The sequence below is a fragment of the Salmo salar genome, chromosome ssa01 (assembly GCF_905237065.1).
Source record: "Salmo salar chromosome ssa01, Ssal_v3.1, whole genome shotgun sequence".
Taxonomy (NCBI): domain Eukaryota; kingdom Metazoa; phylum Chordata; class Actinopteri; order Salmoniformes; family Salmonidae; genus Salmo; species Salmo salar.
This window is the reverse complement of record NC_059442.1, coordinates 120,182,552-120,326,730: the sequence shown is the minus strand read 5'-3', so window position 1 is coordinate 120,326,730 and position 144,179 is coordinate 120,182,552. Positions and strand designations below refer to the sequence as shown.

General features: G+C 41.7%; 3 protein-coding genes across 8 annotated transcripts; 1 reads left to right on the top strand and 2 right to left on the bottom strand.

Annotated features, from left to right (window-relative positions):
- The first annotated feature begins 22,510 nt into the window (after positions 1-22,510).
- Positions 22,511-56,810, top strand: nup54 (nucleoporin 54). Of its 4 annotated transcripts, none has more exons than XM_014123250.2 (13): positions 22,550-22,628; positions 28,476-28,556; positions 33,017-33,103; positions 33,391-33,546; positions 33,795-34,015; positions 34,297-34,484; positions 34,774-34,970; positions 35,401-35,455; positions 35,558-35,651; positions 35,999-36,106; positions 55,400-55,519; positions 55,924-56,034; positions 56,233-56,810. In XM_014123250.2, exons 1-13 carry the CDS (start codon positions 22,589-22,591, stop codon positions 56,338-56,340), a joined length of 1,566 nt encoding a protein of 521 aa, XP_013978725.1. In that variant the 5' UTR covers positions 22,550-22,588; the 3' UTR covers positions 56,341-56,810.
- A 424-nt stretch (positions 56,811-57,234) lies between these two features.
- On the bottom strand, positions 57,235-66,912 carry LOC106560689 (serine/threonine-protein phosphatase with EF-hands 2). 2 transcript variants are annotated; one of them, XM_014123823.2, is made up of 19 exons: positions 66,310-66,912; positions 65,971-66,025; positions 65,832-65,849; positions 65,656-65,664; positions 65,122-65,249; positions 64,912-64,966; positions 64,483-64,658; positions 64,139-64,253; positions 63,978-64,024; positions 63,682-63,848; positions 62,441-62,477; positions 61,598-61,747; positions 60,894-61,244; positions 60,370-60,555; positions 60,013-60,155; positions 59,528-59,634; positions 58,901-59,064; positions 58,706-58,793; positions 57,235-57,813 (listed from the first exon to the last, which is right to left on the bottom strand). In XM_014123823.2, the coding sequence occupies exons 2-19, from the start codon at positions 66,020-66,022 to the stop codon at positions 57,611-57,613; spliced, it is 2,196 nt and encodes a 731-aa protein (XP_013979298.1). In that variant the 5' UTR covers positions 66,023-66,025; positions 66,310-66,912; the 3' UTR covers positions 57,235-57,610. The 2 variants fall into 2 exon arrangements, with proteins under 2 accessions (XP_013979298.1, XP_045543879.1); XM_045687923.1 differs by lacking the exon at positions 61,598-61,747.
- A 12,087-nt stretch (positions 66,913-78,999) lies between these two features.
- LOC106560709 (lysosome membrane protein 2) lies at positions 79,000-142,098 on the bottom strand. Of its 2 annotated transcripts, none has more exons than XM_014123870.2 (12): positions 141,546-142,098; positions 124,194-124,351; positions 114,641-114,788; positions 113,960-114,151; positions 113,662-113,753; positions 109,209-109,328; positions 104,550-104,728; positions 90,577-90,695; positions 90,231-90,304; positions 89,975-90,026; positions 88,018-88,170; positions 79,000-79,452 (listed from the first exon to the last, which is right to left on the bottom strand). In XM_014123870.2, exons 1-12 carry the CDS (start codon positions 141,666-141,668, stop codon positions 79,345-79,347), a joined length of 1,518 nt encoding a protein of 505 aa, XP_013979345.1. In that variant the 5' UTR covers positions 141,669-142,098; the 3' UTR covers positions 79,000-79,344. The 2 variants fall into 2 exon arrangements, with proteins under 2 accessions (XP_013979345.1, XP_013979353.1); XM_014123878.2 differs by lacking the exon at positions 141,546-142,098 and adding an exon at positions 127,546-127,603.
- Positions 142,099-144,179: the final 2,081 nt, after the last annotated feature.

The window sequence follows — 144,179 nt, the reverse complement described above, 5'->3', positions numbered from 1 at the left end:
CAGCTGCATCTCATCATCAGTCACACCTGGACTTCATTTCTCCCTTCATTACTTACCCTTTATATAGCACTCTTTTGTTATCAGTCATCAGGTAGTATTGTTTATGTTTCTGTCAGACGCTTCTATTGTTTTGTATTGCGCCATACCCCGAGAGCATCTGGCCAGCGGGGTGGTGGCACTGGAATCCTCATCTCTCCCAAGTGGACATTCTCTCTTTCTCCCCTGACCCATCTGTCTATCTCCTCATTTGAATTCCATGCTGTCAGTTACCAGCCCTTTCAAGCTTAACATCGTTATCATTTATCGTCCTCCAGGTTCCCTTGGAGAGTTCATCAATGAGCTTGACGTCTTGATAAGTTCCTTTCCTGAGGATGGCTCACCTCTCACAGTTCTGGGTGACTTTAACCTCCCCACGTCTACCTTTGACTCATTCCTCTCTGCCTCCTTCTTTCCACTCCTCTCCTCTTTTGACCTCACCCTCTCACCTTCCCCCCCTACTCACAAGGCAGGCAATACGCTTGACCTCATCTTTACTAGATGCTGTTCGTCCACTAATCTCATTGCAACTCCCCTCCAAGTCTCCGACCACTACCTTGTATCCTTTTCCCTCTCGCTCTCATCCAACACTTCTCACTCTGCCCCTACTCGGATGGTATTGCGCCGTCCCAACCTTCGCTCTCTCTCTCCCGCTACTCTCTCCTCTTCCATCCTATCATCTCTTCCCTCTGCTCAAACCTTCTCCAACCTATCCCCTGATTCTGCCTCCTCAACCCTCCTCTCCTCCCTTTCTGCATCCTTTGATTCTCTATGTCCCCTATCCTCCAGGCCGGCTCGGTCCTCCCCTCCTGCTCCGTGGCTCGACGACTCATTGCGAGCTCACAGAACAGGGCTCCGGGCAGCCGAGCGGAAATGGAGGAAAACTCGCCTCCCCTGCGGACCTGGCATCCTTTCACTCCCTCCTCTCTACATTTTCCTCTTCTGTCTCTGCTGCTAAAGCCACTTTCTACCACTCTAAATTCCAAGCATCTGCCTCTAACCCTAGGAAGCTCTTTGCCACCTTCTCCTCCCTCCTGAATCCTCCTCCCCCTCCCCCCCTCCTCCCTCTCTGCAGATGACTTCGTCAACCATTTTGAAAAGAAGGTCGACGACATCCGATCCTCGTTTGCTAAGTCAAACGACACCACTGGTCCTGCTCACACTGCCCTACCCTGTGCTTTGACCTCTTTCTCCCCTCTCTCTCCAGATGAAATTGCGTCTTGTGACAGCCGGCCGCCCAACAACCTACCCGCTTGACCCTATCCCCTCCTCTCTTCTCCAGACCATTTCCGGAGACCTTCTCCCTTACCTCACCTCGCTCATCAACTCATCCTTGACCGCTGGCTACGTCCCTTCCGTCTTCAAGAGAGCGAGAGTTGCACCCCTTCTGAAAAAACCTACACTCGATCACTCCGATGTCAACAACTACAGACCAGTATCGCTTCTTTCTTTTCTCTCCAAAACTCTTGAACGTGCCGTCCTTGGCCAGCTCTCCTGCTATCTCTCTCAGAATTACCTTCTTGATCCAAATCAGTCAGGTTTCAAGACTGGTCATTCAACTGAGACTGCTCTTCTCTGTGTCACGGAGGCTCTCCGCACTGCTAAAGCTAACTCTCTCTCCTCTGCTCTCATCCTCCTAGACCTATCTGCTGCCTTTGATACTGTGAACCATCAGATCCTCCTCTCCACCCTCTCCGAGTTGGGCATCTCCGGCGCGGCCCACGCTTGGATTGCGTCCTACCTGACAGGTCGCTCCTACCAGGTGGCGTGGCGAGAATCTGTCTCCGCACCACGTGCTCTCACCACTGGTGTCCCCCAGGGCTCTGTTCTAGGCCCTCTCCTATTCTCGCTATACACCAAGTCACTTGGCTCTGTCATATCCTCACATGGTCTCTCCTATCATTGCTATGCAGACGACACACAATTAATCTTCTCCTTTCCCCCTTCTGATAATCAGGTGGCGAATCGCATCTCTGCATGTCTGGCAGACATATCAGTGTGGATGACGGATCACCACCTCAAGCTGAACCTCGGCAAGACGGAGCTGCTCTTCCTCCCAGGGAGGAATGCATGATGGTATGCATGATCTCGCCATCACGGTTGACAACTCCATTGTGTCCTCCTCCCAGAGTGCTAAGAACCTTGGCGTGACCCTGGACAACACCCTGTCGTTCTCTACTAACATCAAGGCGGTGATCCGATCCTGTAGGTTCATGCTCTACAACATTCGCAGAGTTCGACCCTGCCTCACACAGGAAGCGGTGCAGGTCCTAATCCAGGCACTTGTCATCTCCCGTCTGGATTACTGCAACTCGCTGTTGGCTGGGCTCCCTGCCTGTGCCATTAAACCCCTACAACTCATCCAGAACACCGCAGCCCGTCTGGTGTTCAACCTTCCCAAGTTCTCTCACGTCACCCCGCTCCTCCGCTCTCTCCACTGGCTTCCAGTTGAAGCTCGCATCCGCTACAAGACCATGGTGCTTGCCTACGGAGCTGTGAGGGGAACGGCACCTCCGTACCTTCAGGCTCTGATCAGGCCCTACACCCAAACAAGAGCACTGCGCTCATCCACCTCTGGCCTGCTGGCCCCCCTACCTCTGAGGAAGCACAGTTCCCGCTCAGCCCAGTCAAAACTGTTCGCTGCTCTGGCACCCCAATGGTGGAACAAGCTCCCTCACGACGCCAGGACAGTGGAGTCAATCACCACCTTCCGGAGACACCTGAAACCCCACCTCTTTAAGGAATACCTAGGATAGGATAAAGTAATCCTTCTAACCCCCCCTCCGCTTAAAATATTTAGATGCACTATTGTAAAGTGGTTGTTCCACTGGATATCATAAGGTGAATGCACCAATTTGTAAGTCGCTCTGGATAAGAGCGTCTGCTAAATGACTTAAATGTAAATGTAAAATGTAATGCTTGTTATTATTTAACTCACTGAATGTACCTGCTTCCTGACTCCCTGCGTCTACGTTACACTGAGACATGATGAATTGCCTGGGCTCAGTTTTTAAAAAGTTATCTGATCAGACTTCGGCAATCAGATAGGATTAAATATTAGAATTGTTTTTTTTTTAAACTGAAATTTGATTCTGATCCTCCAGATAGGGATGGGGATTTGGTAATCCTGTCTGACCATTAATCAGGATTAAATGTCATTTTTACATTTTTCAAAACTCAAAGGTAGTGATTAGGATAGTTTAAATGCCGAAAAAAATCTGGATTATCTTGAACACACTAGTAGGGTGAATTAAGGGTTGATTTAGGAAGGTGAAAGACACTACAACCAAGAAATGTCAATGTGAGGAGGATTTAAAAAAAGTTATTACATCTGTAAACCAAAGGTTCATTATGTTAAATTGACGCTAGTATAGGTATCTGGTCAGTTGTTACATTGAGGAGTCAAATACATTAATGTACTTATAAGTGCAGGCTCAATTTTATTTTATGTTACTTTCATTCAAGTACTTTACTCATCTTTGTTTCCCATGACAGTGTGGAAGTAGTACCACAACCTGTCCAGTAGGTGGTAAGGTGTAGGCCTGTTCAAAGCACTGAAAATACGGATTCTGTGATCTTTATGGTATGTGTATCAGAATGATCCTATCCGATGATAAAAAAATATATGAAAAAAACTCAAAAACAGACCTGGCCCTGATGATTGCATTGGTATGCATGAAATAAGTTTTGCAGTATTACAGTAGCTAGCTAACACCTGTTGTTACAGACCAGACCAGCCATTAACCTCTTGACGGTCGCCTAGGATAGGGGGCGCTACAGCGATTTTTGAAAAAAAATTGTGCCCATTTTAACTTCTCTTCGTAACAGCCAGTGGAATCCTGTGGCGCGTTATTCAAATACCTTAGAAATGCTATTACTTCAATTTCTCAAACATATGACTATTTTACACCATTTTAAAGACTCTCGTTAATCTAACCACACTGTCCGATTTCAAAAAGTCTTTACAACGAAAGCAAAACATTAGATTATGTCAGCAGAGTACCCAGCCAGAAATATTCAGACACCCATTTTTCAAGCTAGCATATAATGTCACATAAACCCAAACCACAGCTAAATGCAGCACTAACCTTTGATGATCTTCATCAGATGACAATCCTAGGACATTATGTTATACAATACATGCATGTTTTGTTCAATCAAGTTCATATTTATATCAAAAACCAGCTTTTTACATTAGCATGTGACGTTCAGAACGAGCAAACTTCCGGTGAATTTACTAAATTACTCACGATAAACGTTCACAAAAAACATAACAATTATTTTAAGAATTATAGATACAGAACTCCTCTATGCACTCGATATGTCCGATTTTAAAATAGCTTTTCGGTGAAAGCACATTTTGGAATATTCTCAGTAGATAGCCCAGCCATCACGGCTAGCCATTTAGACACCGATCAAGTTTAGCCCTGATCAAACTCCGATTTACAATTACAAAAGTTTCATTACCTTTGTTGTCTTCGTCAGAATGCACTCCCAGGACTTCTACTTCAATAACAAATGTTGGTTTGGTTCAAAATAATCCATAGTTATATCCAAATATCCTCTGTTTTGTTCGTGCGTTCAAGACACTATCCGAAATGGTAAAGAAGGGTCGTGCGCATGGTGCAATTCGTGACAAAAAAATTCTAAATATTCCATTTCCGTACTTCGAAGCATGTCAACCGCTGTTTAAAATCAATTTTTATGCCATTTTTCTCGCAGAAAAGCGATAATATTCCAACCGGGAATCTCCTTTTCGGCAAACAGAGGAAAAAAATCACAAAGACGGGGGCAGCCAGGTCACGCGCCTAAGCCCACAGTCCCTTGATCGGCCACTTGAGAAAGGCGATAATGTGTTTCAGCCTGGGGCTGGGATGACGACATTCAGGTTTTTCCCGGGCTCTGAGCGCCTATGGATGACGTAGGAAGTGTCACGTTAGAGCAGAGATCCTTAGTAAAAGATAGAGATGGCAAAGAAGTTCCAGAAATGGTCAGACAGGCCACTTCCTGTAAAGGAATCTCTCAGGTTTTGACCTGCCATTTGAGTTCTGTTATACTCACAGACACCATTCAAACAGTTTTAGAAACTTTGGAGTGTTTTCTATCCATATATAATAAGTATATACATATTCTAGTTACTGGGTAGGATTAGTAACCAGATTAAATCGGGTACGTTTTTTATCCAGCCGTGAAAATACTGCCCCCTAGCCATAAGAGGTTAAGAGTGTGCTCCTAATCTCAGCTCGTTACCTGTATAAAAGACACCTGGGAGCCAGAAATCTTTCTGATTGAGAGGGGGTCAAATACTTATTTCCCTCTTTAAAATGCAAATCAATTTATAACATTTTTGACATGCATTTTTCTGGATTCTTTTGTTGTTATTCTGTCTCTCACTGTTCAAATAAACCTACCATTAAAATTATAGACTGATCATTTCTTTGTCAGTGGGCAAACTTACAAAATCAGCAGGGGATCAAATACTTTTTTCCCTCACTGTATAATGAATATGAGTTTTGGGGGGCTACAATTATTCAATATTAAAACCTGTTTGGGCTAGGGGGCAGTATTTTCACGTCCAGATGAAAAAAACGTAGCCGATTTAAACTGGTTACTACTCTTGCCCAGAAACGAGAATATGCATATTATTAGTAGATTTGGATAGAAAACACTCTAAAGTTTCTAAAACTGTTTGAATGTGAGTATAACAGAACTAATATGGCAGGCAAAACCTGAGAAGATTCCAAGCAGGAAGTGGCCTCTGCAAATTTCTAGTTCTTCTTTCTTGTCCCTTTCGAAACTACAGTATCTGAGCTGTTAGGTGGCACTTTCCAAGGCTTCCATTGGCTCTCTAAAGCCTTAAGAATACGGATTGAGGCGTCTCCTGTCTCTGGGCAGAGTATGGTAGCTCAGTTTGTCAGTAGTCTGCCTGGTGACTAAGAGATTGGAGATGCGCGGTTCCGCGACCATGCTGTTTTTTCTTTTCGTCTTTGAATGCATACACTATTGTCCGGTTGGAATAAAAATACCATAAAAATTTATTTTAAACAGCGTTTGACATGCTTCTAAGTACGGTAAAGGAAAATGTAGAATTCTTTTGTCTCGATATGCGCTCGCGCGTTACCCTTTGGATAGTGACCTGAACGCATGAACAAAACAGAGGTATTTGGACATAACTATGGATTATTTGGAACAAAAACAACATTTCTTGTGGAAGTAGCGGTCCTGGGAGTGCATTCTGACAAAGATCAGCAAAGGTAATACCATTTTTCGAATAGTAATTCTGAGTTTAGTGTGCCCCAAAGTTGGCGGGTGTCAAAATAGCTAGCCGTGATGGCTAAGCTATGTACTCAGAATATTGCAAAATGTGCTTTCGCCGAAAAGCTATTTTAAAATCTGACATAGCGATTGCATAAAGGAGTTCTGTATCTATAATTCTTAAAATAATTGTTATGTTTTTTTGTCAACGTTTATTTTGAGTAATTTAGTAAATTCACCGGAAGTTTTAGGTGGGAATGCATGTTCTGAACATCACATGCCAATGTAAAAAGCTGTTTTTGGATATAAATATGAATTTGATTGAACAAAACATGCATGTATTTTATAACATAATGTCCTAGGAGTGTCATCTGATGAAGATCATCAAAGGTTAGTGCTTCATTTAGCTGTGTTTTGGGTTTATGTGACATATATGCTTGCTTGGAAAATGGCTGTGTGATTGTTTTTGGCTATGTACTCTCCTAACATAATCTAATGTTTTGCTTTCGCTGTAAAGCCTTTTTGAAATCGGACAATGTGGTTAGATTAACGAGAGTCTTGTCTTTAAAATGGTGTAAAATAGTCGTATGTTTGAAAAATTGAAATTATTGCATTTTTGAGGTGTTTGTATTTCGCGCCACATTCTTCCATTGGATATTAGCTAGCGGAACATCTAGATGCAAGAGGTTAAAGCTTTAAACCTCACTAAAAGCTTCACTCATGCATAAGTTATTATCAGCTATGAAGGTAAGACCCAGATGCAAACCATGTCGAATAAACAATAGTTAATAATTCAACGGGGCAGGCGGTAGACAGGTCAAGTCAGGCTGGGATCAGCAAACCAGAGGTGGGGCAATGGTACCGGATGGCAGGCAGGGTCAGGGTAAGGCAGAGGTCGGTAATACAGAAGGGGGCAAAGGTACAGGTCAGCAGGCAGGCTTGGAGTCAGGGGCAGGCAAGGGTCAAAAGGATACAAGGGCAGACAAGGATACAGGAGACAAAGGGCTGTGAGACATGGGTTTGACTCTGGGGACAACAGAAGACGAACATCAGATGGGCTAATGATCTTGGAGATGGGGAATGAGCCGATAAACCAAGGGGAGAATTTTCGGGATTCCACCTGGAGGGGCAGATCCCGGGTTGATAGCCATACCTTCTGCCCAAGAAGATACCGGTGAGCCGGGGTCCGATGGCGATCCGCTTGTCGTCGATACCTGGAGGTGGACTTGAGGAGGATCGACTGGGCTCTCCTCCAGGTACGACAACAGCGGCGGACAAACATCTGGGCAGAAGGTATGCCGACCTCCTCCTGCTCAGGGAAGAGCAGGTGCTGATACCCGAGGGAACACTCAAACGGTGATAGGCCCGTGGCAGAGCAGGGAAGGGTGTTGTGGGCGTCTTCCACCCACACCAGCTGCTGGCTCCAGGTGGTGGGGTTGGCAGAGAACAGGCAGCGCAGGGTGGTCTCAATGTCCTGGTTGGCTCGCTTTGACTGGCCGTTAGACTGGGGATGGAACCCAGAGGACAGACTGGCCGACAACCCAATGAGGGTGCAGAACGGCTTCCAGAACCGGGATGAGAACTGAGGGCTGCGGTCGGAGACCATGTCCACGGGCAGTCCATTGATCCAGAAGACGTGCTGCACCATGAGCTGGGCCGTCTCCTTGACAGAGGGTAACTTGGGGAGAGGAATGAATTCAGTGACCTTGGAAAAGTGATCCACCACGGTCAGGATGGCGGTGTTGACATCAGACAGAGGGAGACCCGTGACAAAGTCCAGGGAGATGTGAGACCAGGGGTGATGAGGGACGGGCAGAGGTTGGAGGAGGCCAGCCGGAGCTTGTCGATGGGTCTTGTTCCGTGAAAAGACCGTGCAGGTGGCGACAAAGGTGGCAACGTCCGGAACAATGGTAGGCCACCAAAAGCGTTGTCGCACGAAGGCCAGGGTTCGCCGGGAGCCCGGGTGCAAGGCAAGCCTGGAGGAATGAGCCCACTCCATTACCGCGGAGTGGACAGCGTCAGGCATGAACATCCGGTTACCTGGGCCCCCCCCCCAGGGTTCGGCTGGGACCGCTGCGCCTCCCTAACCTGTTTCCCGATACCCCAGCTGAGGGGCGTCGCCAGGCACAAGGTGGGAAGGATGGTCTCGGGCTCTGGGGTGGTAGCCGTGGGGTTATAGTGGCTTGACAGGGCATCCGGCTTTACGTTCTTTGACCCCGGCCGGTTGGAGAGGGAAAAGTTGAACCGGGTAAACAGCAGGGCCCATCTCACCTGCCTGGAATTGAGACGCTTGGCGGTGTGGAGATACTCCAGGTTTTTGTGGTTGGTCGAGACAATGAACGGATGTTCCGCCCCTTCGAGCCAGTGCCTCCATTCCTCCAATGCCATCTTCACTGCGAGAAGCTCCCAATTCACCACATCGTAATTTCTCTCCATGGCGGTGAGGCGGTTCTATTCAACAGCCAGTGGAAGAGCGTGGCGCGAAATACAAAACCTCAAAAATGCTATAATTTCAATATTTCAAACATACGACTAATTTACACCATTTGAAAGATAAGACTCTCGTTAATCTAACCACACTGTCCGATTTCAAAAAGGCTTCACAGCGAAAGCAAAACATTAGATTATGTTAGGAGAGTACATAGACACAACAAACCACACAGCCATTATTCAAGCAAGCATATATGTCACAAAAACCAAAAACACAGCTAAATGCAGCACTAACCTTTGATGATCTTCATCAGATGACACTCCTAGGACATTATGTTATACAATACATGTATGTTTTGTTCAATCAAGTGTAACGCCCTGGCCATAGAGAGGGGTTTTTTGTTCTTTATTTTGGTTTGGCCAGGGTGTTACATTGGGTGGGCGTTCTATGTTCCTTTCTCTATGTTTTTGTATTTCTTTGTTTTGGGCCGTGTGTGGCTCCCAATCAGGCACAGCTGAAGCTCGTTGTTGCTGATTGGGAGTCACACATAAGGAGCATGTTTTTCCTTTGGGTTTTGTGGGTAATTGTTTCTGTTTAGTGTTTGCACCGGACAGGACTGTTTGGCTGTCGGTTTCTTGTTTTTGTCTAACGTGTTCTTTCTTTAATAAATTCCTGAAGATGAACATATCCTCCGCTGCACCTTGGTCTCATTTGAACGACGGCCGTTAAATCAAGTTCATATTTATATCAAAAAACAGCTTTTTACATTGGCGTGTGATGTTCTGAAATTGTATTCCCACCGAAAAATTCTGGTGAATTTACTAAATTACTCATGATAAACGTTGACAAAATACATAACAATTATTGTAAGAATTATAGATACAAAACTCTTTTATGCAATCGCTATGTCAGATTTTAAAATAGCTTTTCGGCGAAGCATATTTTGCAATATTCTGAGTACATAGCTCAGCCATCACGGCTAGCTAATTTGACACCCGCCAAGTTCAAGCTCACTAAACTCAGAATTAGGATTAGAAAAATTGGATTACCTTTGCTGTTGTTCGTCAGAATGCACTCCCAGGACTTCTACTTCCACAACAAATGTTGTTTTTGTTCCAAATAATCCATAGTTATGTGCAAATACCTCCGTTTTTTTCAAGTGTTCAGGTCACTATCCACTCGCGAACGCATTTGAGACAAATTACCGTACTTAGAAGCATGTCAAACGGTGTTTAAAATCAATTTTTTATGGTATTTTTCTCATAAAATAGCGATAATATTCCAACCGGACAATGCTGTATTCATTCAAAAAGGAAGAGAAAAATTGGCGAGGTCTCGTGAACGCGCATTTCCAATCTCTTAGCCACCAAGGAGTCCACTGACAAACTGTGCTCCTGTTATCTGCCCAGAGACAGGAGACGCGTCAATACGCTTTCTGAACGCTTTAGAGAGCCAATGGAAGCCTTAGAAAGTGCTACATAACCCCACGGGCACTGTAGTTTTGATAGAGAAGCAAAGGGAGAACTACAAATTCGCAGACAGACCACTTCCTGCTTTGAATTTTCTCAGGTTTTTGCCTGCCATATGAGTTTTGTTATACTCACAGACACCATTCAAACAGTTTTAGAAACTTCAGAGTGTTTTCTATCCACATCTACTAATAATATGCATATTCTTGTTTCTGGGCAAGAGTAGTAACCAGTTTAAATCGGGTACGTTTTTTATCCAGCCGTGAAAATACTGCCCCCTAGCCCAGACAGGTTAAGGTCCAGGGCAGAACGTTGGGACAGAACAGCCCCCACTCTGACATCCGAAGCATCGGCCTCTACCACTAACTGACGGGAAGGGTCCGGATGAACCAGGATCGGAGCCGTGGTGAAGTGGTGTTTAATTAAGGTCCCGGGAACGCACGGAACGCCCGGGAACGCCCGGTCAGCTGCCGTGGACCATGTGAACGGAACCTTGGTAGAGGTGAGGGCAGACAGGGGGGAGGCCAGGGTGCTGTAAACCCGGAAAAAGCAGCGATAAAAGTTGCCGAACCCCAGGATGCATTGCAGCTGCAACTGGAAGTAGGCTGGGGCCAATCCACCACTGCTTTCACCTTTTCTGGATCCATCTTGATGCTCCCAGCAGAGATGATGTAGCCCACAATGGGAATGGTGGAGCGATGGAACTCACTTTTCCGCCTTAACCTCTCTAGGGCAGGCGGGACGAATTCGTCCCACCTACGTAACAGCCAGTTGAATCCTGTGGCGCGATTTTCAAATACCTTAAAAATCCTATTCAATTTCTCAAACATATGACTATTTTACAGCTATTTAAAGACAAGACACTCATTAATCTAACCACACTGTCCGATTTCAAAAAGGCTTTACAACGAAAGCAAAACATTAGATTATGTCAGCAGAGTACCAAGCCAGAAATAATCAGACACCCATTTTTCAAGCTAGCATATAATGTCACAAAAACCCAGAAGACAGCTAAATGCAGCACTAACCTTTGATGATCTTCATCAGATGACACACCTAGGACATTATGTTATACAATACATGCATGTTTTGTTCAATCAAGTTCATATTTATATACAAAAACCAGCTTTTTACATTAGCATGTGACGTTCAGAACTAGCATACCCCCCGCAAACTTCCGGCGAATTTACTAACAATTTACTAAATTACTCACGATAAACGTTCACAAAAAGCATAACAATTATTTTAAGAATTATAGATACAGAACTCCTCTATGCACTCGATATGTCCGATTTTAAAACAGCTTTTCGGTGAAAGCACATTTTGCAATATTCTAAGTACATAGCCCAGCCATCACGGGCTAGCTATTTAGACACCCGGCAAGTTTAGCCTTCACCAAAATCAGATTTACTATAAGAAAAATGATCTTACCTTTCCTGTTCTTCGTCAGAATGCACTCCCAGGACTTCTACTTCAATAACAAATGTAGGTTTGGTCCAAAATAATCCATAGTTATGTTCCAACAGCGACGTTTTGTTTGTGCGTTCTAGACACTATCCCAATGGTAAATAACGGTCGTGCGCACGGCGTATTTCGTGACAAAAGATTTCTAAATATTTCATTTCCGTACTTCGAAGCATGTCAACCGCTGTTTAAAATCAATTTTTATGCCATTTTTCTCGTAAAAAAGCGATAATATTCCGACCGGGAATCTGCAATTCGATAAACAGCCGAAGGAAAATATATCACTGGGTCGAATCGGGCACGCGCCTAATTCCATTGTCCTCTGATGGGCCACTTGGCAAAGGCGATTATGTGTTTCAGCCTGAGGCTGCCTCGTCATCGTTCAAGTTTTTCCCGGGCTCTGAGAGCCTATTGGAGCCGTGGGAAATGTCACGTTACAGCTAAGATCCTGACTCTTCAATAAACAGAAGCAAGAACAACAACACCTTGTCAGACAGGCCACTTCCTGCATGAAACCTTTTCAGGTTTTTGCCTGCCAAATGAGTTCTGTTATACTCACAGACACCATGCAAACAGTTTTAGAAACTTTAGGGTGTTTTCTATCCATATGTAATAAGTATATGCATATTCTAGTTACTGGGTAGGAGTGGTAACCAGATTAAATCGGGTACGTTTTTTATCCGGCGGTGTAAATACTGCCCCCTAGCCCTAACAGGTTAACGAACAACTGGTTCTCCAGAAGGTGCTGGAGAACCTGCCGGAAATGGAGCACGGGTACTTGGGGGGAGCGGGAGAAGACGAGGATGTCATCAATGTAGACGAAGACGAACAGGTTCAGCATGTCATGGAGAACGTCATTCACCAGAGGCTGGAACACGGCAGGGCCGTTGGTGAGGCCAAAGGGCATCACCAGATATGCGTAGTGGCCACTGGCCGTGTTGAAGGCAGTCTTCCACTCGTCCCCCTCTCGTATCCGCACCAGGTGGTAGGCGTTTCGTAGATCCAGCTTGGAGAACACAGTAGCCCCATGGAGTGGCTCTAAGGCTGAGGAAATTAGTGGTAGCGGATAACGGTTCTTTACAGTGATGTCATTAAGTCCCTGGTAGTCAATGCACAGGCGCATGGTCTTGTTCTTCTTCTCCACGAAGAAGAATCCTGCGCCAGCGTGAGAGGAAGAGGGATGGATAAATCCAGTAGCTAGGGAGTCCCCAATGGAGTCCTCCATTGCCTTGGTTTCAGGTCCCGACAGCGAGTAAAGACGCCCCTGGGGCGGAGTGGTGCTAGGGAGAAGGTCAATCCCACAGTCAGAGGGGCGGTGCGGCGGAACAGAAGTGGCCCGGGACTTGATGAACATCTCCCGGAGATCCTGGTACTCCGCAGGAATAGCTGAGAGAGCCGGGAACCACTTCCGAGGACCCAGGAAGACGTCCCAGGGGCATGTTGCACTGACTTCAGACAATGGCCATGGCAGAACGGACTCCAGCCCATGATGGCAGCAGTTGATAAATGGGTTGTGTCGCTGGAGCCAGGAGAATCCCAAAACCATAGGAATCTGGGGGACCTTGATGAACAGTACTGAATGGTCTCGCTGTGATTCCCTGACACACGTAGGTTGATGGGAGTGGTGTTATGGGTGACCCGACCTATAGAGCGCCCGTCCAACGCTCTAACATCCACGGGAATGAAGAGAGGCTGAGTGGGGATGTTCAGCTCGGAAGCCAGTGTGGCATCCAAAAAGCTCTCATCGGCCCCAGTGTCACGTCCTGACCATAGAAAGCTTTTATTTTCTATGGTAGAGTAGGTCAGGGCATGACTGGGGGGGTTGTTGTAGTTTATATTTTCTATGTGGGGTTCTAGGTTTATTTTCTATGTTGGTGATTTGTATGATTCCCAATTACCATTACCAGTACGGAGAAAAAATGTATGAAATGTATGAAATGTATGCATTCACTACTGTAAGTCTCTCTGGATAAGAGCGTCTGCTAAATGACAAAAAAATGTAAAATGTAAAATGTAGAGGCAGCTGGTTATTGCTGTCTCTAATTGGGGATCATACTTAAGTAGCATTTTTTTCCACCTGTGGGTTATGGGATATTGTTTGTTTTGAGTTAGTGTACGTAACATCTCTGTAGTCACGGTTCATTTATTTATTCATTTATTGTTTGTTTTGTATTTTGCTAAGTTTCACTTTCTAATAAAAGTTGTGGAATGCTACTCACGCTGCGCCTTGGTCCGACCATCATTACAACGACGAACGTGACACCCAGACTCAATGAGGACCCAGAGAGATTTGGACTGGTTTCCCCACAGCAGAATGACATGAAAAAGGCTGCAAGTAAAGGAAGCAAAAAGGTTCCCCATATGGCCCACTAGAGTACTCGCTCCTACCGGTGAGCCTGGTCTTTTACCGGACACGAGGACACAAAATTAACAAAAGTCCCGCAATATAGACAACTCCTTGTGCTGATCCGGTGTTGTCATTCCGCTGGCGACAGCCCAGCCCTGTCTAGTTGCATGGGCTCGGGAAACAGTGCCTCGGCCCTATTTGGTGACTCTCGAGGAAGGTCGCGAAATCTCGGGTGCTCTCGGCCAAGGGACTATCGGGGACTTCCAGGATGACTTGGAGGCGAGGTGGAATCCCTGGACGTGCGAGTGAAATCAAATTTCCTCTCCATCCGTCATTCCCACAATCGACCATCAATGCGGATGGTCAAAGCGATGAGGGAATAAAAATCTGTGGGTAACTCCCGAGCCGCAAGCTCTTCCTTAACCTCTTCCGAGACATCGTGCAGGAACATGTCGAACAGTGCTTTCGGGTTCCACGCACTCTCAACTGCCAACGTATGGAAATCCACCACATAGTCAGCCAGAGATGCCGGAGCTGGATTAACTTCCCGGGCAGCTTCTCTCCCGGAGAACGGGGCATCAAAAATCTTCCTCACCTCTCCCATGAAAAACACTCCAGGCTCACGCATATGACCGGCTGCTGTTCCCATACGGCGGTAGCCCAGGTGAGCACCCTTCCAGACATTAGTGTGATGAGGTAGGCTATTTTGGAGCGATCTGAGGGGAAGGAGGAGGGCTGAAGATCGAAAATGAGGGCACATTGAGCAAAAAACGCCCGACAGGTGCTCGGCTCTCCATTAAAGGATTCCAGAGGAGGTAACCAGGGCTCCCAGGAAGTTGGAGTGGCCGGTGGGGCGGCACTGCTAACTGCTGAGTGTCTGAGGGGCGGTGGGTTTACCACCGAGGCAGGCTGCCCCCCAAAAGACCCGCGGAATTGCTCCAGCAGCATGTCCAATGCCCGGTCATGGCACTCAGCCAACATTTGAACCCCCTCCATCAGCCCACGAAGCAATTCCCTGTGCCTACCAATGGAGGCTTCTTGGGAGGAGATGGCATTGCGCAGCTGGTCAGTTTGACCTGCTGGGTCAGTCATGGCCAGTTTGTACTATCAGGTATGTAGGTAAGACACAGATGCAGGCCACGTCGAATAAACAATAGTTTAATAATTCAAGGGGCAGGCGATAATTCAAGGGGCAGGTCAAGGCAGGCAGGGGTCAGCAAACCAAAGGTGGGGAAACGGTACCGGACAGCAGGCAGGCTCACGGCCAGGGTAAGGCAGAGGTCGGTAATCCAGAGGAGGGCAAAGGTACAGGTCGACAGGCAGGCGAGCTCAGAGTCAGGACAAGCAAGGGTCAAAACAGGAGGGCGAGAAAATAGGGACTGGATAAAGCAGGAGCTGAGACAAAAAAACGCTGGTTGACTCTAACAAACAAGACGAACTGGCAACAGACAAACAGAGAACACAGGTATAAATACACAGGGGATAATGGGGAAGAAGGGCGACTCCTGGAGGGGGGTGGAGACAATCACAAAGACAGGTGAAACAGATCAGGGTGTAACAGTTATACTTAAACCCAAAATAGTTCTCCAGTAGATTATTAAGAAAGGCTCAGCCGTCGCAAAAAAAAAAGCCTTTTTGCCTTTATACAGATTACAACTGATTTCAGACTAATTGAAAATGAAATTTTGTTTAAAGTATCACCTTTTCTTAAACAAGTCATACAAAGCTGGTTACAATTTCAGATTTATCCTCCAGAAAAGAGAACAATTATTACCACAAATGTTATGGTTAAACTGAAATATACTGATTAATAAAGCATTATTTTTGATGAAAGAAAATGTACATTTTTTAAATTATATTTATTAATTATTTTATGAATATAAACAGTGCAGCTATCGAAAATATATGGGAATGTCTGCTCAATCCAAACCAACTGATTGCAGCATTATCACAAAATGGAGGAGGCAAGTGGAAAAGGGAGGTAGGGAACTTCTTTCCCTGCAATATATTTAAGATACAAATTGGCTTAAAGGAATTGGTAAAAATAGAAAAATATACCAGTTTCATTTGAGGACAAAAATGTTGACAGCTGCGCCATACAATTTGCAAAATAAATGGTAAGAGATTTTTGATGTACTGATCCCATGGCAAATGGTTTATGAACTGGTACAAAAAACACTTGATTCAACACTTAGAGTTTTTCAATTTCAATTATACAAAATCTTTCCACCAACAGAAAGCTGTAAATATGGGGCGTACAACAATCACAGCTCTGTAGATTTTTCTGCGAAGAGACAGAATCACTAGACCATTTATTCTGGTATTGCCCATATGTATTGTTTCTGGTCACAGGTTCAGGAATGGTAAAACAAAATCACAACGTTCACTTAAAATTTACCTTACCAGTGTTGTGCGATTTGGAAAGCCATAGACAGTCAATAAATAACATAATAATACTTGTAGGAAAGGTTTTCATCTTTAGCTCACAATCTGTGGATACTATACGATTAGAAAGGTTCAAAATGTATGTAAAACATCACAGCACAATTGAAAAATATATGGCACATGGAAACCAAATGAGGGTGGTCTATGGTGATAGCTGGTATGGGCTGAGAGTGGGTGAGGGGTGGGATTAAAGAGCTTATGTTTTGTTAATGTATTATTGTTATGAGATTGCTTTATATAAAAGTACCATGTATGTAAAATGTGAATGCAAAATGTATGTACAGTACCAGTCATTGAAGGGTTTTCTCTTTATTTTTACTACACTGCTCAAAAAAATAAAGGGAACACTTAAACAACACAATGTAACTCCAAGTCAATCACACTTCTGTGAATTCAAACTGTCCACTTAGGAAGCAACACTGATTGACAATACATTTCACATAATGTTGTGCAAATGGAATAGACAACAGGTGGAAATTATAGGCAATTAGCAAGACACCCCCAATAAAGGAGTGGTTCGGCAGGTGGTGACCACAGACCACTTCTCAGTTCCTATGCTTCCTGGCTGATGTTTTGGTCACTTTTGAATGCTGGCGGTGCTTTCACTCTAGTGGTAGCATGAGATGGAGTCTACAACCAACACAAGTGGCTCAGGTAGTGCAGCTCATCCAGGATGGCACATCAATGCGAGCTGTGGCAAGAAGGTTTTCTGTGTCTGTCAGCGTAGTGTTCAGAGCATGGAGGCGCTACCAGGAGACAGGCCAGTACATCAGGAGACGTGGAGGAGGCCGTAGGAGGGCAACAACCCAGCAGCAGGACCGCTACCTCCGCCTTTGTGCAAGGAGGAGCAGGGGAAGCACTGCCAGAGCCCTGCAAAATGACCTCCAGCAGGCCACAAATGTGCATGTGTCTGCTCAAACGGTCAGAAACAGACTCCATGAGGGTGGTATGAGGGCCCGACGTCCACAGGTGGGGGTTGTGCTTACAGCCCAACACTGTGCAGGACGTTTGGCATTTGCCAGAGAACACCAAGATTGGCAAATTCGCCACTGGCGCCCTGTGCTCTTCACAGATGAAAGCAGGTTCACACTGAGCACGTGACAGACGTGACAGAGTCTGGAGACGCCGTGGAGAACATTCTGCTGCCTGCAACATCCTCCAGCATGACCGGTTTGGCAGTGGGTCAGTCATGGTGTGGGGTGGCATTTCTTTGGGGGGCCGCACAGCCCTCCATGTGCTCGCCAGAGGTAGCCTGACTGCCATTAGGTACCGAGATGAGATCCTCAGACCCCTTGTGAGACCATATGCTGGTGCGGTTGGCCCTGGGTTCCTCCTAATGCAAGACAATGCTAGACCTCATGTAGCTGGAGTGTGTCAGCAGTTCCTGCAAGAGGAAGGCATTGATGCTATGGACTGGTCCGCCCGTTCCCAAGACCTGAATCCAATTGAGCACATCTGGGACATCATGTCTCGCTCCATCCATCAACACCACGTTGCACCACAGACTGTCCAGGAGTTGGCGGATGCTTTAGTCCAGGTCTGGGAGGAGATCCCTCAGGAGACCATCCGCCACCTCATCAGGAGCATGCCCAGGCATTGTAGGGAGGTCATACAGGCACGTGGAGGCCACACACACTATTGAGCCTCATTTTGACTTGTTTTAAGGACATTACATCAAAGTTGGTTCAACCTGTAGTGTGGTTTTCCACTTTAATTTTGAGTGTGACTCCAAATCCAGACCTCCATGGGTTGATAAATTGGATTTCCATTGATTATTTTTGTGTGATTTTGTTGTCAGCACATTCAACTATGTAAAGAAAAAAGTATTTAATAAGATTATTTCTTTCATTCAGATCTAGGATGTGTTGTTTAAGTGTTCCCTTTATTTTTTTGAGCAGTATATTTTCTACAATGTAGAATAGTGAAGACATCAAAACTATGAAATAACACATATGGAATCATGTAGTAACCAAAGTGTTAAACAAATCAAAATATGTTTTATATCCCCGACCTCAACTCAATTAAGATGGTTTGGGATGAGTTGGACCACAGAGTGCAGCATATGTGGGAACTCCTTCAAGACTGTTGGAAAATCATTTCAGGTGAAGCGGGTTGAGAGAATGCCAAGAGTGTGCAAAGCTGTCATCAAGGCAAAGGGTTTAAAGAATCTCAAATATATTTTGATTTGTTTAACACTTGAATGACTGACTGGTACTGTACATACATTTTACATACACGGTACGTTTATATAAAGCAATCTCATTCCATATTTGTTATTTCATAGTTTTAATGTCTTCACTATTATTCTACAATGTAGAAATAGTAAAAATAAAGAAAAACCCTGGAATGAGTAGGTGTCCAAACTTTTGACTGGTACTGTGTGTGACAGTAGAGTAGTGGCTTGAGGGAACACACTTAATGTGTTGAGAAAAGTGTTATGAAATGTAATGTCCTGTAATATTTTAAATTGTATATAACTGCCTTAATGTTGCTCGACCCCAGGAAGAGTAGCTGCTGCAAATACAAATACAACGACTCAGCTGCGAAGTGGTAGGCCACACAAGCTCACAGAAAGGTACCGGTGAAGTGAGCTGCATGTAAAAATCATCTGTCCTCGGTTGCAACACTCACTCCCGAGTTCCAAACTGCCTCTGGAAGCAATGTCAGCACAAGAACTGTTAGTCGAGAGCTTCATGAAATGGGTTTCCATGGCCGAGCAACCGCACACAAGCCTAAGATCACCATGCGCGATGCCAAGCGTCAGCTGAAGTGGTGTAAAGCTCGCCACCATTGGACTGTGGAGCAATGGAAACGCGTTCTCTGGAGTGATGAATCACGCTTCACCATCTGGTAGTCCGAAGGAGAAATCTTGGTTTGGCAGATGCCAGGAAAACACTACCTGCCCCAATGCATAGTGCCAACTGTAAAGTTTGGTGGAGGAGGAATAATGGTCTGGGGCTATTTATCATGGTTTGGGCTAGGCCCCTTAGTTCCAGTGAAGGGAGATCTTAACGCTACAGCATAGAATGATTTTCTAGACTATTCTGTGCTTCCAACTTTGTGGCAAAAGTTTGGGGAAGGCCCTTTCCTGTTGAAGGATGACAATGCCTCAGTACACAAAGCGAGGTCCATACAGAAGTGGTTTGTCGAGATCGGTGTGAAAGAACTTGATTGGCCTGCACAGAGCCCTGACCTCAACTCCATCGAAAACCTTTGGGATGAATTGTAACGCCGACTGCGAGTAAGGCCTAATCGCCCAACATCACTGTCAGACCTCACTAATGTTCTTGTGGCTGAATGGAAGCACAAGGAAAGTGGAAAGCCTTCCCAGAAGAGTGGAGGCTGTTATAGCAGCAAAGGGGGACTAACTCCATATTAATGCCCACATATGTCCACATACTTTTGTCCATGTATTTCCCGGCCCCAGTCTCACAGAAGGCACTAAACGATGAGTCAGTCAAGGAAGAAGCAGGGGACTCAATGGTCCCATCTGGCAGGAAATCATGCTCCAGCCAATACAACTACCAGCATCTGGACTCCTGCTTGGTCCATCTGGACTCCTGCTTTATTTAACTAGGCAAGTCAGTTAAGAACAAATTCTTATTTACAATGACTGCCTACACCGGCCAAACCCGGACAACGCTGGGCCAATTGTGCGACTCCCTATGGGACTCCCAATCACGGCCAGTTGTGATACAGCCTAGAAACACTCATTAGTCCAAAAATAATCATTTTGACAGTTGTGAGTGAGTGTCAACTGTAATTAAGTTGCGAGGAAGACTATTATCCCAGTCACTGGGGAAAAAACATTTTGCAACAGGCCAACGTTTTGCAACGTATTCTGACTAATTCAGATTTTGTCTAGATGGCATACAGCTTTTGTCAAAATGTACTTTTCGTAACAGATTAGGAGAATTTACGCAGCAGGTTAGGATAATTAACGTAGCTGGTTAGGATAATTAAGTTAAGGTTCGAGGTAGGGTTATTTAAAATGCAAAACAAAAGCTGTTTCCCTTCTAGAACTCAAATACATTTGATTTGATTTAGACATGACCACTAATGAATACACCCCAGGTGAGGTGTAGAAGATGTGGCTTTTCAATTGACCAAGACATAGTGTAGCCTATGTTTTATGATGATGCAAACTAGATGCTCAATTTTAAATCTAGAAACTATAGCATTGAATTGCTGTCTGAAAAAAAAATGTTTTTAGAATAACAGCACTATTTGAACTTATATGTTAAAACTATCTAAACTGAACATTTAATTTGCGGGGGAGATTGTGACAGACGGTTAAATGGTGTCCCTTGAGAAGGCAAGAACAAGATGTCTGTCAGGAGAAGTGCAGTATTATTATATGGAGGAATGGAGGGAAAAAGAGAGGTAGAGGAGGTCTAAGAGAGAGAGGGAGGAAGAGGGTGAGCTTGAGTGGTGGGAAAAAGGGAGATGGTTTGTTAATAAAGAAGACTGGTAGAAAGTGTAAGCAGAGTGAGCTCAAGACAGGAGGAGAAATGGAAGTGAATGAGTGCGAACTATCTGAGGTGGTAGGTGTGAAGTTCTCGGAGCCCGAGGCTTGCACCGAGGGTTAGGATAAAGATGAGTCTGTGACAGTAGGAGTTTAGATTTTGGAAAAAGTGGACCGTTGCCTTTTGGCTGATCCATTTGTGGTTTCAGGGTGAGTGAAAACAGAGTTGGGTGCTGTGGAATTGGTGAGAGTAACCAGAAGTGGTCTTGTGATAATTGTTTGTGTTTCTGCTGGTCAGAGAGAGTCGGCGCTCCGCGTTAAACGAATGGGGGCAAGAGATGTGAATTGTTTTGCTCGCAAGAAAAGGGCGCCATTTTTACCCATCAAGAACCACTTTGGAAACAAGCATTTTAATTCATACTTTCAAGTGATATCCTTTGGGTCCACATTGTACATTTTGTTGTATATGTCTGTTACCCAAAATAAATTCAATTCAAAGGAGTGATTACTGGGGTAGTGGTAAATGTGAAAGCTGACCAACTGAAGGGGAAGATTCCCGGTGTTTGTGATGCTCGTCGTATAGTGCGATGCAGACAGGGTGGCGTGAGTGGTGAAACAGAAGAGTTCTTGTCTGTTCTTTTGAGTTTCGATGTTGAGGCTTTGCCCGACAATGTGATGTTAGGATATATAAGCTATCCTGCCCAAGCTTTTGTGCCGAATATATTATGTTTTTACATGTGTCAAGCTTATGGGCATGTGGCAGCAGTGTGTAGGAGGGAGGTTCCTAGGTGTGAGATGTGTGCAGAAGGGCATGAGACAAAGGAATGTGTAGCATTGGGGAAAATAGTGGTATATGTTAATTGTAGTGGTGCCCATGGGGCTGGGGATCAGAAATGTCCCATGCGAGAGAGGCAGGTTAAGGTTTCCAGGGTTATAGTAGTGCAGAGGTTGTCATATGCTGAGGCAGTGAAGAAAGTAGGGGAAGAAGGGTCAAGGATCCTGAGAGGAGTGGTGTGAGTAGTAGATCTGTACCAATACAGATGGATAAACCAACAAGTGATACTGTAGCTCAGTTGGTAGAGCATGGTGTTTGCAACGCCAGGGTTGTGGGTTCGATTCCCACGGGGGGCCAGCACAGAAATAAAATGTATGAAATTGTATGAAATTTATGCATTCACTACTGTAAGTCGCTCTGGATAAGAGTGTCTGCTAAAATAAAAATGAAATGATACATGTTTCAGTTAGCATTTATAGCAATGGTTATGTGCTGTACTGCAGGGATGGAATGTAAGTCGCAGAAAATTGAGGTTGTGGTGACAGATGCAGAGAGGTATTTGGGTGTGCGAGACTTAACTTCAGAAGAGTTACAGGGTGTGTTAAGTGGTGGTGTCCCATCCTTTCAGGCTGTTGGCCTATGCTGGGTTTTTTTGGAGTATGCTGGGTTTTTTTGTGAGTGTAGTGTTAGATAGTAGGGTATTTGTTTATTTGTTAGATTTTTTTAAAGCAAAATCATAAAGGAGTTAAACTCCAGTCTAGTAGATGGCGGTAATGCAACATTTATTAGATGCCAACCACCATTAAACCTCATCAAAGAAGAAGAAGAATTTATTTCGCGGAACTATACAATCAAACGACACTTCCTGCACGGACTCAATTTGCTGTGAACAGGAGTAATCATGGCGTTCAACTTTGGCGGCGCTGCCACTAACCCCGCAAGTAAGGAGATATTTCCATCGATTAGAAAGCACTTTATATTACTACCAACAGTAGAGATTGTGGTGGACGGATGGCTATGATTTCATTTACGTACTCCACAGCTAATGAAACCACAAAAGTAAGAAAGGCGGCCTTGACTACAGGTCAAGACAGTTAGCGTTAGCTAACGAAGTAGCTAACTAGCTTACTAGAATGTTCATACACTAGCTAGCTAGTCAGCTTATATTAACTACTCTCACATAAATGGAGAATCATCGATTTAAGTCAGCTTGCTATTTAAACTGCCAGTTGTAAGCTTTCTAATATAGTTAACTAGCGAAGCTAGCTAACTACACTAGCTACCTAGTCAGCAACATTCTGTTGAATCCCTTATGTTGCGGACGAGCAAGTGTAGGGACGTCAAACATTGATCCTTCCGCACAGACGCTCTAGTTTAGATCGCCTGGTTAAATTGAACTTTGGACACTTTAAAAAAAAGAGTCTCTAACTGGTTAAACTAGAGAGGAATATAGCAACGTGATAACATCTGAGTTTGCTTAATTTACTATTATCCTAAATTAGGATATTGAATTATTTTACCATATGCTTCTTTCCATGATGTTATTATTGTGTTGTTACATTACACAAATTGACGTTTTGACCACATCAAATTGGCGGGAATTACACAACATTTTTCCCTCAGATTGGTGATGTTAGTTTAAAAGTGTATAGTCAACACAATGACACAAGATCAATTGCATAAAACGTATCAATATCTTTGGTTTTGTACTAATTTTGCACCAATAATTTATATTTGTCCCCCAACTAGCCATTTAAATGACCATTTTAAATTAACATGTTGACTGACTATTAATGTTAGATGGCTAGTTGCCGAAAGATCCCTACCTGTAAAATATTTGGATTCACGCTTCTTCATATTTTGTGTGTATATATATATATATATATATATATATATATATATATATATATATATATATATATATATATTTTTTTTTTAATTTTTTTTACGTCAGAGGCATTTCATCATCTCTCGGGTTGATTGTGTCCCTCGCTATTAAATAAGCGTTAAAAACACGTTTTATATCCAGGGTGTTTCATTCCTATGATGAGTATTCACTAGAGGTCGAACCGATTATGATTTATTCCGATACCGATTATTGGATGACCAAAAACCCTGATACCGATTAATTGGCAGATTTTTATATATATATATGTATATATGTGTGTGTGTAATAATGACAATTACTACAATACTGAATGCACACTTTTATTTTAACTTAATATAATACATCAATAAAATCAATTTAGCCTCAAATAATGAAACATGTTCAATTGGGTTTAAATAATGCAAAAACAAAGTGTTGGAGAAGAAAGTAAAATTGCAATATGTGCCATGTAAAAGAGCTAACGTTTAAGTTCCTTGCTCAGAACATGAGAACATATGAAAGCTAGTGGTTCCTTTTAACATGAGTCTTCAATATTCCCAGGTAAGAAGTTTTAGGTTGTAGTTATTATAGGAATTATAGGACTATTTCTCTCTATACGATTTATATTTCATATACCTTTGACTATTGGATGTTCTTAAAGGCACTTTAGTATTGCCAGTGTAACAGTATAGCTTCCGTCCCTCTCCTCGCTCCTACCTGGGCTCAAACCAGGAACACATCGACAACAGCCACCCTCGAAGCGGCGTTACCCATGTAGAGCAAGGGAAACAACTACTCCAAGTCTCAGAGCGAGTGACGTTTGAAACGCTATTAGCGCGCACCCGCTAACTAGCTAGCCATTTCACATCGGTTACACCATCCTGATCTTGGGAGTTGACAGGCTTGAAGTCATAAACAGCGCAATGCATTGCGAAGGGCTGCTGGCAAAACGCACAAAAGTACTGTATGAATGAATGCTTACGAGCCTGCTGGTGCCTACCATCGCTCAGTCAGACTGCTCTATCAAATCATAGACTTAATTATAACATAACACACAGAAACACGAGCCTTAGGTCATTAATATGGTCGAATCCGGAAACTATCATCTCTAAAACAAAACGTTTTTCCTGTCAGTGAAATACGGAACCGTTCCTTATTTTATCTAACGGGTGGCATCCCTAAGTCTAAATATTCCTGTTACATTGCACAACCTTCAATGTTATGTCATAATTACGTAAAATTCTGGCAAATTAGTTTGCAACGAGCCAGGCGGCCCAAACAGTTGCATATACCCTGACTCTGCGTGCAATGAATGCAAAATGACACAATTTCACCTGGTTAATATTGCCTGCTAACCTGGATTTGTTTTAGCTAAATATGCAGGTTAAAAAATATATACTTCTGTGTATTGATTTTAAGAAAGGCATTGATGTTTATGGTTATGTACAGTCGTGCAACGATTGTGCTTTTTTTCGCAAATGCGCTTTTGTTAAATCATCCCCCGTTTGGCGAAGTCGGCTGTCTTTGTTAGGAAGAAATAGTCTTCACAGTTCGCAACGAGCCAGGCGGCCCAAACTGCTGCATATACCCTGACTCTGTTTGCAAGAGAAGTGACACATTTTCCCTAGTTAAAATAAATTCATGTTAGCAGGCAATATTAACCTCTCTGGGCTAGGCGGGACGAATTCGTCCCACCTACGTAACAGCCAGTTGAAGCCTGTGGCGCGATTTTCAAAACCTTAATAATCCTATTACTTCAATTTCTCAAACATATGACTATTTTACAGCTATTTAAAGACAAGACTCTCGTTAATCTAACCACACTGTCCCCTTTCAAAAAGGCTTTACAACGAAAGCAAAACATTAGATTATGTCAGCAGAGTACCCAGCCAGAAATAATCAGACACCCATTTTTCAAGCTAGCATATAATGTCACAAAAACCCAGAAGACAGCTAAATGCAGCACTAACCTTTGATGATCTTCATCAGATGACACACCTAGGACATTATGTTATACAATACATGCATGTTTTGTTCAATCAAGTTCATATTTATATCAAAAACCAGCTCACGATAAACGTTCACAAAAAGCATAACAATTATTTTAAGAATTATAGATACATTACTCCTCTATGCACTCGATATGTCCGATTTTAAAATAGCTTTTCGGATGAAGCACATTTTGCAATATTCTGAGTAGATAGCCCGGCATCACAGGGCTAGCTATTTAGAAACCCACCAAGTTTAGCCTTCACCAAAATCACATTTAGTATTAGAAACATTTGATTACCTTTCCTGTTCTTTGTCAGAATGCACTCCCAGGACTTCTACTTCAATAACAAATGTAGGTTTGGTCCAAAATAATCCATAGTTATGTTCCAACAGCGACGTTTTGTTCGTGCGTTCTAGACACTATCCCAATGGTAAATAACGGTCGTGCGCACGGCGCATTTCGTGACAAAAGATTTCTAAATATTTCATTACCGTACTTCGAAGCATGTCAACAGCTGTTTAAACCCCCCCCAAAAAAAAAATCGTCCGATTAATCGGTATCAGGGTTTTTGGTCCTCCAATAATCGGCAGCGGCTTTTTTTGGGTCCTCCAAATAATCGGTGTCGGCGTTGAAAAATCATAATCAGTCAACCTCTAACAGATACCCGCCATTTTGGAGTCAACAGAAGTCACAAATAACATTTTAAATATTCACTTACCTTTGATCTTCATTGGAATGCACTCCCAGGAATCCCAGTTCCACAATAAATGTTTGTTTTGTTTCGATAACGTCCATATTTATGTCGAAATATCTCCTTTTTGTTTGCGCGTTCAGTCGAGTAATCCAAATGCACTGTGCTCGCGCAGTAAAATGTAAAATGTCTAGACTGTTGACATCTAATGGAAGCCATAGCCTTTTTGAAATCTGACACAGCAGCTGGATTAACAAGAAGTTCATCTTTAAGCCGATGAATAACACTTGAATGTTTTATGAATGTTTATTATGAGTGCACTGTGCTCGCGCAGTAAGTTCAGACAGTCAAAAAAGTTATTACAGTTCGTAGAAACATGTCAAACTATGTATATAATCAATCTTTAGGATGTTTTTATCAAATCTTCCATAATATTCCAACCGGACGATTCCTTTGTCTTCAGAAATGAAAAGAAACACACCTAACTCTCTTGGGAGTGCGCGCAATTGAGCTCATGTCATTTTCTCAGTCATCTGACTCCATATGCTCTTATTCTCTCCCCATTCACAGTAGAAGCATGAAACAACGTTCTAAAGACTGTTGACATCTAGTGGAAGCCTTAGGGTGCAATATGACCCCACAGACACTGTGTATTAGATAGGCAATCAGTTGAAAAACTATTGTGACCCTCCGTATCAAAATGCAACATTCCAAAATGTAGCAGCCTGTTCTGTAGGTTGTCTTTTAACATCTCTTGGGTAGGGGGCAGTATTTTGAATTTTGGATGAATGAGGTGCCCAATGTAAACTGCCTGTTACTCAGGCCCAGAAGCTAGGATATGCATATGCATGGTAGTATTGGATATAAAACACTCAAGTTTCCAAAACTGTTAAAATAATGTCTGTGAGTATAACAGAACTGATATGGCAGGCGAAAACCTGAGGAAAATCCATCCAGGAAGTGGCATTCTTTTGAATTGAGTGTTTTTTCCATTGAAAGCCTATCCACCGTATAAATGGATGGGACCTAGATTGCAGTTCCTATGGCTTCCACTAGATGTCAACAGTCTAGACATTTTTTTCAGGCTTTTATTCTGAAAAATGAGTAAGAATGACAACATTAAAAGCCTGAAAAAATGTCTAGACTGTTGACATCTAGTGGAAGCCATAGCCTTTTTGAAATCTGACACAGCAGCTGGATTAACAAGAAGTTCATCTTTAAGCCAATGAATAACACTTGAATGTTTTATGAATGTTTATTATGAGTATTTATGTATTTTGAATTTCGCGCTCTGCAATTTCACCGGATGCTGTTGAGGTGGGACGCTAGCATGCCCATAAGAAGTTAACTCAGGGATGCAGTTGCCCATGGCGGCATCAACTTTATCTACTTCTCATCCACTTCATCCATCCTCATAACATTCCACTGTCTGACTACATATTTTGTTGTTGGTCAAGACACTAACAGATTTTAATTTGGTTAATTTGGTTCAGATTTTAAATATCTCTATTCATTTTCAAGGCACAGCAGCTTCCCCATTCACCAAAATGCATTCTCATCACTCAGAATAATAAACGTAATCTGCTAACTAGCTAGGCTACTTGCTTGAGAATGTAGACCGGTGTAGAGGTTTCTCAAATAATCCCAGGCTGAGTAAACAGTAGCTCAACCAAATTCAGCACAGTCCGTAGGAGCAATAGAATGCTTATGCTGCAATTTCCTATGCTGAATAAATGAGGTTGCTTTATTCAACAAAGATCTACTGTTTGTAGTCTAGCTATTAAGGACTTTTATGATTGCAAATAAAGCAGATCACTCTGCCAGCACCCCACAAAAGACTTGATGATTAAACATGAACAGGACCTTGAGAAATGTGGTGGAGCATGAGAAATAATTTCCCTCGTCTAGTTGGAAAGAATGATGAGACAAGGTTCACTGGCAGTATTCTAATACCACTGTTTAGGCCCTGGGGACTGTCTTGCATCTTTGATTGGGGCTCTGTGAATACATGGTTGGTGAAAGGGAACAGAATTCTGGCAAAGGATGACTGAAATATTCGGACTCAGCAGCAGTAAGTACATTGCAATGGCCCTGGCCCCACAGACTTTCACTGATTCATGGAGGTGAAGGGGCATTTTAAACTGCACTGTCTCATCCTGCTCTTTCTCTCCTCTCCCTGATGAGTTTGTTGTGGTTCTTCCCCAAGACTTACATAATTTTCTTCCTGGCTTTAGCAGGTCTTGCAGGCCCTGGTTTCGGGACCACCACCACTGCTGCGGCCCCGGCTGGCTTCGGCGGCTTTGGCACCACCACCACAGGTAAGACTGGGACACTCACTTTCCACTACATCAGTGTTTGACACAGTTACGCCGACTTGGCTAAATAACCAGCCAACTAGCCTTTTACCAGCTCTGTTTGTTCTCTTGCTTACTCCATTGGCAAACCAAACATAGCATGATGATGTTTGGAATGACAATTACATAAAGAGTTAAGTCTTTTTAGACAGACTGGTTGCCTTCCAGCTTAACATGTCTGTACATATACAATGTCAGTTTAGAGTAGAGGAAAGAGCAGAGTTGGGACATTCGGCTTTCATAACTGCTTTATCTGCTTGTTGCCCTAGCGTAAACGTCTCCTGGACACACAATAGTAGCTAGCAAGATGAAGATCATAGAGGTTATTGTAAATGAGTGCTTTTTACTAGTTTGCCTCAACTACCTTCACTGCAAAGGTTTTGCCTGCAAACTTAGGTATAGAATCGCGACGTTCTGGCATGTCTGCCTATGGTAAGTTTTTCATGAGCACAATTCCTGCCTATATTTTAAGCCTTGCCTACCCAAACTCGTGATTTGTTGGGAGAGTTGTCTGTTTGAAGAGAACTCCCCAGGATCTTTTCTTTTTCGAAGTTGCCAAGAGAATCCATCATGTTTCCCAGACCTAGTGCTGTTGCTTCCCTAGGTCTGGGATTTCCGAAACTATAAGGAGTTGGCAAGAGAGTAGAAACAGACTGGCACCCAGGCTACCAGCATACCACATAAGTGTGAAATGTGCTTACTACTAAATAACCATCCAACTACACCAGTGTATTCAGCATAATACTAGTATCTTATTAATTAACTGACTGACTAACAGAGCAGGAAGTTGAGGTTTTGTGGATGATAATTAGTTTCATTTGCATCTCCTCTGCTTAGTAATTCCTTCAACTGAAAACATCACTGTTGGGGCTCGTCTGTTATGACGCTACCGGGCGTGCTCTTGTACATGCAATGTCTTTGAAGCTTTATCCCACTGTGGGACTGTCGCGGTGCTCTTCTCCACATTAACCCTCCTCTGCACCTCTCTCTCTCTCTCTCTCTCTCGCTGCCTGCCTGCCTGCCTGCCTGCTGGCAACAGGATTTGGGGGGCTGGGAGCCGGGAGCACCACGTCTGGTGGGTTTAGTTCTGGGGGGTTTGGATTAAATGCAGCAACTCCCAACGCGGCTGCAATCAGCTTTAATGTTGGGGGCTTTGGTGCAGCTACCACAGCAGCCACTGTGTTCAATTTTGGTAATAGCCTGGCTAGCGCAGGTAGATGCCTTTTAAAAAAAAGTATTATTATTAATCTATCAGTCAATCCGTCTAGTATGCACAGCACACATTTGTCCTCCATTTCTCCCTACACGACTGTGTATTATTTTGGTGTGGTGTTTTTGTATATCTCCATCTCACCCTATGCATATGTTAAATGCTCATCTAAAGATGTTTTGCATGTTGCCTGTTTTGGATACATCCGCTATCCACTACAACAGCCTTTGTCAGCACAGTCCCTGTGTCAAACTGGTGGGCTCTGATTACGGAGTTGGGAAAGGCTGTGCTAGATTATTTTTGTGGAATATGTTGTGTTTCTTATCGCATTTTCCTGAATCTGTTAGGCCACTGTTTGCCTGGCAGGGACATGACATGTTCTGTGTTATTTCTCAAGAGTATTTATCCTCTCCACTCTAAAAAAGCATTAGGGACCCTCTCCCTTAGAGAAATCAATTGAGCTCTTTTAGGGTTGCACATTTTGGGGAATATTTGGAGGTGGGAATTAATGGGAATATATTAAAATTAATATTAATTCGATTTAAATGTAGATGTTTTTTGCATTGGATATATTTAACATATAAACCTTTTACCTTATCATAAGTAGACATAATTGCAAATGATTCAATCCTTCCAATAAAAATAAAAAAAACAATTTAGTTACAAGTTGAACTTTAATTAAATGAGTTGACTCTAAACATGGGACGATTTCACTGAACAACAAAAGGGAATTTTGAATGATCCCCAATGATCCATTGCATCTCCCAAAACGTTTTCAACATACATCTGTAAAATGATAGTCTAGAAACTAAAGCTTTGGTTGTCTTCCTCTCAGGCTTCCATGTCTTCTCCCTGGACCTCAATGTCAACCTTTTGAACATCAGACCCTGAGGCCTCATCTTCACTGTTACTTTCCAACCTTGTTGAGGATGGCTCATTGTCAAGCTCAAAAAGCCTCAAAATTTACCACCAATTTTTCAATCGTTGTATTGGTCAGTCTGTTGCGTGCTTTGGTGTGTGTGTTCCCAAACAAGGACCAGTTGCGCTCTGAGGTGGCTGATGTTGGTGGGATTTGGAGGATGATGGAGGCAACAGGGGAAAGAGCCTCAGATCCACAAAGTCCCTTCCACCAGGTGGCATAGGCCTTGTTAATCTCTGCACCAGACAGTATGCTCTTGCCAGCATATTTGAGGTCCAACATGTACACTGCGGCATGTATTGGTTTCAGGCAGAAGTCTTCACAATTTGATGTATTTCAAAACTGCAGTTTCCTCTGCTTGGAGCAACAGTGAAGTGGGCAGGGCAGTACGGATTTCTTCTCTTACATCTGCAAGCAGAGTCTGAACATCAGACAGGATGGCATTGTCTCCCTCAATCCGTGCAATGGCTACTGCTATGTTTCAGGCTACTTACCACTCTCTCCCAAAATACATAATCTAGGAGGATCCTCTTGATGGGGCTGTCCATATTGGCAGACTTGTGATATGGCCATTTCTTGGAGACTTCTTCCCCTCCAGGAGACTGTCAAACATGATGACAACACCACCCCAACAGCTTATTCTTCTCACTTTGCTTGGTGAGGTAGATTGCTGCTATAACTTCATGATCCTTCACATACCTAACCATTTCCTTGGCTCTCTTGTAGAGTTTATCCATTGTTTTCAGTGCCATGGTGTCTTTGAGGAGCAGATTCAATGCATGAGCAGCACAGCCAATGGGTGTGATGTGAGGGTAGGACTCGTCCACTTTAGACCACGCAGCCCGTCATGTTCGCAGCATTTTCTGTCACCAGTGCAAATACCTTCTGTGGGCCAAGGTCATTGACGACTGCCTTCAGCTCATCTGCAATGTAGAGACGAGTGTGTCTGTTATGGTTCTTGTCTGTGCTCTTGTAGAATACTGGTTGAGGGGTGGAGATGACGTAGTTAATTATTCCTTGAACATTCGACCACCCATCAGAGATGATTGCAATACAGTCTGCTTTCTCTATGATTTGCTTGACTATCACTTGAACTCTGTTGAGCTCTGCATCCAGCAAATTAGTAGATAAAGCATGTTTGGTTGGAGGGGTGTATGCTGGGCGAAGAACATTCAGAAATCTCTTCCAATACACATGGCCTGTGAGCATCAGAGGTGAACCAGTTGCATACACAACTCGAGCAAGACATTCATCAGCATTTATCTGACTACGTTCCTCCATTGAGTCAAAAACACTTCTGATTCCAGGAGGACCATTAGCTGTTGCTATCGATAAGGTGTCTGATTCATCATTTTCACGTCGAGTAGAGGGAGTTTTGTCAGAGGTTGCTTGTTGTGAGCGCTGAGGGAACTTTATGCACTTGGCCAGATGATTCTGTATCTTTGTTGCATTATTCACATATAATTTGGCACAGTATTTGCAAAGGTACTCAGCTTTTCCTTCTACATTAGTTGCAGTGAAATATCTCCACACATCAGATAGTGCCTGTGGCATTTTCCTGTAAAGATTAGATTTAAAAAAAAAATATATATATATATATACACACACACACAATTCCATGTACAGATAAATAGTTAAGCAGTTTGATTAAACAACTCCTTTGTAAGATAAATGTTTTAAAATGAAACGTATGGAAACCGGTGAATTAACACCTAGTTAGCAGGCTCAAGAAAGCTAAAACCCACATGGTAGCAAAAACTAACTAGCAGAAATTGTTAACAAGTTCGAAATGATTTAAACACACGTTGCTGTAGGTTACTATTTACTAGTTAACAAGAAATAATGTCATAAAATATATTCACCCCACCCAGTATTGTAATCAAAACTTACCAGAAAGTATGTAGTCCTTGGCTCAGACAGTGTAGTAGTGTTAGCTCAATAGTATCTCATTAGTGTGCAATATCTTGAGAATCAGCTGTACATGTGATGGAAGAATGCACTGTGCATGCAGAGGGTTGCAATTCCATTGAATTGGGGATAGTTAAACCAAAATATGCCACAAGACCTAGAATTGCCTGATGTGTATTCCACAAAAAAGGTTCACTGTTATAACCTAACTTTTTTGATGAATTTAAGCAACATTACTGGGCTTAACTTCCCATGAAAATTTCCGGAAAGTTCCCGACCCTTTGCAACCCTAATCTCTACGCCCTCCCTCTCACCTTTCTTTCTATTATCCATCCATTCATCCATGCTCTCTTACCTCTCTCTGATGGTCTGGTTTGTCTTGCTCAGGTGCTTTTGGGGGTTTTGGGACAACCACTACATCCGCTGCTGCACCTGGGTCAACTTTCAGCTTCGCCGCTCCTGCAAGCACAACAGGTCAGGACTATGGAACTCGCTGGGGCAGGGCTGGGTACAGACGGAGAGAGCCAGGGCAGGAATGGCCTTGTCCCACTGCTTGCTCCTGCTATTCTGCATGGCAACTACTAGATGGTGCACTCTACAATAACATGTTATCTCCTTGCCATAGCCTCTCCCGATACTAGCATTCCATTCTCAGATTACCAACCAACTATAACCCTAACCTAAGATTCTAAGGCAAAATACTCAACAAATCCTTATTTTCCATTTAATGGTTTTATTGATATAATTATTTCTCCTTCCAGGAGGACTGTTTGGTAATACCCAGAATAAGGGATTTGGGTTCTCCTCTGGGCTGGGCACTGGCACTACTGCTGCAGCTGGGTTTGGAACAGGTCTGGGGACAACTCTAGGAGGTGGATTTGGTGGCTTCAATATCCAGCCACAGCAGCAACAGCAAGGTAAGTGTTCCTCTGGCTAAGAGCAGGGGTGAATCTCAAAAGTCCTTCCTCAATTCCTAGGGTCCTCTTCTCGCTTCCTTAACCTTAGAGGGAACAGAAGATCCAACGATTTGAGACGGAGACGAGGAGAGAACGCAAGGAGGAATTAAGGAAAGACTATTGTGATTGACCCCTGGTGTATGCAAACCAAACAAGTTATGTTTTGCTAGGATAACTACGTTTTTTTTCTTTTGTGTTGTGCTATATAGGAAGCTTTTTTGGGCAGCAGGCCCAGGCCCCGGCCCAGTCTAATCAGCTCGTCCACACAGCAAATGCCCTGTCTGCCCCCACCCTGCTTGGGGACGAGAGAGATGCCATCTTGGCCAAGTGGAATCAGCTCCAGGCCTTCTGGGGAACAGGCAAGGGCTACTTCAACAACCAACTCCCACCTGTAGACTTCACACAGGAGAACCCTTTCTGCAGGTTCAAGGTAATGTCTCGTATCACCATTTTTCGGGCATATTTTGACATTAAGTGTTTTGTTATTTTAATAAATATAATAATAAATTGCCGTTTAATCTTAAACTAGTTTTCACGTGTTGACGAGGTTTGTTGTACTATTCCTTTCTTTTTACCGTCTTCAGGTAACTGCAGTGGTGTAGACCAGTGCTTTGGAGTTCAATTAACTGTCACAAATATGTCGGCATAAGAGAGACCACCAAAGTTCTATCTAGAAACTGCAAGTTTATCATATCTGTTTGTGTCTGCAAGGCGGTGGGCTACAGCTGTATCCCAGGCAGTAAGGATGAGGATGGTCTGGTTGTCCTGGCCTTCAATAAGAAGGAGGCTGATGTCCGTAGCCAACAGCAGCAGCTGGTTGAGTCTCTACACAAGGTGCTGGGAGGGAACCAGACTCTCACCGTCAACGTAGAGGGAGTCAAAGCCCTGCCTGATGACCAGTGAGTACTGGTAGACACTACCCGACACAGTCTATGGGTACACAACAGAGAATATACTGTATGTAGTATGGTTGTCTATCACGTTGACCTCATGATCTGTCAGTCCTTGCATCCATTGTTCAGTCTATGAACCAATTAACAGGGGTTACATTTCTCCAGCCCCAATACTCACTTTAATAGCAAACCGAGTGGCAGGGCTGCCATTTTCTTGTTTTTCAAATTGGTGAACATTTAGAAGCCCTCTAAGTGGATCGTGTAACACTGAATGCCTGTCTTTCTCTCTTTCTAGGACGGAGGTGGTGATCTATGTGGTGGAGCGTTCTCCTAACGGCACATCTAAGAGGATCCCAGCTACAACACTGTACAACTATGTAGAGCAGGCTAACACCAAGGCCCAGCTCACACAGCTAGCAGTTTTCATGTCTGTTACACGCACTGAGCTCTCACCAGCACAGCTCAAACAGCTGCTGGCGAATGCACCAGCAGGTAAGTTTGGTGGTGTGTGTCTTCTCCATACTCTCCTCTAACCTCCATCACAACTAAGTTAACTGAGTCATTTTGTTGAGAGCATGGTCTTGTTCCCCGGCTCAGACGTTGCTGATGCATGCACGATTATACAGTGCCTGAATAGGTATTTTCCATATCAGCTTAAGCACATCATGTAGCAATCTGGTGCCCGACGACAGTCTGATCTGACACGCAACCATTGGTTGATGCATGCAACGTCTGAGCATGGGAACAAGACCATGTCTTTTAGATAACCAGATGTCTATTGTACAACAGCTGTGGCTTCATGGATTTCAGTTCGGTTTCATTTAAGGGTTTATTGAAACAATAGCGTATGGACTATTTGGTCCGCATGTAGCACTAAGAATGTGACTTGTATATAACTCAGAGTTTTGTTGCTTCTTTTCAGGTGTGGATCCCATCATTTGGGAACAGGCAAAGGTGGATAACCCTGATGCGGACAAGTAAGTTGTTCAATGTGAATCAAGGTTATTAAAAGCTTGTTATCATTAATTCTTATGAGCTAGATGATCATTTTGGAACTGATGATATTCGTAATCCTACAGGTTGATCCCCGTCCCAATGGTTGGTTTCAAAGAACTACTCCGCAGACTGAAGATTCAGGACCAGATGACCAAACAGCACCAATCCAGAGTAGATGTGAGTTCTGCTGCTTTCCTCTACAATTGCACTGCTTACCCATACACATATATGGCCTGCTTCTAGAAGTGTTATAAAAGAGTGTGGAGGGATAGGGAATTTGCATGACCATAAAATGAATAAAGAACCTTAGGTTGCTGGTTCTTATCCAGCTTGAAGGACTGTGCATCGGAGACTCTGATAGACGAATCTGGCTACTAAAACCAATCCAGGAGGGGAGCTGCGTTATGCTGGCCTTTGTTACAGATTTCCTGTACTGCCTCACATGCTTCTCAGTACCCTCCTTTATGCTGTAGGTGGGTTCCTCCTATGTAGTTATGTACACGTTTCATGTGGTCTTTCACCAGATCATCTCTAATGACATCAGTGAACTGCAGAAGAACCAGGCAACAACAGTGGCTAAGATCGCTCAATACAAGAGGAAGCTGATGGATCTCTCTCACAGAGTACTACAGGTATGTGCCATACATAATAATAATAATAATAATAATGTCAAGTCATCTGGCTGTTGTCAGTTGGTACAGTGGTGTGAACATATTTTGAATGCCGACAGAATATCATGAAGTTAACCTGTTAGGGCTAGGGGGCAGTATTGACACGGCTGGATAAAAAACATACCCGATTTAATCTGGTTACCACTCCTACCCAGTAACTAGAATATGCATATACTTATTATATATGGATAGAAAACACCCTACATTTTCTAAAACTGTTTGAATGGTGTCTGTGAGTATAACAGAACTCAAATGGCAGGTCAAAACCTGAGAGATACCTTTACAGGAAGTGGCCTGTCTGACCATTTCTTGAACTTCTTTTCCATCTCTATCATTTACTAAGGATCTCTGCTCTAACGTGACACTTCCCACGTCGTCCATAGGCGCTCAGAGCCCGGGAAAAAACAGAATGTCGTCATTCCAGCCCCAGGCTGAAACACATTATCGCCTTTCTCAAGTGGCCGATCAAGGGACACGGGCTTATGCGCGTAACCCCGACCGCCCCCGCCTTTGGGATTTTTTCCTCTGTTTGCCGAAAAGGAGATTCCCTGTCGGAATATTATCGCTTTTCTACGAGAAAAGTGTCGTAAAAATTGATTTTAAACAGCGGTTGACATGCTTCGAAGTACGGTAATGGAATATTTAGAATTTCATTGTCACGAATTGCGCCATGCGCGTGACACTTCTTTACTATTTCGGATAGTGTCTGGACGCATTCGAACAAAATGCCGCTATTCGGATATAACGATGGATTATTTTGGACCAAACCAACATTTGTTATTGAAGTAGCAGTCCTGGGTGTGCATTCTGACGAAGACAACAAAAGGTAATCAAACTTTTATAATAGTAAATATGATTATGGTGAGTGCTAAACTTGCCGGGTGTCTAAATAAGCGAGCCCGTGATGCCTGGGCTATGTACTTAGAATATTGCAAAATGTGCTTTCACCAAAAAGCTATTTTAAAATCGGACATATCGAGTGCATAGAGGAGGTCTGTATCTATAATTCTTAAAATAATTGTTATGCTTTTTGTGAACGTTTATCGTGAGTAATTTAGTAAAATGTTAGCGAATTCCCCGGAAGTTTGCGGGGGTATGCTAGTTCTGAACGTCACATGCTAATGTAAAAAGCTGGTTTTTGATATAAATATGAACTTGATTGAACAAAACATGCATGTATTGTATAACATAATGTCCTAGGGTTGTCATCTGATGAAGATCATCAAAGGTGAGTGCTGCATTTAGCTGTCTTCTGGGTTTTGGTGACATTATATGCTGGCTTGAAAAATGGGTGTCTGATTATTTCTGGCTTGGTACTCTGCTGACATAATCTAATGTTTGCTTTCGTTGTAAAGCCTTTTTGAAATCGGACAGTGTGGTTAGATTAACGAGAGTCTTGTCTTTAAATGGCTGTAAAATAGTCATATGTTTGAGAAATTGAAGTAATAGGATTTTTAAGGTTTTGAAAATCGCGCCACAGGCTGGCAGTGGCTGTTACGTAGGTTGGACGCAAGCGTCCCACCTAGCCCATAGAGGTTAACCTCTATCTTGATTAACCTCTATGGGCTAGGTGGGACGCAAACGTCCCACCTACTCAACAGCCAGTGTAATCCCGTGGCGCGATATTCAAATACCTCAAAAATGCAAAAACTTCAATTTTTCAAACATATGACTATTTTACAGCTATTTAAAGACAAGACTCTCGTTAATCTAACCACACTGTCCGATTTCAAAAAGGCTTTACAACGAAAGCAAAACATTAGATTATGTCAGCAGAGTACCCAGCCAGAAATAATCAGACACCCATTTTTCAAGCTAGCATATAATGTCACATAAACCCAAACCACAGCTAAATGCAGCACTAACCTTTGATGATCTTCATCAGATGACAACCCTAGGAAATTATGTTATACAATACATGCATGTTTTGTTCAATCAAGTAAATATTTATATCAAAAACCAGCTTTTTACATTAGCATGTGACTAGCATTCCCACCGAACACTGCCGGTGAATTTACTAAATTACTCACGATAAACGTTCACAAAAAGCATAACAATTATTTTAAGAATTATAGATACAGAACTCCTCTATGCACTCGATATGTCCGATTTTAAAATAGCTTTTCGGTGAAAGCACATTTTGCAATATTCTCAGTATATAGCCCGGCATCACAGGGCTAGCTATTTAGACACCCAGCAAGTTTAGCACTCACCAAAGTCAGATTTACTATAAGAAAAATGTTATTACCTTTGCTGTTCTTCGTCAGAATGCACTCCCAGGACTTCTACTTCAATAACAAATGTTGGTTTGGTCCCAAATAATCCATAGTTATATCCAAATAGCGGCGTTTTGTTCGTGCGTTCAAGACACTATCCGAAAGGGTAAAGAAGGGTGACGAGCATGGTGCATTTCGTGACAAAAAAATTCTAAATATCCCATTACCGTACTTCGAAGCATGTCAACCGCTGTTTAAAATCAATTTTTACGCAATTTTTCTCATAAAAAAGCAATAATATTCCGACCGGGAATCTGCGTTTAGGTAAAAAGAGGAAAGAAAATTAAGCACATGGTCGACTCGTGCACGCGCCTAAGCCCATTGTCCTCTGATCGGCCACTTGCCAAATGCGATAATGTGTTTCAGCCAGAGGCTGTCTCGATATCATTCAGCTTTTTCCCGGGCTCTGAGAGCCTATGGGAGCCGTAGGAAGTGTCACGTTACAGCAAAGATCCTCAGTCTTCAATAAAAAGAGCCAAGATGAACAACAACTTGTCAGACAGGCCACTTCCTGTTCAGAATCTTCTCAGGTTTTTGCCTGCCATATGAGTTCTGTTATACTCACAGACACCATTCAAACAGTTTTAGAAACTTTAGGGTGTTTTCTATCCAAAGCCAATAATTCTATGCATATTCTAGTTACTGGGCAGGAGTAGTAACCAGATTAAATCGGGTACGTTTTTTATCCGGCCGTGTCAATACTGCCCCCTAGCCCTAACAGGTTAAATTAATTATTTAACTATGTGTGTATAATATCGCTGACCCCAATTAGTTGATTGTTTTGTCGTTAGGCTGTTGGTCGACCAAGATTATTTTAGTCGAGCAGTAATATACAGTACCAGTCACAAGTTTGGACACACCTACTCATTCAAGGGTTTTTCTTTATTTTACTATTTTCTACACAGTAGAATAATATTGAAGACATCAAAACTATGAAATAACACATATGGAATCATGTAGTAACCAAAGTGTTAAACAAATCAAAATATCTACCCTTTGCCTTGACAGCTTTGCACTCTCTTGGCATTCTCTCAACCAGCTTCACCTGGAATGCTTTTCCAACAGTTTTGAAGGAGTTTCCACATATGCTGAGCACTTGTTGGCTGCTTTTCCTTCCCTCTGCGGTCCGACTCATCCCAAACCATCTCATATGGGTTGAGGTCGGGTGATTGTGGAGGCCAGGTCATCTGATGCAGCACTCCATCACTCTACTTCTTGGTCAAATAGCCTTTACACAGCCTGGAGGTGTGTTGGGTCATTGTCCTGTTGAAAAACAAATGATAGTCCCACTAAGGGCAAACCAGATGGGATGGCTAATCGCTGCAGAATGCTGTGGTAGCCATGGTGGTTAAGTGTGCATTGAATTCGAAGTAAATCGCTGACAGTGTCACCAGCAAAGCACCATCACACCACCTCTATGCTTCATGGTGGGAACCACACATGCGGAGGTCATCTGTTCACCTACTCTGCGACTCACAAAGATACCTTTATTTATTTACGGCGGTTGGAATCAAAAATCTAATTTGGAATCATCAGAACAAAGGACGAGTTTCCACCGGTATAATGTCTGTTGCTTGTTTTTCTTGGCCCAAGGAAGTCTCTTCTTATTGGTGTCCTTTAGTAGTGTTTTTTTGCAGCAATTCAACCATGACGGCCTGATTCACGCAGTCTCTGAACAGTTGATGTTGATGTGTTTGTTACTTGAACTCTAAAGCATTTATTTAGGCTGCAATTTCTGAGGCTGGTAACTCGAATGATCTTATCCTCTGCAGCAGAGGTAACTCTGGGTCTTCCTTTCCTGTGGCGGTCCTCATGAGTGCCAGTTTCATCATAATGGTTGATGGTTTTTGTGCCGCACTGTCAAAGTTCTTGAAGTTTTCCGGCTTGACTGACCTTCATGTCTTTGTCATTTCTCTTTGTTTATTTGAGCTGTTCTTGCCATAACCCTATTTGGTAAAAAACCAAGTCCGTATTATCTTCTGTATATCACCCCTACCTTATCACAACACAACTGATTGGCTCAAATGCATTAAGAAGGAAAGAAATTACACAAATTACCTTTTAACAAGGCACACCAGTTAGTTGAAATGCATTCCATGAAGCTGGTTGAGAGAATGCCAAGTGTGTGCAAAGCTGTCATCAAGGTGGCTACTTTGGAAAAATCTAAAATATATTTTGATTTGTTTACAACTTGTTTTTGGTTACTACATAACACATATGGAATCTTCTTAGTTTTGATGTCTTCACTATTATTCTACAATGTAGAAAATAGTAAAAATAAAGAAAAACCCTTGAATGAGTAGATATATCCAAACTTTTGTGTGTGTGCGTTCGTGCGTGTATGTAATATCTACACATGCATACATACTACCATTCAAAGTTTGGGGTCACTTAGAAATATCCTTGTTTTTTAAAGAAAAGCAAATAAAAAATATAACATCAAGTTGATCAGAAATACAGCGTAGACATTGTTAACCTGTTATGGCTAGGGGGCAGTATTTTCAGACGGATAAAAAACGTACCCGATTTAATCTGATTAGTACTCCTGCCCAGAAACTAGAATATGCATATATTTATTAGCTTTGGATAGAAAACACTCCAAAGTTTCTAAAACTGTTTGAATGGTGTTTGTGAGTATAACAGAACTCATTTGGCAGGCCAAAACCTGAGAAGATTCTGTACAGGAAGTACCCTGTCTGACCATTTCTTGGCCTTGTTGATTATCTCTATCTATTACAGGGGATCTCTGCTCTTACGTGACACTTTCTACGGCTCACATGGACTCTCAGAAGGCGGCAAAATGCTGAATCGTGGCTTTGCAGGCTCTGGCTGAAACAAAGTAGCGCGTTTGGATAGTGGCTGGTTACAGTACTGTGAGGCTCGTGCCCGCGTCGACCGAAAGCTTTGTTTTCTTTCCTCTGTTTAGCTAAACGGAGATTCCCGGTCGGAATATTATCGCTTTTTTACGAGAAAAATTGCATAAAAATGGATTTTAAACAGCGGTTGACATGCTTCGAAGTACGGTAATGGAATATTTAGAAATCTTTTGTCACGAATTGCGCCATGCTCGCGACCCTGATTTACCATTTCGGATAGTGTCTTGGAACGCACGAACAAAACGCCGCTATTTGGATATAACGATGGATTATTTTGGACCAAACCAACATTTGTTATTGAAGTAGCAGTCCTGGGAGTGCATTCTGACGAAGACAACAAAGGTAATGAAACTTTTGTAATGGTAAATCGGAGTTTGATCAGGGCTAAACTTGGTCGGTGTCTAAATGGCTAGCCGTGATGGCTGGGCTATCTACTGAGAATATTGCAAAATGTGCTTTCACCGAAAAGCTATTTTAAAATCGGACATATCGAGTGCATAGAGGAGTTCTGTATCTATAATTCTTAAAATAATTGTTGTGTTTTTTGTGAACGTTTATCGTGAGTAATTTAGTAAATTCACCGGATGTTTTTATTATTATTTTTATTTAACCTTTATTTAACCAGGAAAGGCTCATTGAGATTTAAAATCTCTTTTTCAAGAGCGTCCTGGCCAAGATAGGCAGCGCCAAGTCATTACAAAAATTAGACAAACAACATGAAAAACTACAAGTAATCTAGTAAGAACCATAGAATTAACAAAGAATATAACAAAATCAAAAACAGCAAATTAAAAACATTGACAGGTCAGGGAATCAGTCTCAAGATCATTCATCAGTGATTTGAAAATACCAATCGGGACAAGTTCTTCCAGTTTAAAAGTATTTTGTAAGGCATTCCAAGACGATGGAGCAGAGTACATAAAAGCCCTTTTACCAAATTCAGTTTGGACATTTGGAACAGTTAGCAGGATAAAGTCCTGCGAACGAAGAGAGTACCCACCACATTTCTGAACAATAAAAATGCCCAAATAAAAAGGTAGTAAACCCAAAATGGCTTTGTAAATAAAAATATACCAGTGACTGAGCCTACGAGTGACTAGTGAAGGCCAGCCAACCCTGGTATATAAAGTGCAGTGGTGCGTAAGGGTTTTGCAATTTAAAATAAATCTCAAAGTGCCATGGTAAAGGGTGTCAATTGATCTCAAACACTGAGCGGAAGCATTCATATATAAAATATCCCCATAGTCTAGTAAAGGCATAAATGTAGCTGATACTAGCCTCCTTCTGGCTTCAAAAGAAAAACAAGCCTTATTCCTAAAATAAAATCCTAATTTCAGCTTCAATTTTTTTGTAATTTGTTGAATATGCATTTTAAGAGGCCATCATCAATCAAAATTCCAAGATATTTATATGAGGTTACGACCTCAATCTCCTTGCCCTGACAGGTAGTAATAGGTGAAAAGTTCAGAGGTCTATTTCTTGCTTTAGAAAACACCAGTAGATTAGTTTTGTCAGTATTGAGGATAAGCTTCAATTGAGACAAGGTATGTTGAACAGTATTAAAAGCAGTTTGCAAGTTCTGGAAAGCTTTTGTAAGAGATGAAGCACAACAGTAAATAACAGTATCATCAGCATAAAAATGAAGTTGTGCATTTTGGACATTTTTGTCTAAATTATTTATATAAATAGTGAATAAGAGAGGACCAAGTACAGAGCCTTGGGGCACACCATTTAAGACAGACAATTTAACAGACCTAAGCCCATCAAATTGAGTGCACTGAGTTCTATCAGACAGATAGTTAACAAACCATGCAACTGCATGCTCTGAAAGACCTACACTCGACAATCTCTGCCTTAGTATAGCATGATCAACTGTATCAAAAGCCTTAGAGAGATCAATAAAAAGTGAGACACAATGCTGTTTTTTGTCAAGAGCTTCAGTGATATCATTTAAAACCTTCATGGCTGCTGTAATTGTGCTATGCTTCTTCCTGAAACCCGATTGGTACATTGATAAAATAGAGTTAGTATATAAAAACTATTTTAGCTGGTCACTCACAAGGGTTTCAAGTATTTTCACCAGGGGTGACAGCTTTGAGATTGGCCTATAATTATTTAAAAGAGTTGGATCTCCCCCCTTTTAAAAGTGGCAGGACAAATGCTGATTTCCAGATCTTTGGAATTTCATTACATTCCAGGGTTAGATTAAACAGATATGCAAGTGGTTCAGCTATGAAATCAGCTGCCAGATTTAAAAAGCAGGGATCCAAAAGATCAGGACCTGCAGGCTTTCTCTGATCTAAGGATTTCAGGGCCTTATGTACCACCTGCACTGAGAATGGCAAAAAGCTAAAAGTTTGACCAGCCCTCACTGGTTCATCAACACAAGGTTGTACAGAGACAGAGGACACTGAATCAAACAGTCTACCAGATGATACAAAGTGCTCATTGAAACAATTCAGCATTTCAGTTTTGTCATATATAGCAACAGAGTCCTTCAATACACATGACGGTAATTCATTAACATTACTGTTACCAGACATAGACTTAACCTCTCTAGGCTAGGCGGGACGAATTCGTCCCACCTACGTAACAGCCACTGCTATCCTGTGGCGCGATTTTCAAAACCTTAAAAATCCTATTACTTCAATTTCTCAAACATATGACTATTTTACAGCCATTTAAAGACAATACTCTCGTTAATCTAACCACACTGTCCGATTTCAAAAAGGCTTTACAACGAAAGCAAAACATTAGATTATGTCAGCAGAGTACCAAGCCAGAAATAATCAGACACCCATTTTTCAAGCCAGCATATAATGTCACCAAAACCCAGAAGACAGCTAAATGCAGCACTCACCTTTGATGATCTTCATCAGATGACAACCCTAGGACATTATGTTATACAATACATGCATGTTTTGTTCAATCAAGTTCATATTTATATCAAAAACCAGCTTTTTACATTAGCATGTGACGTTCAGAACTAGCATACCCCGGGGAAACTTCCGGGGAATTCGCTAACATTTTACTAAATTACTCACGATAAACGTTCACAAAAAGCATAACAATTATTTTAAGAATTATAGATACAGACCTCCTCTATGCACTCGATATGTCCGATTTTAAAATAGCTTTTTGGTGAAAGCACATTTTGCAATATTCTAAGTACATAGCCCAGGCATCACGGGCTCGCTATTTAGACACCCGGCAAGTTTAGCACTCACCATAATCATATTTACTATTATAAAAGTTTCATTACCTTTTGTTGTCTTCGTCAGAATACACAACCAGGACTGCTACTTCAATAACAAATGTTGGTTTGGTCCAAAATAATCCATCGTTATATCCGAATAGCGGCGTTTTGTTCGATGCGTTCCAGACACTATCCGAAATAGTAAAGAAGTGTCACGCGCATGGCGCAATTCGTGACAATAAAATTCTAAGTATTCCATTACCGTACTTCGAAGCATGTCAACCGCTGTTTAAAATCAATTTTTACGACATTTTTCTCGTAGAAAAGCGATAATATTCCGACAGGGAATCTCCTTTTCGGCAAACAGAGGAAAAAATCCCAAAGGCGGGGGCGGTCGGGGTCACGCGCATAAGCCAGTGTCCCTTGATCGGCCACTTGAGAAAGGCGATAATGTGTTTCAGCCTGGGGCTGGAATGACGACATTCTGTTTTTTTCCCGGGCTCTGAGCGCCTATGGACGACGTGGGAAGTGTCACGTTAGAGCAGAGATCCTTAGTAAATGATAGAGATGGAAAAGAAGTTCAACAAATGGTCAGACAGGCCACTTCCTGTAAAGGAATCTCTCAGGTTTTGACCTGCCATTTGAGTTCTGTTATACTCACAGACACCATTCAAACAGTTTTAGAAAATTTAGGGTGTTTTCTATCCATATGTAATAAGTATATGCATATTCTAGTTACTGGGTAGGAGTGGTAACCAGATTAAATCGGGTATGTTTTTTATCCAGCCGTGTCAATACTGCCCCCTAGCCCTAACAGGTTAATAGCCTTCCAAAACTTTCTAGGGTCATTCAGGTTATCAGTGGTAACAGACATAAAATATTCAGACTTGGCCTTCCTGAGAAGAGAACACTTGTTTCGTAACTGCCTAAAAACAAGCCAATCAGCATCAGAACACGATTTCCTTGCTTTAGGCTAGATTACGGTCGTGAACAATGCAAGAAAGATCAGACGAAAACCATGGATTATCCCTCCCTTTAACCCTGAACCTGCGGAATGGAGCATGTCTGTTTACTATTTGGAGAAAACCATCATGAAAGAATTTCCAGGCAGTTTCCACATCAGGGATAAGCTCAATCGTGCTCCAGTCAAAATGAAACAAATCATGAAAGAAAGCCTGCTCAATGAAACACTTCAGATTTCTCTTACGAATAAAACGCGGGTTAGACTTAGAAATCTTAGTATTTCTAATAGCAACAACAGCACAATGGTCACTTAAATCATTACAAAAAACACCAACCGCAGAATATTTATGTGGAGCATTTGTCAATATCAAATCAATCAGGGTAGATTTATCTGGGCATTTTAGATTAGGGCGAGTGGGTGAGTTAATCAACTGGGTAAGATTCATAGAATTACAAAACATTTTTAAATCATCAGACACCGGCATTAACCAACACCAGTTGAGATCACCAATCAAAATCATTTCACTGTAAAGAAGTTTAGACATGAGGTGCGTCAAAGAAGAAAATGCATCACCGAGAGCAGAGGGGGGTCTATAACAGCCAGTCACAGTTATAGAAAGACCCTTAGAAACCTCAATATTCAAAGCAAGAAATTCCAACTGTTTACAAATAGTTTCAGACTTTGCCACACTTACAGGGAATTTCGTTTTTACATATAGCCACACCCCCACCTTTCTTAACCCGATCAGTGTGATAAACATTGTAACCAGTTATACAAATATCCGTATCAAGAACAGACTTGCTGAGCCAGGTTTCAGAAAACACAATTATATCAGCATCAGTTGATTTAGCCCAAATCCTAACCCCATCCATTTTTGACAACAGGCTGCGTACATTTAAATGAAAAATACCAAGACCAGATCTTGATTTAAAATCAGAGGGGGTTTGGAGACATTGCATATCAGGGCCAGGGTTAGGCTGCACGTTACCTGATATCAACAATAGAAGAATAACTAGGCACCTCTGTTTAATAACTTTGCACGGATTCTCTTTTTTATGAGACCTACTGCAAGCGAAGTCTACAAGTGAGTTTCCAGACAATACAAAACAGTAATTTAAAACCATTAGACTTTGGTAGTGACACAAATTCGTAATGTTCACATCATGCCACAAATACATCGGCACTTGGATGAGTGGAACGAGTAAAAAGGAGCGAGTTCCTGCAAACAAAATGTCCAATGGACGGGAGAGCACATTTTCAGATGTACTCACCCAGCGACAATGTTCGTTTTCTCCAGATATCGTTAAAGTCAGTGCACAAAGCAATACCACGAAAATTGTCATTTTCTCTCACAAATGTAAATAATAGAGCCCAATGAAGGTAAGGGGAGGGACAGCGTATATGTAAATCTGAATGTGAGTATTTGCACGTGTGAGTAGATTGGGTGTTGAGGTCGATTGAGAGAGCGAGTTGGGGATTGATGAGCTGCCACTGACAGCCAGACGAAGAGCGGGGGGTATGCTAGTTCTGAACGTCACATGCTAATGTAAAAAAGCTGTTTTTTGATATAAATATGAACTTGATTGAACAAAACATGCATGCATTGTGTAACATAATGTCCTAGGGTTGTCATCTGATGAAGATCATCAAAGGTTAGTGCTGCATTTAGCTGTGGTTTTGTTTTTTGTGACATTATATGCTAGCTTGAAAAATGGGTGTCTGATTATTTCTGGCTGGGTACTCTGCTGACAATCTAATGTTTTGCTTTCGTTGTAAAGCCTTTTTGAAATCGGACAGTGTGGTTAGATTAACGAGAGTCTTGTCTTTAAAATGGTGTAAAATAGTCATATGTTTGAAAAATGGAAGTTTTTCGGATTTTAGAGGAATTTGTATTTCGCGCCACGCCCATCATTGGATATTGGAGCAGGTGTTCCGGTAGCGGAACGTCTAGATGTAAGAGGTTAATGTTGTCAATTTCTATTGTAGCTGGAAACGGCTGATTTTTCTTTTAACCTCTCTGGGCTAGGTGGGACGAAATCGTCCCACCTACGCAACAGCCAGTGTAATCCCGTGGCGCGATTTTCAAATACCTTAGAAATGCTATTACTTCAATTTCTCAAACATATGACTATTTTACACCATTTTAAAGACTAGACTCTCGTTAATCTAACAACACTGTTCGATTTCAAAAAGGCTTTACAACGAAAGCAAAACATTAGATTATGTCAGCAGAGTACCCAGCCAGAAATAATCAGACAACCATTTTTCAAGCTAGCATATAATGTCACAAAAACCCAGAAGACAGCTAAATGCAGCACTAACCTTTGATCTTCATCAGATGACACTACTAGGACATTATGTTATACAATACATGCATGTTTTGTTCAATCAAGTTCATATTTATATCAAAAAACAGCTTTTTACATTAGCATGTGACGTTCAGAACTAGCATACCCCCCGCAAACCTCCGGTGAATTTACTAAATTACTCACGATAAACGTTCACAAAAAAACATAACAATTATTTTAAGAATTATAGATACAGAACTCCTTTGTGCAATCGAGGTGTCCGATTTTAAAATAGCTTTTTGGTGAAAGCACATTTTGCAATATTCTGAGTACATAGCCCAGCCATCACGGCTAGCTATTTAGACACCCACCAAGTTTAGCCCTGACCAAACTCCGATTTACTATTACAAAAGTTTGATTACCTTTGGTGTTCTTCGTCAGAATGCACTCCCAGGACTGCTACTTCAATAACAAATGTTGGTTTGGTCCAAAATAATCCATCATTATATCCAAATAGCGGCGTTTTGTTCGTGCGTTCAAGACACTATCCGAAGTGTAAATAAGGGTCACGAGCATGGCGCAATTCGTGACAAAAAATGTCTAAATATTCCATTACCGTACTTCGAAGCATGTCAACCGCTGTTTAAAATCCATTTTTATGTCATTTTTCTCGTAAAAAAGCGATAATATTCCGACCGGGAATCTGCATTTAGGTTAACAGACGAAAGAAAACAAAGCATGAGGTCGACTCGGGCACGCGCCTGAGTCTCACAGTACTGTAACCAGCCACTACCCAAACGCGCTACTTTTTTTCAACCAGAGCCTGCAAAGCCACAATTCAGCTTTTTGCCGCCTTCTGAGAGCCCATGGGAGCCGTAGGAAGTGTCACGTAACAGCAGAGATCCTCTGTAATGGATAGAGATAATCAAGAAGGGCAAGAAATTGTCAGACAGGGCACTTCCTGTACAGAATCTTCTCACGTTTTGGCCTGCCAAATGAGTTCTGTTATACTCACAGACACCATTCAAACAGTTTTAGAAACTTTGGAGTGTTTTCTATCCAAAGCTAATAATTATATGCATATTCTAGTTTCTGGGCAGGAGTAGTAACCAGATTAAATCGGGTACGTTTTTTTATTCGGCCGTGTCAATACTGCCCCCTAGCCCTAACAGGTTAACCTCTATGGGACCCCTTCCCGTTCTTATCCCGTTAACCTCTTGGGGCTATGTGGGACGCTAGCGTGCCACCCGTGGTGCACCCTATCAACAGCAGGTGCATTTCAAGAGCGGCAAATTTGAAACCAAATAAATGTCAAAATTCAAATTTTTCAAACATACAACTATCTTACACTCTTTGAAAGATAAACATCTCCTTAATCTAACCACGTTGTCCGATTTCAAAAAGGTTTTACGGCGAAAGCATAAAGTTAGATTATGTTAGGAGAGTACATTGACAATAGCTGTGTGTAATGTTTTGTCAATTCAAAGACAGGCGTCACCAAAACCATAAAATCAGCTAAAGATATGCACTAACCTTTGACAATCTCCATCAGATGACACTCCTAGGACATTATGTTAGACAATACATGCATGTTTAGTTCTATCAAGTTCATATTTATATCCAAAAACAGCGTTTTACTATGGCGTTGATGTTCAGGAAATCGTTTCCCTCCAATAACCGGCAGTCAAGTCAGCACAACAAATTAAATAATTAATATTAGAAAACATTGGTAAAATATTATATTGTCATTTAAAGAATTATAGATTTACATCTCTTGAACGCAATCGACTTGCCAGATTTAAAAATAACCTTACTGGGAAATCACACTTTGCAATAATCTGAGCACTGCGCCCAGAAAAATACGCTTTGCGATACAGACTAACCGCCATGTTGGATGAAATACTATGTAAATAATCCATTAACTTTGATTCTCTTCATCAGATGTCACTTCCAGGAATCCCAGGTCCATTACGAATGTAGTTTTGTTCAAAAAAGCTCATCATTTATGTCCAAAAAGCTCCGTGTTGTTAGCACATGATCTAAGCCCGCCGGACTTCATTTCATGAACGAGGGGAAAAAATATATTTCCGTTCGTTCAAACATGTCAAACGTTGTATAGCATAAATCATTAGTGCCTTTTTTAACCAGAACATGAATAATATTCAAGGTGGACGAATGCATTCTCTTTTAAAACGTATTGGAACGAGGGTACCCAACATGACCTCGAGCGCCAGAGTCTAATCGACCATCACCGTTCCAAGGCTCTTGTTCGGTCAGATCTCACAGTAGAAGACTCAAAACACTTTGTAAAGGCTGGTGACATCTAGTGGAAGCAATAGGAAGTGCCAAAACATTAATAAGCCCCTGTGTGTTTCAATGGCATAGGCTTAAAGGTAATTCAACACATCAGGTATCCACTTCCTGTCAGAATCTCTCAGGGTTTTGCCTGCCAAATGAGTTCTGTTATACTCAGAAACCATTCAAACAGTTTTAGAAACTTTAGGGTGTTTTCTATCCATATATAATAAGTATATGCATATTCTAGTTACTGGGTAGGATTAGTAACCAGATTAAATCGGGTACGTTTTTTTATCCAGCTGTGAAAATACTGCCCCCTAGCCCCAACAGGTTAACGGGATTGAGTTTGACAACAGCCAGTGGAAAATCAGAGCGCCAAATTCAAAACCGCTAAAATCTCATAATTCCATTTTCTCAAACAATCAACTATTTTACACCATTTTAAAGATACATTTCTCTTAAATCCAACCACATTGTCCGAATTCAAAAAGGCTTTACGGCGAAAGCATAAAATTTGATTGTTAGAGTACATTGACAAAAATAATCACACAGCCATTTTCCAAGCAACTAGATGCATCACAAAAACCCAAAACACAGCTAAATGATGCACTAACCTTTGACAATCTTCATCAGATGACACTCCTAGGACATTATGTTACACAATACATGTATGTTTTGTTCGATAAAGTTCATATTTATATCCAAAAACAGCATTTTACATTGGCACGTAATGTTGAGAAATGTTTTCCCTCCAAACCTACCGGTGAATCAGCACAATGAGCACACATATCACAGAAATACTCATCAATATGTTTGATCAATATAGAAGTGTTATGCACAGAATTATAGATACACTTCTCCTAAATGTAATCGCTTTGTCAGATTTCAAAAAAGGTTCACGGCGAAAGCACAATTTGCAATAATCTGAGTACAGCCCAGAAGACACCAATAACAAGCAAACAGAAACCCGCCATCTTGGAGTTAATAAAACTAAGAAATTAAATTATAAATATTCACATACCTTTGATTATCTTCATCAGAAGGCACTCCCAGGAACCCCAGCTCCACAATAAATGTTCGATAAAGTTCATATATATACAGTGGGGCAAAAAAGTATTTAGTCAGCCACCAATTGTGCAAGTTCTCCCGCTTAAAAAGATGAGAGGCCTGTAATTTTCATCATAGGTACACTTCAACTATGACAGACAAAATGAGAAAAAAAAATCCAGAAAATCACATTGCAGGATTTTTTATGAATTTATTTGCAAATTATGGTGGAAAATAAGTATTTGGTCAATAACAAAAGTTTATCTCAATACTTTGTTATATATCCTTTGTTGGCAATGACACAGGTCAAACGTTTTCTGTAAGTCTTCACAAGGTTTTCACATATTGTTGCTGGTATTTTGGCCCATTCCTCCATGCAGATCTCCTCTAGAGCAGTGATGTTTTGGGGCTGTCGCTGGGCAACACGGACTTTCAACTCCCTCCAAAGATTTTCTATGGGGTTGAGATCTGGAGACTGGCTAGGCCACTCCAGGACCTTGAAATGCTTCTTACAAAGCCACTCCTTCGTTGCCCGGGCGGTGTGTTTGGGATCATTGTCATGCTGAAAGACCCAGCCACGTTTCATCTTCAATGCCCTTGCTGATGGAAGGAGGTTTTCACTCAAAATCTCACGATACATGGCCCCATTCATTCTTTCCTTTACACGGATCAGTCATCCTGGTCCCTTTGCAGAAAAACAGCCCCAAAGCATGATGTTTCCACCCCCCATGCTTCACAGTAGGTATGGTGTTCTTTGGATGCAACTCAGCATTCTTTGTCCTCCAAACACGACGAGTTGAGTTTTTACCAAAAAGTTCTATTTTGGTTTCATCTGACCATATGACATTCTCCCAATCCTCTTCTGGATCATCCAAATGCTCTCTAGCAAACTTCAGACGGGCCTGGACATGTACTGGCTTAAGCATGGGGACACGTCTGGCACTGCAGGATTTGAGTCCCTGGCGGCGTAGTGTGTTACTGATGGTAGGCTTTGTTACTTTGGTCCCAGCTCTCTGCAGGTCATTCACTAGGTCCCCCCGTGTGGTTCTGGGATTTTTGCTCACTGTTCTTGTGATCATTTTGACCCCACGGGGTCAGATCTTGCGTGGAGCCCCAGATCGAGGGAGATTATCAGTGGTCTTGTATGTCTTCCATTTCCTAATAATTGCTCCCACAGTTGATTTCTTCAAACCAAGCTGCTTACCTATTGCAGATTCAGTCTTCCCAGCCTGGTGCAGGTCTACAATTTTGTTTCTGGTGTCCTTTGACAGCTCTTTGGTCTTGGCCATAGTGGAGTTTGGAGTGTGACTGTTTGAGGTTGTGGACAGGTGTCTTTTATACTGATAACAACTTCAAACAGGTGCCATTAATACAGGTAACGAGTGGAGGACAGAGGAGCCTCTTAAAGAAGAAGTTACAGGTCTGTGAGAGCCAGAAATCTTGCTTGTTTGTAGGTGACCAAATACTTATTTTCCACCATAATTTGCAAATAAATTCATAAAGAATCCTACAATGTGATTTTCTGGATGATTTTTTTTTCATTTTGTCTGTCATAGTTGACGTGTACCTATGATGAAAATTACAGGCCTCTCTCATCTTTTTAAGTGGGAGAACTTGCACAATTGGTGGCTGACTAAATACTTTTTTGCCCCACTGTATGTCCAAATAATCAATTTTGTTCGCGCGTTAGGTTCACTATCCAAATCCACAATGCGCATGCCTACTTAGTCCAGTCGAAAAGTCAATAAGTTATACTACAGTTTGTAGAAACATGTCAAACGATGTATAGAATCAATCTTTAGGTTGCTTTTATAATATATCTTGAATAAAATTCCAACCGGACCTATACGTTCTCTTTAGCAGTGAATATGAATCAGCTCGCTCCCAAGTCCTTGCGCGTGACTGAGCCCATGCCTTATAATGGGACACCAGTTTACCACAGCTGGTATTCCCTTCAAATTCACCAAAGAATCTTCAAACACCGTTCTAAAGACTGCTGACATCTAGTGGAAGCTTTAGGAAGTGCAAAATAAACCCTAAGTCACTGTTTGAGCTATTCTGTGATTTTGAGCCTGTAATCAAATCCACAAATGCTGATGCTCCAGATACTGCTCTAGATACAGTCAAGGCAATCACTTGAAAAAACTACAACCTCAGATTTTCAACTTCCTGCTTGACTTTTTCTCAGGTTTTTGCCTGCCATGTGAGTTCTGTTATACTCACACACCATTCAAACAGTTTTAGAAACTTCAGTGTTTTCTATCCAAATCTACTAATAATATGCATATTCTAGTTTCCTGTAGTAACCTGTTCAAATTGGGTACGTTTTTCATCCGGCCGTGAAAATACTGCCCCCTAGCCACAAGAGGTTAACCTCTATGGGCTAGGTGGGACGCTTGCGTCCCACCTACGTAACAGCCACTGGCAGCCTGTGGCGCGATTTTCAAAACCTTAAAAATCCTATTACTTCAATTTCTCAAACATATGACTATTTTACAGCTATTTAAAGACAAGACTCTCGTTAATCTAACCACACTGTCCGATTTCAAAAAGGCTTTACAACGAAAGCAAAACATTAGATTATGTCAGCAGAGTACCAAGCCAGAAATAATCAGACACCCATTTTTCAAGCCAGCATATAATGTCACCAAAACCCAGAAGACAGCTAAATGCAGCACTCACCTTTGATGATCTTCATCAGATGACAACCCTAGGACATTATGTTATACAATACATGCATGTTTTGTTCAATCAAGTTCATATTTATATCAAAAACCAGCTTTTTACATTAGCATGTGACGTTCAGAACTAGCATACCCCCGCAAACTTCCGGGAATTCGCTAACATTTTACTAAATTACTCACGATAAACGTTCACAAAAAGCATAACAATTATTTTAAGAATTATAGATGCAGACCTCCTCTATGCACTCGATATGTCCGATTTTAAAATAGCTTTTTGGTGAAAGCACATTTTGCAATATTCTAAGTACATAGCCCAGGCTTCACGGGCTCGCTATTTAGACACCCGGCAAGTTTAGCACTCACCATAATCATATTTACTATTATAAAAGTTTGATTACCTTTTGTTGTCTTCGTCAGAATGCACTCCCAGGACTGCTACTTCAATAACAAATGTTGGTTTGGTCCAAAATAATCCATCGTTATATCCGAATAGCGGCGGTTTGTTCGTGCGTTCCAGACACTATCCGAAATGGTAAAGAAGTGTCGCGCGCATGGCGCAATTCGTGACAATAAAATTCTAAATATTCCATTACCGTACTTCGAAGCATGTCAACCGCTGTTTAAAATCAATTTTTACGCCATTTTTCTCGTGAAAAGCGATAATATTCCGACAGGGAATCTCCTTTTCGGCAAACAGAGGAAAAAATCACAAAGGCGGGGGCGGTCGGGTCACGCGCATAAGCCCAGAGTCCCTTGATCGGCCACTTGAGAAAGGCGATAATGTGTTTCAGCCTGGGGCTGGAATGACGACATTCTGTTTTTTCCCGGGCTCTGAGCGCCTATGGACGACGTGGGAAGTGTCACGTTAGAGCAGAGATCCTTAGTAAAAGATAGAGATGGAAAAGAAGTTCAAGAAATGGTCAGACAGGCCACTTCCTGTAAAGGAATCGCTCAGGTTTTGACCTGCCATTTGAGTTCTGTTATACTCACAGACACCATTCAAACAGTTTTAGAAACTTTAGGGTGTTTTCTATCCATATGTAATACATATATGCATATTCTAGTTACTGGGTAGGAGTGGTAACCAGATTAAATCGGGTATGTTTTTTATCTAGCCGTGTCAATACTGCCCCCTAGCCCTAACAGGTTAATGGAATACCTACATAGGCGTACAGAGGCCCATTATCAGCAACCATCACTCCTGTGTTCCAATGGCACGTTGTGGTAGGTAATCCAAGTTTATCATTTTAAAAGGCTCATTGATCATTAGAAACTGTTTGCAATTATGTTAGCACAGCTGAAAACTGTTGTCCTGATTTTAAAGAAGCAATAAAACTGGCCTTCTTTAGACTAGTTGAGTATCTGGAGCATCAGCATTTGTGGGTTTGATTACAGGCTCAAAATCACAGAATAGCTCAAACTGTCTCTAACCAGAATAGGAGTGGGAGGCCCCGGTGCACAACTGAGCAGGAGGACAACTACATTAGTGTCTAGTTTGAGAAACAGACGCCTCACAAGTCCTCAACTGGCAGCTTCATTAAATTAAATAGTACCTGTAAAACACCAAGATTTTTTTTATTTTTTTTTCCGGGGACAGCCATAGTGTATAAACTGTGTGTGTTTAGGTGCTGATCAAGCAGGAGATTCAGAGGAAGAGTGGTTATGCCATCCAGGTTGATGAGGAGCACCTAAGAGTGCAGCTGGACACCATCCAGTGTGAACTCAACGCCCCCACGCAGTTCAAGGTAAGTTCACTGCAACATCTGGTTATTCCATACAAACGCTGGCACTCCGCCATGCCCTACGTAACTATACTAAAAGCTGACTTTTAACTGCAACTCTGGACACCCCACCTATTTACATTTTGGTCATTTAGGAGACGCTCTTCTAATCCAAAGCGATTTACAGGTGCAATTAGGGTTAAATGCCTTGCTCAAGGGCACATCGGCAGATTTTTCACCTAGTCTGCTCAGGAACTCAGCGACATTTCTGTTACTGGCCCAATGCTCTTAACTGCTATGCTACCTGTCGCCTCTCACTGATTCAGATTTTACGACCCTGCTCTTTTCTTATTGGATGTACAGTATTTCTCATGTAATTTGAAGACCATGTCTATAAAATGTACTTGAAATGGTTATTGCTCTATTAGGGGCGTCTGAACGAGCTGATGTCTCAGATCCGGATGCAGAACCACTTTGGGGCGGTGCGCGCAGAGGAACGATATAGTGTGGACGGAGACCTTCTCAGAGAGATCAGACAGGTGAGACTGTTAAAATTCTATTTCTATGGGCAGGACATACTGAATGTATATGTTTACGCAAATTATGGAAGTGTTTTGTCTGTCTGCTTACAGATGTGTGTGTGGTCTGCCGTTAGTCCGTCAGTAGTTCTAAGTGTCTTTGTGTGTGTGGTTGGTCAGTATTGCTTACTGAGTGTCTCTCCGTTCTCCTCTCCACAGCACCTGAAGCAGCAGCAGGAGGGTCTGAGTCAGCTGATCAGTGTGATCAAAGACGACGTGGAAGACATCAAACTGATAGAACATGGCCTCTTGGACAGACTCGGCTGACCTCAAAGGTCCTCCCAGGCCCCACATGGCCCTGAATCTCTCTCTCACTGCTGACAAACGTTAAAGGGACATGCCTCTTCTTAGCAAGGCATATATCTGTATTTTCTATGGTTTGTCTGTCTCCTACTCCGAGGTGCTTTCTCACACAGATTAATCCTTGTCCTGGACTAATGGCTCAATGGTGAATCTCAATCAAAAATGCTTTTTAGTCCAGGACTAGGCATCATTTTTGACTTGGAAACTGCCCCTAAAACCCCCAGATATCTAAACTGTCACACTGTCTGGTGGACAGCCAGTAAAATGTGACTGTTTGATGATTTGGTGTGATATTCGAGTGCGATATTCAACACATTGTAAATAAATACGCCTTTTATTACTGCTTTAGTAATATTTTATATGATGGAATAAGAATTATACACAAGCCCAACATGGTTTAATAAAATGTCATTGAGAAGCCTTTTTCAACATGACTCTCCTGTGTTTGGATCTCTTTCTTACCCAAGTGTAACCGGCGTAAGTGCTAGCTCAGCTTCCTCCCTCAATCTGCCTCTGACTGGGCTTGAACCAGGTTCCTCTGTCTCCCATGAATGCCCGCTTGACAACATACAAACCAGTTGTTACACTGAAAAGGATCTGATTCAATGGCAACATTTTAGTCTGGGTAAGTTTATCCGGTACAGTCTTAATCCGTTACATAGGCATTATTTCTAAAACGAATGCTTTGCAAATCCATATCATGTGTTCTTTCTGCGTCTCTCACTTAAACTGTACAGCCATTGGCTAGTCATTGTGTATCTATAGAATCAATATTCCCTTAGGTCATAATATTATGGTCACCTATTGAGAGAGGCCTGTATGAATAAGCAAGTATGCCCCAAAATCATTTCAATCTTGTCCTTTTTTCTGATGTTGCATCTTTTCTCATTGTCTCTCAATATGTCTTTTGGAGATGCTGGTAATGGGTCCATTGATTGGAATGAGTAGATTCCCAGTTTGTAGTATATTTTCTCTAGAAGTGGGTATCAGAGAAAAATAAATAAACTCAAACTCGAGAGGTTCATCCCCCTCCCTTTTCACTAGCATTCATGTAGTCCCTCCCCACAGCATGGTGGAGCACCATGAGGCTGGCAAGCAAGACTACTGTTCATGTGGCAGCAGGTCGCTGGAAGCCCTCGTCCGATCATGCTGTTGACCCTCTCCAGGGCTAGGCCATTGATTTGAATGAGTAGATTCCAGTTTGTAGTAATATATTTACTGTTGAAGATGTGTGTCAGTGGGGGTCACGTTCATTCTGCAGTAGGTCTCCTCCCACTAGCCGGAAGGCCTCCATGAACTCGTTGATGTCAATGCTGCCGTCTTTGTTGAAGTCGATGGAGACGGCCAGGTCGCTGATGGCCTCGTCACTGATCTCTGTCTGCAGATGGGAACTAAGCAGCTTCCACGTCTGACGGAACTCTTCAAACGATATCAGACCTGGGAGACAATGAAATAGAATAGTGCTTTGTATTTTAGATCATGGGCTCTATTCAATCTGCATCATGGAATATCAGCATTAAAGCGTGATTGACATTTAAATGCAATGTTATGCGGTGTAAACCGTGAATGCAATATGTCGACTCAATCGGGAATGACCTTTACATTGCTATTGTGGAATCTGGTTGCTTCAGCTTTACATAATTGAATAGAAATGTGTCTCTCCCCCCCATGACCACACATTATTTAATCTGTAGCGCACCAGAATAATTTTAGGGGTCTTTGAGTGAAAGACGGTGGCAATCTGCTGTTTTAAAACCTGGCTTCATATGGTATTTCATATGGTTATTTCACATGTAAGATACATAGCCCACAGATCAGACAAGGAAAAATAAAGTACATCAGGTCTATGTGTTCTGATGTGTGCCTGTGTAACAGTTCGATTCGTAACCTCACTCCCCAGCTTGAAATGTCTCTAGTTGCCCTATCGATTCACTAGCTTTTCTATAGTGTAATTGGTCAAGGGATGCGATCACGTGTTAACGCAAGACAGAGGATCTGAGATCGAGTACCACCAGTGTGGTCTTTTAGGAAAGAAAAGATAGCCTACTGTAGGTTGTCATTGTAATTAAGAATTTCTTAACTGACTTGCCTAGTTAAATACTGTTAAGCAAGCACAACGTCTGTTACACGTGTGTCTGTTGTTCCTGTAGGTGTCCTATGCTGGTGACACGTTCAATTAATCTCTTTGTTTTCAATGGAACATCATATTCAGCTTGTTACTAATAAGCTCTCTGTATGTTATGACAGAGGGGCCTGAGAGGCTTGAGAAAGGTCATGTTTGTAAAACACAACAGGGCAGGTATCTGGGCCAAGCTGATTATTTACCCACCTGAGTTGTCTGTGTCTATGATCCTGAAGATGGTCTCCAGGTTGGAGTGGTGCTTATACATGGTCTCAAGCAGACTGGCATTCGAGAGCTGGTAGGTAAAAGGCAGTGACCAGGAATATTGTTAGGTGCTTGTTTGCTTTTTTTGTGTGTGTGTGTGCGTATGTATGTTTATGTTTGTGTGTTAGTAAACCTCACCTCTGTGTTGGGCTCGGTGATGGCCAGTTCTCTGAACCAGAGATGATAGTCCAGCATGCCATCCAGAGTGTCTCCCACTAGCTGAGACCGCAGCACCCTCCAGGGTAGACCCAGCCTCAACACAGCCTCCATGGCACAGGCCCAGTGGCCCAGAGAGATCAGCCCTGAGAGACCACACCACACAGCCATTACAGAGACCATGCAGCAGTCACACAGGCAGCCTCAAACTACTACGCTAACCCTTCAGGGTAAACCCAGTCTCAACACAGCCACAGAGAGATCAGCCCTGGGAGAGAGACCAGACCATGCAGTGATCACACAGATAAACATTAAACACTGACAGACTTTTTACTGTATAGAGAACTTTTATCTATATCCTATACTGGGCCATAAAGACACTTAATCATCACAGAGAGAGACGTAATAAAACATGATTTGATGTTGACACCATTTAGTGTACATTTGGAACCTTTATGATAGGATTTTAAGACTGCTAAATATACTGTAGTCACTAGATGGTGATGAATAGTAGTCAACATTATATAATGTATTCACTAATGTACTAAGGGGAACAGAGGTTCCTGGTAGTTGTGATATGAGTGAAACGGTGAGTGTGTGGTTCAGTACCTGTATTTTCCGGGTCGTATTCTTGAAAAGAACTGATAAGGTCTGACTTATGTGCAAACAGCTTTTCCCTCAAAGCCCTGAGAGCTGAACGCTCAGTCCGCCCAACACTGAAAACACAAGGCATCAACCACATCACACACAGTGGATAATCTGTCTGAGGTATGCAAGGAATTCACTGCAGGGTTTTTAGTGAAGCACAGTATGTGTGAGATGTCAGACATATCATACACATCTGAGGTAATCTTCTTTTAGTCTGATATTCAATTGTTCAGAGTGCCATTTCATGACCACACAGATGACACATTGATGACACAATGGTTGCGTTTACACAGGCAGTCCAACTCTGATCTTTTTCCCCAATTTTTGGCAAAAGAGCAGATCTGATTGGTCAAAATACTGATTAGTGGGGAAAAATATCAGAATTGGGCTGCCTGTGTCCCAGAGTCATTTAAGCATCTATCTATGGCTCGTGTGACCTGTGCTACCTTTGTCTCAGTGTGAGCGCCCTGGTAGCCCTGTTGGCCTGGTACTGGATGAAGTGAGGCACCAGGTCAGGACCCATCCTGATGTACGCTCCTCTGTTGCTTCCCACCTCATAGTAGTTAGATGCAGAAAATATGGTTAGGACCTAGAGAAAGAGAAAGAACAAGCATTATTGAAAGGTTCTATTTTGCTTTAGATCTCAAAGCTATTTTGCCTACTCTTAGAGGATTTTATCAAACACTCACACCGTTTGTATTCCTTTTTTATTTCAAATAGATGGCTGCAATAAAAACATTTTGCTACAGTTTATTGCATATTTCATTCTCTTTTGATTGTGCCATGTCTGTGGCCTTCCTCACCCTGCGGTTGTGGCAGAACTCGTAGCCCTCTTGCTTGCACTCATGTGAGCGTATGAGCAGCGTGAGGTTGTGACGTCGCAGGACCTCTTCTGTCACGTCAGGACCCCAGTAACATCCTCCACCTCGCACATCGTTGGGGACACAGCCATCCTGGGGCATGGGGTCACTCCATAGCATGTCTACAATCTGCAGCCCAGACAGACAACACCAGGGTGTAGTTACTAGTTAACACCACCACTAGGGAGATGGCCTTTCACTGGTTCTGTAGACTAACAATGTCTACCCAAATCAGTCTATCTCTTGCTTTCAATCATCTTTGCTATTCTTCAAAATAAAGGTAGAACTCATATCAATTCCACCCCATAATATAAACAAACGTCAGCCTTTAACTCCATCAGCTCCTGCTATCCTAATCCTTTCACCCCAATATGGATAATCCTCCTAAAACATCACCAACTGTTATTTTGTCTTTAATCCTACTCTAACAAATATATGTGATGTAAATAGTGTATGATCTCAGTTACCTGTTTCCACTCGTCCCCGTATGACTCCAGCAGCTCTCCAGAGTCTGGGTCAGAGTCAGAGTTAGCCAGTGAGTTACGGAGGTCTCCGTAGGACTGGCTAAGTCCGGCCTGCCTGCGTCTCTCCTTCAGCTCCTCTTCTACAGAGCAGGTCACCCTGTTGTTCAGGCCCTGCAGGGAGCGACGCTGGACCTCATGCCTGCTCCCCGTGCTGCTGCTGTGGGTCAGGGAGTGGACCCGGCGCCTGCTGCTGTCCACAGGCTTGGAGGTTGGGTCATCGTCTTCTAGATCGGAGTCAATCATACCTGACCTGTTTTGCCTCGTCCTCTTGGGAGGCCGGAGAGCTGAAACATACTACAGATACAAGTATTGTCATGATCCATTCTACAGTGAGCAATGCTGTACTTAGCACAGACATTATTAAACAATGAGAAAAGTGATCTGGGCATGCAATCAACTTAAGCTTCTCAACCAAGGAGGTCCACTATATATTTAGGTTTGCGATATTTAGGGACCCACTACTTTGGGGTGTTCATTACACCTGTCTATACTAAGGCTAGAATAGACTAAGATGAATCATCAATTAGTGTCTAATTGATGCTCAGCTACATTTAAGTAATGTGGGTGAACTAAAGGGAAGGGTTCTGTGAGGTTATACTTTGTTACAGGTGAACTATTCCATTAAGTGAGGTGTTAGTGAGGTTTACTTTATGTCTGTCCACTCTGGATATGAGATGAAGGTCTGTGGTGTCTGAGATACCGCCGTGCAGAACCAACACCTTGTGGTCAATTACTGTCGCCAGGGGCAACCAGCTAAAGATCTTCTGGAGAAGCTTTAGAATCTTCTTGCCATGAAGCTAAGCACAAGTCAAGCGACAACAATGTCGATCAGAATATTACTTATTATGCATACGTTAGTATAAGATTCAACATGTCAGCGTCATTGATTATGTTGAAAACTATAAGGCCTGTGCAGTAACCTGTGTAGTGCTATTTTTTCCTTTTGGGATCCACACTATTAACACATCAAATACAGTAGGTCTTTAATCAAGAACTAAGTGGATGTGGATGGTGTTATCTACCAACAGTTTATCCACTAGCTACTGTAAGCATTTAACCTAAAACAAACAGGTATTCCTGACTAACTGGGTCAGTGTGCTGGCTATTTAAGACTGACTGACTGACCCATGTACACAAACACATAAAGATAGAGAGGAAGAGGAAGAGAAAGAGAGTCACAAAGAGTCACACAGTTGACGGAGAGAAAGATCCTGTAATCTCCTTAGTCAAGAGGGAGAGTGACCCACATTGCACACTGAAATAGATAGGCTTGATATAAGTGGACTCTGATCACTGGTTAACATAATACTCAGGAAGATTAGATGATTCTGATTAGCAGAATAAATTACCTATGATGTGGTTTATCCATATCAAATAAATAGGACTGCTCTGGGAAAATCATAGTTTTTTTTAAACACTTGGTTAGGGGCAGAGGCAAAGCACTTTGAACAATTATCCAATGTTATAGAATGACACAAGGTGAGACCTACCCTGTATTTTCCAAGCACCTCTTTGGTGAAGCCATATCTGGGGGAAAAGAAAAGTGTGTTGAATTATGTTTCTACTGGGGAATACCAGAGAAGAAAGGATTATTTGTATTTGTATTTATTATGGATCCCCGTTAGCTGCTGCTAAGGCAGAAACTACTCTTCCTGGGGTCCAGCAACATAAGACAGTACATACAGTTTAAAATACTACATGACATTACTTTTCATAACACCTTACCCAGCACATTCAGGCCACCACTCCATCACCACATATTTACAATACAACATCCAGGTGCACGAGTGTAGAGTGCGTGTCTTATCATGTGTCTGTGCCTATGTGTATCTCTTCACAGTCCCGCTGTTCCATAAGGTGTATTTTATCTGTTTTTAAATACAATTCTACTGCTTGCATTAGTTACCTGATGTGGAATAGAGTTCCATGTAGCCATGGCTCTATGTGCACCTCCCATATTCTGTTCTTGACTCTGGGATTGTGAAGAGACCTTTGGTGGCATGTCTTGTGGGGTATGCATGGGTGTCCGAGCTGTGTGCTAGTAGTTTTAACAGACACCTCGGTGCATTCAGCATGTCAACACTTCTTACAAAAATAAGTAGAGCTGTTCTGCCCTGTTTGCCAATCGGTTATGTAGCCAGACTTATTTGCCGTTCCTTTTTCCTCAGTTACTAATAAGCATGACATTTTTCAATTTCTCAACAATCCACAGGGATTTAACAGTTTTTACTGTCATTTTCTTAATGGGTGCATGCTTATTAGTAACTGAGATAAGCAACTTCATAAATGTGTCAATTGCAGCATCTGGCTGCTCTTCAGACCAACAGACCAACAAATATTATTTACATCAACAACATAGGAATCACTACAAAACATATTGTATGACCTCTTATACACTATATTAGGCCCAGCCTTCGGAACTTTGGTTTTCCTAGATATGGCTACTGTAGTGTGATCACTTGTTCTGAATGTAAACGGCAACACCTCCACCTTTGGCATTTCTGTATTTTCTGTAGATGTTATAACCATGTATTGCTACCACTGTATCATCAAAGTATTATCTAAGTAAACTTCAGAATTGTCAGAATAGGAATGTCATCTACATATGTTATTTTTAGCACTGCTTGACTGTTTTCAAAACTTTACTGGGAAGCTTAGCAGAAGTAGACATGTTCATGTTATGTATGTTAGTGCAGGGATTATACTGTACATACAGTATGTCTGATAGTACCTCAGGTTAACGATATGATCCTCGTGGTTGCCTCTGTTCAGATGGACATCATTAGGATAGACCAGGAGAAAGGAAAACAGGATGAGGAGGATCTCCAGGGAATCTTTTCCTCGATCCACAAAGTCTCCATTGAAGACATAAGGCTTCTCAGACGATGGTAAACCATTCTGATCAGGATAGGCAAGCACATGTCAAATACTTCTTCAAGAAAGCTTCAATTAGTTTGCATTGATTATGAATGAGAACCATGTCATGTGAATTGTGATGTGGTGCATTGACAAAAAAGTGGCATCCACCTTGTAGAAGACCAACAAAAGATCCTCAAGATGCCCATGTAAGTCTCCTGTTGGGAGGGAGAGGGTTTACCAGTGAGTGACAAGTTGGTAAAACATAAGAAGCAATAAAGCTATACAACCAGTGAATTGTTTAAAAGCCTGATGTGTGGTTATGTTTCTACCACAGATGGTGATCTCCTTGCTGTGGCAGGTGGAGATCTGACTGATGTTGGGGAGGATCCTCAGCAGCCTCCAGGTCTCCCCAAGGAGCTGAAGGACATAGCGAGAATGGAGCTGCTACTGGGAAAAACAGACAGAGAAGAACAGAACGCTTGAGGGAAAACGAGAAGTGAGAGGAAAGTCGTTAGTAGAAAGTCAACAACAGAGGGCAGTCAGCAGAGAAAACTAGCATAATGGCAAGCCTCTGCCCAACAGTTGGTGGTAGAATGGATGTTTGGCACATGGAGGCCGCTTATGGCCCTGCCTACCCTTGCTTGCTGGATCACTTGTGAGTAGGAATACCTACTTGTTTGTTCTTGAAGGCCTCCACCAGCTCAGCTGCATTGGAACATGTTATGGGGAAAGAGAGGTGGGGACCAGAGTACAGCTCTGGTACCTCAATGCTCTTGTAGCAGAAGTACCTCTCCCAATCTACATTACGGCAGATGTTGTTCTCACGGAAGATGTGTGAGATCAGGTTCCCTAAGATGGAGATAGGACACAGGTTTTTCAGAGGACGTACTGTACGGTAATTAGTCAAATGAGCTAATGGGAGGAAAGCTGGGCTGCATCCCCAATGGCAATCTAGCATTCACTATGTTGTGCACTACTTTTGACCAGAGCCCATAGGTAGTGCACTATATGGAGAATAGGGTGCCATTTGGGACACATCCCTAATCTCGTACACCTGACTTCTTCACCTATAGCATGGGGATGAGGTGAGAGGATAGCTTACGCTCACTGCTGGCTGGAGTGAAGTGATCCATGAGGTAGCCAAAGAAGTTGTAGAGCTGAGATAAAGAAGTCGAAGAAATAGAAGAACAAGAAGAAGAAGAAGAAAATACATAATTGATTCAATTCTATTTGAAAAAAAACCTAAAAGAATCACATGGTGTCATATGAATGTGTAGTTTTCGAGCAATGCTAGGTATGTCTGTTGTCCCACCTTAATCTGATCCTGCTCTCCTGCGTACTCGATGGACTGGAAGATGTTCCAGGTGCACCTGCGTCTCATCTCCAGCCGTGCCACGTACTGACGGTACCAACGTTGGATCAGGAGAGCTGCCCTCATTGCTGGGGGAAAGAGTAGCGTCGGGAGAGAGCATATTACAACACATAGGCACTTACAGTATGTGATCCCTGTGGGACTTGAACTCACAACCCTCTCATTGCTATCGCGATCCCATTACCAAAAGAACACACAGGTTTACCGTGCAAATGTAGCTAGTTATCATTATGGGACCTACTGTATCTTTAGTTGTTTCACTTCAGTTAAAAAAAGCAGTATTACAACTATTTGTAGCTTGTCTGAGTGTCTGATACCCGTCTGAAGAGTTCTACAGCTATTCTTAGCTTGTCTGATGATAATGTTAACGGTAACTACTGGAACACTCAGTCATAGATTACAAATTCAGATCCTCCAATACCCCATAATGATCTGTAGTGATTTAGTCCTCGAGCTGAAGACTGACTGACTCACCTGTGGCAGCTTCACATCACGTTGTAGGAAACAAAGACACATAAACCAAAGAAGTACAAGTGTTAATCTTAGTTAATCAAGTGTTATCTTGCACAGTATGTGATGATGATAATAACATTGATGTTCATTTTGAAAACGAAGTTCAATTAACCAAATGTTGAATTGTAAGACTTTACCTGGGACTAAGAGGCTGGCTGTAAGTAACAGAAAAACAAGACAGATAAGATTAGTTAATTTCTCTCTAGGCTAATCCAAACTGGTTAATAACGGTTTAATTGTTTATAGAGGTGATAATACATTAGAAAAATAATTTACTTTCTCTGTCGCGTTTCTTCAGCTGGTCTGATTTTGCAAAGCCACATCCCATGACCTTGTGTGAGGTACAATTGTAGTTATATAAAAAAATAATATGCATTTTTTCATTGAAGACATTTACAAGCATTATTTCCATGATTCAAATGTGCATTTAATTAACTGTTCTGTGATTGATTAATATTTGGACATATAAAATGGGCCTGGAAAGATTAGCTTGAAATTATAGTCAACCAACAAAGCCTATAATGATCATATTTTACAACAATCTTCTCTATTTCAAGCAGTCAAATCCCCTCATCACACTAGAAAACTGCACCACAATTGCAAGACCCATCTTACCTGGCCAGGTTGCCTCTCCACGATGAGGTCTCTCCCTCAGTATTTTAACACATCAGCAGCAAAGACCTTATTTTTCTAACTCTTTACTGTCCTGTCAGCCTCCAGAACACGTTGAGGGAAGAGAAAGGGATTTTTGGAGGATTTTTCAGACATATTTATTCAAACAGGAGACAACTTGTTCCAGTTGTATTTGTGATGATGGGTGGTACCTCTAGGTTGGTATACACAGGGCCTCAGTCATGCTCCAGGTGTAGTATAGCTCTCTCTAGTCCAGTCGCTGGCTATAGGCTGGTAGTGAATATGGCCAAGTGTCTTCTCAGCCAAGCCCCGTGACCACTTAATCAAAACAACAAGCCACAAATGGATTAGGATTAAGCCTCACAGTCACTATGGCTGGCCTCTATACTGAATATATGGATGAAGGATCTGATAAAGGGCAACACATGGCAGAAAGAAATATACACTGCCGTCAGAAAGTATTGATACCCCTTGACTTATTCCACATTTTGTTGCGTTACACCCATCCACACACAATATCCCATAACGACAAAGTAAAAACATGTTTTTAGAAATGTTTGCACATTTATTGAAAATGAAATACATAAATATCTCATTTACATACGTATTCACACCCCTGAGTCAATGCATCTTAGAATCACCTTTGGCAGCGATTACAGCTATGAGTCTTCTGGGTAAGTCTCTAAGAGCTTTGCACACATGGATTGTACAACAATTGCTAATTATTATTTTTTATTCTTCAAGCTCTGTCAAATTGGTTGTTAATCATTGCTAGACAGCCACTTTAAAGTCTTGCCATAGATTTTCAACCCAATTTAAGTCAAAACTGTAACTAGGCCACTCGGGAACATTCAATGTGTTCTTGGTAAGCAACTCCAGTGTATATTTGGCCTTGTGTTTTAGGTTATTGTCCTGCTGAAAGGTAAATTTGTCTTCCAGTGTTTGTTGGAAAGCCGACTGAACAAGGTTTTCCTCTAGGATTTTACCTGTGCTTAGCCCTAATTCCGTTTCTTTTTATCCTAACAAACTCCCTAGTCCTTGCCGATGACAAGCATACACATAACATAATGCAGCTACCATCATGCTTGAAAATATGAAGAGTGGTACTCAGTGATGTGTTGTTGTGTTGGATTTTTTTGTTGTTGGGTGAGGGGGGGTATTTTATTATGACCTCGATTAGCTTTTACAAAAGCAGCAGCTACTCTTCCTGGGGTCCACACAACACATGATACATTACATACTGTAATACAGAACCTGCTGAAGGATAGGAAACTTAAAAAAAAATGTTTTGCTTAAAATGACATACCCAAATCTAACTGCATCTAGCTCAGGCATTGAAGCAAGGATATGCATATTCTTGATACCATTTGAAAGGAAACACTTTGAAGTTTGTGGAAATGTGAAATAAAAGTAGGAGAATATAACACATTAGATCTGGTAAAAGAAAATACAAAGAAAAAAACAATCTTTTTTGTATTTTTGTTGTACCATTATCTTTGAAATGCAAGAGAAAGGCCATAATGTATCATTCCAGCCCAGGCGCAATTTAGATTTTGGCCACTAGATGGCAGCAACGTTTTAGACTGATCCAATGAACCATTGCATTTCTGTTCAAAATGTTGTGTCAAGACTGCCCAAATGTGCCTAATTGGTTTATTAATAACTGTTCAAGTTCATAACTGTGCACTCTCCTCAAACAATAGCATGGCATTCTTTAAAAGTAATAGCTACTGTAAATTGGACAGTGCAGTTAGATTAACAAGAATTTAAGCTTTCTGCCAATATCAGATATGCCTATGTCCTGGGAATTTTCTTGTCACTTACAACCTCATGCTAATAGCATTAGCCTACATTAGCTCAACTGTCCCGTGGGGGACCCACCGATCCTGAAGAAGTTCCAATACGTAATATGGTACAATTGTCATAATTTTGTTTTAGTCCAGAGAGGCTCGAAAAGTGATCAAGGTCTTCAGTGAAACTGTGCAGGGATCCAGATTGTGGACTTAAGAGAACTTGAGTCATCGGCTTACTTTTTGTATTCCCTAGATTTCTAACCCCTTGATGTTCTGGTTGGATCTAATTTTAATAGCTAGCATTTCAATTGCCATAATAAATATATATGGAGACAACTGACAGCCTTGTTTTACTCCTTTTAGAAGCTCAATACTTTCTGAGAAGTAACCATTATTTACTATTTTACATCTGGGGTTGCTGTACATAACTTTAACCCATTGTATAAGAGATTGTCACTACTTCCGCCGAAGTCGGCTCCTCTCCTTGTTCAGCGGCGTTCGGCGGTTGACGTCACCGGCTTTCTAGCCATCGCCACTCCATTTTTCCATTGTTCCATTTGTTTTATCTAGTTCCCTGCACACCTGGTTTACACTGCATGTATTTATTCCTCTGTTCCCATGTCTTTGTGTGAAATTGTTTTGTTACGTGTTTAGTTACGCGCCAGACTGGTTTTTCCCCCCGGGTATCGTATTTTGACCCGTTGCATGTATTTGTCATACATTTGTATATTTGTGAGTATTTTCGCGCTTAATTACTTTTATCTGTGGATGGAGGATTTTGGACTCAGTTCCGTCTGTCTTTTGTGCTTCTGCCAAATAAAGTGCGCCTGATCACAACTCACTGCTCTCCTGCACCTGACTTCGTACCAGTAGCACACAACCTTGACAGAATTTCACACCACCCATGGAGTCAGCAGGAGCAGGTACCCCGGTCAGAGGAGTCGAGGTGCGCATCCGGGAACACTCGGCAATGCTGCAACATCTCGGTGCCACGATGGATCGCATTGTCCAGACCATGGACCACTGGGAGAGACAGGAAGTCTCTCCAGCGCCTCGATAAGCGCAACCGGGGTTACCTCACCTCGTCCCTCCTGGATCCAGTCCCAGTGGGATGCGTCTCTCCCTTCCCTGGGAGTATAATGGGACGTCAGCATGGTGCCAGGGGTTCCTATTACAGCTGGACCTGGCCACCGTTCACCCAGCTCCCTCGGGAAGGGAGAGGGTGTCCGCCCTCGTCTCATGCCTCTCGGGGAGAGCTCTGGAGTGGGCAAACGCCGTATGGGGAGAAGGAGACGTGGCGTTGGACCACTTCAAGGAGTTCACCCGCCAGGCCGTCTTCGACCATCCGCCCGAGGGTAGAGCGGCGGGGGAACGGCTCTTCCACTTCAGGCAGGGGATGGGGAGCCCCCAAGAGTTCGCCCTGGAATTCCGGGCCTTGACCGCTGGAGCAGGATGGAACTACAGGGCCCTTATCGACCACTACCGATGCAGCCTGCGCGAGGACGTCCGACGGGAGTTGGCCTGCAGGGATGCCACAATCACTTTTGACCAACTGGTGGATCTGTCCATCCGGTTGGACAACCTGCTGGTCACCCGCGGACGTCCAGAGAGGGCTCTGTCGGTTCCATCTTCCAGCACCCCCACTCCGGTGCCCATGGAGCTGGGAGGGGCTGTGCTTAGGGAGGTTGGAGGAGGGGCCTTCACACGCACCATCTGTGGCTGCAGAGGGCACACTGTTGGTCGGTGTCGGGTTGGTTCCTCTGGGAGTCGAGGCAGCAGGCGGGGCACTCTGGCGCCACCCCAGGTGAGTCTGCACCACTCTCATCCAGAGTCCTCTGTTGTCCACCTGTTTGTATCTGTTTGTTTTCCTGAGTTTTCCCCACATTCCCAGCATAAGGCACTCGTCGATTCAGGCGCGGCTGGGAATTTTATCTACAGAGCATTCGCCCTTAGTTTAGGGATCCCCATTATTCATGTGGTTAGACCTTTCCCGGTACACACTCTGGATAGTTAACATTAGGGTCCGGGCTAATCAGGGAAGCCACCATCTCCCTGGCCATGGTGACGCAGGGGGTGTCACGAGGAGAGAATCTGTCTCTTCCTCATTGACACTCCTGCGTTTCCCATGGTACTAGGCCTTCCCTGGTAAGCTCATCATGACCCCACCATTTCATGGCAACAGAGGGCTCTCACGGGGTGGTCGCGAAAGTGCTCGGGGAGGTGTGTAGGGGTTTCCGTTGGTGCTACCACGGTGGAAAGTCTAGACCAGTTCTCCACCGTGCGCATCCCCCCAGAATATGCCGATTTGGCTCTCGCCTTCTGTAAAAAGAAGGCGACTCAATTACCACCCCATCGACGGGGGGATTGTACGATAAATCTCCTGGTAGACGCTGCACTTCCCAGGAGTCATGTGTATCCCCTGTCACAAGCGGAGACAGCGGTTATGGAGACATATGTCTCTGAATCCCTGCGTCAGGGGTACATTCGGTCCTCCACTTCACCCGCCTCCTCGAGTTTCTTTTTTGTGAAGGAGGGAGGTCTGCGTCCGTGCATTGACTATCGAGGTCTCAATCAAATCACGGTGAGGTACAGTTATTGTTAGAATAATTTGTATGTGTTAGAATAATGACAACATTTTTCCACTCTGTTATTATAGAGTAGGGAGATATGTTTAAGAATAATGGGATGATAAAATCAGGATATGGGGAGATCGGTTAGGATTGTAAAACTTTGAGGTTATATTCTTTAGTAGGGATGTAAACTGAGTGAAGTTGTAGATTAGTTAACCTGTTATGGCTAGGGGGCAGTATTTTCACGGCTGGATAAAAAACGTACCCGATTTAATCTGGTTACTACTCCTGCCCAGTAACTAGAATATGCATATAATTATTGGCTTTGGATAGAAAACACTCCAAAGTTTCTAAAACTGTTTGAATGGTGTCTGTGAGTATAACAGAACTCAAATGGCAGGTCAAAACCTGAGAGATTCCTTTACAGGAAGTGGCCTGTCTGACCATTTCTTGAACTTCTTTGCCATCTCTATCTTTTACAAAGGATCTCTGCTCTAACGTGACACTTCCTACGTCTTCCATGGGCGCTCAGAGCCCGGGAAAAACCTGAATGTCGTCATCCCAGCCCCAGGCTGAAACACATTATCGCCTTTCTCAAGTGGCCGATCAAGGGACTGTGGGCTTAGGCGCGTGCCCTGGCCGCCCCCGTCTTTGTGATTTTTCCTCTGTTTGCCGAAAAGGAGATTCCCGGTCAGAATATTATCGCTTTTTTACGAGATAAATTGCATAAAAATTGATTTTAAACAGCGGTTGACATGCTTCGAAGTACGGTAATGGAATATTTCGATTTTTTTTGTCACGAATTGCGCCATGCGCACGACCCTGATTTACCATTTCGGATAGTGTCTGGGACGCACGAACAAAACGCCGCTATTCGGATATAACGATGGATTATTTTGGACCAAACCAACATTTGTTATTGAAGTAGCAGTCCTGGGAGTGCATTCTGACGAAGACAACAAAAGGTAATCAACCTTTTATAATAGTAAATCTGATTTTGGTGAAGGCTAAACTTGCCGGGTGTCTAAATAGCTAGCCCGTGATGGCTGGGCTATCTACTTAGAATATTGCAAAATGTGCTTTCACCAAAAAGCTATTTTAAAATCGGACACCTCGATTGCACAAAGGAGTTCTGTATCTATAATTATTAAAATAATTGTTATGCTTTTTGTGAACGTTTATCGTGAGTAATTTAGTAAATTGTTAGTAAATTCCCCGGAAGTTTGCGGGGGGTATGCTAGTTCTGAACGTCACATACTAATGTAAAAAGCTGGTTTTTGATATAAATATGAACTTGATTGAACAAAACATGCATGTATTGTATAACATAATGTCCTAGGTGTGTCATCTGATGAAGTTCATCAAAGGTTAGTGCTGCATTTAGCTGTCTTCTGGGTTTTTGTGACATTATATGCTAGCTTGAAAAATGGGTGTCTGATTATTTCTGGCTTGGTACTCTGCTGACATAATCTAATGTTTTGCTTTCGTTGTAAAGTCTTTTTGAAATCGGACAGTGTGGTTAGATAAAGGAGAGTCTTGTCTTTAAAATGCTGTGAAATAGTCATATGTTTGAAAAATTGAAGTTTTTGTATTTTTGAGGAATTTGTAATTCACGCCACGCCTATCATTGGATATTGGAGCAGGTGTTCCGCTAGCGGAACGTCTAGATGTAAGAGGTTTTAAGTATGAGAGTACTTTTGAAAAGATTTTCATATAATCTATGCACAGTCAGTAGTTATGCCCAAGTGAGCTTTTAGTTCGTGTCTGCATGACGGAATGCCCACTTTGGCCAGAGTGTTTAACCTGTTAGGGCTAGTGGGCAGTATTGACTCGGCTGGATAAAAAACATACCCGATTTAATCTGGTTACCACTCCTACCCAGTAACTAGAATATGCATATACTTATTACATATGGATAGAAAACACCCTAAAGTTTCTAAAACTGTTTGAATGGTGTCTGTGAGTATAACAGAACTCAAATGGCAGGTCAAAACCTGAGAGATTCCTTTACAGGAAGTGGCCTGTCTGACCATTTCTTGAACTTCTTTTCCATCTCTATCTTTTACTAAGGATCTCTGCTCTAACGTGACACTTCCCACGTCGTCCATAGGCGCTCAGAGCCCGGGAAAAAACAGAATGTCGTCATTCCAGCCCCAGGCTGAAACACATTATCGCCTTTCTCAAGTGGCCGATCAAGGGACTCTGGCCTTATGCGCATGACCCGACCGCCCCCGCCTTTGTGATTTTTTCCTCTGTTTGCCGAAAAGGAGATTCCCTGTCGGAATATTATTGCTTTTCTACGAGAAAAATGGCGTAAAAATTGATTTTAAACAGCGGTTGACATGCTTCGAAGTACGGTAATGGACTATTTAGAATTTTATTGTCACGAATTGCGCCATGCCCGCGACACTTCTTTACCATTTCGGATAGTGTCTGGAACGCACGAACAAAACGCCACTATTCGGATATAACGATGGATTATTTTGGACCAAACCAACATTTGTTATTGAAGTAGACGTCCTGGGAGTGCATTCTGATGAAGACAACAAAAGGTAATCAAACTTTTATAATAGTAAATATGATTATGGTGAGTGCTAAACTTGCCGGGTGTCTAAATAGCGAGCCCGTGATGCCTGGGCTATGTACTTAGAATATTGCAAAATGTGCTTTCACCAAAAAACTATTTTAAAATCGGACATATCGAGTGCATAGAGGTCTGTATCTATAATTCTTAAAATAATTGTTATGCTTTTTGTGAACGTTTATCGTGAGTAATTTAGTAAAATGTTAGCGAATTCCCCGGAAGTTTGCAGGGGGTATGCTAGTTCTGAACGTCACATGCTAATGTAAAAAGCTGGTTTTTGATATAAATATGAACTTGATTGAACAAAACATGCATGTATTGTATAACATAATGTCCTAGGGTTGTCATCTGATTAAGATCATCAAAGGTGAGTGCTGCATTTAGCTGTCTTCTGGGTTTTGGTGACATTATATGCTGGCTTGAAAAATGGGTGTCTGATTATTTCTGGCTTGGTACTCTGCTGACATAATCTAATGTTTTGCTTTCGTTGTAAAGCCTTTTTGAAATCGGACAGTGTGGTTAGATTAACGAGAGTCTTGTCTTTAAATAGCTGTAAAATAGTCATATGTTTGAGAAATTGAAGTAATAGGATTTTGAAGATTTTGAAAATCGCGCCACAGGCTGCAAGTGGCTGTTACGTAGGAGCGTCCCACCTAGCCCATAGAGGTTAAAAGGACTCGCAAAGAATTAACATATCAGATGAAGCAGACAGACGGTGTTGGTTAAAGACTAGACCAGAAAGTGTGGAATGGTGGCAACACATTGAAATGGTTAGAAACTCTGAAACTCTCAACAAGATAAAGACTAGACAAGAACATTTAACAGTCTGCAGCTGTGCATGTAAAGGGATCTAGAACTTGACAATCTACCCGAGAAAGTAAGGACAGAATCCCAGCTCAGATAACCATTGGTGCATCTGAAGTATCTGTTCTAACAAACACTTCACTACCAGAGAAGCTCTACAACTAACAAGAACATTGTGACAACCAGAGCCTTACATCAAGCCACTCCCCATTACTATTCCTTTGAGCTTATGTTCCAAATGTACGATAAGTTTCACTTTCTTTGTCTCTCCCTCTCTTTATTTACCCCTTCCCTTCCATATGTGTAACAAGCCGTCAGATCTTGTCAGTCCACTAGGGACTTTTATCTCATGTAAGTATATATGTGTATTCTGTGTTATTATTTAGTCAGTTAGTAAATAAGTGATTAAATCAATTTGTGTAGTACTAAATACTCAGAAAGGCTGGGGTTCTTGCGGATCCAAGGATTATGCGACGTTCAGAATGAGACTGAATTGAGGTAATGATTAATAAGTGACTTTTATTGATATACAGTGAAGGAAAAAAGTATTTGATCCCCTGCTGATTTTGTACATTTGCCCACTGAAAAAGAATGATCAGTCTATAATTTTAATGGTAGGTTTATTTGAACAGTGAGAGACAGAAAGAATAACAACAAAAAACTCCAGAAAAACGCATGTCAAAAATGTTACAAATTGATTTGCATTTTAATGAGGGAAATAGGTATTTGACCCCCTCTCAATCAGAAAGATTTCTGGCTCCCAGGTGTCTTTTATACAGGTACCGAGCTGAGATTAGGAGCAGACTCTTAAAGGGAGTGCTCCTAATCTCAGTTTGTTAGCTGTATAAAAGACATCTGTCCAGAGAAGCAATCAATCAATCAGATTGCAAACTCTCCACCATGGCCAAGACCAAAGAGCTCTCCAAGGATGTAAGGGGCAAGATTGTAGACATAAACAAGGCTGGAATGGGCTGCAAGACCATCGCCAAGCAGCTTGGTGAGAAGGTGACAACAGTTGGTGCGATTATTCGCAAATGGAAGAAACACAAATTAACTGTCAATCTCCCTCGGCCTGGGGCTCCATGCAAGATCTCACCTCGTGGAGTTGCAATGATCATGTGAACAGTGAGGAATCAGCCCAGAACTACACGGGAGGCAGCTGGGACCATAGTCACCAAGAAAACAATTGGTAACACACTACGCCGTGAAGGACTGAAATCCTGCAGCGCCCGCAATGTCTCCCTGCTCAAGAAAGCACATATATGTGCCCTTCTGAAGTTTGCCAATGAACATCTGAATGATTCAGAGGACAACTGGGTGAAAGTGTTGTGGTCAGATGAGACCAAAATGGAGCTCTTTGGCAACAACTCAACTCGCCGTGTTTGGAGGAGGAGGAATGCTGCCTATGACCCCAAGAACACCATCCCCACCATCAAACGTGGAGGTGGAAACATTATGCTTTGGGGGTGTTTTTCTGCTAAGGGGAGAGGACAACTTCACCTCATCAAAGGGACGATGAACGGGGCCATGTACCGTCAAATCTTGGGTGAGAACCTCCTTCCCTCAGCCAGGGCATTGAAAATGGGTCATGGATGGGTATTCCAGCATGACAATGACCCAAAACACACGGCCAAGGCAACAAAGGAGTGGCTCAAGAAGAAGCCTAGCCAGAAGTGGCCTAGCCAGTCTCCAGACCTTAATCCCATAGAAAATCTGTGGAGGGAGCTGAAGGTACGAGTTGCCAAACGTCAGCCTCGAAACCTTAATGACTTGGAGAAGATCTGCAAAGAAGAGTGGAAAAAATCCCTCCTGAGATGTGTGCAAACCTGGAGGCCAACGATAAGAACCGTCTGACCTCTGTGATTGCCAACAAGGGTTTTGCCACCAAGTACTAAGTCATGTTTTGCAGAGGGGTCAAATACTTATTTCCCTCATTAAAATGCAAATCATTTTATAACATTTTTTACATGTATTTTTCTGGATTTTTTTGTTGTTATTCTGTCTCTCACTGTTCAAATAAACCTACCATTAAAATTATAGACTGATCATTTCTTTGTAAGTGGGCAAACGTACAAAATCAGCAGGGAATCAAATACTTTTTTCCCTCACTGTATAATTTGCAATAAGAATGACAACAATCAACAAAACTTGAGTTTATAGTCTCATCAGCAGCAATGGTAATGCAGAGATGATGTAGAGCAGTAGCAATTGTCATTCAAATTGTAGAAATGTTTTAAAAACATCCCCACGGAACATATATAAATGTTCTAATGGTATCAGGATTTTTATTTTGTCTTAAAATAAAGAAAATTATCTGTGCCCTATTTGCGTAAATACACAGGGTGTATTTGCATATATTAATACATTAACATCAAGGGGTGGAACAGGGCTGCAACCACCAAAAACTTGCGCTGTCTAGACGGCCTCATTAATTACTGTTGTTATCATGTTCTGTTGCATAATTCAACAAATGTGTCAATAGCAGGATATCCTCATATAAAAAATCAACACGCTTGGCTATAGATTACATCTAACTATAAATACATTGTTCGCGAGATCAGACATATCACTTAAATGTGAGTGTTCATTTTCAGAATTTTCGTTCATTTCAGCGCATCTAATTTGTAAACATTTCAACTGCAGTCAATTATTACTTTTTTCAATTCCACCATGAACACCCATCAAAATAAAGTTATCTTTCTTTTCTTTCTTGTGATGTAAGTGTCGAGACAATTCGCTAAATCCCCCACGAATCTTTAGCATTCTTATAGATGCAATGGAAAGACAATATATTCCATTGAACCCATTTCAGGTCATGACAAACATTTCTGTGTCGCAACATTAACAGGAAAGAACGACAGGCACAAGCAAGAGTTTGAAAGAGTCGCAGGAGTAAAATGAAAGCAATCAATCCAGCGAGATTTGTGACAAGTGGATTTTGCACCCCTCAAACACAGGAAATAGATGGCTGAAATAGACAGATCCTTGGGTGGGCGGGGCATGCATGTTGCTAAGAGCAGAGCCCATTAAATAGATGGGCCAAATTTTTTAATTTTGAGTATTGTTCTAGTCATTCAGTTAGACAGCATCCCCATGTAATGTTCATTGGGTGCTAACATGGCTACCATAGAATGTTAAGCATCATGTAAATGCATAATAATGCTAATTTTAGACATTATATTCCCCATGTTAACGTGGCACTAACATGCCTGCCATGTAATGTTGTAGTGGCATGTAAATGCATCATAATGCAGAAACCTCAACGGCCCAACTGTCTAAATTACAAGCCTTTAATGTAGAGATGATAATACATTTAGATAATGCAGATCCTGATACATGAGTTAAAAGTTGAAGTCCATTTCCATCTAATAATATCAACCAAACACAACAGCATATGAACTTCCTGTCTAACAGAAATGCACATTGGGACACACTCTATTCTATTGGCCAAACTAAAATACTATTCTGTAAATACATTCTAGAGGAATCTGATCTTCAAGTTATAGATTTTCATAGCCTTTATTGTTTACTTTTAGACAAATTGACCCCACACTATATGGCACAGGATAATTGTCTTAAATGTCAAGCCTCAGTTTGTTCAGCAATTTCAGTCCAGAACCTGTCCTTATTTTACAGTGTGTACAGTGAAATAGGTTTGTTAGCTTGTCCACAATGGCAACAATAAGCCAATGATATGGTAGTTTCATAGAACTGCAGAGATACAGTGCAGGCTGTAGTAGGATGACACATTTTAGACACCACACTCACCTAAGCAATGTAGGCAGATGTAACATTTCAAATGTCATATACATAACACTTAAAAATGCTCACTGTCACGGATCCCTCTTGAACTTTCATTGTGCACACCTGGCCCCTATTCCCACTGATTGTATTTGTATGTATGTGCCCTTTGTTCACCATGGTGGTGTTGATTATTGTTACTATGTCCGTTGGTGCGTGTGAGTACATGTGCTGTGTGTTTTGGCTTTCGTGCCATTGTGGATTGCGCAGATGATTACGGGTCTCGTCCAGTGTGTTAATCATTGTGTCCGTGTGTTATTTATTCGAGATACTCCTCGCTCTTTTGTTTTGGGTTTCTACCCTGTGTTGCGTTACGTGTTTGTTTGGTCTTCGTCCCAGTGCCTTTACACGGCACGACGTAATTTGGGCTTAATAAAAACCCTATTACGCATTCCTGCGCCTGTCTCCCGAATCTCTTCATACCAACGTGACACTCACTTCCAACCATATCACCACTTACAAGTTCATAGTGAAGGTGACCTATGTATTAGGTATGAGCAGAGATATTTTCTGTAACATATTTTTATAAACATAGTTAGACTTCCTTTTTGTTCCTTACATATTTGAACGTATTCAACCAACCAATGATCAATTTAATCAGTGCATTAACAAAAGTGATAAGCTGTAGAAATCTAATAATTAGGACGTTTAAAAAATTGCAGTGTTAATATGAATCCAAATTCATAAAAAGGACATCCTCATTGCATGAATTGTTTAGCCTTCGTTGCTCAATAGAGCATTTTACCACTTCCTTGATCTTCTTTGACACTTATGGGTAGAGAATAATACTACATTTTAATCCATCCCATGATGCACAAGGGGCATAGTTCCTAGCATAGTACCTGAATGAGTATACATACACCTTTAGAACACACACATGGAGTAGGGCCGGTTTCCCAAACAAAGATTAAGCCAGGTCCTGGACTAAAAAGCTATTTTGTTGGAGATTATCCATTGAGAAGGACTAGGCTTGATCTGTGTCTGGGAAACAGGACCATAGTGATCAGCTGGATTCAAAAAACATGTTCCCTTCCCTTGCCATCTCTAATCATGCAATATAGCGATGGCTTTACTTAGCCCTCCACCATACTGTTTTCATCCATTCAATCAGGGGCAGAAGGAATACTGTATTTTTATTTACATTATATTACAATGAGATTAGAAGTAAATAACAGGTATAAAACAGTTTAACTTTTAGAGAATGTCTGAAACAGCAGGTCAAAGGGTCACGTGTATTATCAACCAATATTACAGGACTCTTGGAAGAATAGCCTCCATTGTGGGTTAAACGAGATCCAAACAAACAAACAAATGGGGAGATATCACAATAATAGTGTAACTAGTGTCACATTGATCAAGACTATAACTTTGAGGCACAGAGAGGCAACAATTTAACTCTGAACAGCAACTCACACACAGTAGATCTGTGAATCTCAACAACAACAAAAAATGTCCCATTCCCTCCTCAAGACTTTTCAATAATAGGAGTCATGTCAATGTTGGTCCTGACATTTTTTTCGTCACCCTCCTTGTTGCTCACAGGAGAATAAGATGTGTCCTCCTTTGTTGTCATCTATAGATGGAGAGAGTTTAAGGAGGGAGCGAGAGAGTGGAAGGTGAGGAGGGAGGGAGGTTACAGAGTACAATATTAGTGGCAAGACATTGGACAAAAGAGCTTTTCAGGATCATAATCTTTCAGATACAGTATTTGTTGTCCAGTGGCGCCGGAGGAGATGGCTGCATCCTAACAAATTGTGTGGTTTTTTGGTGTTATTTGTAACTTATTTTGTACATAATGTTTCTGTCACCGTCTCTTATGACCCAAAATAGGTTCTGGATATCAGGACAGCGATTACTCACCTCGTACTGGACAAAGATTTTTTCTTTAACAAGTTGGATGCAAAGGATTTACTTCAGACATCCGACAAGGCCCAAATCCCTGTCATTCGCATGAGAAAGACACAGAGATATTGGGGACTTGGGTCGGGATGCCTTGTAAGGATCCGACGGCGGGTGGGTAATCTGCTTCTACCATCAGTCCTATTAGGCAACGTACAATCATTGGATAACAAAATAGATGAACTAACTATGATCATGAATATCCTACCAACGGGACATTAAAAACTGTAGTATCTTGTGTTTCACCGAGTCGTGGCTGAACGATGACATGGATAAAATACAGCTGACAGGTTTTACGCTGCATCGGCAAGATAGAACAGCTGCCTCCGGTAAGACAAGGGGTGGCGGTCTGTTTATATTTCTAAACAACAGCTGGTGCATGAAATCTAATATTATGGAAGTCTCGAGGTTTTGCTCACCTGAGTTAGAGTATATCATGATAAGCTGCAGACCACACTGTTTACCAAGAGAGTTTTCATCTATATTTTTCGTAGGTGTCTATTTACCACCACAAACCGATGCTGGTACTAAGACCGCACTCAATGAGCTGTATAAGGCCATAAGCAAACAGGAAAACACTCATCCAGAGGCGACGCTCCTAGTGGCCGGGGACTTTAATGCAGGGAAACTTAAATCCGTTTTACCAAATTTCTATCAGCATGTGGCCCTGGCCTTCCCTGTGGCTCAGTTTGTAGAGCATGGTGTTTGCAACGCCAGCATGGTGTGCGCAACGCCAGGTTTGTGGGTTCGATTCCCACAAGGGGCAGTACAACAAAAAAAAATGTATAAAATGTATGCATTCACTACTGTAAGTCGCTCTGGATAAGAGCGTCTGATGACTGAAATGTAAATGTTAAATGTGCAACCAGAGGAAAATAACCTCTAGACCACCTTTACTCCACACACAGAGAAGTGTACAAAGCTCTCCCTCACCCTCCATTTGGCAAATCTGACCATAATTCTATCCTGATTCCTGCTTACATGCAAAAACTAAAGCAGGAAGCACCAGTGACTCGGTCAATAAAGGAGTGGTCAGATGACGCAGATGCTAATGTGCAGGACTGCTTTACTAGCACAGACTGGAATATGTTCCGGGATTCTTCCGATGGCGTTGAGTAGTACACCACATCAGTCACTGGTTTCATCAATAAGTGCATCAATGACATCGTCCCCACAGTGACCGTACGTACATACCCCAACCAGAAGCCATGGATTACAGGCAACATCTGCACTGAGTTAAAGGGTAGAGTTGTTGCTTTCAAGGACCGGGACTCTAACCCAGACACTTATAAGAAATCCCGCAATGCCCCCCTGACGAACCATCAAACAGGCAAAGCGTCAATACAGAACTAAGATTGACTCGTACTACACCGGCTCTGATGCTCGTCGGATGTGACAGGGCTTGCAAACTATTACAGACTACAAAGGGAAGCACAGCGCTGCCCAGTGACACGAGCCTACCAGATGAGTTAACCTCTCTAGGGTAGGTGGCACCAAATCGTCCCACCTACGTAACAGCCAGTGTAATCCCGTGGCGCGTTATTCAAAAACCTCAAAAATGCAAAAACTTCAATTTTTCAAACATATGACTATTTTACACCATTTTAAAGACAAGACTCTCGTTAATCTAACCACACTGTCCGATTTCAAAAAGGCTTTACAACGAAAGCAAAACATTAGATTATGTCAGCAGAGTACCCAGCCAGAAATAATCAGACACCCATTTTTCAAGCTAGCATATAATGTCACATAAACCCAAACCACAGCTAAATGCAGCACTAACCTTTGATGATCTTCATCAGATGACAATCCTAGGACATTATGTTATACAATACATGCATGTTTTGTTCAATCAAGTTCATATTTATATCAAAAACCAGCTTTTTACATTAGCATGTGACTAGCATTCCCACCGAACACTCCCGGTGAATTTACTAAATTACTCACAGTAAACGTTCACAAAAAGCATAACAATTATTTTAAGAATTATAGATACAGAACTCCTCTATGCACTCGATATGTCCGATTTTAAAATAGCTTTTCGGTGAAAGCACATTTTGCAATATTCTCAGTAGATAGCCTGGCATCACAGGGCTAGCTATTTAGACACCCAGCAAATATAGCACTCACCAAAGTCAGATTTACTATAAGAAAAATGTTATTACCTTTGCTGTCTTCGTCAGAATGCACTCCCAGGACTTCTACTTCAATAACAAATATTGGTTTGGTTCAAAATAATCCATAGTTATATCCAAACAGCGGCGTTTTGTTCGTGCGTTCTAGACACTATATGAAAGGGTAAATAAGGGTGACGAGCATGGCGCAATTCGTGACAAAAAAATTCTAAATATTCCATTACCGTACTTCGAAGCATGTCAACCGCTGTTTAAAATCAATTTTTATGCCATTTTTCTCATAAAAAAGCGATAATATTCCGACCGGGAATCTGCGTTTAGGTAAACAGACGAAAGAAAATAAAGCATGGGGTCGACTCGGGCACGCGCCGAAGCCCATAGTACTCTGATCGGCCACTTGCCAAAAGCGATAATGTGTTTCAGCCAGAGGCTGCCTCGATATCGTTCAGCTTTTTCCCGGGCTCTGAGAGCCTATGGGAGCCGTAGGAAGTGTCACGTTAGAGCAAAGATCCTCAGTCTTCAATAAAGAGCCAAGATGAAACACAACTTCTCAGACAGGCCACTTCCTGCATGGAATCTTCTCAGGTTTTGGCCTGCCATTTGAGTTCTGTTATACTCACAGACACCATTCAAACAGTTTTAGAAACTTTAGGGTGTTTTCTATCCAAAGCCAATAATTATATGCATATTCTAGTTACTGGGCAGGAGTAGTAACCAGATTAAATCGGGTACGTTTTTAATCTGGCCGTGTCAATACTGCCCCCTAGCCCTAACAGGTTAAATTACTTCTATGCTCGCTTTGAGGCTAGCAACACTGATGCATGCATGAGAGCATCAGCTGTTCCGGACGACTGTGTGATTACACTCTCCATAGCTGATGTGAGTAACACCTTAATAAAAAATAGGTCAACATTCACAAGGCCACAGGGCCAGACGGATTACCAGGACGTGTACTCCGAGCTTGCGCTGGCCAACTGGCAAGTGTCTTCACTGACATTTTCAACCCTGACTGAGTCTGTAATACCAACATGTTTCAAGCAGACCACCGTAGTCCCTGTGCCCAAGAACACCAAGGTAACCTGCCTCAATGACTACCGACACGTAGCAATCACATCTGCAGCCATGAAGTGCTTTGAAAGGCTGGTCATAGCTCACATCAACACCATTATCCCAGAAACCCTAGACCCACTTCAATTTGCCTACCGCCCCAACAGATCCACAGATGATGCAATCTCTATTGCACTCCACACTGCTCTTTCCCACTTGGACAAAAGGAACACCTAGGTGAGAATGCTATTCATTGACTACAGCTCATTATTCAACAACATAGTGCCCTCAAAGCTCATCACAAAGCTAAGGACCCTGGGACTAAACACCTCCCTCTGCAACTGGATCCTGGACTTCCTGACAGGCTGCTCTCATTTGGTAAGGGTAGGTAACAATACATCCACCATGTTGATCCTCAACAAGGGGGCCATTCAGGGGTGCGTGCTCAGTCCCCTCCTTAACTCCCTGTTCACCCATGACTGCATGGCCAGGCACGACTCCAACACCATCATTAAGTTCGCCGACGTCACAACAGTGGTAGGCCTGATCAAAAACAACGACGAGACAGCCTATAGGGAGGAAGTCAGAGACCTGGCCGGGTGGTGCCAGAATAACAAGACAAGACACTCGTTAATCTAACCACACTGTCCGATTTCAAAAAGGCTTTACAACAAAAGCAAAACATTAGATTATGTCAGCAGAGTACCCAGCCAGAAATAATCAGACACCCATTTTTCAAGCTAGCATATAATGTCACAAAAACCCAAACCACAGCTAAATGCAGCACTAACCTTTGATGATCTTCATCAGATGACAACCCTAGGACATTATGTTATACAATACATGCATGTTTTGTTCAATCAAGTTCATATTTATATCAAAAAACAGCTTTTTACATTAGCATTTGACGTTCAGAACTAGCAAACTTCCGGGGAATTTACTAACAATTTACTAAATTACTCACGATAAACGTTCACAAAAAGCATAACAATTATTTTAAGAATTATAGATACAGAACTCCTCTATGCACTCGATATGTCCGATTTTAAAATAGCTTTTTGGTGAAAGCACATTTTGCAATATTCTAAGTACATAGCCCAGCCATCACGGGCTAGCTATTTAGACACCCAGCAAGTTTAGCCTTCACCAAAATCAGATTTACTATTACAAAAGTTTGATTACCTTTGTTGTCTTCGTCAGAATGCACTCCCAGGACTGCTACTTCAATAACAAATGTTGGTTTGGTCCAAAATAATCCATCGTTATATCCAAATAGCGGCGTTTTGTTCGTGCGTTCTAGACACTATCCGAAATGGTAAATCAGGGTCGCGAGCATGGCGCAATTCGTGACCAAAAAATAATATTCCATTACCGTACTTCGAAGCATGTCAACCGCTGTTTAAAATCCATTTTTATGCTATTTTTCTCGTAAAAAAGCGATAATATTCCGACCGGGAATCTCCGTTTAGGTAAACAGAGGAAAGAAAACAAAGCTTTCGGTCGACGCGGGCACGAGCCTGAGTCTCACAGTACTGTAACCAGCCACTACCCAAACGCGCTACTTTTTTTCAGCCAGAGCCTGCAAAGCCACGATTCAGCTTTTTGCCGCCTTCTGAGAGCCTATGGCAGCCGTAGGAAGTGTCACGTAACAGCAGAGATCCTTTGTAATGGATAGAGATGGCAAAGAAGGCCAAGAAATGGTCAGACAGGGTACTTCCTGTACAGAATCTTCTCAGGTTTTGACCTGCCATTTGAGTTCTGTTATACTCACAGACACCATTCAAACAGTTTTAGAAACTTTGGAGTGTTTTATATCCAAAGCCAATAATTATATGCATATTCTAGTTACTGGGCAGGAGTAGTAACCAGATTAAATCGGGTACGTTTTTTATCCAGCCGTGTCAATACTGCCCCCTAGCCCTAACAGGTTAATGATGTGTTATTTACCTCGTCAGTCTCATTCCAAACGTCGTAAATTGTCGGTTATCTGCACGAACCCAGTCTTCACTATGAGTCATCCATACATCAATTGTCTTAAAATCATTTATTTACTAATCTAAGTAATTCACAGAAATGCATAACAAACAGATATGGTTACAAGGAAATGATAGGAGAATGTGCCCTAGTGGGCTAAAACGGCATGGCGGCTTGTTATACAAAGAAAGAGGGTTGGGCTTGAATGAAAGAGCGGGAAGACTGAGGAACCAGAAAACAGCTATGCCGTCGTAAATACAGTATCGTATGCATTCTAAATTACCGGCCATTTGGAAAAGGAAAATGCAATAAATATTTACTCTGAGCTGCGCTTCGGTAGGTTGGTCGTAGATGCTGCCGGTTTTGGCCAACAGAGATCTTCCTGTCCTCGGAAGAATGTCACTGGTGGTTAAATGGATACATTGTAGTAACTTCGTTGTGTGTTAGACTGGATACGTCGTCTGTCCTTCCTAGCTCACGTCTACAGCGGCCGCTGCTAACTCAACGGCAAGGAAGTATCACTTCTGTAGTGAATAAGGGTTCAAAGTTCATACCATTCGCAACCAAAGCTCACGCTGAGGTTGGCTTAGTTCTGTACTTGACATGTGAGTCCTTTTAACGCAGAGGCTGCAGACCTCACGTACCCGGAACAGGCTGGTTACATTTTGTCACTGGCTTATATAGTGGCGAGGGTGTGTTTCATCGTTTATAACCCCTGTCTCTTCACAGGGGCAAGCCACTGATTGGTCAGTGCTCTTTCCTTATGAAAACCCAATTCTCTCATTTGGAAGCTAAAATTACATTTAATCTCCTAACAAACAGTTTCAATATCAAACATTTAAATTGCACAACAATTCCATGTGAATCTGATAACTAGAATGTGTAGACTTTCCCAGGTACAGTTTATGTCGTCCTGTCATCAGTCATAATGTCTCAGATGACAACCGAACTGACATCCATACTCATTAAGTACCTGGTATATTTCCAACTGGTTCTATTACCGAAATATGGTTCCTTTCCCCCCACTTGTTTGATGTTCCCAGACTCTCTATATTTAACAAAGGCTATTCAAAAGTCCTTCAGCAGGGTCAGAGAGAGAGAGGGGAAGGGAGAAAGGTATTTATGGGGGGGTCATAAACCTTACCCACAGGCCAACGTCATGACAACACCAAGACAGTCGTGAAGAGGGCACGACTAAGCCTATTCCCCCTCAGGAAACTAAAAAGATTTGGCATGGTTCCTGAGATCCTCAAAAGGTTCTACAGCTGCAACATCGAGAGCATCATGCCTGGTTGCATCACCGCCTGGTATGGCAACTGCTCGGCCTCCGACCGCAAGTCACTACAGAGGGTAATGCATACGGCCCAGTACATCACTGGGGCCAAGCTTCCTGCCATCCAGGACCTCTATACCAGGTGGTGTCAGAGGAATGCCCTAAAAATGGTCAAAGACTACTCATAGACTGTTCGCACGGCAAGCGTTGCCGGAGCCCCAAGTCTAGCTCCACAAGGCTTCTTAACAGCTTCTACCACCAAGCCATAAGACTCCTGAACAGCTAATCAAATGGCTACCCAAACTATTTGCATTGTCCCCCCCCCTATTACGCTGCTGCTACCCTCTGTTTATTATCTATGCATAGTCACTTTAATTCTACCTACATGTACATATTACCTCAATTACCTCGACTAACCTGTGCCCCCGCACATTGACTCTGTACCGGTACACCCTGTATATAGCCTTACTACTGTTATTTTACTGCTGCTCTTTAATTTTTAATTTATTTAACATTTTTACTTATCTATTTTTTTACTTAACACTTATTTTTCTTAAAACTGCATTGTTGGTTAAGGGCTTGTAAGGTTGTATTCGGGGCATGTGTACAAATGCAGTTTTATTTTATTTTATTTGACCTATGTTAAGCTGTACAAAGGTCTGGTTTTCTGGATACAGATTAGGTTTAGTATTGGACTAAAAAACATGGTCAATGGAGAATCTCCACTGAAATAGCTTCTTAGTCTAGGACTAAACTTAATCTGTGTCCGGCACAGGAAGCTGCTGAGGAGAGAACGGCTCATAATAATGGCTGGAACGGAGCAAATGGAATAGCATCAAACACCTGGAAACCCCGTGTTTGATGTATTTGATACCATTCTACTGATTCTGCTCCAGTCATTACAACGATTCTCCCCAGATAAGGTACCACCAACTTCCTGTGGTGTCCGGGAAACTTCCTCAAAAGAGTTTAGCTTTCAAGATTATCATAAATCAGATTGTTAACATATCAACGTATGTTATTCAAAATAGTGTATAATTGTTATCAGTGACAATGTACAGTAAATACTGTTCACTCGCTCAAACATAAGAGAGGATTATGAGAAAAATATCATGCTAATTATACATGTAGGAAGGCAATGACATAAAGAATCAAGAATAAATAATACATGTTAATGATAAAGGGAAGAATTATGAAGGATTATTAGGATTTACAGGAGCTGAATAGAGAGCTTCGCCAAAAACAATATGTTTACATTTATTCTGAACAGAAGCATAATGGAAGCACATGCATACAGTGTACTCTTACAATGGTTTAAGATGCATTGGTTAAGACATTTACTGAATCATGGTGGCATCATAGTTAAGAAAATTAATAGTTACACAAACATGTTAGTAATTTTAGCATTGTGTTAATGGGGGTCTTAAGACAACTGGAACTGGAAAACAAAAAGTAGGTCAAATCATAACTTCAGTGATCTTCAGGTCAGAATGTCAGAGCTTTAGAAAGATGCCAGAGTTTCTGACTTGTAATTCCGAGTTGGATGACGGTTCAAAACGATTGAGGTGCTCTATGCAACACCCTTAAACAATTCCCTTAAGTAAGGGGAAGTTATTACTTAAGGGAAACACTTAATAGGTTTTATCCAACCGAGTCCAGGACTTATTCTTGACGATGTGACTTGACCAGGAAAAACTCTGGGCCCTAACTATAGTATATTGATTAGAGGACGTTGTTCTGCTTCTACCTTACTGTACATCTCCCTCGGCTAAGCCCTCAACACTCCCATAGACACACAGGTCAGTGGTACCTGCAGTTTGCGTACACAGACGATGAGGCAGATAAACACCAGCAGCAGCAAGACCCCCAGACCAACAATGATGAGAGGGAAGTTCGTCACCAACGTCACCATCAGCAACAGCTTTTGGAGCTTCGCAGCCGACGTGTCGTCTATCACCACCGTCTGAAGAAGGGGGTAAAGAAGGTGCATAATATATCAGTACAGACAGATTAGACACTGTAAACTCACTGACAATGTACAGTCATGGCCAAAAGTTTTGAGAATGACACAAATATACATTTTCACAAAGTCTGCTGCCTCAGTTTGTATGATGGCAATTTGCATATACTCCAGAATGTCATGAAGAGTGATCAGATGAATTGCAATCAATTGCAAAGTCCCTCTTTGCCATGCAAATAAACTGAATCCCCCAAAAATATTTCCACTGCATTTCAGCCCTGCCACAAAAGGACCAGCTGACATCATGTCAGTGATTCTCTCGTTAACACAGGTGTGAGTGTTGACGAGGACAAGGCTTGAGATCACTCTGTCATGCTGATTGAGTTTGAATAACAGACTGGAAGCTTCAAAAGGAGGGTGGTGGTTGGAATCAATGTCCTTCCTCTGTCAACCATGGTTACTTGCAAGGAAACACGTGCCGTCATCATTCCTTCACAGGCAAGGAATTGCTGCCAGAAAGATTGCACCTAAATTAACCATTTATCGGATCATCAAGAACTTCAAGGAGAGCGGTTAAATTGTTGTGAAGAGGCTTCAGGGCGCCCAAGAAAGTCCAGAATGCACCAGGACCATCTCCTAAAGTTGATTCAGCTGTGGGATCGGGGCACCACCAGTACAGAGCTTGCTCAGGAATGGCAGCAGGCAGGTGTGAGTGCATCTGCACGCACAGTGAGGCGAAGACTTTTGGAGGATGGCCTGGTGTCAAGAAGGGCAGCAAAGAAGCCACTTCTCTCCAGGAAAAACATCAGGGACAGACTGATATTCTGCAAAAGGTACAGGGATTGGACTGCTGAGGACTGGGGTAAAGTCATTTTCTCTGATGAATCCCCTTTCCGATTGTTTGGGGCATCCGAAAAAAAGCTTGTCCGAAGAAGACAAGGTGAGCGCTACCATCAGTCCTGTGTCATGCCAACAGTAAAGCATCCTGAGACCATTCATGTGTGGTGTTATTTCTCAGCCAAGGCAGTGGGCTCACTCACAATTTTGCCTAAGAACACAGCCATGAATAAAGAATGGTACCAACACATCCTCCGAGAGCAACTTCTCCCAACCATTCAGGAACAGTTTGGTGACAAACAATGTCTTTTCCAGCATGATGGCGCACCTTGCCATAAGGGAAAAGTGATAACTAAGTGCTTCGGGGAACAAAACATCGATATTTTTGGTCCATGGCCATGAAACTCCCCAGACCTTAATCCCATTGAGAACTTGTGGTCAATCCTCAAGAGGCGGGTGGACAAACAAAAATCCACCAATTCTGACAAATCAAGCATTGATTATGCATGAATGGTCTGCTGTCAGCCAGGATGTGGCCCAGAAGTTAATTGATAGCATGCCAGGGCGGATTGCAGAGGTCTTGAAAAAGAAGGGTCAACACTGCAAATATTGACTCTTTGCATCAACTGCATGTAATTGTCAATAAAAGCCTTTGACACTTATGAAATGCTTGTAATTATACTTCAGTATTCCATAGTAACATCTGACAGAAATATCTAAAGACACTGAGGCAGCAGACTTTGTGAAAATTAATATTTGTGTCATTCTCAAAACTTTTGGCCACGGCTGTACTATCTGGGGGTGTCACTCACAGCACAATGCTCTGTAAAGGGATACAGTACAATCGAAAAGGACAAAGTTGTCATTGCAAATTTGCAATCAATGCTCAGATAAAACATTATTTTCTGAAATTAAATGTTATATTCTCCCAAAGTTGTATGTTTTTGTGTAGTTGATGTGATCTTCTTACCTCATTGATAAACATGACAGGGAAGATAGTCTCATTCAGGGATTTGGTTTTCCTGTGAAGGAGAAGAGATTGTAAGGAAATCATTCAACAAAGAAAGGAAATAATATAGAAATAATAAAGAGTATATCGCTAGTTGAACTTGGTGGTTGTGAGATGGAAATCATTAAACAATGGAAGGAAATCATATAGAAACAAAGTTAATAAAAGCCTTTAGCTATTTGAACTTGGTTGTGGTTGTGGATTTGTGATATCTCACGGGAAGCCAGAGATTCTGTTGATGAGGATGTTGATCTGAGCCTTCTTACTGGCACGGATAGGAACACCAGTGGTCTGGAAGTGTAGAATAACACATACACACTTTTGATGAGCCAAGTGAACTGCAGGTATAACGCTCAATGTACTAGATACATGATTTATGTCTAGGTTAAACATGAATAAATATAGGCTGGTAGTTTAGGAACAGTATTTAATATTTTACAGTTGGTGTAATTCTCTATTCCACAAATGTAACACTAGGTGGTGCAACAATGCATTTTAAAGTAGATGATCTATTCTACTCTAGGGCAGACCCCCAGAGAAGTGAACACTAGAGGGTAGTGTACCGGGTTCAGGTCCAGGTAAGTCTGGTGGTGCTCTCTCACAGGACTCAGTCCTTCAATGGCGTTAGTGTACTTCTCTTCGCCCAGGTAGAAATGAGGGAAGGACACAACCACTGGAGCACCTGGAGAGCAGTGGTGGTCAGTGCAGTTTCAGTGTCACATTTTTGTCATGAGCATGGCCTTATTTCTATTACAGCATATTGGATGACTGTCATTCATATTCCATTCACCCAGTTAAAATGGTGATTGCCTACGGAGCTGTGAAGGGAACGGCACCTCCATACCTTCAGGCTCTGATCAGGCCCTACACCCAAACAAGGGCACTGCGTTCATCCACCTCTGGCCTGCTGGCCCCCCTACCTCTGAGGAAGCACAGTTCCCGCTCAGCCCAGTCAAAACTGTTCGCTGCTCTGGCACCCCAATGGTGGAACAAGCTCCCTCACGACGCCAGGACAGCGGAGTCAATCACCACCTTCCGGAGACACCTGAAACCCCACCTCTTTAAGGAATACCTAGGATAGGATAAAGTAATCCTTCTAACCCCCCCCTTAAAAGATTTAGATGCACTATTGTAAAGTGGTTGTTCCACTGGATATCATAAGGTGAATGCACCAATTTGTAAGTCACTCTGGATAAGAGCGTCTGCTAAATGACTTAAATGTAAATATGTAAATGTAAAAGAAACAGCGATAGGTTTAGGCTACTACATGATACTCAAATTTTCCCTATACCCATCATGAGGTTGCTACAACCTAGCCTATGAATGAAAGTTTACAACGTAAGTGCACACAGGTCAAGAGACAAATTTGATGTGTCAGACAGTGACACATGGACAGACAGTGATATTCAATACCGCCTTACACACTATTGCCTGTATCTAGATGATAGTGGGTGTAATCATTAGTCCAACAGTTGCAAACAATAGATTCTATTGGACAAATGCAGGTACGTTTATCGTCGTTTTGTTCTGTTTGCTTCTGTTTAAGAAATATTTTCAACAGAATCGGCAGAATGAATACATATGTGACCAGGCGAAAAAACCTTTCCAAGCCAAACCGCTACACAGCCTACATCGTTGTCACCATTTTAGCTAAAATAATGTCATAGCTAATAGAACTAACGTGTTAGTAAACCTGCTACAATCATGCAGTAACATTACAGTGTACAGTCAGTAAGCAGTTACACCGGCGTGCCCCAGTGGCAATACATTTGTAAAACCAAAAGCTTACCTAAACTTAGAAGAGTTCCAGTGTTGTGTTGGATAGTCATAGCCAGCTAGCTAACATAGCAACCCTGCAGGGTGTTTCAGTAGGCTTAACTAGCTAGCTGCATTTGCTAGCTAAGTAAGTGAAACCGAAAAATCTCTCTCTCTCTCTATTTCTCTCCTGTTTCTCCTTCATTTAGGAACAAATGAATTTGTTCAAAACTGTTCAACTATTTTCTACTACTCACGACATCTTATGCACTGCAGTGCTAGCTAGCTGTAGCTTATGCTTTCAGCACTACATTAATTATTCTTTGATCATGTCAGTTCATGCTGCAAGAGCTCTGATATGTTGGAGGACGTCCTCCGGAAGTTGTCATAATTACTGTGTAAGTCTATGGAAGGAGGTGAGAACCATGAGCTTCCTAGGTTTTGTATTTAAAGTCAATGTACTCAAAGGAGGACGGAAGCTAGCTGTCCTCCGGCTACACCATGGTGCTACCCTACAGAGTGCTATTGAGGCTACTGTAGACCTTCTTTGCAAAATAGTGTGTTTTAATAAATTATTTGGTGACATGTGACTATAATTGGTATAGTTTATCTAAAAAAGAAAACTTTTTAAATGTTTTAAAATAAAAAAAAGTATGAACTTCACTGAGGAGGATGGTCCTCCCCTTCCTCCTCTGAAACTCTGATGACGAGAAAAAAGAGAGGCTGTTCAAGCTCAGTGAGGAAGTAATGAAATGCGATTGGATCCTCTTGTTTGCAATATATTAGCGGAAAATGTCAAATGTGAATGGGCAGCAAAAGAAACAAACCCTTGAGATGCAGCTAATACTAGATCAACACACAGATGGCTCATGAGTCACAAGACCAATAAAACCACATCCACAATACTGTTGTGATAGGATCTGTCCCTTTCCCTTCTGAGCACGGCTAGTCATTCTATAGGTTCTATAGTTGCCATGGTGCCAAGTGGCAGCCTAGGCAGAGAACTCATGTAAATTCTGTACATATTTAATCATTTTCATGCAAACTTTTTATTTCTCATTAGCTAAAGGAGTGCAGATCTAGTCTTGATATCATGAATTGGATTCCTGCCCATAAATGTATGAAAACCAGTGTTGTCAACAAGCTAGCTAATGCTTGTTAGCCAGTGTGTGATTTGATTAGAATTCCACCTACTGATGTTGGGTTGTTTTTCGCCAATGGTGATCCAAGACGAGGATATGCATGCAGAGTTGGCATTGGGACAGCTTTTTCATTGCTCAGGAGGATACTTCTGAAGTAAGGAGTGGGCTGTATTCTGTGGGGAGCTCAAACTTCATCATAGAGTCCCAATAAAGGATCTGCAGACGTCGGATACACCCTGATGACATCGAGCTGCCTGCCTACCTGCTTGCCCTTGCACGTGCTGACCTGACCAACACCTCTGACCACCGCCTCCGCTGACCATCTAGCTATGAGCTTCCGGATCTTCTCATGACCACAGCTGCCCATCTGGAGGCTTCAAGAAGCACTCAGACTTGATCAACCCTAAGCCGCTGCAAAGAGTAGTGTATACGGCCCAGTACATCACTGGGACCAAGCTTCCTGCCATCCAGGACCTATAAACGAGGCGGTGTCAGAGGAAGGCCCCAAAAATTGTCAAAGACTCCAGCCACTCCAGACTGTTCTTTCTGCTAAGTCTAGATCCAAAAGGCTCCTTAACAGCTTCTACCCCCAAGCTATAAGAATGCTGAACAATTATTCAAATGGCTAACTGGACTATTTGCATTGACATCCCCCCTTTTTTTTCTACGCTGCTGCAACTCGCTGCTTATTATCTATGCTGAGTCACTTTACCCCTACCTACAGTACATGTACTTATTACCTCAGTTACCTTGACTAACTTCTACCCCCACACGTTGATTCGGTACCGGTGCCCCCTGTATATAGCCTCTGTCACATCCTGACCAGTAAAAGGGGTTGTTTGTTATTGTAGTTTGGTCAGGGCGTGGCAGGGGGTGTTTGTTTAGTGTGTTTCGGGGTTTGTTGGGCAATGTTCTATGTTAGTCTATTTCTATGGCTGTGTCTAGTTAGTCTACTTCTATGCTTAGTTTATTGGTTTGACCTTCAATTGGAGGCAGCTGTTTCTCGTTGCCTCTAATTGAAGGTCCTATTTTATAGGGGTGTTTTGTCCATGGGATTTGTGGGTAGTTGTTCCAAGTTTAGCTGTGTGCCTCATAGGACTGTTTTCTCGTCGTTGTTATGATTAAGTGTTTATTTTGGTTTTCTTCATAATAAAGAAGATGAGTATTCACATTCCCGCTGAGCCTTGGTCCCATCCTTACGACGAACGTGACAGCCTCATTATTGTTATTTTATTGTTACTTTAACCATTTCGGATAGTGTCTAGAACGCACGAACAAAACGCCGCTATTTGGATATAACGATGGATTATTTGGGACCAAACCAACATTTGTTATTCAAGTAGAAGTCCTGGGAGTGCATTCTGACGAAGAACACCAAAGGTAATAACATTTTTGTTATAGTAAATCTGATTTTGGTGAAGGCTAAACTTGCTGGGTGTCTAAATAGCTAGCCCGTGATGGCTGGGCTATGTACATAGAATATTGCAAAATGTGCTTTCACCAAAAATCTATTTTAAAATCGGACATATCGAGTGCATAGAGGAGTTCTGTATCTATAATTCTTAAAATAATTGTTATGCTTTTTGTGAACGTTTATCGTGAGTAATTTAGTAAATTGTTAGTGAATTCGCCGGAAGTTTGCGGGGGGTATGCTAGTTCTTTACGTCACATGCTAATGTAAAAAGCTGGTTTTTGATATAAATATGAACTTTATTGAACAAAACATGCATGTATTGTATAACATAATGTCCTAGGTGTGTCATCTGATGAAGATCATCAAAGGTTAGTGCTGCATTTAGCTGTCTTCTGGGTTTTTGTGACATTATATGCTAGCTTGAAAAATGGGTGTTTGATTATTTCTGGCTGGGTACTCTGCTGACATAATCTAATGTTTTGCTTTCGTTGTAAAGCCTTTTTGAAATCGGACAGTGTGGTTAGATTAACGAGAGTCTTGTCTTTAAATAGCTGTAAAATAGTCATATGTTTGAGAAATTGAAGTAATAGCATTTCTAAGGTATTTGAAAATCGCGCCACAGGATTCAACTGGCTGTTACGTAGGTGGGACGATTTGGTGCCACCTAGCCCAGAGAGGTTAATCACACCGTGAGCTATGGTTCTTTGAGCACTTCCTATTGCTTCCACTAGATGTCCCCAGTCTTCACAAATTGGTTTGAGCCTTCTACTGTTAAAACTGAATGAATGAGACGCTGTGGAACGTGGTCACACGGAGAGGGCCATCACCATTATGACGCCGGCGCCCCTGGTTACCCTCCCCTTTCGAAACGTTTTGAAACACAATGCAATCGTCCCCCTCGAATCTTATTGGCTCTCTTCTTGAAAAACGCCCTGAAGATATATGTTATACAACGTTTGACATGTTTGAACGAACCTAAATGGGAAAAAAATGCATTTTCTCGAAATGGCTGTCCCGTGGCCGACGGAAGTTTTGGAGCAGCCTTCAGACGCGCTAACAAGAACAAGCTCTTGGAACATAAAGGAGTAATTTTTTCGAACGAAAATACATTTGTTGTGGACCTGGGATTCCTGGAAGTGCTTTCTGATGAAGACAACCAAAGGTAAGGGATTATTGACAATAGTATACAAGACTAGATGTGATATGCGATTGTTCCAAGATAGCTAGCCTATTGCTATTGCTAGCCTATTGTTCTGAGTATCGCATCCCCTTTTATCGCAAAGTGTGATTACCCAGTAAAGTTATTTTTAAATCTGGCATTACAGGTGCTTTCAAGAGATATTCATCTATAAATCTTAGAATGACAATATTACATTTTAAAAATGTTTTCGAATAGTAATTTAGTAAATTGTAGCTCTGTTTCATTGGATGCGTTTGAGGGAAAATAGTTAGTCAACGTTACGCACCGATGTAAAATGCTGTTTTTATATATAAATATGAACTTTATCGAACAAAAGAATGCATGTATTGTGTAACATGATGTCCTAGGTGTGTCATCTGATGAAGATTGTCAAAGGTTAGTGCTGCATTTAGCTGTTTTTTGGTTATTTGTGATGCATGTGGTTGGTCGGAAAATGGCTATGTGGCTACTTTTACGATATACTCCTCTAACATGATCTAATGTTTTGCTTTTGCTGTAAAGCCTTTTTGAAATCTGACAACGTGGTTCGATTCAGGAGAGGTGTATTTATAAAACGATATAATTTGAGAAAAAAAATTGAAAAAAAAAAATTATTACATTTTGTTTTGCTAATGGCGATATGATTTTTCGCTCACTCTGAACTATGCCATGCTTAAGGCAAAATACTACTTGAATGATTTTACAGACCACCTGGTCCTTATACTATGTTTTTGCCAGAATTTGCTGAATTCTTATCAAGCCTTGTAATCCTATATGACCAAATAGTAATTATAGGTGATTTTAATCTACATGTCGACAATAACAGTGATGCCCTGGAATAGTGTTTTCCTCTCTTATAGAGTATTTTGTCTTTGCTCAGAATGTATTGTGCCCACCCGCTGCCATTGCCATACGCTAGATCTAGCCCTATCCTATGGTATTGATATCTTAAATGTACCAGTTTCTCCTCAAAATCCTGTACTCTCAGACCATGTACTTAGAACTTTTGAAATTCAATTGATAGTCCGCCCTAGAACTGGACCTGGATTTTATTTTAGCCGCCTTATAAATTCATCCCAGAAATGATAGATTCTAGCATTAATACCACAATAGCATTCCTCCAAGCTTGAAGTATGCTGGCTGGCATGGCAAGACAGACAGCATCACTGATTACAAGCAAGCCCTAGGATCTGCGCATGCATCCTACTCCTAAATTAATAGATGAAAAACAAAGATTATATTTCTCTTCAGCACTGTAGCCAGTCTCAAATAGAAGCAGGCCCCAGCCTGCCTGAGCATTTTCTAACCTAGATTTTATGATTTTTTTAAATGAGAAAATTACTACAATTAGAGCTAAAATCTCAATGAAGTCATCTGATATGCCACAAACCCTACAGGAGTATGAGGAGATCACAGCTATTTTGGATTGTTTAACACCCCTGACTTGGTTGAACTTATTATGCACTCCAAGTCTTCCACCTGCCAAATTGACCCTATACCCACAAAGCTAGTCAAAGAACACATCTTTCCAAATGGGGATAGTCCCTGAATCTCTTAAATAGGCTGTAATTAGACCTCTTAAAAAACAATATTATAGGCCTAAAAACGAAAAAACAATGGGCCAATCTCAAATCTCTGTTTCCTTTCATAGATACTAGAGAAAGCCGGAGCCCAGCTGATGACATATTTTTTTCATTCACACAGTACCTTTGAAACATACCATTCTGGTTGTAGACCATTTCACAGGACTGAGTCTGCACTTGTCAAGGTAGTAAATTACCTACTACTGTCGTTGACCTTGGTCACGTCTCTATTCTTGTTCTTTTAGATTTAAGCGCTGCCTTCGATACGATTGATCATGCTATTCTCACTAAGAGGCTAGAAGACTTGGTTGGTCTATGAGAACAGGTTCCCAATTGGTTCAAATCATACGTTTCTGAGCAGTATCAATTTGTTCAGATGCGCAATCATTAATCTGAAGGTTCCAAGGTTGAATGTGGCGTTCCCCAAGGTTCTGTGCTTGGAGCCCTTTCATTTTCCTTGAACTTGCTTCCCCTTGGTAATGTCATTCGTAAGCACAACAACATTTCTACGCTGATGATACCCAATTGTATTTATCTTTTAATCTCTGGGCGGGCTTCGTCCCGTATGCGGGACGGACATCCAGCGAAAAATCCTATCGCCATTAGCATAACAATTTTTTTTATATATTTTTTTCAAATATAGGACTATGTTATATCGTTTTATAGATACCTCTCCTGAATCGAACCACGTTGTCCGATTTAAAAAAGGCTTTACAGCAAAAGCAAAACATTAGATTATGTTAGAGGAGTATATCGTAAAAGTAGCCACATAGCCATTTTCCGACCAACCACATGCATCACAAATAACCAAAAAACAGCTAAATGCAGCACTAACCTTTGACAATCTTCATCAGATGACACTCCTAGGACATCATGTTACACAATGCATGCATTCTTTTGTTCGATAAAGTTCATATTTATATATAAAAACAGCATTTTACATCGGCGCGTGACGTTGACTAACTATTTTACCTCAAATGCATCCGGTGAAACAGCGCTACAATTTACTAATTACTATTCGAAAACATTTTTAAAATGTAATATTGTCATTCTAAGATTTATAGATGAATATCTCTTGAAAGGACCTGTAATGCCAGATTTAAAAATAACTTTACTGGGTAATCACACTTTGCGATAAAAGGGCCTGCAACATCCTCCAGCATGACCGGTTTGGCGGTGGGTCAGTCATGGTGTGGGGTGGCATTTCTTTGGGGGGCCGCACAGCCCTCCATGTGCTCGCCAGAGGTAGCCTGACTGCCATTAGGTACCGAGATGAGATCCTCAGACCCCTTGTGAGACCATATGCTGGTGCGGTTGGCCCTGGGTTCCTCCTAATGCAAGACAATGCAAGACCTCATGTGGCTGGAGTGTGTCAGCGGTTCCTGCAAGAGGAGGGCATTGATGCTATCGACTGGCCCGCCCCTTCCCCAGACCTGAATCCAATTGAGCACATCTGGGACATCATGTCTCGCTCCATCCACCAACGCCACGTTGCACCACAGACTGTCCAGGAGTTGGCGGATGCTTTAGTCCAGGTCTGGGAGGAGATCCCTCAGGAGAACATCCGCCACCTCATCAGGAGCATGCCCAGGCGTTGTAGGGGGGTCATACAGGCACGTGGAGGCCACACACACTACTGAGCCTCATTTTGACTTGTTTTAAGGACATTACATCAAAGTTGGATCAGCCTGTAGTGTGGTTTTCCACTTTAATTTTGAGTGTGACTCCAAATCCAGACCTCCATGGGTTGATAAATTGGATTTCCATTGATTATTTTTGTGTGATTTTGTTGTCAGCACATTCAACTATGTAAAGAAAAAAGTATGTAATAAGATTATTTCATTCATTCAGATCTAGGATGTGTATTTTAGTGTTCCCTTTATTTTTTGGAGCAGTGTAGATACTTTTGTGCCCGTTTCCTCCAGCATCTTCATAAGGTCCTTGTTGTTCTGGAATTGATTTGCACTTTTCGCACCAGAGTAGTTCATCTTTAGGAGACAGAACACGTCTCCTTCCTGAGCGGTATGACATCTGCGTGGTCCCATGGTGTTTATATTTGCGTACTATTGTTTGTACATATGAATGTGGTACCTTCAGGCATTTGGAAATTGCTCCCAAGGATGAACCAGACTTGTGTAGGTTTCCAATTTTGTTTCTGAGGTTTTGGCTGATTTCTTTTGATTTTCCCATGATGTCAAGCAAAGAGGCCCTGAGTTTGAAGGTAGGCCTTGAAACTCGGCCACAGGTACACCTCCAATTGACACAAATGATGTCAATTAGCCTATCAGAAGCTTCTAAAGCCATGACATCATTTTCTGGAATTTTCCAAGCTGTTTAAAGTCACAGTCAACTTAGTGTATGTAAACTTCTGACCCACTGGAATTGTGATACAGTGAATTATAAGTGAAATAATCTGTCTGTAAACAATTGTTGGAAAAATTACTTGTGTCATGCACAAAGTAGATGTCCTAACCGACTTGTCAAAACTATTGTTTGTTAACAAGAAATTTGTGGAGCGGTTGAAAAAATTAGTTTTAATGACTTCAATCTAAGTGTATGTAAACTTCCGACTTCAACTGTAGCTACGCCTCCCTCACTTCCCATGTCCTGGCCTGGTGATCAGGATATTAACTAAATGTAAGTAGGGGTAAGCTCACAGGTCTTTGGGTGAAAGAACTGGGTGCAAATATTATTTGATATTGACCGTTTGCTCTGGCCTGCCTGGAGTGCCAGATGGGCGGGGTTTGCACTTTTGCAACTATTCTATTGGTCCCGTTGGGTCAGGCAAGCTCAATCAAGCCTAGATAAAGTAATTAAAATGATTTGACAAATAGCATTTGAACCCAGGCCTGATGGTAAACGACCTGGATCCACTCACAAATCAATCAATGTGTTTGCTCTCCTAAACATGGACGAGTGAGTAAGTGTGTTAGTTTCCTTTGGTATGGCAACCTTGGCAACTTTTGCTTTTCAACCCACTAATGCGTGACAGTAAACGACTGGTGATAAATCACAGAGAGACACTTGCGGGGCAAGCACAACAATGGAGACGAAGGCTGCGTCTCAAATGGCAACCTATTTCCTATATAGTGTACTACAATTGACCAGCGCACACTTTACTCCCTAAATATTGTACTGATTTAGCCTAGGTCACACCCTATTCCCTACATAGTGCACTACTTATGACCAGGGTTCCTTGTACTGCAATTGAAAAGTTTGAAAAGTAACGCACTATATAGGGAGTAGAGTGCCATTTTGGACGAACACAAGTAGAATAAGAGCACTGACTGCTCTTTCCCCAAAAGGCCACTTTCAGATTAGGCCTTCCCGGCCTGACCTGTGGTTCTGGGGGGTTAGAGACAGGGGAGCTGAAACAAATCAAATCTAACTGTATTTGTCACATGTGCCGAATACAACAAGTGTAGACCTTCCCGTGAAATGCTTACTTACAAGCCCTTAAAACTTCTTCAGGATCGGTGGGTCCCCCATGGGACGGTTGAGCTAACGTAGGCTAATGCGATTAGCATGAGGTGGTAAGTAACAAGAACATATCCCAGGACATAGACATATCTGATATTGGCAGAAAGCTTAAATTCTTGTTAATCTAACTTCACTGTGCAATTTATGGTAGATATTACAGTGAACTAATACCATGCTATTGTTTGAGGTGAGTGCACAATTTTGAACTTGAAAAGTTATTAAAACCTGTTGGGGCTAGGGGGCAGTATTGACAATTTCGGAAAAAATATGTGCCCATATTAAACTGCCTCCTACTCAAACTCAGAAGCTAGAATATACATATCATTAGTAGATTTGGATAGAAAACACTCTGAAGTTTCTAAAACCATTTGAATGGTGTCTGTGAGTATAACAGAACTCATATGGCAAGCAAAAACCTGAGAGAAATCCTACCAGGAAGTGGAAATCTGGATGCATGGGCTCTCTTCAAGTCGTTTCCTATTGAATACACGGTGACGTAGTAATAATTGTGCACTTCCTACGGCTTCCACTAGATGTCGACAGTCTTTACAAAGTTGTTTGAAGCTTCTACGATGAACAGAGAATGACAAGGAGGGGAAGTTGTTGAGGCAGGGGGTGACATCACTTCTTGGAGCGCGTTCATGAGGATGGATCCCTCCATTCCAAAACCTTTTTCAAGACACAGGAACCGTCCGGTTGAAATATTATTGAATCTTACGTAAATACAACTTTTTTTTACTTTTCGTCGCGACATCGTCCGCGCGCTTTCTACACTTGGAGTAGCTTACTGGACGCACGAACAACAAGGAGTTATTTGGACATAAATTATGGACTTTATCGAACAAAACAACATTTGTTGTGGACCTGGGATTCCTGGAAGTGCCTTCTGATGAAGATGATCAAAGGGAAGGGAATATTTCTTATGCAATGTATGATTTTAGATGACTCGAAGATGGCAGCTATCTGTATAGCCTAGTGTATTTTTCTGAGCTCAGTACTTATTGCAAAGAGTGCTTTCCTCGTGAAGCTTTTTTGAAATCTTTCATAGCATTTGCATAAAGGAGATGTTCATCTATAATTCTTTGAATGACAGTTTAATTTTGTATCAATGTTTATGACAAGTATTTTTGTAAATTGTGGCGCTGATTCACCAGCAGTATTTGAGGGAAAATATTTTCTGAACGTCACGCACCGATGTAAAATGCTGTTTTTATATGTAAATATGAACTTTATCGAACAAAAAATGCATGTATTGTGTAACATGATGTCCTAGGAGTGTCATCTGATGAAGATCGTCAAAGGTTAGTGCTGCATTTAGCTGTGTTTTGGGTATTTGTGATGCATGCTAGTTGCTAGGAAAATGCCTGTGTGGTTGTTTTTGTCGATGTACTCTCCTAACATAATCTAATGTTTTGCTTTCACTGTAAAGCCTTTTTGAAATCGGACGATGTGGTTCGATTCAGGAGAAGTGTATCTATAAAATGGTGTAAAATAGTCATATGTTTGAGAAATTGAAGTTATGGCATTTATGAGGTATTTATATTTCGCGCCACGCGATTCCACTGGCTGTTGACTAGGAAATGTCCCACCTTGCCCAGGGAGGTTAACAAACCAATTAGGCACATTTGGGCAGTCGTGACATTTTGTTTTTACATAAATGCAATGGTTCATTGGATCAGTCTAAAACGTTGCACATACACTGCTGCCATCTAGTGGCCAAAATCTAAATTACACCTGGGCTTGAGTAATACATTATAGCCTTTCTCTTGCATTTCAAAGATGGTGGTACAAAAAACCCACAAAAAAACTGGTTGGTTTTTTCTTTGTATTATCTTTTACCAGATCTAATGTGTTATATTCTGTTACATTCCTTTCACATTTCCACAAACTTTAAAGTGTTTCGTTTAACCTGTTAGGGCTAGGGGGCAGTATTGACACGGCTGGATAAAAAAACATACCCGATTTAATCTGGTTACCACTCCTACCCAGTAACTAGAATATGCATATACTTATTACATATGGATAGAAAACACCCTAAATTTTCTAAAACTGTTTGAATGGTGTTTGTGAGTATAACAGAACTCATTTGGCAGGCAAAACCCTGAGACATTTTCTGACAGGAAGTGGATACCTGATGTGTTGTATTGCCTTTAAACCTATCCCATTGAAAAACACAGGGGCTGAGGAATATTTTGGCACTTCCTATTGCTTCCACTAGATGTCACCAGCCTTTACAAAGTGTTTTGAGTCTTCTGGAGGGAGATCTGACCGAACAAGAGCCATGGAACGATGATGTCCCATTAGACACCTGGCGCGCGAGTTCATGTTGGGTACCCTCGTTCCAATACGTTATAAAAGAGTATGCATTCGTCCACCTTGAATATTATTCATGTTCTGGTTAAAAAAGGCCTTAATGATTTATGCTATACAACGTTTGACATGTTTGAACGAACGTAAATATATTTTTTCCCCTCGTTCATGACGAGAAGTCCGGCTGGCTTAGATCATGTGCTAACAAGACGGAGATTTTTGGACATAAATGATGAGCTTTTTTGAACAAAACTACATTCGTTATGGACCTGTGATACCTGGAAGTGACATCTGATGAAGAGAATCAAAGGTAATGGATTATTTACATAGTATTTTCGATTTTAGATCTCCCCAACATGACGTCTAGTCTGTATCGCAACGCGTATTTTTCTGGGCGCAGTGCTCAGATTATTGCAAAGTGTGATTTCCCAGTAAGGTTATTTTTAAATCTGGCAAGTTGATTGCGTTCAAGAGATGTAAATCTATAATTCTTTAAATGACAATATAATATTTTACCAATGTTTTCTAATTTTAATTATTTAATTTGTGACGCTGACTTGACTGCCGGTTATTGGAGGGAAACGATTTCCTCAACATCAATGCCATAGTAAAACGCTGTTTTTGGATATAAATATGAACTTGATAGAACTAAAAATGCATGCATTGTCTAACATAATGTCCTAGGAGTGTCATCTGATGGAGATTGTAAAAGGTTAGTGCATCATTTTAGCTGGTTTTATGGTTTTGGTGACCCTGTCTTTGAATTGACAAAACATTACACACAACTCTTGTAAATGTACTGTCCTAACATACTCTAAATTTATGCTTTCGCCGTAAAACCTTTTTGAAATCGTAAAACGTGGTTAGATTAAGGAGATGTTTATCTTTCAAAGGGTGTAAAATAGTTGTATGTTTGAAAAATTTGAATTTTGACATTTATTTGGATTCAAATTTGCCGCTCTTGAAATGCACCTGCTGTTGATGGAGTGCACCACGGGTGGCACGTTAGCGTCCCACCTAGCCCATAGAGGTTAAAAAAAGGGGCAGATCCTTAAGAAGTTTTAACTAACATTGCAGTTCAAGAATAGTCAAGAAAATATTTACCTAATAAACTAAAGTAAAAAATAATAAAAAGTAACACAATAACATAACAATAACGAGGCTATATACAGGGGGTACCGGTACCGAGTCAGTGTGCGGGGGTACAGGTTAGAGGTCATTTGTACATGTAGGTAGGGGTGAAGTGATTGTGCATAGATAATGTAATAGTCCGGTGGCCATTTGATTAATTGTTCAGCAATCTTATGGCTTGGGGGTGGAAGCTGTTATAAGGAGCCTTCTGGTCCAAGACTTGGAGCTTCGTCTATTATATAGGTCCTGGATTGCTGGAATCTTGGCCCCGTGATGTAATGGGCCATACTCACTACCCTCTGTGTGTGTGTGTGTGTGTGTTTGTGCGTGCATGTAAGTGTGTGTGTGTGTGTGTGTGTGTGTGTGTGTGTGTGTGTTTGTGCGTGCATGTAAGTGTGTCTGTGTTCTGGGGTGTGTATATCTCAATTGGTTCCCTGAACACACCTGATTGAAATGGAATAGGGCCTACTACACCGATCTGAATTACAGTGTGAGAGAAGAGGTGGAGAGGAGGTGGAGGTAGAGAGCTGGAGCTAACTACCTTTTTTACACACGCTGACTTTCAGCACTCCGCTACCCAGGCACTCTTTGGGGGAGACACAGAAGCCTTCGTTGGCTGGGTTCTCCTCCTTGCTGGCCAGCACGTCACGAGGAGGGGTGAAACGATACGCTGGGAGTCCCTTCACCTCCACATCTTTCTCAAACTCCATGAAGATGGACCTGAGGATCACAACAAAAATGTACTGTCTAACAGGGTGTCATATTGACACCTTCTCTCTTTTTCAAATGAGACCTGCACAATACAAAACACACACATCAATATAAAACACAATAAAATACTATATTACAAAACATGATCATAAAAAACAAACACAATATTCACTTAGAGCATTCCCCGCTAATGTTTTAAATTAATACAGCTCATAATATCTGCGGAACTCTCTCGCTCACATTTGGACTGATATGAATGAATGGAGCCACACCAACAGTAAGGGTAGTCTTTTAATTATATTAAGTGTTGCATTCCCCCTAGTGAAAAGTGTTACATTTTGCTAGTGAACTGCAGTGCACTAGACAATAAGATACTGTTGTAGGCACCATACTGTAAACATGGCCATGGATTCTGTGGGGTTTAGAAAAGATGAATGACAACACACAGTCTAAGCCAAAGCTGGAAGGATACTGTAAGGAGACCAGGGATCAAATAGTATTCGAAATGTTTCAAATCCTTTGAAAGTTTGTTCTAACCTGCTTGGAGGCGATTGTGACTATTCTATTGGTTCCATTATGCCAGGCAAGCTGAATCAAGCCCAGCTAAATTATCTGAAATTATTACAAATAGTACTTGAACCCAGGTCTGACTGTCAGGCCTTCAGGTAGGCCACCTACAACAATGCTCTTTATTGTCTGAGACATGAGCTCATCTTTCAGAAAGCTGTGTAGTGGTGAACCTGTGTTGAACTACACTTGCTTCTACCCACAGACCCTAAATCCAATTTACACGCATAGGTTAGAGGTCAGGGGTCACAGGTCATGTCACCCACAACAAGTCACCCACAGGGGAAATTACCTCTGGAGATTCCTGGGGTACTGGTACCCAGGTTTCTGATCAATTTCAATTAAGTTAACTCAGGACATAAACTGACGGTCTAAATGGAATTGGCCAAAACCCTAATCATAACTCCAGATGATCATTAAGTTGTTTACATTCCTCTAATCTTGAAATCCACAACTAGATCTTTAACATTATTTAACTTTACATTTATATATTTATTTTTCATGAGAGATTAACATTCCTCCAATGTGGAATTAAACAGAAATTCCAAATGGAATTGACCCCAAAACTGGTACATCCAGTTGACTTGATCCTTTGGTCATTGCCAAAGGACATTTTGCAGATGTGGGACATAGTGCATCAGCTCTTCTCTAATTCTTAATAAAACAATGTGTGTAAAAAAGACATATCATTATCATAAACATTTGGGTTACTGATTATGATATTAGTATAGAGAATGCTAATGAAATTGAATTTTTTTTTACTACCAAACTACCAAATTAAATAAGGCTTGGCCATTTTTGTTTGATTTTACCTTAAGGTTTGCAAATACCCACACACACAACACACTTGTTATGACTATTTGTTGGTGTTTTTAAAATACTATGTTTGATTTATTGTGAGTGTTCTTTTTCATTTGGGTTTAGTGAGTTTTCTGTTTGTCTTTGTGCCAAGGTATCTTAAAGGGACACACTCACACACACATGGATTTTTCTGAAGTTATTATTTTCTGAGTTTAATTGAACATGTGAATTCTTTTGATAAGACATGTACTGGAAACTTACTGGAAACCTGGGATACGAAATGTATGAAATGTTTCACAGTTTTTTATTAATTAGTCTAATATAGTAATTAACACTTATTTGAAGGGTTTGTATGACCTCTGACCTCTGTCCTGACTTTCCTGTGTGGTTTGATCACCCTCACTGGAAAGCCATTTGGATAATGAATTTAAGGTAATTTGTAATACTGATTTGAAGGTAATTTGTAATATTGATAATTATGATGAAGTTTATGTTCTTAGCCATATTTGTGATTTGGACCAATGTGAAGAAGGAGAGGGTGTTTCCTTTGACTAAGGGTAGGCTGTCTTAATTAAGTCTATTTTGCTATGACCGTATGGGTACAATTATTTTTCTTAATGGAGTTATTAAGGGTAGTGATGCTAATTCGATTTTGTTATTTGAAATTATTTGTTTTATTTTTTAACCAGTAGTACTGTTTTTTTTACACATTACTCACATTGGGAGTCATGTGTCAAAATTATTGGGGAGGTACTAGTCCTCTGAGGTTTTAGATTGAAGTTTACACACCTTGAGTGATACAGTTGAAGTCTGAAGATAACATACACCTTTGCCAAATACATTTAAACTCAGTTTTTCACAATTCCTGACATTTAATCCTAGTAGAAATTCCCAGTTTTAGGTCAGTTAGGATCACCACTTTATTTTAAAAATGTGAAACTTCTCTTATGTCGATGGTGTATTGGTTGATAAATGGACAAGACATAATGGGTGGTAAAGGTGGTGGTGGCTCAGGTGAGACATTGAAATTGGGACATTATCATGGGCCATCCACTCTACACACTGCTAAAATTATAGTCATTTAGATGAAGACTATATTAGGACACTGATCTGTAATTATAATCATGATAAGAAAGTTAACCTGTTATGGCTAGGGGCCAGTATGTTCACAGCCGGATAAAAAACGTACCCGATTTAATCTGATTATTACTCCTGCCCAGAAACTAGAATATGCATATAATTATTAGCTTTGGATGGAAAACACTCCAAAGTTTCTAAAACTGTTTGAATGGTGTCTGTGAGTATAACAGAACTCATTTGGCAGGCCAAAACCTGAGAAGATTCCATGCAGGAAGTGCCCTGTCTGACAATTTCTTGCCCTTCTTGATATTCTCTATCCATTACAGGGGATCTCTGCTGTTACGTGACACTTCCTACGGCTCCCATGGGCTCTCAGAAGGCGGCAAAAAGCTGAATCAAGTTTGGTCAGGGCTAAACTTGGTGGGTGTCTAAATAGCTAGCCGTGATGGCTGGGCTATCTACTCAGAATATTGCAAAATGTGCTTTCACCGAAAAGCTATTTTAAAATCAGACACCTCGATTGCACAAAGGAGTTCTGTATCTATAATTCTTAAAATAATTGTTATTTTTTTGTGAACGTTTATCGTGAGTAATTTAGTAAATTCACCGGAGGTTTGCGGGGGGTATGCTAGTTCTGAACGTCACATGCTAATGTAAAAAGCTGTTTTTTGATATAAATATGAACTTGATTGAACAAAACATGCATGTATTGTATAACATAATGTCCTATGTGATTAATCTGATGAAGATCATCAAAGGTTAGTGCTGCATTTAGCTGTGGTTTTGTTTTTTGTGACATTATATGCTAGCTTGAAAAATGGGTGTCTGATTATTTCTGGCTGGGTACTCTGCTGACATAATCTAATGTTTTGTTTTCGCTGTAAAGCCTTTTTGAAATCGGACAGTGTGGTTAGATAAAGGAGAGTCTTGTCTTTAAAATGCTGTGAAATAGTCATATGTTTGAAAAATGGGAGTTTGGGGATTTTTGAGGAATTTGTAATTCGCGCCACGCCTATCATTGGATATTGGAGCAGGTGTTCCGCTAGCGGAACGTCTAGATGTAAGAGGTTAAATCTTGTAATTTTCTTTTAAGTTGAGAGGACTCTCAACATTGGGGAATGTGAGATAAATTACAAGATTATGTTATAATACTGTTATTGCATCAAATGGTTGTTTTATGCAACAGAATAAGGGGCTGTTAGAACACTCCTCTGTGTGTGTTCTACTGAGGATGGGCCTCTGGAAGATTTAACACTGACAGAAGATTTACTATGGATTGGTGATAAACCTAACAAGATGACATTCCATAGCATGATTAGTGTCTGTGTGCCTGACTGGAAGGTACCAGGGAGAGATGGCTCGGGGTCAGACCCTGGTCTCTACACAATGATAACAGTTTTTACAGCAGATACAGTCTGCTGTGAATTATAAGTGTCTTTCATAAAAATATTAACCTTGTGACCCATTCCATACATCTGTTGTTTGTCATGTAGACTGAAGGAGGTGTATTATGGCTATAAAAGACCTTTGTACCTTTGTCAAAGGGGCTCTCAACGAATCATCTGAGGGTGATTTGTCGACCAGCCATCATTATCGTAGCTCAATCGATTCACTTTATATGTGTATGTTGTATTGACCCTTATTAATAAGAGAATAAAGATTTAGTTTAAGTATAACTCCAAATTGTGTGATAAGTTAGTCTCTCCTCATTTGATAGTAAAGAAATTAACTACCACAAAAGTCACACGTGAGACCACTGGCCATCACTCAAATGAGCAACACCGCTTCTGAACTTACAATTTTCTTGTGGGATCCATTTACCAAAGTAAAACTGTATATATTCAACACTGACCTTTGACATACTGTTTAGCAGAGTTGGGGTCAATTCAATTTCCTCATTTAAAAGCAATACTTCCTGACTTGACTTGAAATGGAATTGACCCCACCCTGTCAAAATGTATGCATTTTAGTGACCTTGGACATACAGTTTAGTGAGACATCTGTTCTGTTCTGATCTGTAAGATTCTGTATTGTAGCCTACCTGCACAGGTCAGGACTGAAGATGTACAGTCTCTCCTTCTTGGACAGCAGGGGGTGGAAGGCACTGCCATCTGTACCGTTGATCATGTTACTCTGCTCAGACGTCCACAGACTCAGTTTGCTGAAACACAAAACGTATTTCTAAATGTAACTTGATTAAAGAAAAAATATACATGTACATCTTTATAATACCTATTAAATACAAATCAGCATCTAGCCCAATGCTTGATTGTTAAGGCTTGTGTGACTTATCAATCAACATATTTACCTTTTACGGCTGGAGGTTCCGCTAGCGGAACGTTTCGACAACATCCGGTGAAATGGCAGAGCGCGAAATTCCCCCAAAATTATTTGAAATATTTAACTTTCATACATTCACAAGTGCAATACATCAAACTAAATCTTAACTTCTTGTTAATCTAGCCACCATGTCAGATTTCAAAAAGGCTTTACGGCAAAAGCAAACCATGCTATTATCTGAGGACAGCACCCCATTAACCTCTATGGGCTACCTACTCAACAGCCAGTGTAATCCCGTGGCGCGTTATTCAAATTCCTCAAAAATGCAAAAACTTCAATTTTTCAAACATATGACTATTTTACACCATTTTAAAGACAAGACTCTCGTTAATCTAACCACACTGTCCGATTTCAAAAAGGCTTTACAATGAAAGCAAAACATTAGATTATGTCAGCAGAGTACCCAGCCAGAAATAATCAGACACCCATTTTTCAAGCTAGCATATAATGTCACATAAACCCAAACCACAGCTAAATGTAGCACTAACCTTTGATGATCTTCATCAGATGACAACCCTAGGACATTATGTTATACAATACATGCATGTTTTGTTCAATCAAGTTCATATTTATATCAAAAACCAGCTTTTTACATTAGCATGTGACTAGCATGTGACTAGCATTCCCACCGAACACTGCCGGTGAATTTACTAAATTACTCACGATAAACGTTCACAAAAAGCATAACAATTATTTTAAGAATTAGAGATACAGAACTCCTCTATGCACTCGATATGTCCGATTTTAAAATAGCTTTTCGGTGAAAGCACATTTTGCAATATTCTCAGTAGATAGCCCGGCATCACAGGGCTAGATATTTAGACACCCAGCAAGTTTAGCACTCACCAAAGTCAGATTTACTATAAGAAAAATGTTATTACCTTTGCTGTCTTCGTCAGAATGCACTCCCAGGACTTCTACTTCAATAACAAATGTTGGTTTGGTCCCAAATAATCCATTGTTATATCCAAATAGCGGCGTTTTGTTCGTGCGTTCAAGACACTATCCGAAAGGGTAAATAAGGGTGACGAGCATGGCGCAATTCGTGACAAAAAATGTCTAAATATTCCATTACCGTACTTCGAAACATGTCAACTGCTGTTTAAAATCAATTTTTATGCCATTTTTCTCACAAAAAAGCGATAATATTCCGACCGGGAATCTGCGTTTAGGTAAACAGACGAAAGAAAATAAAGCATGGGGTCGACTCGGGCACGCGCCTAAGCCCATAGTACTCTGATCGGCCACTTGCCAAACGCGATAAAGTGTTTCAGCCAGAGGCTGCCTCGATATCGTTCAGCTTTTTCCCGGGCTCTGAGAGCCTATGGGAGCCGTAGGAAGTGTCACGTTATAGCAAAGATCCTCAGTCTTCAATAAAAAGAGCAAAGATGAAACACAACTTGTCAGACAGGCCACTTCCTGCATGGAATCTTCTCAGGTTTTGGCCTGCCATATGAGTTCTGTTATACTCACAGACACCATTCAAACAGTTTTAGAAACTTTAGGGTGTTTTCTATCCAAAGCCAATAATTATATGCATATTCTAGTTACTGGGCAGGAGTAGTAACCAGATTAAATCGGGTACATTTTTTATCCGGCCGTGTCAATACTGCCGCCTTGCCCTAACAGGTTAAACAAACACATGACAACATAATTCAACCTGCCAGGCGCGACACAAACTCAGAAATAACGATATAATTCATGCCTGACCTTTGAAGATCTTCTTCTGTTGGCACTCCAATATGTCCCATAAACATCATAAATGGTCCTTTTGTTCGATAAATTCCTTCGTTATATCTCCAAAATGTCCATTTATTTGGCGTGTTTTATTCAGAAAAACACCGGTTCCAACTCGCGCAATATGACTACAACATATCTAATAAGTTACTTGTAATCTTGATCCAAACATTTCAAACAACTTTCCTAATACAACTTTAGGTATTTTTTTACGTAAATAATCAAAAAAAATGAAGACTTGATAAACTGTGTTCAATACCGGACGAAAAAAAGTGGAGCAAGCTTTCAGGTCGCGCGCCCCAACCACAACAGTACACTAGACTCGACCCTCGTTCTGAACAGCCATACTTTTTCATTACTCAAAAGAAAAACATCAACCAATTTCTAAAGACTGTTGATATCCAGTGGAAGCGATAGGAACTGCAAACAAGTGCCTTAGAAATCTAGATCCACATAGGAAACACATTGAAAACACTGTCACCTCAACAACAAAGAAAATCCTGGATGGTTTGTCCTCGGGGTTTTACCTGCCAAATAAGTTCTGTTATACTCATAGACATTATTTTAACAGAGTTAGAAACTTTAGAGTGTTTTCTATCCAAATCTACCAATTAAATGCATATCCTAGCCTCTGGGCCTGAGTAGCAGGCAGTTTACTTTGGGCACGCTTTTCATCCAAAATTCCGAATGCTGCCTCGTATCCTAAAAAAGTTAAAGAAAGCTAATCAAAATGTGTGCTTTATCTAATCAAAGGGGGAAAGAAAGGGTGATGCATGATACCTACTGGCAGGTCTGTTATTACATTAGAAGGAAGCTGACAGGAAGCCTTCATTGAGACCTTTCCAACTGGGCTAAGTACTAGGATGTGTCAAGCACACAGCTCTGTGCTCTGTGTTCTGTGTTCTGGCTAGGCTAGGGGCCTCTGGGGAGTCTCTATCTCTGGTGCTGCAGTGTGCATTCCAAATGACCATAGGGGCTCTGGTCAAAAGTAGTGCACTACATAGGGAACATTGTGCCATTTGGGTCATAACCCTGTCCTCTGTTACTGTCTGGCAGTATGAAGAAGTTCTTAGGAAACAGATGGACTGTTCTGTTCCAGTCCTTTACACTTACTCAATGATGGGTTTCACATCATCAAATAAAGATATAAATATTGGACAGAATGTCCAGTGTGTGTTCAGGGAAGATGATGTGCATGTACAGTATGTATTGTAGGAGGCAGTTACAACACAGCATCTTTTGGAGTGCTGTACATTTATTTCTCTAAAGAATTGACTAATGAAGATCTAGCAGTCAACTTTTGAGAATGATTTTTGAAGGATGGTCTGCTGATTTACAAATTGCTTAATTGATTTTTAATGCACTGTTCGGCAGGGCACCCGAAAACATGTCATGATCTTCTGTCACTGGTCGTTTAGTCGTTCCAAAGATCAGAACCAAAACTTTGGTGAGGCTGCCTTAAGTCACTATGGTCCTGGCCTTTGGAACAGTCTTACAGAGGATCTGAGAGCTTCAGAAACTGATGACACATTTAAGAAAAATCTTAAGACATACAGTGCATTCAGAAAGTATTCAAATCGTTTGACTTTTTCCACATTTTGTTATGTTACAGCCTTATTCTACAATGTATTTAAAAAAATGTAATCCTCATTAATCTACACACAATACCCCATAACGATAAATGTATTAAAATAGAAATACCTTATTTACATAAGTATTCAGACCCTTTGCTATGAGATTTGAAATTGAGTTCAGTTGCATCCTGTTTCTGTTGATCATCCTTGAGATGTTTCTACAACTTGATTGGAGTCCACCTGAGGTAAATTAAATTGATTGAACATGATTTGGAACAGCACACACCTGTCTATATAGGTTCCCACAGTTGACAGTGCATGTCAGAGCTAAAACCAAGCCACGAGGTTGAAGCAACTGTCGGGAAGAGCTCAGAGACAGGATTGTGTCGAGGCACAGATCTGGGGAAGTGTACCAAAAAATTTTTGCATCATTGAAGGTCCCCAAGAACACTGTGGCCTCCGTCATTCTTAAAAGGAAGAAGTTTGGAACCAGCAAGACTCTTCCTAGAGCTGGCTGCCCAGCCAAACTGAGCCATCGGGGGAGAACGGCCTTGGTCAGGGAGGTGACCAAGAACCCAATGGTCACTCTGACAGAGCTACAAAGTTCCTCTGTGGAGATGGGAGAACCTTCCAAAAGGACAACCATCTCTTCAGCACTCCACCAATCAGGCCTTTATAGTAGAGTGGCCAGACGGAGCCTGGACTTGAACCCGATCTAACAACTCTGGAAAGACCTGAAAATAGCTGTGCAGAGACGCTCTCCATCCAACCTGACAGAGCTTGAGAGGATCTGCAGAGGAGAATGGGATAAACTCCCCAAATATGGCCAATATGCTTCAGTACCTTTCTCCTTTAAATCTGGCTATCCTGCCATAGTCCATGAAGTCTGCCTCCCCGGTATGGTAAACAAATTCACCATCATTGCTTCCATTTTTCTACAGAGTGGAAAAGAGAAGGAAAATCAATCTAAGGCCATTCATATTATTTTATTATAGTAATATTTTATATTCAGTTGAAAGTGGCAACCACCAGCAGACACAACAGGTATCAAGGACCATAGACAGTTTATATTGTTCTTTACAGAACTTAAAAAGGGTTGAGTGTGTCAGATGTTGTATTTTGTATTCACTCCCTGACCTACCTTATACATGAGGCCAAAGTACTCGTCGATCTCAGGGTTCATGCGGTGTATGCGGGACAGCAGAGGGTCCTTGAAGCCCCACAAAAGCTCGTTGACAGAGTGTGTCATGAACATGCTCACATGCAGGGAGTTCATCCAGATAGACACCATAGAACTCTTCCAGAAGCTATCCTTTACCTTGTTCATCACAGCCTGAGCAGAGGAGGGAGGGAGGGAGAGGGAGGGTAGGATGGATAGAAGGAGAGAGATAGATAGAGAGGGGAGATAGATAGATAGATAGATAGATAGATAGATAGATAGATAGATAGATAGATAGATAGATAGATAGATAGATAGATAGATAGATAGATAGATAGATAGATAGATAGATAGATAGATAGATAGATAGATAGATAGATAGATAGATAGATAGATATGTGGGAGAGAGAGAGAGAGAGAGGGGGGTAATGGAGAGGGTGGGAGAGATTACTTATTGTCAAACACAATGAACAAAAAACAACACAACTACTTAAAATAACAACAAGAAGAAAGAGAAAACAAAGAAAAATTAAGAAATTATTGGTATACTTATCCTTAGGAGCCGTTAAACCTCTACATACACAACACTAAACATGATGGTTGGCTTTAGAAGAGAAAAATAAGAGCTCATAACAGTGTAAACACACACACACTTTTACTCACCACAACTGGGATGTTGATGGTTGTGATCATGTCTATGTCAGGATCACCCACTGACCTCTCTGGCAGAAACACAAAGGTCTTGGATTGGTAGGCAGCGACCCTGGTCCCATTCTCTAAAAAGGTCACGTTCTCCTTGGGCCTGTACTCCCTGGGGCAGAGGAGATATGGGGAAAGTCAATATCTCCCTCCCCTCCTGGAGGATCTGAGCCCTAGGACCATGCCTTACGACTACCTGGCCTGATGACTCCTGGCTGTCCCTAGTCCACCTGGTCGTGCTTCTACTCCAGTTTCAACTGTTCTGCCTGCCGCTATGGAACACTCGACCTCTGAATGACCCTGCTGTTCGTTTGAACATCTTGAAGAAAAATCTGGCCTTTATGGCCATGTACTATCTCCACAGCCAGAAGAGAACTGGCCACCCCTCAAAGCCTAGTACCTGTCTAGGTTTCTTCCTAGGTTCATGCCTTTCTAGGGAGTTTTCCTAGCCACCGTGCTTCTACATCTACATTGCTTGCTGTTTGGGTTTTTAGTCTGGGTTTCTGTATAGCACTTTGTGACGTCTGCTGATGTAAACAGGGCTTAATAAATACATTTGATTGATTGAAATCTCATTGAATATCAGATTTACAGATAAAGAAACTGTAGGCTTATATAAAACCATTTCTGTATGGACCTTGCTTAGTGCACAGGGGCATTGTTACTGCTGAAACATGAAAGGGTCTTCCCCAAACTGTTGCCACAAAGTCGGATGCACAGAATCATCTAGAATGTTATTGTATGCTGCATCATTAAGATTTCCCTTCACTGGAACTAATGGGCCTAGTCTGAATCATACAAAACATCCCAGACCATTATTCCTCCTCCACCAAACTTTACAGTTGGCACTATGCATTGGGGCAGGTAGTGTTCTCCTGGCATCCACCAAACCCAGATTTGTCTGTCAAACTGCCAAGCATCGGCTGGAGTGGTGTAAAGCTCGCCGCCATTGGACTCTGGAGCAGTGGAAACGCATTCACTGGAGTGAGGAATCATGCTTCACCATCTGGCAGTTTCCAAAATCCTGATTGCGATCAAATGTCAAAGCAACTTGACAAAGCAACCTCCAAACTAATACCAGTAACAATAAAAACATCAAACAAGGTGGGGTATGGTGTGTCAATGACAAACACTGCGGGACACTAGTTTATATAGTGTCAAAGGACACACACATAGGTCTCCCTAGGAGAAGGGGTGACCTCAAATATTTATTGTTAAAACGAGAGGCTGCCTGGATCTTTAATTTAAAGACCCTTGCTCCCTTTGGTCTCAACGTACAGTAGACTTGGATCTGAAGCCATTCCTGTTATTATTGTGATTTTGCTATTCATTGTAAATGTTTGTAGGCCTATGTAGCCAAATTGTATCTATGATCGTAAGCTATCATTCATGTTTTTTGTATTTATTTTTATATCTAAGAATTAACCAATGATATCAGGCAACACCCTGCCATGATTAGACACCTTTGATACTATATATACTAGTCACCCACAGTGTTTGCCATTATACCCTGATGAAGACAGCTTGGCTGTCAAAACGTTGGATATTATGTTATTAAATTATTGCATCTGAGCTCCTAGAGTGTGGGTCTTTCTTTTTCTTTTACAAAAACTGACGGACCTTACTTTTTTCAATCTTTACTGACGTCATGCCCTGGCATGTAAAGCTGGCATGTCTATGTATGCGGATGACTCAACACTTTACACATCAGCTATTACAAAAACTGAAATGGAACAAATCATTCACTAAACCCTAAACCTCAACTAAATCTTGTAATGAATAATGTGGAAATTGAGCAAGTTGAGGTGACTAAGCTGCTTGGAGTAACCCTGGATTGTAAACTGCCATGGTCAAAACATATTGATACAACAGTAGCTAAGATGGGGAGAAGTCTGTCCATAATAAATCGCTGCTCTGCCTTCTTACTATCAACAAGGCAGGTCCTACAGGCCCTAGTTATGTCACATCTGGACTACTGTTCAGTGGTGTGGTCAGGTGCCACAAAGAAGGAAAATTGCAATTTGCTCAGAACAGGGCAGCACGGCTAACCCTTGGATGTACACAGAGAGCTAACATTACTATTATGCATGTCAATCTCTCCTGGCTCAAAGTGGAGGAGAGATTGACTTCATCACTACTTCTATTTTTACGAGAGGTATTGACATGTTAATGCTGCCACACAGCTCGGACACCCATGCATACCCCACAAGACATGCCACTAGAAGACATGACAGCAGATCAAACTATGGGAGGCGCACAATACTACATAGAGCCATGACTACATGGAACTCAATTCCACATCAAGTAACTCATGCAAGCAGTAAAATTTGATTTAAAAAACAGATAAAAATAAACCTTATGGAACAGCGGGGACTGTGAAGAGACACAAACACATGCACAGACACACACGATAACATACGCACTATACACACACGTACACATGATTTTTGTGTTGTAGATATGTGGTAGTAGAGTAGTGGTCTGAGGACACACACTTAATCTGTTGTGAATGTATTGTAATGTTTTTAAAATTGTATTACTGCCTTAATTTTGCTGGACCCCAGGAATAGTAGCTCAGCTAATGGGGATCCATAATAAATACAAATACAAATCTCACCATCCGTTATCATCGGCAGCTCTAATGTGAGAAACATCTTCGTTCCCAATGCAAAAACATTGTGTTATCCTGAGGCTCGGACACAGGCTGCTTCCTATCGTTTTACGCCAGAACATGGGGTCTGTTGCTGTCGTAGTCCATGTGGGATCTAATGACATTGGGATGGCTAGCTCAGAATAGCTGAAACAGGATTTTAAATAACTGTTTGGAACTCTGAAAGACCAACAAGCATCTAATTATTTCAGGCCCAGTGCCCAACCATAAACGATCAGCATTATCATTACATTTTACATTTTAGTCATTTAGCAGACGCTCTTATCCAGAGCGACTTACAGTAGTGAATACAGTTCATACATTTCATTTCATGCCTTTTTTTTTTTTTTTTTGTACTGGCCGCCTGTGGGAATCGAACCCACAACCCTGGCGTTGCACACACCATGCTGGCGTTGCAAACACCATGCTCTACCAACTGAGCCACAGGGAAGGAATCATCATAATGCAGGCCCGCAACATGTAACCAGCTTGTTTTAGCCCATGTACCAGCTCTAGGCATTAGCCCATGTGTACAGTTCTAGACAATATATCTATACGTGGACATTCTGGTAATATCTGAAACTTGGCTAATTAAGACTGTGCCGGATACTGATGTGTCTTCGACTGTTTATAATGTTTTTAAATCCGATGGAGTTGACAGAGGTGGAGGTGTCGCCATATTTACAAACGACAACTTAAATGTTTCTGTATCTCTCTCTTGTTAACAATGACAAATTTATGCTAGTGGGAATTTATCGCCCTCCCTCTGCCTCAACATGTGCTCTTAGCCGATAGTCTAACCGCCTGTACCATGTCAGATATAGTGTTGACATTTATTTAATTTTGAGTTTTCGTCCAAATATTACACTTTATATACATCACAAAATAAAACAAAAATAACTAAACTTTTTGATATAGACACACCAGATTTTTGCCAATATTTTTAAATAATCTTTATTAATTATGAAATTATGAAAAATATTAATAACATTCCACCCATGAGGCCAAAGGGGGCGTTTTTGGTCATTGACTGCAGGGAAGGGCTACACACCTTGAAAAAGCTACTCTCTAAGATATTATTTTGACAAACGCCCCTCATAAGTATACAGCCAAGGGAATTTTTGCATGAGAGATGAAAAGCTCCCTAAATCTCGGCCTCGCATTATTACAAAGAGAAATTATAGGAATATAAATTAGCAACAATTCTTGTGTGTTCTGGGATTATGTGAATGGGGAGTTTTGTGTTAGATATCTCTGACTCGGATCAGGCCCTACATTTTTTTATTTATTTGCTCAACTCAATTTCAGATAAGCATGGACTGGTTAATAAACTAAGGGTAAAGGATAAAGCTAACTCTTGGTTTACATATGAACTATCATAAAAATGACAGGAGCTTGGACTAAGGCTGACTGATTATATGTCTGACTGGCAGTCCTTCAGACACTTGAGAAATAGATGTCTATCCCTGGTTAGAAAAGCAAAATCAACATACTTCTTGAACTTTGGATCTGAGAATAGTGGGAATCCAGCTGCCTTCTGGAAGGTAGTCAAATCTCTGAAACAAAACTCCACCCCCTTATTACCACAGCAGGTTATGACAGCCTCTGGTTCCATAACAGATAAGATGGACATTTGTGGTGCTTTTAATAACCACTTTTCCTCAGCGGGCCACCTATTTTGTGAAATAGCTTCTGAAAACTCTGATTCCAGTAGAGGGAGTCCTTAGCTCACATCGAGCCAGTTTGCAAAGAATGATACATTCCCCGATCCACATTACTCATTTTCTTTTCAACCATTTGATGTCTATGATGTACTAAGTGCCTTATTGAAGATCAATGTACTTCCGGGTTTGGAGCGAGTAGTCGTGCTGCACTTCGCTCAACAGGTAATATTACATTTTATTACATTACAATGGTTTGATTTGTTTGATCTGAGCAATTTTTAGCTAGCTACATAGCTGTCTTTGTATCAAAAATAATTGTGTAGTTTAGAGTAAATATCGAGGTTAGCTAGCCAGCTATTTTCGTCCGCCGCGACGCCGTTCTCCAAACTTAGTCAACACTGCTAGCTAGCCAACTTCTACCGACTAGCAGCACTGTAGAAACGAATACATTACAACAGAACGATTTGATTAGTGTAGTGTTAGCTAGCTACATAGTTGTCTTTGCTGTCTTTGTATCTAAGATAATTGTGTAGTTTTAGAGTAATTATCGAGGTTAGCTAGCCAGCTATTCTCGTCCGCCGCTAAGCCGTTTTCCAAACTTAGTCAACACACCTAGTGAACATCAAACCCACTGCTAGCTAGCCAACCTTTACCGACTAGCAGCACTGTAGAAACTAATACATTACAACGGAATGATTTGATTAGTGTAGTGTTAGCTAGCTACATAGTTGTCTTTGTCATAGTTTGATAATTGTGTAGTTTAGAGTAATTATCGAGGTTAGCTAGCCAGCTATTTTCGTCCTCCGCGACGCCATTTTCCAAACCTAGCCAACTTTTACCGACGAGCAGCATTGTAGAAACTAAATACATTACAAAGGAACGTCTTGATTAGTGTTATGTTAGCTAGCTACATAGTTGCCTTTGTATCATGATAAAGGTGTAGTACTGAAACTATCGAGGTTACCTAGCCAGCTACACTTTCAAACAAAGTCAACAACACAGCCACTGCTAGGTAGCCTACTTCACCAGCCAGCAGTACTGTATTTTTTTAGTCATTTTAGTCAATAAGATCTTTGCAACGTAAGCTTAACTTTCTGAACATTCGAGACGTGTAGTCCACTTGTCATTCCAATCTCCTTTGCATTAACGTAGCCTCTTCTGTAGCCTGTCAACTATGTGTCTGTCTATCCCTGTTCTCTCCCCTCTGCACAGGCCATACAAACGCTTCACACCGCGTGGCCGCTGCCTCTCTAACCTGGTGGTCCCAGCGCGCACGACCCACGTGGAGTTCCAGGTCTCCGGCAGCCTCTGGAACTGCCGGTCTGCGGCCAACAAGGCAGAGTTCATCTCAGCCTATGCTACCCTCCAGTCCCTCGACTTCTTGGCGCTGACGGAAACATGGATTACCACAGATAACACTGCTACTCCTACTGCTCTCTCCTCGTCTGACCACGTGTTCTCGCATACCCCGAGAGCATCTGGCCAGCGGGGTGGTGGCACTGGAATCCTCATCTCTCTCAAGTGGACATTCTCTCTTTCTCCCCTGACCCATCTGTCTATCTCCTCCTTTGAATTCCATGCTGTCACAGTTACCAGCCCATTCAAGCTTAAAACCTGTTAGGGCTAGGGGGCAGTATTGACACCGCCGGATAAAAAACGTACCCGATTTAATCTGGTTACCACTCCTACCCAGTAACTAGAATATGCATATACTTATTACATATGGATAGGAAACACCCTAAAGTTTCTAAAACTGTTTGAATGGTGTCTGTGAGTATAACAGAACTCATTTGGCAGGCAAAAAACTGAGAAGGTTTCATGCAGGAAGTGGCCTGTCTGACAAGGTGTCGTTCTTCTTGTCTCTGTTTATTGAAGAGTGAGGATCTTAGCTGTCCTGTGACACTTCCTACGGCTGCCATAGGGTCTCAGAAGGCGGCAAAAAGCTGAATGGTGGCTTTGCAGACCCTGGCTGAAAAACATTAGCGCATTTAGATAGTGGTCGATCAGAGAACAGAGACTGGAGGCGTGTGCACGAGGCGACACCATGTTTTTATTCTTTCGTCTTTGAACGAAAACAACAACTCCCGGTCGGAATATTATTGCTTTTTTACGAGAAAAATAGCATAAAAATTGATTTTAAACAGCGGTTGACATGCTTCGAAGTACGGTAATGGAATATTTAGAATTTTTTTGTCACGAAACGCGTCGGGCGCGTAACCCTTCGTCACCCTTGGATAGTGTCTTGAACGCATGAACAAACCGCCACTATTTGGATATAACTATGGATTATTTTGAACCAAATCAACATTTGTTATTGAAGTAGAAGTCCTGGGAGTGCATTCTGACGAAGAACAGCAAAGGTAATCGAATTTTTCTTATAGTAAATCTGAGTTTGGTGAGGGTCAAACTTGGTGGGTGTCAAAATAGCTAGCCTGTGATGGCGAGCTATCTACTCAGAATATTGCAAAATGTGCTTTCACCGAAAAGCATAACAATTATTTTAAGAATTATAGATACAGACCTCCTCTATGCACTCGATATGTCCGATTTTAAAATAGCTTTTTGGTGAAAGCACATTTTGCAATATTCTAAGTACATAGCCCAGGCATCACGGGCTCGCTATTTAGACACCCGGCAAGTTTAGCACTCACCATAATCATATTTACTATTATAAAAGTTTGATTACCTTTTGTTGTCTTCGTCAGAATGCACACCCAGGACTGCTACTTCAATAACAAATGTTGGTTTGGTCCAAAATAATCCATCGTTATATCCGAATAGCGGCGTTTTGTTCGTGCGTTCCAGACACTATCCGAAATGGTAAAGAAGTGTCGCGCGCATGGCGCAATTCGTGACAATAAAATTCTAAATATTCCATTACCGTACTTCGAAGCATGTCAACCGCTGTTTAAAATCAATTTTTACGCCATTTTTCTCGTAGAAAAGCGATAATATTCCGACAGGGAATCTCCTTTTCGGCAAACAGAGGAAAAAATCACAAAGGCGGGGGCGGTCGGGTCACGCGCATAAGCCCAGAGTCCCTTGATCGGCCACTTGAGAAAGGCGATAATGTGTTTCAGCCTGGGGCTGGAATGACGACATTCTGTTTTTTCCCGGGCTCTGAGCGCCTATGGACGACGTGGGAAGTGTCACGTTAGAGCAGAGATCCTTAGTAAAAGATAGAGATGGAAAAGAAGTTCAAGAAATGGTCAGACAGGCCACTTCCTGTAAAGGAATCTCTCAGGTTTTGACCTGCCATTTGAGTTCTGTTATACTCACAGACACCATTCAAACAGTTTTAGAAACTTTAGGGTGTTTTCTATCCATATGTAATAAGTATATGCATATTCTAGTTACTGGGTAGGAGTGGTAACCAGATTAAATCGGGTATGTTTTTTATCCAGCCGTGTCAATACTGCCCCCTAGCCCTAACAGGTTAATGTACAGGCTGAACGGGAGGGGCCCCAGTACTGATCCTTGGGGCACGCCCACATCATAGCTAAGAGTGGGCGACAGCTCATTGCTCACTCTGACACACTGAGTTCTGCCTTCAAGGTACGATTTCATCCATCTCAAGGCATCGGGGGAAAAGTTGAACTTGGACAATTTTGTGATGAGAATATCATGGTTTACAGTATCAAAAGCCTTCCTTAGGTCCAGAAACACAGCCCCAACAACGCCCCCTTTGTCCATCTTGGACTTCACATTTTCCAGACGAAAGCAGTTGGCCGTTTCTGTGGAGTGTTTTGCTCTGAAGCCAAACTGCATGGAGTGTAATGTGAAGGGGCTGTTGTTGAGGTGGGCAATCAGTTGTCCTGCTACACACTTTTCAACAACCTTCGACACCACATATAGTATACTAATAGGCCTGTAGTTACTCACATCAGCAGGGTCGTCCGATTTAAAGATGGCCGTTATTATGGCCGACTTCCATACCCTTGGAAACACCCCCAGACCAATAGATGTGTTGGTGACCTTAGTAATGGGGCCAATGAGTGACTCTTTGTAGTTTTTAAGAAAGGTAGAGTCCAGCCCAAACACTGTATCAGACACTGTATTGTGCCCTTATACCCGTACCTTTACTCATGAATCAATCGCACCTGTTGACTTGACATTGTGTCTTATTTTTCCCGAGTGGGAGCTGTGGTGCTTGGGGAAGAGGGAGAGTGGGACCTGCTGCCTGCTTGGAGCTGTGGTGCTTGGGGAAGAGGGAGAGCAGGACCTGCGGCCTGCTTGGCGGCTGTAGCTTCTTTCTTGGTGGTCATGTGGTTCTAACAAAGCTCACATGCCAGATCCAGTGGGATGCATGGTGCTGAGGATGCAAACACTTATTTATTTTACATCTGTACACCGTGAGTGTTGCTTTATCACTCTCCATCACTGATGTGGAGTACAGCTCCACTGCTAAGTTGTTTTGCGCAGAGGGGGGGGGGTAGCTCCCACCTTTGTTTGTTCACTGTTTCGAGCAGGCTAGTCTTATTTGGAATCAACTTGTCTGCCTGGGAAATAAAAGTGAAAAGCTGCCAATGGTCACATTTCTGCTTCCACGAGTCTCAAAACCACAGTCTCAGACAGTCACTCACCGCTGGCCTGGTTGATTTTTTTCCCCCAGATATGCAAAGCAATTGAGCAAGTACTTGGTTTCGACATTGGCGGACCAAAACTTAACTGAAGTCCTGTGCACCATTATCAGTTTCTATCTGGTTTCTGGCACACATTCATCCATTGACGATAGAAGATAATATTTCAGTTTTTTGTTTAGTATGTTACTAGTTTTTGCTTATAGTAGCCACATAAATGATGCCCTGCGAGTGGTCATGTGCTGAATGCATGGACAGCACGGATATGAGCAGTGTAAAATACAAACATTTAGGAAAAGTCAGGGAAGGAGCAGGGCATAGCTTTTTTGGTGGGCAGATACGTTCCCCTTAAAAAACGTCTCTAGTTTGGTCAAACTTTAAACTTATAAAGGCTTCATAATGGCTTCATAAAGGCTTTATAAGCACTAAATAAATGCTTCACATATCAGTTATAAGCCATGTCATACTACATAAAGGGTGATTTAAAATATCAGTATAGCTGGTGCTTTGCCTACATATAGCTGTAGGTGTATGAGCCAACCTGAGCGATAAACTAGAACTTAGCTTCAGACATCATTCAAAAAGTCTTTATAAACACTACATCAATTCATCACAAATCCTACCTGTATGTGTAAGGGCCAACCTGAGAGACGAAAGGCTTGGCTCCAGCCAGGAACTCGTCTGGGTTGGTGACGTTAAAAAAGAAGTACTGCATGAAGATGGGAGGAGGAGGGTTCTTCCATGTCTCAAACGCACGGCTACCCTCTGTCAGAGTTATCTCCTGAAAGACACAAACATAGAACCAATCAATAAATGTATTTTATAAAGCCCATTTTACATCAGTTGTCAAATTGAATATGAAGAATGCTGAACAATGTGGTCTGTTTTGTCCACTTCAACTTTTGTGTTGCCTGCTCTTTGGTGTTTAGGCCGGTGAGAACATGGTGCAGTTGAAGTCGGAAGTTTACATACACTTAAGTTAGAGTAATTAAAACTCGTTTTTCAACCACACCACAAATGTCTTATTAACAAACTATAGTTTTGGCAAGTCGGTTAGGACATCTACTTTGTGCATGACACAAGGAATTTTTCCAACAATTGTTTACAGACAGATTATTTCATTTATAATTTACTGTATCACAATTCCAGTGGGTCAGAAGTTTACATCCACTAAGTTCCCTGTGCTTTTAAACAGCTTGGAAAATTCCAGAAAATGATGTCATGGCTTTAGAAGCTTCTGATAGGCTAATTGACATCATTCGAGTCAATTAGAGGTGTACCTATGGATGTATTTCAAGGCCTACCTTCAAACTCAGTGCCTCTTTGCTTGACATCATGGGAAAATCAAAAGAAATCAGCCAAGACCTCATAAAAAAAATTGTAGTTCTCCACAAGTCTGGTTCATCCTTGGGAGTGTCAGGTATGCGTAAATGGCTGTACGGGAGTCAGGGAGCAATTTCCAAACGGCTGAAGGTACCACGTTCATCTGTACAAACAATAGTACGCAAATATAAACACCCTGGGACTATGCAGCCGTCATACCACTCAGGAAGGAGACGCGTTCTGTCTCCTAGAGATGAACGTACTTTGGTGCGAAAAGTGCAAATCAATCCCAGAACAACAGCAAAGGACCTTGTGAAGATGCTGGAGGAAACAGGTACAAAAGTATCTAAATCCACAGTAAAACTAGTCCTTGCAAGCCTTCCTCAGCAAGGAAGAAGCCACTGCTCCAAAACCGTCATAAAAAAGCCAGACTACGGTTTGCAGCTGCACATGGGGACAAAGATCACACTTTTTGGAGAAATGTCTTCTGGTCTGATGAAACAAAAATAGAACTGTTTGGCCATAATGACCATTGTTATGTTTGGAGAAAAAGGGGGAGGCTTGCAAGCCAAAGAACACCATCCCAACAGTGAAGCACGGCATCATGTTGTGGGGGTGCTTTGCTGCAGGAAGGACTGGTGCACTTCATAAAATAGATGGCATCATGAGGTTGGAAAATTCTGTGGATATATTGAAGCAACATCTCAGGACATCAGTCCGGAAGTTAAAGCTTGGTCGCAAATGGGTCTTTCAAATGGACAATGACCCCAAGCATACTTCCAAAGTTGTGGCAAAATGGTTAAGGACAACAAAGTCAAGGTATTTGAGTGGCCATCACAAAACTCTGACCTCAATCCTATAGAATATTTGTGGGCAGAACTGAAAAGGGTGTGTGAGCAAGGAGGCCTACAACCCTGACTCCGTTACACCAGCTCTGTCAGGAGAAATGGGCCAAAATTCACCCAACTTATTGTGGGAAGCTTGTGGAAGGCTACCCGAAACGTTTGACGCAAGTTAAACAATTTAAAGGCAATGCTACCAAATACTAATTGAGTGTATGTAAACTAGAGGTCGACATATTATGATTTTTCAACGCCAATACCGATACCGATTATTGGATGACCAAAAAAGCCGATTCCGATTAATCGGCTGATTTATATATATATATATATAATATAATATAATAATATAATATAATAATGTAATAATGTAATAATGACAATTACTACAATACTGAATAAACACTTTTATTTTAACTTAATATAATACATTAAAAAAAAATCTATTTAGCCTCAGATAAATAATGAAACATGTTCAATTTGGTTTAAATAATGCAAAAACAAAGTGTTGGCGAAGAAAGTAAAAGTGCAGTATGTGCCATGTAAAAAAGCTAACGTTTAAGTTCCTTGCTCAGAACATGAGAACATATGAAAGCTAGTGGTTCCTTTTAACATGAGTCTTCAATATTCCCAGGTAAGACGTTTTAGGTTTTAGTTATTATAGGACTATTTCTCTTTATACCATTTGTATTTCATATACCTTTGACTATTGGATGTTCTTATAAGCACTTTAGTATTGCCAGTGTAACAGTATAGCTTCCGTCCCTCTCCTCACTCCTACCTGGGCTCGAACCAGGAACACATCGACAACAGCCACCCTCGAAGCATCGTTACCCATCGCTCCACAAAAGCCACGGCTCTTGCAGAGCAAGGGGAACAACTACTGCAGGTCTCAGAGCGAGTGACGTTTGAAACGCTATTAGCGCGCACCCCGCTAACTAGCTAGCCATTTGACATCGGTTACACCAACCTAATCTTGGGAGTTGATAGGCTTGAAGTCATAAACTGCTCAATGCTTGAAGCACAGCGAAGAGCTGCTGGCAAATGCAGGAAAGTGCTGTTTGAGTGAATGCTTACGAGCCTGCTGCTGCCTACCATCGCTCAGTCAGACTGCTCTATCAAATCATAGACTTAATTATAACATAATAACACACAGAAATACGAGCCTTTGGTCATTAATATGGTAGAATCCGTAAACTATCATTTCGAAAACAAAACGTTTATTCTTTCAGTGAAATACGGAACCGTTCCGTATTTTATCTAACGGATGGCATCCTTAAGTCTAAATATTGCTGTTACATTGTACAACCTTCAATGTTATGTCATAATTATGTACAATTCTGACAAATTAATTACGGTCTTTATTAGGAATAAATGGACTTCACACAGTTCGCAACGAGCCAGGCAGCCCAAACTGCTGTAAATACCCTGACTGCTTGCACGGAACACAAGAGAAGTGACACAATTTCCCTAGTTATAAGAAATGTATGTTAGCAGGCAATATTAACTAAATATGCAGGTTTAAAAATATATACTTGTGTATTGATTTTAAAGAAAGGCATTGATGTTTATGGTTAGTTACACATTGGTGCAACGGCAGTGCTTTTTTTGCGAATGCGCTTGTTAAATCACCACCCGTTTGGCGAAGTAGGCTGTGATTAGATGAGAAATTCACAGGCACCGCATTGATTATATGCAACGCAGGACACGCTAGATAAACTAGTAATATCATCAACCATGTGTAGTTATCTAGTGATTATGTTAAGATTGATTGTTTTTTATAAGATAAGTTTAATGCTACCTAGCAACATACCTTGGCTTCTTGCTGCCCTCGCGTAACAGGTAGTCAGCCTGCCACGCAGGCACCTCATGGAGTGCAATGTAAGGCAGGTGGTTAGAGTGTTGGACTAGTAACCGGAAGGTTGCAAAAACAAATCCCCGAGCTGACAAGGTAAAAATCTGTCATTCTGCCCCTGAACAAGGCAGTTAACCCACCGTTCCTAGGACATCATTGAAAATGAGAATGTGTTCTTAACTGACTTGCCTAGTTAAATAAAGGTGTAAAAAAATACAAAATAAATAAAAATCGGCCACAATCGGTGTCCAAAAATACAGATTACAGATTGTTATGAAAACTTGAAATCGGCCCTAATTAATCGGCCATGCCGATTAATCGGTCGACCTGTAATGTAAACTTCTGACCCACTGGGAATGTGATGAAAGAAATAAAAGCTGAAATAAATTATTCTCTCTACTATTATTCTGACATTTCACATTCTTAAAATAAAGTGGTGATCCTAACTGACCTAAGACATGGACTTTTTATTAGATTTAAATGTCAGGAATTGTGAAAAACTGAGTTTAAATGTATTTGGCTAAGATGTATGTAAACTTCCGACTTCAACTGTACATTTTACAAACCCTGTATATTTTACATTGGTTATCTTGTTTTTATTTGTCCCACCCTTCAGCTCCATCCAACCCCTCCCATCTATCTCTTAACACCATCCATTTTGGATTTCTATTTGCCATATATTTTTCAACTGTGCCGTGATGCTTCACAAAAGTACTGAACCTTTCTATTCTCATAGCTTCTACAGATTGTAAATTAAAGATAAAAACATTTTCTAAATTAATTATAATATTATTCATCGATTGACTATGACTTTTCAAATCACCCAGTATTGCTATCTGCAGCGTTACAGTGTAACCTGTAATTTAAATGGATTTTTATTTGGATTTCCTGTAATGAACATACACAAATATTACTGTTACAGTTTGATCAGGTTGCAATTCCAAGATCCATTTCAATAGCTCACTGTTCTCATTTCACTATACAGTGAAACAACAGATTTCAAAGCTATTTAAAAGCTACTTTTGCACTCAACAAGTATAAACTTTGATACAAAGTATGAGGATTCAGGACTGAATCCTAAAGTAACTTCTTAACATCAGCTCCACTGATGTAAACATCTATTATGCTCAACCATGTCAATATTTGATTTACGCTGGTATACAGTGCATTCAGAAAGTATTCATACCCCTTCCCTTTTTCCACCTTTTGTTATGTTACAGCCTTATTCTAAAATATATATATATATATTTTTTAATTTCATCAATCTACACACAATACCCCATAATGACAAAGCAAAAACAGGTTTTCGATTTTTTTGCACATTTATTCAAGATAAAAAAACAGAAATACCTTACATTAGTATTCAGAACCTTTGCTAGGAGACTCAAAATTGAGCTCAGGTGCATCCTGTTTCCATTGATAATCCTTGAGATGTTTCTACAACTTGATTGGAGTCCACCGATGTGGTAAATTCAATTAATTGGACATAATTTTATTTATACTATTTAGAAAGGCACACACCTGTCTATATAAGGTTCCACAGTTGACAGTGCATTTCAGATCAAAAACCAAGCCATGAGGTCGAAGGAATTGTCCATAGAGCTCTGAGACAGGATTATGTCGATGCACAGATCTGGGGAAGGGCACCAAAAAATGTCTGCAGCATTGAAGGTCCCCAAGAACAGAGTGGCCTCCATCCAGAAAGACAACCATCTCTGCAGCACTCCACCAATCAGGCCTTTATAGTAGAGTGGCCAGACGAAAGCCACTCATTGGGTAAAAGGCACATGACAGCCCGCTTGGAGTTTGCCAAAGGGCACGTAAAGGACTCTCAGACCATGAGAAATAAGATTCTCTGGTCTGATGAAACCAAGATTGAACTCTTTGGCCTGAATGCCAAGCGTCATGTCTCGAGGAAACCTGGCACAATCCCTCTGGCCCAGCCAGAGCCCAAACTTTAACCCGATCGAACATTTCTGGAGAGACCTGCAGAGAAGAATGGGATAATCTCCCCAAATACAGGTGTGCCAAGCTTGTAGCGTCATACCCAATAAGACTCGAGGCAGTAATCGCTGCCAAAGGTGCTTCAACAAAGTACTGAGTAAAGGGTGTGAAAACGTATGTAAATGTGATATTTAAGGTTGTTTTTGCTTTGTAATTATGGGGTATTGTGTGTAGATTGATGATGGGAAAAAAAACGATTTAATCTATTTTAGAGGAAGGCATTAATGTAACAAAATATTGAAAAAGTCAAGGTGGCTATTAAGTGGCTTCCCACGAAAGGATACTTATTTACCTCAATCATAACTCTTTAACTGCTAGAGCAGCACATCCAAAGTTTTGAAACTGAAAGTTCCTTCCTAACTTTGAACATCATGGCTGCAAGAAAACAGGAGAACAAAAACATGCCTCCCTGGGGAGTTGGGTGTGTGGCGATGGAGGGGAGGAGTGGTAGAGGGATGGAGGGGAAAGGCCCTCGCTTTGTCTACGTTTTCCAATGGAAATCCTTTCACCAGCCAAGCTGACTGAGAGAGACACTATAATTTTTGTGTGTGTGTGGATCATGTGATTGGTGAGCTCCATGGCACTGACCTCTGATCTGAACACACAAACACAGAGAGAGAGAGAGAGAGAGAGAGAGAGAGAGAGAGAGAGAGAGAGAGAGAGAGAGAGAGAGAGTCTCTCTGTGTTAATGATGGGTGGGTGAGGGGCGAAGATATGCCCTCTCAACCTCTCCAACGTCAAAACGACCAGCTGAGTTGCTCAGGATAATGTGCCTGTCATCTTAGATAGGAGTGATTTGCCTAGTTAAATAAAGGTTAAATAAAAGTAAATAAACACAGCATATAAGATGATCAACCTCAGTCAGGGTTGTTCTTTTCACGCAACATTCTATGAAAAATATATAACACTTTCTGGTGCAGATGTAACATGTAGGCTTTGATGTTGAGGTCTTTCTTCATGTTGACAAGCTAGGGGTTAAGACCAAATGCATTCATACATTTCCTTCTGTACACAGCCATCTCTAACATGTTGGGGGGCATTGTTCTGGTCTGGGCTAAGATCACCTCTCTAGTTGGCCGATGGTGATCCTTTACTACAGTGACCCAGATAGGGGCTGTGGAGCTGTCAAACACTTCAGGGCTGCGTCTTAAATGGCCCCCCATTCCCTATACAGTGCAGTACTTTTGACCAGAGCTGGTCAAAAGCAAATCACTATATAGGGAATTGGGTGCCACAGCTCTCACTGTTACCCAATAAGCCAGCCTACCATGCTGTATGTAAGAGGCTTACCACACAAAGAGGGCCTACTACTGAGTTCAGAAGGGTTTCTGTGGTTTGAGCTATGAGCTCGGTTCTGTCCCAAATGGCACATTATTCCATATGCCCACAACCCTCTTTCAAGCCATGAGTTGATATGAGGAGTGGTCTCTCCACTATGCCGAGAGGTCCAAGACAATAACAAGTTTGTGTGCACGCGTGCGTATGTGCGTTTGTGTCTGTGCACCTGTTGCATTTCATGTTTTCCTGGCCATCCCTCAGCATCATCTTTAAAGATCCCAACAGACAAAACAAGTTGAAATGATTTAATCGGAATTACAACCAGATTACAACCTGGTTGTGAACTACTAGGCTAGAAGTTCTGCTTGTAATAATTTTTCAAACAGTTTTGACCACTGAGAAGAGTCTTGTGCTATCGTACACATATCTTACACATTCAAAGTTTGCATTACTCATTAATTTACAACTATCTGTCCATAGCAACAAGTGGTGTTATTTATTCAGTGCCTATTGTAAATTGACATACAGATGCCATATCTTAATTTGATTGTCTTGTTGTTGCAAACTTGTTGTTGCAAACTTGTACTGTATTCGATGTTTGAAAAGGCTTTTAAAATTCCACATAAAAATGTCTGACCTGATTTTCCCTAACAAAAAATATATCAACCCCTACAAAAAATGTCCATGATCCACATAACAATTCACATTTCCTCTTGCTGCAGGATTATTTTCCTGCTGTGAGAAACTGGATCAAATTAAGACACAGCATCTGTAACGTCATGAAAGGGAACGTACTCCTCCACTTTATGGGCCCATTAATCTCATGTTATGTAGGAGGAATTGCTTTGTCACTTTAATGACAACTTGACTCATTCAAATTAGTGTTTTTCTTAAGTTCAACCTCATGTTAGGTCTTAAATATCCAATAAATTGGACAAGGGGACCACACAGTCACTCAGTGCACAATGTATGCATCCCAAATTGCACACTTTATAGTGTACTACTTTTGACCAGGGCCCATAGGGTAGTAGTGTACGTTATAGGGAATAGGGTGCCATTTGGGACACACCCCTTTAATGAGTAACCTAATTAAACAAACACTAGAGGCTAAACAAACATTTGTTGTTTCAACATCCACATTTTGTAACATTCACTCCAGAGATAAAGTCCAGATTTGTGTGGTCTATTCTTGGTCAGGTCCATCACATCAGGACAGTGTGTGTGTTGTGTGTCTTTATTTCACCTTTATTTAACCAGGTAGGCAAGTTGAGAACAAGTTCTCATTTACAACTGCGACCTGGCCAAGATAAAGCAAAGCAGTTCGACACATATAACCAGCACAGGAAAAAAAAATGTATGAAATGAAATGTATGCATTCACTACTGTAAGTCGCTCTGGATAAGAGCGTCTGCTAAATTACTAAAATGTAAATGTAAATAACAACACAGAGATACACATGGAGTAAAACAAACATACAGTCAATAATACAGGAGAAAAATAAGTCTATATACAATGTGAGCAAATGAGGTGAGATAAGGGAGGTAAAGGCAATAAATAGGCCATGGTGGCGAAGTAAATAAAATATAGCAATTAAAACACTGGAATGGTAGATTTGATAGTAGATGAGTGTGCAAAGTAGAAATACTGGGGTGCAAAGGAGCAAAATAAATAAATAAATACAGGAGGGGAAGAGGTAGTTGTTTGGGTTATTTATAGATGGGCTATGTACAGGTACAGTGATCTGTGAGCTGCTCTGACAGCTGGAGCTTAAAGCTAGTGAGGGAGATAAGTGTTTCCAGTTTCAGAGATTTTTGTAGTTCGTTCCAGTCATTGGTAGCAGAGAACTGGAAGGAGAGGCGGCCAAAGGAGAAATTGGCTTTGGGGGTGACAAGTGAGATATACTTGCTGGAACGCGTGCTACGGGTGGGTGCAACTATGGTGACCAGCGAGCAGAGATAAGGGGGGACTTTACCTAGCAGGGTCTTGTAGATGACCTGGAGCCAGTGGGTTTGGCGACGAGTATGAAGTGAGGGCCAGCCAAGGAGAGCGTACAGGTCGCAGTGGTGGGTAGTATATGGGGCTTTGGTGACAAAACGGATGGCACTGTGATAGACTGCATCCAATTTGTTGAGTAGGGTGTTGGAGGCTATTTTGTAAATGACATCACCAAAGTCGAGGATTGGTAAGATGGTCAGTTTTACGAGGGTACGATTTGGCAGCATGAGTGAAGGATGCTTTGTTGCGAAATAGGAAGCCAATTCTAGATTTAACTTTGGATTGGAGATGTTTTATGTGAGTCTGGAAGGAGAGTTTACAGTCTAACCAGACACCTAGGTATTTGTAGTTGTCCACATATTCTAAGTCAGAACCGTGCAGAGTAGTGATGCTGAATGGGCGGGCAGGTGCAAGCAGCGATCAGTTGAAGAGCATGAATTTAGTTTTACTTGTATTTAAGAGCAGTTGGAGGCCACGGAAGGAGAGTTGTATGGCATTGAAGCTCGTCTGGAGGGTTGTTAACACAGTGTCCAAAGAAGGGCCAGAAGTATACAGAATGGTGTCGTCTGCGTAGAGGTGGATCAGAGACTCACCAGCAGCAAGAGCGACATCGTTGATATATACAGAGAAGAGAGTTGGCCCAAGAATAGAACCCTGTGGCACACCCATAGAGACTGCCAGAGGCCCGGACAACAGGCCCTCAGATTAGACACACTGAACTCTGTCGGAGAAGTAGTTGGTGAACCAGGCGAGGCAATCATTTGAGAAACCAAGGCTGTTGAGTCTGCCGATGAGGATGTGGTGATTGACAGAGTCGAAAGCCTTGGCCAGGTCAATGAATAAGGCTGCACAGTATTGTTTCTTATTGATGGTGGTTAAGATATCGTTTAGAACCTTGAGCGTGGCTGAGGTGCACCCATGACCAGCTCTGAAACCAGATTGCATTGCGCAGAAGGTACTGTGGGATTCGAAATGGTCGGTGATCTGTTTGTTAACTTGGCTTTCGAAGACCTTAGAAAGGCAGGGTAGGACAGATATAGGTCTGTAGCAGTTTGGGTCAAGAGTGTGTCCCCCCTTTGAAGAGGGGGATGACCGCAGCTGCTTTCCAATCTTTGGGAATCTCAGACGACACGAAAGAGAGGTTGAACAGGCTAGTAATAGGGGTTGCAACAATTTCGGCAGATAATTTTAGAAAGAAAGGGTCCAGATTGTCTAGCCCGGCTGATATGTGGGGGTCCAGATTTTGCAGCTCTTTCAGAACATCAGCTGACTGGAGGTGCTCTTATTCTCCATGGACTTTACAATGTCCCAGAACTTTTTTGAGTTTGTGTTGCAGGAAAAAAATGTCTGCTTGAAAAAGCTAGCCTTGGCATATTGGTTTCTAACTTCCCTAAAAAGTTGTATTTCACGGGGGCTGTTCGATGCTAATGCAGAACGCCACAGGATGTTTTTGTGTTGGTTAAGGGCAGTCAGGTCTGGAGAGAACCAAGGGCTATATCTGTTCCTGGTTCTAAATTTCTTGAATGGGGCATGCTTATTTAAGATGGTGAGGAAGGCATTTAACCTGTTAGGGCTAGGGGGCATTATTGACACGGCCGGATAAAAAACGTACCCGATTTAATCTGGTTACTACTCCTGCCCAGTAACTAGAATATGCATATAATTATTGGCTTTGGATAGAAAACACCCTAAAGTTTCTAAAACTGTTTGAATGGTGTCTGTGAGTATAACAGAACTCAAATGGCAGGCCAAAACCTGAGAAGATTCCATGCAGGAAGTGGCCTGTCTGACAAGTTGTGTTTCATCTTGGCTCTTTTTATTGAAGACTGAGGATCTTTGCTCTAACGTGACACTTCCTACGGCTCCCATAGGCTCTCAGAGCCCGGGAAAAAGCTGAACGATATCGAGGCAGCCTCTGGCTGAAACACATTATCGCTTTTGGCAAGTGGCCGATCAGAGTACTATGGGCTTAGGCGCGTGCCCGTGTCGACCGAATGCTTTATTTTCTTTCGTCTGTTTACCTAAACGCAGATTCCCGGTCGGAATATTATCGCTTTTTTATGAGAAAAATGGCATAAAAATTGATTTTAAACAGCGGTTGACATGCTTCGAAGTACGGTAATGGAATATTTAGACATTTTTTGTCACGAATTGCGCCATACTCGTCACCCTTATTTACCCTTTCGGATAGTGTCTTGAACGCACGAACAAAACACCGCTGTTTGGATATAACTATGGATTATTTTGAACCAAACCAACATTTGTTATTGAAGTAGAATTCCTGGGAGTGCATTCTGACGAAGACAGCAAAGGTAATAACATTTTTCTTATAGTAAATCTGACTTTGGTGAGTGCTAAACTTGCTGGGTGTCTAAATAGCTAGCCCTGTGATGCTGGGCTATCTACTGAGAATATTGCAAAATGTGCTTTCACCGAAAAGCTATTTTAAAATCGGACATATCGAGTGCATAGAGGAGTTCTGTATCTATAATTCTTAAAATAATTGTTATGCTTTTTGTGAACGTTTATCGTGAGTAATTTAGTAAATTCACCGGCAGTGTTCGGTGGGAATGCTAGTCACATGCTAGTCACATGCTAATGTAAAAAGCTGGTTTTTGATATAAATATGAACTTGATTGAACAAAACATGCATGTATTGTATAACATAATGTCCTAGGGTTGTCATCTGATGAAGATCATCAAAGGTTAGTGCTGCATTTAGCTGTGGTTTGGGTTTATGTGACATTATATGCTAGCTTGAAAAATGGGTGTCTGATTATTTCTGGCTGGGTACTCTGCTGACATAATCTAATGTTTTGCTTTCGTTGTAAAGCCTTTTTGAAATCGGACAGTGTGGTTAGATTAACGAGAGTCTTGTCTTTAAAATGGTGTAAAATAGTCATATGTTTGAAAAATTGAAGTTTTTGCATTTTTGAGGTTTTTGAATACCGCGCCACGGGATTACACTGGCTGTTACGTAGGTGGGACGATTTGGTGCCACCTACCCTAGAGAGGTTAAAAAAAATAACCAGGCATTCTCTACTGACGGGATGAGGTCGATATCCTTCCAGGATACCCGGGCCAGGTCGATTCGAAAGGCCTGCTCACTGAAGTGTTTCAGGGAGCGTTTGATAGTGATGAGTGGAGGTCGTTTGACCACTGACCCATTACGGATGCAGGCAATGAGGCAGTGATCGCTGAGATCATGGTTGAAAACAGCAGAGGTGTATTTAGAGGGCAAATTTGTTAGGATAATATCTATGAGGGTGCCCGTGTTTACAGCATTGGAGTTGTACCAGGTAGGTTCATTGATAATTTGCGTGAGATTGAGGGCATCAAGCTTAGATTGTAGGATGGCCGGGGTGTTAAGCATGTCACAGTTCAGGTCACCGAGCTCTGAAGATAGATGGGAGGCAATCAGTTCACATATGGTGTCCAGAGCACAGCTGGGGGCAGAGGGTGGTCTATAGCAGGCGGCAACGGTAACAGACTTGTTTTTAGAGAGGTGGATTTTTAAAAGTAGAAGTTCAAATTGTTTGGGTGCAGACCTGATAGTAGGACAGAAATCTGCAGGCTATCTCTGCAGTAGATTGCAACACCACCCCCTTTGGCCATTCTATCTTGTCTGAAAATGTTGTAGTTAGGGATGGAGATTTCAGAGTTATTGGTGGTCTTCCTAAGCCAGGATTCAGACACGGCTAAGACATCCGGGTTGGCAGAGTGTGCTAAAGCAGTGAATAAAACAAATTTAGGGAGGAGGCTTCTAATGTTAACATGCATGAAGCCAAGGCTTTTACGGTTACAGAAGTCATCAAAAGAGAGCGCCTGGGGAATAGGAGTGGAGCTAGGCACTGCATGGCCTGGATTCACCTCTACATCGCCAGAGGAACAGAGGAGGAGTAGGATAAGTGTACGGCTAAAAGCCATGAGAATTGGACTTCTAGGACGTCCGGAACAGAGAGTAAAAGGGACAGGTTTCTGGGGGCAATAAAATAGATTCAAGGCATAGTGTACAGACAAAGGTATGGTAGGATGTGAATACAGTCAAGGTAAACCTAGGCATTGACTGATGAAGAAAGAGATATTGTCTCTAGTAACATCATTGAAACCAGGTGATGTCATCGCATGTGTGGGTGGTGGAACTGAAGGGTTGGATAAGGTATAATGAGCAGGGCTAGAGGCTCTACAGTGAAATAAGCCAATAAACACAAACCAGAACAGCAATGGACAAGGCATATTGACATTAAGGAGAGGCATGCTTAGCTGAGTGATCATAAGGGTCCAGTGAGTAGTGAGGTTGGTTGGGGTCACGGCGATTCAGACAGCTAGCCGAACCATGGGTAGCAAGCTAGCAGAAGATGGAGGTCTGTTTTTAGCCACCCCGTGCGTTTCTGTCTGTAGATTAGTGGGTTCCGTGTGGTAGAGGGGACCAATCCAATTGTCAAAATAGTTATAGTTATAGTGGCCCAAGAAGATTGTTCAATAGACCTGTTCAGATAGCAGCCAATATGCTCAAGACAGCTAACGATTAGCGGGCTGCAGTTAGCAGATGGGCGTTCAGGTTACGTCGTGATGGAGGGGCCAGTTGAATAACTCCCTTGGGCAGATAACGTCGGAATTCCAGTCGTGAAGGCCCGGTGGGGCTCCGCATCGGCAGTAAAACGGGTCTGGATAGGTGATTGTAGCCCAGGAGTGGCTGATGGAACTCTTCAGCCGGCTAGCTCCGGGATAATTGGTGTTTGCTCTGGAATCGACGTTAGCAAATAGTCACTCGGATAGCAGCTAGTTAGCTGCAAGATCCAGGTGTAAATGTCCAGAGCTTGCGGTAGAAATCCGGGGATATGGAGAGAAAATAGGTCCAGTATGCTCTGGTCTGAGTCGCGTTGTACAAAACTGGCGATAGCTTTCCGAGCTAAAGGATAGCTGATGACCGCTAGCCGTGGTTAGCTGAATACTAACGTTGGCTAGTGAGCTGGCTAACTTCTGGCTAGCTTCTGTTGTGGATTTTGGATACGAGGTGAATAATACTTACAAAAATTAAATAAAATAAAAAACAGATCCGCACCACATTTGGTGAGGCGTGTTGCAGAAGTTGAGTTTCTCGAAAAAATATACAAAAAGGTATGCGAAGAAAAAGACAAAAAATACATACACACGGGACAAGACGAGGACAAAGGACGTCTGACTGCTACGCCATCTTGGAAACCTTGAAGAAGCTATAGAAATAGAATATAAACTCAATAGAAGCGTTGTTTCTTGTACTATTGTCTCTTGTGTCTTTAGAGGACTGTTTCACTTTGATGTCCTTTTTCTTCTGTCCTTATTTTGTCTCTCTTTTCTTCTGTTAACTAGATATTCTTTGTTATTCTTTGTTAGCTAGCTAGCTTCTTTCAGGAGAGTCCCTAGCAACTGCTTAGCAACTGGTAAACAATTCAGCTAGCTAAGATAACTGTGCAATTTTATGAAACATTTTTACTTTTTCAAAAGCCTATCTTCTTTGTTTGTTGCTTGCTTTGTCTCCTATTCAGTCTCCTACTCCTAGTCTCACATCAGGATAGTGAGTAAAGGATCATTGTTTGCCTGGCTGGCATAACCTCTGCATACCTCACGGTAAACAGGGGTAATACTGTAGATTTAGGTCAGGGGAGCAGACTAGCCTAATTATCTGACAACATTTCCTATGTATTATTTGTTTTTGGAAAGACAGATGCACCCGGGATGGTATGTCAGGGTGGCACAACTGTTACTACTAGTTCACATCTGGCTTATTTTACACTTGTCTCTCACCCAATTGGCTGACTCCTAAGATCTATAACCCTGGTCTGTTACCCAATTGGCTGACACCTAAAATGTATAATCCTTGTCGCTCACCCAATTGGATGACTCCTAAGATTTAGAGGCCTTGTCTGTCACCCATTGGCTGATACATAAAATCTATAATCCTTGTCTCTCACCCAATTGGATGACTACTAAGATTTAGAGGCCTTGTCTGTCACCCAATTGGCTGACTCCCAAGACCTAGAACCCTAGATGGGCAATGGCTGTGATAGGAGAAAGCTGAGGATGGATACACAACATTGTAATTACTCCTCAATACTAACCTAATTTACAGAGTGAAAAGAAGGTATACAAATATTCCAAAACATGCATCCTGTTTGCAACAAGGCAGTAAAGTAATACTTCAAAACATTTGGCAAAGCAATTAACTTTTAGTCCTAAATACAAAGTGTTATGTTTGGGGCAAATCCAATACAACACATTACTGAGTAAAACCATCGCCAAGCAGCTTGGTGAGAAGGTGACAACAGTTGGTGCGATTATTTGCAAATGGAAGAAACACAAAAGAACTGTCAAACTCCCTTGGCCTGGGGCTCCATGCAAGATCTCACCTCGTGGAGTTGCAATGATCATGAGAACGGTGAGGAATCAGCCCAGAACTACACCGGAGGATCTTGTCAATGATCTCAAGGCAGCTGGGACCATAGTCACCAAGAAAACAATTGGTAACACACTACGCCGTGAAGGACTGGAATCCTGCAGCGCCCGCAAGGTTCCCCTGCTCAAGAAAGCACATATACATGCCCGTCTGAAGATTGCCAATGAACATCTGAATGATTCAGAGGACAACTGGGTGAAAGTGTTGTGGTCAGATGAGACCAAAATGGAGCTCTTTGGCATCAACTCAACCCGCCGTGTTTGGAGGAGGAGGAATGCTGCCTATGACCCCAAGAACACCATCCCCACCGTCAAACATGGAGGTGGAAACATTATGCTTTGGGGGTGTTTTTCTGCTAAGGGGACAGGACAACTTCACAGCATCAAAGGGACGATGGACGGGGCCATGTACCGTCAAATCTTGGGTGAGAACCTCTTTCCCTCAGCCAGGGCATTGAAAATGGGTCGTGGATCGGTATTCCAGCATGACAATGACCCAAAACACACGGCCAAGGCAACAAAGGAGTGGCTCAAGAAGAAGCACATTAAGGTCCTGGAGTGGCCTAATCCCATAGAAAATCTGTGGAGGGAGCTGAAGGTTCGAGTTGCCAAACGTCAGCCTCGAAACCTTAATGACTTGGAGAAGATCTGCAAAGAAGAGTGGGACAAAATCCCTCCTGAGATGTGTGCAAACCTGGTGGCCAACTACAAGAAACGTCTGACCTCTGTGATTGCCAACAAGGGTTTTGCCACCAAGTACTAAGTCATGTTTTGCAGAGGGGTCAAATACTTATTTCCCTCATTAAAATGCAAATCATTTTATAACATTTTTGACATGCGTTTTTCTGGATTTTTTTGTTGTTATTCTGTCTCTCACTGTTCAAATAAACCTACCATTAAAATTATAGACTGATCATTTCTTTGTCAGTGGGCAAACGTACAAAATCAGCAGGGGATCAAATACATTTTTCCCTCACTGTATATGCCTACCCTTCCACCATCCTTCCACCTCATTTTACACTCCAACATGATATAATAGGAAAACGTCATCCTGACATGGTTTTGCAAAAAGTTAAATGTCACGGTAGCTGATATTTTTCTCAGTACGTTGCAGTCAATGGAAAAAGATCACTGTCGCAGTGTTAACATTTTTCTTGTTTATATTATCTCATGTCTGTCTCTGTCTCACTCTCTACCTCCTCTTTATCCCTCCCTCCCTCATTATCTTCTCTCTCCCTCCCCCTTCTTTCACACCCTCCACCTTTCTCACCCTCTCTGTCTCTCTCGCTCTCTCCACCTCCCTCACTTTCCCTTCTTTCCCTCCCCCTCCTTTCATCTGTCTCCCTTCTCTGCCTGTCTCTTGAGTCTCTCTCCCCTCCCTCCTTCTCCCTCTCCCCCCTCCTTCACTCCCTGCCTTTTCTCTCTCTCCTCCCCTCTCCATTATCTCACCCTCCTTCTTACCTCTCTCCCCCTCCTCTAATCACTGTTTCTCCCTCTCCCTCCTCTCTCCCACCTCTGTCTGTCTGACATGTAGACAGACAGACAAACAGACACAGACAGACAGACAGACTGTCTTATGTAACCATACCAAGTGTAACATATCATACTAATTTGAGAGTCCCGGATTTTCATTAACTATGTGACATCTAGTCTATGAGACCAGCCTAAAACTCAGTGACCTATGCATTGATTCTGAGAAAACGTCCGCTGCAGTTTGTTGAACTTCACAGAGGGGTGCACTAAGCTATTTTGTTCTCGGTACCCCAAGCAAAATTATTCGGACAGATTGGTGCCTGATGATTTGCAGTCGCTAACCTGTATTTATGATTGTCTCATAGTAATTAGGCGGGTGCTTACGTTTGTCCTATTTTACACATGTACATGTGTGTGAATTAGAAATTAGTTTTTTTTTAATATCCTACTCCCCTGAAACACCCTCAGAGAGTGAGGTCACGGCCAGGGATAAGCCATTATTGACAGCAACCCTAGAGCAATTAGGGTTAAGTGCCTTGCTCAAGGACACGTTGACAGATTTTTCACTTAGTTGGCTCAGGAACCTAGTCAAAAAACGACCTTTCGGTTAAATGGCCCAAAGTTCTTAACCGCTAGGCTACTTGCTCCCACGCCTCATGACATTGTAACACTGCTGTAACACTGCATTTTGATTTATTTGGCACCTGTGGAATATTTGACGTGCAAATATAACATGAAAATTTATAAAAACTTTTGCATTCTTCTTAACTTACCTTTTTTAACCGGTTATGTATTACAGTTTGAAATACTTGAGCCACAAACAAGCCAATCCCGATGAACAGCAGATGAGCGCAGACAATCCCAATTCCATATACAGCACAAGATCTTTGAGTCATGATGCAGGACAACAGCGCGTAAAAGTTTTAACACAGCAAGAAGAGGACTATACCGTTGAAATGTGGCAACTGAGCCAGGGCGCTTTTATCTTCAAGTTCCTTCAGTTCACGTGCATACATTAAGAACAAAACATCGTCAAAGTTGACCTTGTTGTCCGCTTTTGTGGTTTGTGGTCAGTTTTCCGTTTTTCAGTAACTTGTAAAGTGGTAGAACTTGGATTCTGTATTAGTTACCGATTTTATCTGTTTATTCTAATCGAATATCATGGTAATCACTTCTTTACTCTTCTTAGTTTTAAGTCATTGCAAGAAAAGGGATGTATGCTAAGTTTAGTTATCTGCTGCCTGGTTAATAATGAGATCTTTCACAATAAAAGGAGGTCGTCTGCAATCCGGGGTGGTGACGGTGTAATAAACTGTATGAATAATGCCAGTGGATATTTGTAGGTTAGTGAGAAGGTCGCGCTTGTGCGCTAAGCGAATGTTGATTGGTCACAACGCAATGTCTGCTGTTGTCCCTTCAACACGTGTGTCAATACGGTTACTGTTTCTGCCTGATTGAGAGGAAAAGTAACAGTGTTGTATTCATTAGTGCACACTGTAGAAAACGCTTTGCAATTAAAACGAGCGTTTGTTATTGGACAAATTCAGGTTAGCCGGTCCCCGCTTCGGCCCGTTTGCTTCTGTTTGCTTTCTAGTGAGTACACCCCAGGGTTGGCTGACTTGCTACTCACACAGGTTATGGGCAGACAGCCTAAAATTCACCCAGATCCTTGCTTCATAATGGTGCATAAAAGAGCTGGATAAAATAATTTGAAGACAATTATCCATTGTGGATAAAATAATTTGAAAACAATTATCCATGTGGAGATAATTTAATATAATTTTCTATTTTTTTAATTTAATTAATTGTTTCACACTATTTGCATGGATTGAAATGATTTGACATCAAACTACAAGGGCAAATTCAGGGCTGGAAGTTGTAATTCTAATGTGTAATAAGTGTAATAAGTAATATAAGAACTTCTAGACATTTCATATAGTAACATATTCAAATATAAAGGTTTTAGTTTAGTTATAGGATGTTTAAAAGACAATTTGTCAGTTGCAGAGTCCTCTTTAGAGGACTCTTAGACGGAAAACATGTTGACTCTACACGAATAAGACATAGTTTGTAAAACATTGCGTGTTAAAGCTTAGAGTGCTATTTCCTTTTCTCCCACAAACAAATGTTCAGTTTAGTTTGCCCCTCATTTTGCACTGAATGTCTAATTTACAAATAATAGGATGGTAACAGGCCATTGAGGCCAAGGAGAGTCTTGACCCTGAAGTACAATGCTATCTAAAAAGGTTCTCTGAATACCCAGAAGGTCGGGTGTGGCACTGGCTAGGATAAATAATGTCAGACACTATACATTTGCAGCATGCCAAATGAGCATCTATGTAAACTTGTATTTGTATGGACTAGCGATGCAATTACAAATAAAATAAAAATATACAATGTCAAAGCCTTTTTTTTCTCTATCCATACAGTATGACGCACCTCATGATACAGACAGAGTATATTCTAGAAATGACCCAAATGTTTTTTGAATCAGAACTTTTAGAGAGTGAAGAACTAAATATAAACATACGGATACTGTATTTATCATGCCTTAGCCACACCCGACCTTCCGGGTCTTCAGAAGACCTTTTTCCAACTTTGGGCAAAGAGTAATGGTTAGGGGGCCTTCTCATCAAAATAAAGGCTTTTAGAGGGGGGTTGAATAAGTGCAGTACCCATTTATTACACATACTGTATATAGAGGCTCTCAGGGCCATGAAATAGCCAGTTATTTCCTAAGTATGAGTTCTCTGCAGGGATCAAATTACATTGGGGCTATGAGGGGTAGGGCACCTCCATAACAAATCAGGACCACCCCAAGTTTTGTAAGTGAGACTATCAGCACATTCAGATAACAGTGTAACCCATCCCTTAATAATGCTCGCAGAAGCCTCTGACTTGTCCAAGCAACATGAGTCTGGCCAGCGAGGCTTGTGGGGGCTGTTTTGTTAGACTTCAGTGTGGCTTTTGACATTATCAATCATAGTCTGCTGCTGGAAAACGTATCTGTTATGGCTTTTACACCCCCTCTACATTGTGGATAAAGAGTTACCTGTCTAACAGAACACAGAGGGTGTTCTTTAATGGAAGTCTCTCCAACATAATCCAGGTAGAATCAAAATCAACATCAAATAAAATAAAATGTATTGGTCACCTACACATTGTTAGTAGATTGTGAGTGTAGCGAAATGCTTGTGCTTCTAGTTCCGACAGTGCAGCAATAACCAACAAGTAATATCTAAGGATTCGACAACATATACCTAATACACACAAATCTAAGTAAAGGAATATATAGATTTTTATTTTATCAGGTAAGTTGACTGAACACATTCTCATTTACAGCAATAACCTGGGGAATAGTTACAGGGGAGATGAATGAGTCAATTGTAAACTAGGGATGATTAGGT

Coding starts and splice junctions, on each gene's coding strand:
- LOC106560709 (XM_014123870.2), bottom strand. CDS start 141,668: ATGACTCAAAGATCTTGTGCTGTATATGGAATTGGGATTGTCTGCGCT. Junction 113,754..113,959: donor ACTTTGGCCTCATGTATAAG/GTAGGTCAGGGA, acceptor TCCACTCTGTAG/AAAAATGGAAGCAATGATGG. Junction 88,171..89,974: donor CTGTCATGTTTATCAATGAG/GTAAGAAGATCA, acceptor CCCCTTCTTCAG/ACGGTGGTGATAGACGACAC.
- LOC106560689 (XM_014123823.2), bottom strand. CDS start 66,022: ATGGGATGTGGCTTTGCAAAATCAGACCAGCTGAAGAAACGCGACAGA. Junction 64,025..64,138: donor CAAGGAGATCACCATCTGTG/GTAGAAACATAA, acceptor CCCTCCCAACAG/GAGACTTACATGGGCATCTT. Junction 58,794..58,900: donor TCACCGAGCCCAACACAGAG/GTGAGGTTTACT, acceptor TTTACCTACCAG/CTCTCGAATGCCAGTCTGCT.
- nup54 (XM_014123250.2), top strand. CDS start 22,589: ATGGCGTTCAACTTTGGCGGCGCTGCCACTAACCCCGCAA. Junction 34,971..35,400: donor GCTGGCGAATGCACCAGCAG/GTAAGTTTGGTG, acceptor GCTTCTTTTCAG/GTGTGGATCCCATCATTTGG. Junction 35,652..35,998: donor AGCACCAATCCAGAGTAGAT/GTGAGTTCTGCT, acceptor GTCTTTCACCAG/ATCATCTCTAATGACATCAG.